The sequence below is a fragment of the Dendrobates tinctorius genome, unplaced genomic scaffold (assembly GCF_039654945.1).
Source record: "Dendrobates tinctorius isolate UK_male_01 unplaced genomic scaffold, ASM3965494v1 ptg000103l, whole genome shotgun sequence".
NCBI lineage: Eukaryota > Metazoa > Chordata > Amphibia > Anura > Dendrobatidae > Dendrobates > Dendrobates tinctorius.
The window spans coordinates 35,522,160-35,656,461 of record NW_027361771.1 but is presented as its reverse complement, the minus strand read 5'-3'; the positions used below and the strand labels follow the sequence as shown (position 1 = coordinate 35,656,461).

Sequence of the window (134,302 nt, the reverse complement as noted above, 5' to 3'; positions counted from 1 at the left end):
ATATCAAATTGTTATAAAAGGGTTGTGTTTGATACACTTTTATATCAATTTGATATAAAAGATGTATCATAGGACAAAATATTTATATGTCCAATTATTTTCTCTTTTATAGGCCTTTTAATAAAGTAGAATAAAAGGATCGTGATTGAATCACTTTTATATCAATCGCCATTGTTTGATATAAAAGGCTGTGTTTGATATGCTTTTATATGACCAATAATGGGTCCCTTTTATATATTTTAATAAAGGAAACATTTTATTTGAATTGTAAATAAAAAATGAGAGATGCTATTTTTATAAAAAAGATAATAGTGTTTATTGAACAACAATCAAATACATTTTTATAAAGCATTACATTTGACATTTACACTGTAATTTTAGAAGTACATTCAATTACATTTTATTTATCACACAGCATTGCAGTTAATCATATCAATATATTATACAGGTCAATATGAAACCTGTGTGTATTTTCTGGGTTGTTAGCACTTCAGGAATCAAATACAGAGGCCAGGATATACCATTGCAATACAATAGGGGCTAGGACAGATGTTACTGCATCCTGGGACCTTTGGACCTTTCCCGTAGGATTTCAGGAATGCAGAAAATCGAATACAGAGGACAGGATATACCATTACAATACAATAGGATCTATGTATTTTAATTGAACAGGGCAGAAAGGTCAATGCAGATGTAAAGATGACAAGTTGTTAAGGTATGGCCTTACAATAGGGTCTATGTATTTTAATTGAGCAAAACAGAGGTCACTATTTACACACCTAACTCAACAAAAACAAAGATGGCACTGCATCCTGGACATTTTCCCATGGCTGACTTGAATTAGTATTGATTCTTTGGCTTTTATAATAATAAAGGAGCTATCCTATAGCCTTTCTCTATGGCCATCTCAAGCTCTATAGTGCCCCATGTACCTGTCAGAGCCCACTCTTCATCACTATGTGTACATTCCTCTGTCTGCGAATTTACAGCGCATGTGTAGCATAGAGGAACCAATAATTTTTTGTTGAGTTTTACCGGTAGAACAGGAAAAAATAAATCCCTCGGAGGGTAGACCTTGACTTTGGCAATACCAAAGTAATTTTTAATGCACCCAAAACCCTCATAGATAATGTGTGGATGACCAACGGGATATGTTTTAGTTTTGTTTACGAAGGGATACAGGCTGGCAAAATCATAGTAATGTAGTGTCTCCCCAGGTTTCAGTTGGTGATAAAGTTTAATGGCATTAGTACGTCCCCCATAAAGAGCATCGCAGGGGTCTAAAGGGGTAGGGAATTCCATTTGGAGAAGAAATGATTGAAGATTAGAATCTTTTTGAATCATTTCATTCCATTCATGTTCCCACAGGACTCTCACTGTGTAGCCACACCACTGCAGGTAATGTTTTTTAGCTAAAAAGGCATAATATAATTGACCATAGGAGGTGTTTGTGACCTTATTTGCTTCATATTTATTATAGCAAATTGGGCACCCATGATAAAAGCACCCCTGAAATTCGAATGCAATATGTCTGTCGTTAACATAGGCATAACAGTTTAAAAAATATTTCCCTACTCGTTTTTCACCACCTCTTAAAGCATGTTGGATTGCTATGTTCTCTGTGTGGGATACATACATGAGCCACTGTATAGAGGGGGATGAAAAGCGTTTTTGTGTCTTGTGATAATTATCACCCGGTAAAATGGCAATGGTCTTTTTTGGAAGAAATTTAAACCTGTACATTGACATACATACAGATGCAAGGGTTACGACTTGAAAAGGATCAACACATCTGGACACTTCAATTTTTTTCTTTTCTCGCTTACAGTATATTTTAACATTTTTCTGCATCATTTCCATGACACGCTCCCTGTAAAGTTAACATGAGTGTCTCAGAATCTCAACATCATGTTTGCAGTAAGACTTTAGTTCAGACTTAAAGTCAAAAGTTGTATTTTCCTGTGTCTCATACCACTCCATGAATTCCCGTTTCTCACTAGGTGACATGTACTCTACCCCATAATATTTTACAGCTGGTAGGGGACCCACAGTTTTGATTTACTTCGGTGTTAAAAAAGTGGTGGAAATGTCCCTTTGAACCTGAGAATCCCATAGCCTGCGGCATCTTACTAAGTTTCATCGGTATGAAATTTAGGGAGTCAATAAACCTCAGTTCCAAATTAGGCAGCGTTACGCACAAGAGACGGCCGCCTCGGGATATCAATTTCACACAGAGTTTTTCAGAAATCAGTTCCTTAACAATAAAGTATGCGTCGTATCTTCCAGCATTGTGGGCTATAAACGTATATCCAGAAAATTTACCGGATGTAAAGAATTGCACAAAATCATGAGTTGCTGATTTACCTTCAAACTCCCAGGAGGGGCTACCATACAGCGTTGTAGCATAAATATAATTTGGGATGTGAGTACCTGTCTCCTGCATACATTCAAAGTCGTAAAATATATATTGATCTGTCGCCTCCTTTGGTACATACCGGCGCATGTAACAAAGGTGCTCATCAAATTTATTTAAACGTCTGTGACAGACAGGACAACGCAATCCTTTACATTTATGTTCGGAATCACTTTCTCTGGGGACAAAATGATGACATTTATCACAAAATATTTTAAGTCTGCAGAATGTTGGATTATCTGCAGATAAATGAGTGTGGTGATCTAAGCACTCACTGGACCGACAAAACACACGACAAATTGGACAGCGAGGTGACTGATCTGTATCGATTCTCTCCACACAACTCTCTTTGACAAGCTTTGCAAAAATATTGACACGAATGATTAAATTTGTGATGAAACAACAAATTGCATCTTTCACAAAAGTAATCCGCGCCGATAAAACCCTTCATATTTTTGATACCGTAGTAGTGATTATCATGATGCAATATGAAAATAGTTCTAGCACTAGGGGTATTACCTGTTTGAAAATATCGCCAGTCGCCCTGACTGTAGTATAATACTTTAATGTTGATACCCAGATGTTTCTCAAAAGCTTCAATATCACTAAAACTTATAAGTTGGCCCTCAGGGATAGCCAGGGCCGCATGTATGGTTTTAGCACGATTCAGTAAAACTGAATCACCAACATCAGTGTCGGTGATCAGGGCGCACACGCTAGCTGCAAAGCACAGATTTGTGCTGTAATTGTTATAGTCGTACAGCCAACGTCTCTTGCTTAATGATTTGACTACTCGCTATAGATTTCAGACGTCTTTTTATACCTCCGCGTCTGTTTTTAATAATTGTTGCGACTAATTTCAGGGAGCTGTTTGCTAAGCATTCAGCATTGCTTTGCAATGTGCGAGCTACGGCAATTAAGAATGCTTCAGAACTAAAATCCTCCCTTGTTTGTTTTGTAGTGAAAATGGGATCTAACGTGTCACCGCCTTCAACCCTTAACTGAACAAAGTCTCCAGGATCAATGTCTCTGATGACTCTGTCCAGTAAAGACTGAATGGCTCCATGCACGATGTTTAGGGCCTCTACAAATGATTGAATGCGGTCTAAATGTACAAATCTGAAATGATCAATATACATGCGAGCATTGAAATTGCGGACATCTCTTTGATGGTGATAAAAATGTTGTAAAAATACTGAATGATCTATGTCCTGGACATTATCATCAACATGACCATCAGCTGCATCATCATGTCCATTTTCAGCCTGTGTTTCAAGAGGCTCAAAGCTTTGTGCAATTGGAGACACCTTGGTGCTAACACCCCTAGGGGGATCATGGCTGTGAAACGAGGAACTCTGTGCATGTATCAACAGCTGAGGGTTTTGTGTAGTTATCGGTCTGTGAGTTGACTCTCGCAGGCTTCTAGCTGCTAGTGAACGTCTTGCACTAACCAACAGCCTTCAAGCTCGTTTAATTGTTCTCGATCTATAACCCCTTTGTGGAGATATTTTAGACAACTTCTGAAGACTATAACCAACCAAGCCTAGTCACATTGAATTATTTTTATTTGATTTCACAAAGACTGATGGACCATCTGCAAAGTCTCTTTTGAACGCATATAGCTCATCAACAACATCAGGTGTTGGGGCCGCTGTTTGTAACCTTTCATAAGTGTCACAGAAATATTTTAGTTGAACAATAGCATTTTTGTAATTTAGGTACAGAGTTCCCATATCATGAAACGCCTTATACTGTTCTTCAGGCCACCCAGGGGTAATTGGGGTATTGTGTACTTTTTGTTTTTTACTTGCCCCCTGGGTCTGGGTTGATACTGTTCGTCTCTTTAAAGGATTTACAAGTGCAAAATCATTAGATGATCCTGCAAAAGTAATATCTGCAGGGTGTATAGTATGACACATGCGTATATTGTCCAGATTAGAGGTCTTCTTACCCTCAGCAAGCTGGTCAATTTCTCTGTTGATGGCTTCACGTTCAGCTTGTGGCACACCGTCCACGGAAATGTTTGAATGTGTAATATTGGGAGTGACTGAGTCGCCGTTATATTTTCGGGCTGAAGACTTCGGTCCCACCTTCCTAGGTTGCTTGGTTTTCACAGGACTGTCTTCATCCGGCAGAACAATGATTGGTGAAAGCGGAGTTGATCTCACAGCCGGATTAACTCTTTGTGGGAGGTTCTGCGCTGGACCGTAAGTATGCTCCTGCAGTACTTGAGGCTGCAGCAATGGCTGTGCATCTTTTTTTAGCATATTCTTTGTATCTAAAAGAAAAAAGTTACATGTGTCAGTTATCCATGAAGCTTGAGTAACAATGGAAATGTTACATGTACCAGATAGTGAAGAAACACATATAAGTGTTTGTATAAAGATAGTATTTTAGGTTGTACCCCTTATGAGCAGGGGCATCATTAATTTTGCTTTAATTATTGTTTTGATAACTGTTACTTATGACTGGTTGTATATGAATAACTGAAATATTAATCTCTGCAGAATATGTAAGCTCTATATAAATAAAGATTATCATTATTACAGAAAAACTAAATATATACTTACAAGAATGTTCTGGGTATTGGCCTTCTGCAGGCTCTGGGTTCATAGCCGTCTCACTATTCACCATCAGTGGGATGGATGCATTTTCATTTGAATATAGCATTTTTCTGGCCGCTCGTTTATCAGCTGTAAATAAAATAAAACTATTACACAGGCCTGAAATGATTTTCTTCACGGTACTGAGTATCTATTGTTTTTCAAGCTCACATTACCTTTTCGAATCAGCTGCGCCATATTTTTTGGTTTCCCGCTAGGCCTGATAGAAACCCTGGGAACCCTAATCTTGAGCGATGTGTTTCGTGGTTTCCGCGGCTTTTTAGGACTGTTAGAAACCATGGGCCCATCAACGTTATAGAATTCTTTCAAGTGATGGTTACCTGTATAAGAAATTAGGGGAAATAGTATCATACCTGCATACATACGGACTTTTTTTTCAAAGAGATGTTACTTTTTCCATATGTTCTTACCTTTTTCATATGTTTGTCGCCTCCGCAGCGGATTCGCCAGATTTACAGGCTCTTCAGTAACACGGCTGTTTTCTTGCTTATCGGCCGCTTGCAGCATCTCAGCATCTGTATGAGAAAACCTGACCAGCACCTTCCAAGTGTGAACAGGTGCAAGCTGCAGTGACTGCAAAACATATATGAAAAAGGCACAGCAGCACCCTGTGAATGCCAAGACATATGATGTCAATGGAAATAACAATTTCCAAACGCTCTGTCCCTCAGCAAGATGTACTTACAAAAGCGAAGGTTGTTAGCGCATGATTTGGCAAATTCATGTGTGCCCGTCAACCGCGGCAAGGTGACACTTCTCTGACGGGTCCTGTCTAAACCCTTCCATAGCCTACTGTATATGCCACTTTCTGGTTAAAAAAACCTACTATAATGGACAAACGTCTCTCCTGGGCTGCAAGCCTACAAGTGAATGGGCAAGTAGAACTGGTTGAGAACACCTGCAGGTTAACGGGAGGAGTGCAACTGTCAGGCAGAGGGAGTCACACCCCCCTATAAATAGCTATACAAAAAAACCTGACCAGCACCTTCCAAGGCATTCACAGGGTGCTGCTGTGCCTTTTTCATATATGTTTTGCAGTCACTGCAGCTTGCACCTGTTCACACTTGGAAGGTGCTGGTCAGGTTTTTTTGTATAGCTATTTATAAGGGGGTGTGACTCCCTCTGCCTGACACTTGCACTCCTCCCGTTAACCTGCAGGTGTCCTCAACCAGTTCTACTTGCCCATTCACTTGTAGGCTTGCAGCCCAGGAGAGACATGTTTGTCCATTATAGTTGTTTTTTTTTTACCAGAAAGTGGCATATACAGTAGGCTATGGAAGGGTTTAGACAGGACCCGTCAAAGAAGTGTCACCTTGCCACGGTTGACGGGCACACATGAATTGGCCAAATCATGCGCTAAGAACCTTCGCTTTTGTAAGTACATCTTGCTGAGGGACAGAGCGTTTGGAAGTTGTTATTTCCATTGACATCATATGTCTTGGCATTCACAGGGTGCTGCTGTGCCTTTTTAATACATAGATATATCTACAGATAGATATATCTACTGATAGATGGATGGACAGATAGATATTTCAATAGATAGATAGATCTATAGATACATGTATCCATCTATAGATCTATCTCTATTTCTATTCATCTATACATATATCTATCTATATATACACATCTATCTATAGATCTATCTATCTATTATCTATCTATCTATAGATCTGTCTATCTGTGTGTAAACATTATTCTTCAATGGAGTATGTAAAATAAGAGGTTGGACAAAGAAATGACATCACAACTCCTTTTTTTTGTTAAATAATATATCTTTATTTAACTTACAAAATTGCATACAAATCCACATGAAAATCCGCATCAATTCCGCATCAAATCCGCACGGAGTTTTACATGCGTTTTTGCCAAGAGATGCAGAATCTGCGCACAAAAAATTCCACAGGCAAATCCGCAACGTGTGCACATACCCTTACGGTGAGTATAGACATCATTGGGCAAGTCATGCGCCAATATTGTTATCCAATTTTACTAATCCAGAAAAACAAACTGTTCTATCTCACTATTAAAACCGGCTGTTTTTAAAGTAACTGAAAGTCCCTAACTATAAGTGTCCACTAGTTGTAGTGGGCACTAATGGTTGCAAACCATTGGTGTCATTAAACCAACATAACTGGCCTGGAGTGTATCCCTACGCGTTTCATCAATGTTTCTTATTGCTTTGAGTCATCAGGGGCTGGCAGTGCATAGCGTAAGTAAGATTCAGTCTCATGATACATGTCAATAAAGTGTCAGCAATATCATAGATATTGCTGCTGTAAGAGAAGTTGCCCCAAATTTCTGTCTGTTGCAAAAATAATCACAAATTTGTGAGGTGGGGAATGAGGACAGAGGTGTAGTAGTTCTTATAGCATGAAGCTGAAAGGCCATCTTGGCCTGTTTTTTTCCCTTTTCATTGACTTTTAGTTGATGGATTCTTGTTTCTATTTTGGAAAACATTATGGTCTGATTTAACCCCTTAATGACCGCCAAAACACCTTTTAACAGCGGCAGAAATAAATGTATAGCATATCTCCCCAGTGTCAGAAAATCTCCAGGGTCTTGGCTGCCTGGGGTAGCTAAGATCCCAGAGAACATTTTTCGGGTCTGACTTTACCGAACCCAGTCTTGTGACCGCTGTTATTCACAGAATAATGGCAATCGCAAAAAAAAGTCCCCTGAGCCCCCTTGGTACCTCTGGCATCCCTGGACCCTCTGGCTCCATCCCCTGGCCCTCCGTGTAATTTTTCTGGAATAAATTGGCAGGCGCATTGGCAGTCCGCCGAGATCTGCTGAATGTCAACAATAAGAGATTTTTCCTATTGGTTCATTTTCATCACTGTTGTAGACCCTATCACAGTGATCAAAATAAAAAAAAAAAAGTAAATCAAACCCCCCTTTGTCACCCCCTTAGTTAGGTAAAAATAAAATAAAAAAAATGTATTTTTTTCCATTGTTTGCGGTTAGGGTTGGGGTTAGAGCTAGGGTTAGGGTTGAGTTAGGGTTATGGTTGTATTGAGGTCATGGTTGTGTTGGGGTTAGGGTTTTGTTGGGGTTATGGTTGGTATTAAGAATAGGGATGTGTTGGGGTTAAGGCTGTGTTAGGGTTGGAGATAGAATTGGGGGGTTTCCACTATTTTGGTACATCAAGGGGTCTCCAAATGCGACATGGCGCCCGCCATTGATTATAGCCAATTTTGAGTTCAAAAAGTGAAACGGTGCTCCCTCCCATCTGAGCCCTGCCATATGCCCAAACAGTGGCTTTTCCCCACATACGAGGTATTGGCGTACTCAGGAGAAAAATTGCACAACAAATTTTTTGGTCCATTTTCACCTTATACCCTTGTGAAAATAAAAAAGTTTGGTTCCAAAGTAAATCTTTTGTGAAAAAAGTAAAATGTTCATTTTTTCCTTCCACATTGCTTTAGTTCTCATGAAGCACCTGAAGGGTTAATAAACTTCTTGAATGTGGTTTGGCACACCTTGAGGGGTGCAGTTTTTAGAATGGTGTCCCCTTTGGGTATTTTCTGTATATTGACCCCCGAAAATCACTTCAGATAGGTGGTCCCTAAAAAAATGATTTTGTAAATTTTGTTGGAAAAATGAGAAATCATTGATCAACTTTTAACCCTTATAATGTCATAACAAAAAAAAATGATGTTTCCAAAATTGTGCTGATGTAAAGTTGACATGTTGGAACTGTTATTTATTAACTAGTTTGTGTGACATATCTCTCTGATTTCTGATTTAAGGGTACAAAAATTAAAAGTTTGAAAATTGCCAAATTTTCTAAATTTTTGCCAAATTTCCATTTTTTTCATAAATAAACGCAAGTCATATCGAAGAAATTTTAACACTAACATGAAGTACAATGTCATGAAAAAACAGTCTCATCAGTGGGATACGTTGAAGCGTTCTAGAGCTATAACTTCATAAAGTGACAGTGGTCAGAATTGTATTAATTAGCTTGGTCATTAAGGTCAAAATTGGTTTGGTCACTAAAGGGTTAAGAGATCATTTATGTTGGAGTTGAGGACTGGAAGGGAAATAGAGTTGAGGAACGCTTCTTTTTTGTGTGTTGTCTGAGGAAAACTCATTGTATAGTTGCTTGAGTTGCTGTTGTGTAAGGGGGTGAAGCACAAGAAGAATCAGAAGGGGGTTACCTCCTCTGCTCCGGGACCACATAGCTGAGCAGCAGGGTTGCCGGCGGGAAGACTTTTAGACCTGGGCCGACTGCATCATGTGTCTGCGAGAATCTGTGGGAAAGGTGAAGGGGCGCTGGACAGGAAGCAGTGCAGGCCGAGGGCGCAAAAGCAGAGCGCGTGGGAGTCAGAGCAGCGTGTGCAGCAGAGAGAGGTCGCAGACGCACGCACCAGAAGAGAGAGAACCCCCAGTCAGAGGGTTAAGACAGGAAGATGTGACATAAATACTGCCGTCTGTGAGTACGTGGATACAGAGTCCACATTGACTAGAGGAATACGTCCTGACCGTGCAGAGACGCTGACCCATGCACGCAGCCCCGGTGCCCACGGTCGCAGGTCATAGCCCCTGAGTCTGACTAAGAGACTTTACAAACGACGGAACATCGTTCCTGCGGAGAGACTGTTAGTTTGAAAGTAGAGACTCAGTAGGGGAGACCCAGTTTGCCCAGTGTCCCCCTGCCTCCCGCTTTAACCTCTGAGACCCCAGTTACCCGCTAGCAGAGACTACAGAGCTTACAGAGACTACAAGTGCCGCTGTTGACGGTGCCTACGTTGGAGAAGATGACCCTTCAATCAAGATTTCGTCAGACTGATAAACTGCAAGAATACCCATTAATTACCGTTGTTCTGCTTGACTGTTTGATAAATTTGCTGTCACGGGGCAGTAGGGGGAAAACAGGAGATGTGGAACCTGGGCCTTTGAACTGCCCCTCAGGCTAAGGAGGTGCCCTGACTTTCCTTAACTTGGGGGTACACTTGATGGTAGTGAGGCCCAAGTCCCCGACCTGTCCCTATCTCCTGTTTAGCCCTGAGCTAAACACCCAACCCCCTCCACAGGAGGTGAGACAGGGAATAAAGTGAACTGCACCAATAACATGAAAGAAAATATAAAACAGACACCACGGGGTTAAAGCAACTAAAAACCAAAACTTAGCTTTATCTGCTGCCAATGCTCCCAGCAGCAGATTAAGGCACATGATCAGCATCACCACTGCTCCAGGTTAGCTGAACCCCCTCTGCACCAGGTAGGTCCAGTCTTCACCAAGGTTGGTTAGAAAATGACCAGTATTACCAACAGTGAATTGCAGCACCAGGTGGCCTTATAAAGGGAAGTGGGAGTAGTCACCACCTGCTGACTAACTAAACATATAGTAACACCAGCGGCCACCGGGGGGGAAACACAGCAGCCGACCAACTACAGTTGTAATAACACCAGCGGCAAAAACCCATTTTAACCCCCAAGGGCCAGAAAGGAAAAAGGTTTATATAAGAGAGTCCAGAGTCTGACATCGATCCAACAATGGATTATGACAGTTGCCTAATTTTTGTATACCGTTAAATCACTATTGCCTTGTCAGTTTAACCCCCACTGTTTTCTCCCTGTGAGAAGATTCTGACCCCTGTAAATAAATCCTTTAACTTTTGGCCTGTCTCTGGTCCGTGGTGACGTACTCAGCACCTGCACGGTATTACATTTGGTGTAGTCGGCAGGATGTCACGGTAGCGCGGAAGGGGCAGATCAAGCAGTTGGAGGAGGCCCCAGGTCTAGCATTTCCCTGGGAGCCATGTTAAATAATTTGCCAAAGTTTTCTAGGAGCAATGTGATGTTGTGGAGTTGGACGGAGCGCATCTGGGGAAAGATGCGGATGCATCCCATGACACCAGCCCTGGAGGCAGAGATTGCGGTGATGGCCCTGGAGGGAGAGGCACGGGACTCTGTTATGCTTAGGCTCCCCCAGGTGAGAGATACCTTGGACAAAGTTCTACGTATACTTGAGGAGATGCATGGGGATCCCACAGACATAGGGGAACTGCGCATGCGACTGTTTCTCCGGGTGCAAAGAGAGGGAGAGACAGTGATGCAATTCATGAACGCCCTGCAAGAGCTCCATACTGCCATCATACGGAAGGACGGCGTAGGTGTAGGGTCAATTGACATTGTGCTCCTAGACCAGCTGGTGACGGGTTTGCGCGACGTGTTGATGAAACAGGCCCTGCGAGAGCACATGCGGGTAAAGCCAGATATGACTTTCTCTGAAGTCGGCAGTGAGGTGCACGCGTGAGAGCAAGAGCAGGGAGTGACAGTGCCAGTGGGGAACATACAGAGCGGGGAGGTAACTGCCACCACGGACACTATCCCTCCATAGGTGGAAGACCTTTAGAAGTAAATTAGACAGGTCCGTGAAGAAATTACGGCGTCAAAAAGAACTCAGGCGGTAGAGTCTGGCTCTGTGGTACAAGACAGAGAAGTTGCCCCCCGACATGAGACTGGTGCTACCCGGAGGAGAAGCACACCTATGTGTTATACCTGCGGAGAACCTGGCCATGTCACCCGGTGATGTCCCCGGTGGAGCTGACCATCCCCGCGCCATCCATTAAACTAGGTGGCTCCGGACCCAAGGGACGCCACCTGGAGCGTGAAAATTGGAGGAGTAACAGAAGTCCCACCAGCCTTGTTTCCACGTGCCCCCTGGTCTGGGCCGAAATCAATGGAAGAGCAGTGCGGTGCCTGGTAGACACCAGCTCACAAGTGACCACCATGCCTGAAGGATATTTCCGCCATCACTTCACGGAGGCACTGCGGCCAGAATGGGGCCCAGTGATCAAACTTACGGCGGCCAACCACTTGCCCATCCCGGTCACTGGGGTGGTATGGATGAACATAGAGGTCTGCGGTAAAGATGTGGGGAGAAGAGGAGTAGTGCTGGTGGATGGAGAGGCAGCTAAGGACTATACCGTTACCCTGGGCATGAAAATGTCTTAAAGATCTCGGGAGCCTTCTTTTCAATGAGTCCCCAGAACAGTTCCTGCAACAATGAAGCGACCAAACCCCTCAGAGAACGGTCTTCCAGCAGCTGATACGGACAGCCCAGGTCCGGGAAATACGCAGCGATGGGAAGGAACTCGGCAAGGTCATTGCACCCGCCTCTGTCAACCGAGTGTTGCCCCCTGGACAGACCGTGCTCCCCTTGCCTGTCCGAGCTGGTATTCCCCTGGAGGGGGTGGAGGTACAAGTTGAACCCAGCAAAGCCGACCAGCTGCCGTCAGGAATATTGGTTGAACGGACCTTGGCTGTGATGGCACTGTCCTCGTACGCTGTGTAAATTTGGGTGAGACGGATGTAACTTTGCCCCCCAGGAGTGAAGTTGCCCACATCCTTGGCATGCCAGACAAGCTGGTTCCATCTGTGTCAGTACAGTTGACTGCAAAGCCAGAAGACCCGTGGCTGGTGACTGTCAAGGCAGAGGCAGCCCCAGACCCCAGATTGCTGCAGGAAAGGCGACAGATACTGGAACACATTCAGGCAGAGCTCTTAGAATTGACCCCTCAGCAGGTTCTCCAGGTGGAAGCCTTGTTAGGAAAATACCAGGAAGTGTTCGCCAAAAACGAAGATGACTTTGGGCGCACCACGGCCATCACCCACGAGATACCCACCGGGGATGCAGCACCAATTTGAGAACGATATCGCCAACTACCCCCACAGATGTATCAGGAGGTAAAGGGGATGTTGTCACAGATGTTGAACAAGGGAGTGATTCGTGAGAGCCAGAGCCCGTGGGCTGCCCCCATAGTCTTGGTGCGGAAGAAGGACAGGTCCTTACGCTTCTGTGTGGACTACCACCTGCTCAACACTTGTACGATGCGAGCTCGTATCCATTGCTGAGGATAGAAGAGTTCCTGTTGGCACTAGGGAATGCCCGTTACTTTTCCACATTAGATCTGGCCAGCGGTTACTGGCAAGTACCAATGTCCGAACAAGATCGAGCCAAGACAGCTTTCATACTTCCGATGGGATTATATGAGTCCGACCGCATGCCCTTTGGTCTAGCCAATGCCCCAGGAATGTTTCAACACCTCTTGGAGAAATGTCTGGGAGACCTGAACTTTGAAGCCACTCTGATTTACCTGGACGATATCATCATCTTTGCCCCCACCTTTGATGAACATCTGCAGAGACTGGAGCAGGTTCTGAGTCGGCTACAGAAGTATGGGTTGAAAGTGAAACCCCAAAAGTGTCACTTATTTCGTACCCAGATTGAATACGTGGGGCACGTTGTCTCCGCTGAAGGAGTGAGGCCCTCTCAGGAGAAAATCGCTGCTGTACAAGAGTGGCCGATCCCAAAAACCGTGAAAGATGTGTGTGCATTCCTGGGACTCACAGGATACTTCCGGCGCTTCGTAAAAGACTTCACCCGCATCACCAATCCCCTTCTGGAGTTGTTGAGGGGAGTGCCCTCTTGTGTAAAAAACAGGAACATACAGTGGGGAGAGCGTCAGGAAGAAGCATTCCTATCCCTGAAGAAAGCTTTGACGGAGGCCCCTGTGCTGGCCTATGCTGACTTCACACAGCTGTTCATCTTGCATACCGATGGGAGTCTACAGGGGCTCAGGGCAGTGCTTTCGCAGATGCAGGACGGGAAGCAGCGCGTCACAGCATATGCCAGTCAGTCCTTACATGACTCGGGAAAGAATCCAGATAACTGCAGTTCATTCAAGCTGGAGTTGTTGGTGCTAGTGTGGGCGATGACTGACAAGTTTGTTGAGTATCTGGCCGAATAACAATCTGTTGGCTCATCTTGAGACAGCAAAGTTAGGGGCCCTAGAACAACGTTGGGTAGCCCGGATGGCAAAGTTCCGATACAGGCTCTCCTATAAAAGAGGAGCAGAGAATACTCATGCTGATGCCCTTTCTCGAGTGAATTATCGCAAACCAGCGCCCAGTCGGGATGAAGAGCTAAGGGCTGTGGAAGTCCCAGAGTTTGGAGAAACTGCCAGGACGGTGGCAGCTACGCGGGAAACAGATCAAGAGGAGACCTGTGTGAGTTTGCTGGAGCAACCCCGCGATGAGTGGGTCTGAATGCAGCAGGAGGATCAGTAGATAGCCCAGTTGAGATGGTGGGTCACGTCTAAACAGGTGCCCAGCCGTTACAAGAGGAGGTCTGCATCATCTGTAATGCTGAGAATGCTGAGTCAAAGGGGAAAGGCTTTGGTTGCGGGATGGCATCCTGTATCGGAAGATGTTCCTCCAAACGGAACTCAGCCTTGTTTGGCAGACGGTGATTCCCTCGTCCTTGGTAGACCAGGCAGCTACGGAAGCGCATGAAAAAGGAGCACATTTTGGTCCAGAAAAGACCTTTCAATGGTTGCAAACAGGGCTGGTGCCTGAAGCTACCAACATGCCGGGAGTGACCTCGACTCCCATTCCTCCCGCAACGGCTGATATCGCTGCTCCTTCTGATTTGCGACGCTCTGCACGTTCAACGGCTGGTGTACCCCCCCCTCGTTTGCTATAACCAAAATCAGTTAGTCTGGCAGGGATTGGAAGACTGTCAGCAAGAACTTCAGAAATTTTTGCCCGTGGAATGGCGAGCAAAAAGAGAGGAAGAATGTAAGGGGGTGAAACACAAGAAGAATCAGAAGGGGGTTACCTCCTCTGCTCTGTGTCTGGAACCACATAGCTGGGCAGCAGGGTTGCCGGGGGGAAGGCTTTTAGACCTGGACCAACTGCATCATGTGTCTGTGAGAAGCTGTGGGGAAGGTGAAGGGGCGCTGGACAGGAAGCAGTGCAGGCTGAGGGCATGAAAGCAGAGCACGCGGGAGTCAGAGCAGCATGTGCAGCAGAGAGTGGTCGCAGCCGCGCGCACCAGAAGAGAGAGAACTCCCAGTCAGAGGGTTATGACAGGAGGACGTAACATAAATACTGCTGTCTGTGAGTATGTGGATGCGGAGTCCACATTGACTAGAGGAGTATGTCCTCCTGACTGTGCAGAGATGCTGACCCGTGCACGCAGCCCCGGAGCCCGCAGTGGCAGGTCAGAGTCCCTGATTCTGGCTGAGACACTTTACAAAGGACGGAACATCATTCCTGCGGAGAGACTGTTAGTTTGAAAGCAGAGACTCAGAGCAGGGGAGACCCAGTTTGCCCAGTGTCCCCCCTGCCTCCCGCTTTAACTCCTGAGGCCCTGGTTACCTGCTAACAGAGACTGCAGTGCTTACGGAGACTACAAGTGCCGCTGGCTGTTGACGGTGCCTACATTGGAGAAGACGACCCTTCAATCAAGATTTTATCAGACTGATAAGTTGCAAGAATACCCTGTTAATTACCGTTCTGCTTGACTATTTGATAACTTTGCCTAATTTTCGTAAACCGTTTAATCACTATTGCCTTGTCAGTTTAACCTCCACTGTTTCCTCCTTGTCAGGCGATTCTGACCCCTGTAAATAAACCCTTTAACTTTTGGTCTCTCTCTGGTCCGTGGTGACCTACTCAGCACCTGCACATTATTACAGTTGGAACAGGCAAGTGATCTGTTGTGGTTTGGACCTAAGACCTGTGTTGGTGCATAGTCATATTGAGGTGCATGGTATTGGGAGACATTTAAAGCACCGGGCAATGTTTGAGTTGTTTTTACTATTTAAGGCACAAAAATGCTGTTCAGATCAACAAAGGGCTCGATCTGCATTTTCGGAAAGACTAAGATCGAGTTCAGAACGCGCATGTGTAAGGTCTCAATATGTAAAGAAGGAGTGCAAGCTCTTCATTCCGGACACTACTGCTGACACCTTATTCTCAAAATTAGCTATTCTAGCAAGTCTTTCTTTTTTCTTGCGAGCAGTTTCTTGGATGCAGAAGCCTCTGGGAACTGCTTTATGAGCTTCCAAAAGAGAAATTGGTGATGTGGTTGTCTGCTGGTTAAAAAAAAGCAATTATCAAGGTGGTTACTCAATGTTTGGAAAATTTCTGGATAGGAGAGCAAGAAATCTTTCAGAATCCAGTTGAATGAGTGAGGACCTGGCTATAGTGAGAAAAAGGAACAGGTCATTTGCATTTGGGATGGTCTGACCAAGATGTGGAAAGGATGGAAATGTTATGTTAGGTATGAAGGCTGGGTGAGCGAATATATGGTCTATTCTAGTATAGACTAAATGACATGGAGAAAAATAAGTATAATCTTTTGACTGAAGGGTACATCTCTGTCCATAAGTCTATCCACTTATGTTGGGAAAGTTGTTTGTTGAGGGAATCCGAGTTTGATGAAAAAGGAGTTGGTGGGGGAGTTGGGAGCTGGGAATCCGAAGACTTATTGAGTTATTAGAATTACGTATACAAAATGAGTTTCCACAAAGCAACTTGCAATTTGAGCATATACAGAGACTAGGTCAATCAAATGGGAGAGAAAGGTAGATTGGTGGCATACTAAGAGACAAAGGTCACCAGTTCGTCTGAAATGGTGCCCATCACGAATACGTAGCAGCCTTCTTTGCCACTGATGATTTAAATAAGAAAAGATTTACTATCACTTCCAAACAGAAAATTGGTGTGTACAGGTGCAAACTAAAAGTAGCCATCTTTATACATTATTAACATATGTCTGCACTCTGTAGCACTATAGCATGTAAACATGAAATATGAATTGCATTACCGCTCTAGGTAATAGGTAAAAAAGGAGACACCACATAATTTGGCCAATTTATGTATGTCCAGCAGCTAACGACAAGGCGATCTCCTGTTGCTGGGGACCTAACCTAATGTGAATCCTCTCCAATCTAATCTTGTAGTTATGATACTTTTGAGACTTCTTAGTTGTCTTCTTCAGGTGCTGAAGGCAGATCACATCTGCTTGTAATGCTCTATAATAGCGGAAAGCTTTACTATATTTGTGTTGGGAGTTAAGGCCCCACACATTGTGTGATAGCATGGTTAGCGGCATGGTGCTGATGGTAATGGGATCGCATATAAAGGATCCAACTGTGGCCTATAATTGGTATTAGAAGTCCAAGTGTGGGAACAGTAAGTTGTTTTGTGTCCTCTCAGGCAATTGAGGAGGTTAAAGGTTAGGTAGAACAATTGGACGAGGGGATAGCAACATAAATTAAATGTTGGAAATGGGGGGAGGAGGTGGGGTGTAAAAGTTATTGCAGATGGCTGAGCACAGTGTGTAGTAACACTGAGTGTCATGCGATTGCATTGTTCCTTACAAATCTACATATGTAGTAACTATAGTGGGGTTTTGGAAAGGGTTGGGATGGGCTGGGTTAGCTTGGGCTGGACTATGATGCAAATATTACTTCTGCAAACACTTTTTTTTTTTTTTTTTTTAAACCTTCCGGGTAATTGTTGAGGGAGCAGATTTCTTCATGAAGCCTCTCCATCTCTTTTTCATGGTGTAATGAGGGCTGCAATGGTAGAGTCCATCTGGCCTTCAAGATGGGAGGTGTGAGATCCTAATTCTCTGATGTCTTTGAAAAGTTCTTTAATAAGTTTAACTGACATTTTGGAGTGCTCAGAGTGTAGGGTAGACTGGAACTATGATAGTAGGGCAGCATGATCTAAGGTGGAAGTACGCGGGATTCTCGTTGTGAACGCTGGAATCATTTCCAATTCGAATCCATCTGGTATAGAGGAGCATGATGAATCAGCTACAGTGTGGTCTGGAAACCATTTTGTCACCACAATCTGCTGGAGGTTGATTCCTGAAGTTCAGATTCGCTGAAGCAGTTCTGCGCAAATTCTGCATGAAGGCAGTTAGAAATTTTGAGTAATCCATTAACTATAGCCCAGCACTAGTTAAGTGACTCAAAAGGAAAGCATATTGTGCGTTGTGCTTTACAGGGTGGAGAGGAGAGAGGGTTAAGTCATCATGGAAGCCTGTTAGGGATATTGGGCAGGTTTGTTGTCAGGTTCAAGGACATAGCCAGTCAGAGGTATATCTAGGTTTTCTGGTCGCCAGGGCAAGGATTCAGTTTCCCCTGCCTCACAAGCACATATGCAATTTGCACACTAAGGCTATGTGCACATGTTGCGGATTTTGATGCGGATCCACAGCATTTTTGGACGTGCGGAATTGCATCAAATCCGCAGTATTGTGCACAACAATGTTAGTCAATTGGAAAATCAAAATTGTCGTGCACATGGTGTGGAAAAAATGCTCGGATTTGCAGCATTTTATTTTCCGCAGCATGTCAATTCTTTTTGCGGTTCTGCAGCGTTTCTGCACCCATTGACTTCCATTGAGTCAGTCAAATCCGCAGCAAAACCGCAGGTGTAAAAAGATTTGCGGTTTTGCTGCAGAGTTGCGTGCCAGAAACGCTGCATATAGGGAGGAGGAAGAGTGTGTGGGTGGAGACTATGTGTGTGCGGAGAATGTGTGCGAGTCTGTCTGTGTGTAGCTGTGTGTGTGTGTGCGGGGGTCTGCGGGTCTGTATGCGGCTGTGTGCAGGTCTGTGTGTAGGCAGGCATCGTCCGATGAGACTACTAGTCTCATCCGGCTATATCTGTTACAGTGACAGCATTAGCCGATGATGGGACAGTACTAGTCCCATACACATACAGTACATACTCACCAAACAGCTAATCCCCGACACCCTTGATCACCTGCAAAAAAATTAAAATAATGAACCAACAGTATACTCCCTGTTCCAATGTAATCCATTTAATATCAAGTGTCCCGTGACAGTGTCCCCTGATGTGACAGCTCTACACGGGAGATCGCCGTGGGACACTCGTTATTAAATGGAATACATTGGAACAGGGAGTTACCCCACCACCACTTACCTCACTTGCCACCTCTACAGGGCAAATGGGAAGAGAGAGGCTAAGTGCCAGAATTGGCATCTTTGAGATGCGCCATTTCTGGGGTGACTGAGAGCTGATGTTTGTAGCCGGGGGGGGCAGTATCCATGATATTAATATCAGTCTGCAGCTGTCTGCATAGCCATTTCTGGTTATTAATTATAGGGGACACCACATAATTTTTTGGGGGCTCCCCTATTTTAATAGCCAGTAAAGGCTAAGTGTACAGATGTGAGCATTTGGTAGGCACTTCAAAACGCCACACGCAGACGCATCCGCATACAACACATGTCCCTGCGTACCCAATGTTAAAGATAGGTACGCAGGACCTCCAATCTCCAATTCTGAGATACAATTTCTTGACATTATGGTAAAATATGAAAATAGTTGATTCTTAACTGATGTTTTTGTTAAACCAACAGATAGGAATAAACTTCTGAGATTGGATAGTCATCATCCACGGAGGATGATAGAGTAATTGCCCTTTAGCCAGTTTCTTCGCGTTAGGAAGATTGTCAGTGATGATGATGTTGTTGACAAGGCAATGGATAAAATGAGCCTTAAGTTTAGGCAGAGGAGATATCCTAAAACTCTTTTGGAAAAATGGAAAGTTGAAGTTAAAGATTTGAAACAAGATAATCTTTTATGTAAAACCAGATGTACTAACAAAAATATGGATAGGACACCCATGATTACAACTTTCTGTGAGGAAAGTAAGGCAGTAGCTAATATAGTGAAACGACATTGGCCTATATTAGGAAAGTGTTTGCCTAGCAGCAAAGAATTTAACGTACCTCCATTGATTCGTACAAACGGTCAACGAACATTAAAGATGATTTGGTTCGTGCTGATGTGGGCACATCTGTTATGTCTATTCAAACCTCATTATCGGGCTTTAAAAAACGGGATGTTATCCTTGCTTAAATTGTATTAATTGTCCAAATATGCTGAAGGAGGACACATTTAATCATCCGGTTACACAAAAGACTTTCTTAATTAATCATTATTTAACATGTTTTTTTTCGGATCATGTTATTTATTTACTTGAATGTCCATGTAAACTTTTGTACATTGGAGAGACAACATGTGAATTTAAGGTCAGATTAAATCAGCATAGATGTACAATCTGGAAAAAGCGAGTGGACTTACCTGTACCAAAGCACTTTACTGAACTAAAGCCCCCGTTACACACTACAATATCGCTAGCAATATGTTGGAAATGTTGGAAATGGGGGGAGGAGGTGGGGTGTAAAAGTTATTGCAGATGGCTGAGCACAGTGTGTAGTAACACTGAGTGTCATGCGATTGCATTGTTCCTTACAAATCTACATATGTAGTAACTATAGTGGGGTTTTGGAAAGGGTTGGGATGGGCTGGGTTAGCTTGGGCTGGACTATGATGCAAATATTACTTCTGCAAACACTTTTTTTTTTTTTTTTTTAAACCTTCCGGGTAATTGTTGAGGGAGCAGATTTCTTCATGAAGCCTCTCCATCTCTTTTTCATGGTGTAATGAGGGCTGCAATGGTAGAGTCCATCTGGCCTTCAAGATGGGAGGTGTGAGATCCTAATTCTCTGATGTCTTTGAAAAGTTCTTTAATAAGTTTAACTGACATTTTGGAGTGCTCAGAGTGTAGGGTAGACTGGAACTATGATAGTAGGGCAGCATGATCTAAGGTGGAAGTACGCGGGATTCTCGTTGTGAACGCTGGAATCATTTCCAATTCGAATCCATCTGGTATAGAGGAGCATGATGAATCAGCTACAGTGTGGTCTGGAAACCATTTTGTCACCACAATCTGCTGGAGGTTGATTCCTGAAGTTCAGATTCGCTGAAGCAGTTCTGCGCAAATTCTGCATGAAGGCAGTTAGAAATTTTGAGTAATCCATTAACTATAGCCCAGCACTAGTTAAGTGACTCAAAAGGAAAGCATATTGTGCGTTGTGCTTTACAGGGTGGAGAGGAGAGAGGGTTAAGTCATCATGGAAGCCTGTTAGGGATATTGGGCAGGTTTGTTGTCAGGTTCAAGGACATAGCCAGTCAGAGGTATATCTAGGTTTTCTGGTCGCCAGGGCAAGGATTCAGTTTCCCCTGCCTCACAAGCACATATGCAATTTGCACACTAAGGCTATGTGCACATGTTGCGGATTTTGATGCGGATCCACAGCATTTTTGGACGTGCGGAATTGCATCAAATCCGCAGTATTGTGCACAACAATGTTAGTCAATTGGAAAATCAAAATTGTCGTGCACATGGTGTGGAAAAAATGCTCGGATTTGCAGCATTTTATTTTCCGCAGCATGTCAATTCTTTTTGCGGATCTGCAGCGTTTCTGCACCCATTGACTTCCATTGAGTCAGTCAAATCCGCAGCAAAACCGCAGGTGTAAAAAGATTTGCGGTTTTGCTGCAGAGTTGCGTGCCAGAAACGCTGCATATAGGGAGGAGGAAGAGTGTGTGGGTGGAGACTATGTGTGTGCGGAGAATGTGTGCGAGTCTGTCTGTGTGTAGCTGTGTGTGTGTGTGCGGGGGTCGCGGGTCTGTATGCGGCTGTGTGCAGGTCTGTGTGTAGGCAGGCATCGTCCGATGAGACTACTAGTCTCATCCGGCTATATCTGTTACAGTGACAGCATTAGCCGATGATGGGACAGTACTAGTCCCATACACATACAGTACATACTCACCAAACAGCTAATCCCCGACACCCTTGATCACCTGCAAAAAAATTAAAATAATGAACCAACAGTATACTCCCTGTTCCAATGTAATCCATTTAATATCAAGTGTCCCGTGACAGTGTCCCCTGATGTGACAGCTCTACACGGGAGATCGCCGTGGGACACTCGTTATTAAATGGAATACATTGGAACAGGGAGTTACCCCACCACCACTTACCTCACTTGCCACCTCTACAGGGCAAATGGGAAGAGAGAGGCTAAGTGCCAGAATTGGCATCTTTGAGATGCGCCATTTCTGGGGTGACTGAGAGCTGATGTTTGTAGCCGGGGGGGGCAGTATCCATGATATTAATATCAGTCTGCAGCTGTCTGCATAGCCATTTCTGGTTATTAATTATAGGGGACACCACATAATTTTTTGGGGGCTCCCCTATTTTAATAGCCAGTAAAGGCTAAGTGTACAGATGTGAGCATTTGGTAGGCACTTCAAAACGCCACACGCAGACGCATCCGCATACAACACATGTCCCTGCGTACCCAATGTTAAAGATAGGTACGCAGGACCTCCAATCTCCAATTCTGAGATACAATTTCTTGACATTATGGTAAAATATGAAAATAGTTGATTCTTAACTGATGTTTTTGTTAAACCAACAGATAGGAATAAACTTCTGAGATTGGATAGTCATCATCCACGGAGGATGATAGAGTAATTGCCCTTTAGCCAGTTTCTTCGCGTTAGGAAGATTGTCAGTGATGATGATGTTGTTGACAAGGCAATGGATAAAATGAGCCTTAAGTTTAGGCAGAGGAGATATCCTAAAACTCTTTTGGAAAAATGGAAAGTTGAAGTTAAAGATTTGAAACAAGATAATCTTTTATGTAAAACCAGATGTACTAACAAAAATATGGATAGGACACCCATGATTACAACTTTCTGTGAGGAAAGTAAGGCAGTAGCTAATATAGTGAAACGACATTGGCCTATATTAGGAAAGTGTTTGCCTAGCAGCAAAGAATTTAACGTACCTCCATTAATTCGTACAAACGGTCAACGAACATTAAAGATGATTTGGTTCGAGCTGATGTGGGCACATCTGTTATGTCTATTCAAACCTCATTATCGGGCTTTAAAAAACGGGATGTTATCCTTGCTTAAATTGTATTAATTGTCCAAATATGCTGAAGGAGGACACATTTAATCATCCGGTTACACAAAAGACTTTCTTAATTAATCATTATTTAACATGTTTTTTTTCGGATCATGTTATTTATTTACTTGAATGTCCATGTAAACTTTTGTACGTTGGAGAGACAACATGTGAATTTAAGGTCAGATTAAATCAGCATAGATGTACAATCTGGAAAAAGCGAGTGGACTTACCTGTACCAAAGCACTTTACTGAACTAAAGCCCCCGTTACACACTACAATATCGCTAGCAATATCGCTGTAAAGTCACCAATTTTGTGACGTTACAGCGATATTACTAGCGATATCGCTGCGTCTGATACTTACCTCCGACCGGCTGCCCCGCTGGTTATCGCTGATCGCGCGAGAAGCTCCTGGACCATTCCTCGTCGGGCGCTTCCTGTGGCGCCGACGAGCGACGTGTGGAGCCGGGCGGGAGGACGCAGGATCGCCTCGTCTGACAGGTAAGTAGCGACCCCCGTCCCCAGCGATGTCGCTAGTGAGATCTGCCTGTGTGGCAGCTCACTAGCGACCACCTAGCGATTCACCAGCGATCCTGACCGCGTCATATCACTGGTCGGGATCGCTGGTGAGTCGCTAGGTGTAACGGTACCCTAAAACATACTGAGAGAGATCTAAAATTTAGAATTATTGATCAAGTTCCCCCATTAAGGAAGGGTGGTAATAGGGTTAAAATGCTCCAGATTAAAGAGTTGGAATGGATTAGGAGATTAGATACCATGAAACCTAATGGTTTAAACGTAGATTTCAAACTTGGTGTGACATTACATTGAAGCATGGCTTGCCTTTTCACCAATAATGTGATTTTTGATACATTCTTGTGTAGTTTCAGGTAACTTATTGTATATATTTTTTTTATAGATCATGATATATCAGTATTGTTGCTGTGGACATGACTCATCCCATCATTAAGGTCATAATTATTATTTTATTTTTATATATATTACTTTTTGGACATTATTTTTTCATGTTTTTTCTTTTCTTTTATTATCTTATTAGTCATAACTTTGCTAAGCAGGGCTTCACCCATATGTATTACTAAGTGGGGATCAATATACATGGAAGCTCTGGTATAAGGACATTGTTGCCATATATAGTCATTTGGATTGACTTGTGGGTGATGTTCTCTTTGTAGGGTATGCTTCTCACTGGTCTCCTGTGGTGTAATGGGTTACTAACCCCAGCTCATAGGTAGTGTTCCTATACCAATGACTTGCCAGCTACTTACCTGTTCTAATTGCATTAAGCAGATTATATCTTCCATTAATCTGTTATTCCCCCATTTTCTTGGTAATCTCATAGATCTGTTTTATTATTTGATTTGGGTATTATAGCAGAATATTGTTAAATACATTTTGATTTGCCGCTTTCTAATATGGCGCTGAATAGCTCGATTCTATTACAGAGCATGTGCGAATGATGTAATGTTTTCATCGACGTTAGTGCCGTCTGGCGCATGTGTACTGGAGCGCTTTCCCTGCACCAAGATGGTGTTTTCAAAACATCCGGTTGTGACTGTTCAATACCGGAAGCAATCTTTTGTATTTGTTTCATTGACATGTGCATTGTATTTGCTAGGACGTCGGTTTTCGTTGCAATGTGTTATGAATTGATGGGGTGAGTTTTGTGTTACGATTGTACACAGCTGGCTTTTAATGATCAACTAGATTTGTATTTCCTGAAGGAAGTACAGATAGTGCTTTGAAATGGTGCCTGGGCTGCCCCTTTAAGAGAGACTTGCCTGCTGCCCCTGCAAGACTTTCAACTCAGGATCTGTTTTAACTGTGGGTGCCTCTCAGGGGCCACTTTGGCCTCAGGGTCTGATTTGGTGGGTGGGGCCACTCAGGATCCGATTCGGTGGCCTGGGCTCCTCAGGGCTTGAATTGGTGGCCGGGATCCCTCAGGGTCCGATTTGGTGGGTGGGGCCCCTCAGGGTCCGATTTTGTGGGTGGGGCCCCTCAGGGTCTGATTTTGTGGCCGGGGCCCCTCAGGGTCCAATTTTGTGGTTGGGGCCCCTTAGGGTTCGATTTTGTGGCCGGGGCCCCTCAGGGTCCAATTTTGTGGTTGGGGCCCCTTAGGGTTCGATTTTGTGGCCGGGGCCCCTCAGGGTCTGATTTTGTGGGTGGGGCCCCTTAGGGTCTGATTTTGTGGGCGGAGTCCCTCTGGGTCCAATTTGGTGGGCGGGGCCACTCTGGGTCTGATTTGGTGGGTGGGGCCACTCTGAGTCCGATTTGGTGGGCGGGGCCCCTCAGAGTCCGATTTGGTGGGCAGGGCCCTCAGGGTCCGATTTGGTGGGCGGGGCCCCTCAGGGTCCGATTTGGTGGGCGGGGGCCCTCAGGGTCCAATTTGGTGGGCGGGGCCCCTCAGGGTCCGATTTGGTGGGCGGGGCCACTCTGGGTCCGATTTTGTGGGTGGGGCCCCTCAAGGTCCGATTTTGTGGCCGGGGCCCCTCAGGGTCCGATTTTGTGGTTGGGGCCCCTTAGGGTTTGATTTTGTGGCCGGGGCCCCTCAGAGTCCGATTTTGTGGGTGGGGCCCCTTAGGGTCTGATTTTGTGGGTGGAGTCGATCTGGGTCCAATTTGGTGGGCGGGGCCACTCTGGGTCCGATTTGGTGGGCTGGGCCCCTCAGAGTCCGATTTGGTGGGCGGGGCCCCTCAGGGTCCAATTTGGTGGGTGGGGCCCCTCAGGGTTCGATTTGGTGGGTGGGGCCCCTCAGGGTCCGATTTGGTGGGCGGGGCCACTCTGGATCCGATTTGGTGGGCGGGGCCCCTCAGGGTCTGACTTGGTGGGCGGGGCCACTCTGGGTCTAATTTGGTGGGCGGGGCACTCCAGGGTCCAATTTGGTGGGCGGGGCCACTCTGAGTCTGATTTGGTGGGCGGGGCCCTTCAGGGTCCAACTTGGTGGGCGGGGCCACTCTGGGTCTAATTTGGTGGGCGGGGCCATTCAGGGTCCAATTTGGTGGGCGGGGCCACTCTGGGTCCAATTTGGTGGGCGGGGCCACTCTGGATCCGATTTGGTGAGCGGGGCCACTCTGGGTCCAATTTGGAGGCCAGGGTGGCTCAGCCTCCGATTTGTAGGCCAGGGTCGATCAGCCACCGATTTGGAGGCCGGGGTGGCTCAGCCTCCGATTTGGAGCCTGGGGTCACTCAGCTTTCGATTTGGCGCGCCGGCCCTTTAAGACTCATTTCGGTGCGTCAGCCCTTTAAGAGCCAGTTTGGCTCACTGGGCTTCTAAATCTACTTTGGCTCACATTCTCTCTAAGGGGCATGCGTCATGTGATGAAGCTAGATTTGCATTTGTGCTGTGGGTTTCGCTTTAAGAGCTGATATTATCTGCCAGAAACTCTGTCCTGGAGAGGTCATGTATAGTTCGTAGGCGTTGGCATAGTAACTGGGTGTGCCTGTGCATATCAATGAGCTTACCTGCCATTTGAATCGCCTCAGGGCATGTTTTCTCTGTGGCAACATTTTCCCATTGAAATGCATTGAGGAAAATGTTTTTTCAAACGCAAATTGCAAAAACGACAAATCTGATCGACACGAAAATTGCTTAGCACACCACTCGTGGACGCTGGCTTCGAAACGACACCTCAATGGAGTCTGTGCGTGTAGTGGTTCGGGCCGCATTAATTGCGGAAAATCAACTGAATAATAATAAGAAGAAGCAGAAGAATAAGTTAGCAGCGTTCGGATTACAATATAGTGCTTTCTTCAAAGCACTAGGACTAGATGTGCATTTCCTGAAGGAAGTACAGATAGTGCTTTGAAATGGTGCCCAGGCTGCCCCTTTAAGAGAGACTTGCCTGCTGCTTCCTCAAGACTTTCAACTCAAGATCCGTTTTAACTGTGGGTGCCTCTCAGGGGCCACTTTGGCTTCAGGGTCTGATTTGGTGGGTGGGGCCCCTCAGGATCTGATTCCGTGGCCTGGGCTCCTCAGGGCTTGAATTGGTGGCCAGGATCCCTCAGGGTCCGATTTTGTGGGTGGAGCCCCTCAGGGTCTGATTTTGTGGGTGTGGCCTTCAGGGTCCAATTTGGTGGGCGGGGCCACCCTGGGTCCAATTTGGTGGGCGGGGCCCCTCAGGTTATGATTTGGTGGGCGGGGCCCCTCAGGGTCCTATTTGGTGGGTTGGGCCCCTCAGGGTCCGATTTGGTGGGCGGGGCCCCTCAGGGTCCGATTTGGTGGGCGGGGCCCCTCAGGGTCTGATTTGGTGGGCGGGGCCCCTCAGGGTCTGATTTGGTGGGCGGGGCCCCTCAGGGTCTGATTTGGTGGGCGGGGCCACTCTGGGTCTGATTTGGTGGGCGAGGCCACTCTGGGTCTGATTTGGTGGGCGAGGCCACTCTGGGTCTGATTTGGTGGGTGGAGCCACTCTTGGTCCAATTTGGTGGGCGGGGTCCCCTCTGGGTCCAATTTGGTGGGCGGGGTCCCCTCTGGGTCCGATTTGTGCGAAACACCGATGATGATGTCACGCTCTCGCAAGAGTGACGTCATCTCTGGCCCTTCTCGCTAAGCATTACTGGGAGCGGAAGATGCCGGGAGCGTGGTGAGAGGAGGGACAGAGTCCGGGGGCCATCGGAAGGTGAGTATATAACTATTTTTTATTTTAACAGACTCTAAACTACCCGATGCGATAGAATCGGGCCACCATCTAGTGTATTATACTCCTGTTACACCCGGAGCTGCTGTCACTGTTCTGCTGTTACCTAATGTATTGTACTCCAGTTACAGCCAGAGCTGCAGTCACTGTTATGCTGTTACCTAATGTATTGTATTCCAGTTACACCCAGAGCTGCTGTTACTGTTCTGCTATCTAATGTATTGTACTCCAGTTACTCCCAGAGCTGCAGTCACCGTTCTGCACTTACCTAATGTATTGTACGCAAGTTACACCCAGAGCTGCACTGTTCTGCTCTTACCTAATGTATTGTGCACAAGTTACACCCAGAGCTGCAGTCACCATTCTGCTCTTACCTAATGTCCTTCTGTTACACCCAGAGCTGCAGTCACTGTTCTGCTGTTACCTAATGTAGTGTACTACAGTTACACTCAGATCTGCAGTCACTGTTCTGCTGTTACCTAATGTATTGTACTCCAGTTACACCCAGAGCTGCTGCCACTGTCCTGCTGTTATCTAATGTATTGTACTCCAGTTACTCCCAGAGCTGCAGTCACTGTTCTGCTTTTACCTAATGTATTATACTCCTGTTACAGCCAGAGCTGCAATCACTGTTCGGATCTTACCAAATGTATTGTACTCAAGATACACCAAGAGCTGCAGTCACTGTTCTGCTCTTACCTAATGTACTCCTGTTACACCCAGAGCTGGTGTCACTGTTCTGCTGTTACCTAATGTAGTGTACTCCAGCTACACCCAGATCTGCAGTCACTGTTCTGCTGTTACCTAATGTATTGTACTCCAGTTACTCCCAGAGCTGCAGTCACTGTTCTGCTTTTACCTAATGTACTGCAGTCCAGTTACACCCAGAGCTGCAGTCACCGTTCTGCTCTTACCTAATGCATTATACTCCTGTTACAGCCAGAGCTGCAGTCACTGTTCAGATCTTACCTAATGTATTGTACTCCAGTTACACCCAGAGCTACAGTCACTTTTCTGCTGTTACCAAATGTATTGTACTCCAGAATATGTACAGGACTGTGCCTGTGTAGTGAGCGACGCAGCAGTGATGCCTTTAACGGCTGTAATGTGCCTGTACAATAAGTAATGCAGCCGTGTTGCCGCGACGACTAAGCAACTGTCGCTGATTGGTCGCGGCCTAACTGCCGTGACCAATCAGCAAGGCAGGATTTCCATTACAGACAGACAGACAGAATTAGACAATTATATAGTAGATATATCTATCTATTGATATATCTCTCTATCAATGTATCTATCTATAGATATTCACTTATATTTGTTTTGTGTGTGTAAATTTCGTGTGGGGCTGGTCACTCCTGGGAAGGTTCACTACTGTTCCATGTTTTCACCATTTGTAGATAATAGATCTCACCTTGGTTAGCTTTAGAAATGGCTTTATAATCTTTTCTACACAGATAGCTCTCAATTACTTTGTTTCTGATTTGTTCCAGGATTTCTTTGGTTCGCAGCATGATATCTAACTTTTGGGGATCTTTTGGTCTACTTCACTTTGACAGCAATCAGGCCTGGGTGTGGCTAATGAATTTGAACTTAGCTTCCCAAAGATATGATAAACCACAGTTCGTTTATGTTGGGGGGGGTAATCACTTTTTCACACAGGGACTGTGGGTTTGGATATCTTTTTCCCTTAATAGTAAAGACCTTCATTTAAAAACTGCATTTTGTGTTTACTTATGTTATCTTTGCCTAATATTTGTTTAGTGATCTGAAACATTTAAGTGTGACAAACATGCAAAAGAATAGGAAATCGGGAAGGGGCAAACAATTTTTCACACAATTGTATTTGATAGACTTAGGCTAAGTGCACACGTACCGGAACTCTTGCGGAAATTACCGCGAGAATTCCGGAATTCCAGTCCGCGGGAAAATCGCATTTTAAATTCCCGCGATTTTCCCGCAGAAAAACTAGCATTTTGCAAGCGTAATTAGCTTGCAAAATGCTAGCGTTCTCCAAGCGATCTGTAGCATCGCTTGGAGAACTGATTGACAGGTTGGTCACACTCGTCAAACATAGTGTTTGACAAGTGTGACCAACTTTTTACTACTGAGGCCGCCTATGCAGCATCAGTAGTAAAAGATAGAATGTAAAAAAAAAATAAAAAATAGTGTTATTCTTACCCTCCGACGTCCCGCGCAGGCGTTCCCAGTAATCCTTTGCGAAAATGCCCGCGATGACGTCAGTTCTCGCGGGATCGCGACGTCTCGCGGTCATTCGCGATGACGTTGCGCGAATGACCACGAGACTTCGCGATCCCGCGAGAACGGACGCCATCGCGGTCATTTTCGCAAAGGACTACTGGGAACGAGAGCGTGAAGAGAAGCAGGAAGACGGCGCGGGACGTCGGAGGGTGAGAATAACAATATTTTTTATTTTTAAATTCTATTTTTTGCAGGGATATGGTACCCAAAGCCCGGAGGACAGTCTCCTCTCCTCCGGACCGTGGGTACCATCCGCAAATGTTCTGCTTACTTTCCGCATGGTGGGCACAGCCACTTGCGGGAAGTAAGTGGAACAATGCATTCCTATGGGTGCGGGATCGCCGCGATTCCGCAAATTAATGAGCATGCTGCGGTTTTTACCGCGAAGCGATTCCGCCGCGGTAAAAACCGCAGCATTAGTACAGCATTGCGGAATCCCATAGGAATGCATGGGATGCTTATTTCGCGCGGTTAAAACCGCCGCGGAAACGCGAAAAAAAACGCCACGTGTGAACTCAGCCTTAAAGGCACTACCATAATTGTGAAGAAACCAGAATATATCTTAATTACTCAGACGACTATGTTTTTGCAAACCAAGAAGAATTGACTTTTTTATTTGTATATTGGCTTGTGGATTTAAGTGTTTATTTCTGGTGGGTCAAGAAGACAGAGTTGCAAACTGATATACCATTTAGCATACTATGTAAGGCTAAGTACACACTTGCGTTTTGCCAGAGTGCGGAGGGCTGTGTACTTCCTCCCTTCAACCCCGCCTACTTCTGCACATCTTCCTTTAACATGTTGCGTTCCCATGCGGTCGGCGGGCACATCAAAACGACACATGCGGACGCATCCACATACAACGCATGTTCCTGCTTACCAAATGTTAAAGATAGGTACGCAGGACGCATGCAGAACTAGGTGGAGCTTAAGGGAAGATGTGCGGAAGTAGGCGGGGCTTAAGTGAGGAAGTACACAGCCCTCCACACTCTTGCCAAACGCAAGTATGTACTTAGCCTTAGTCTGTAATAGTGACTTGTACATAGATTTATCTTTGTTTATTGTGTTCTGATATGCTAAACCAGGTGGTCACTCTTATCTCAACTGGCTTTGGACCTTGTATGGACTCTATGGACTGTTCTCTCTCATCTCCCTACGCTTGTCGTTACCTCTTCTCTGTGTGTGTATCACAGGTGAAATAGCTGACCCTGGGAGCTCAAATGTAACATCTACCATTATCCCGGTGAGTCAGCGGAAGGGTGAGACCCTGTAATATGCACCAACGTTGGGGTAATTGCTGGGATTGTTCTGTTTGCTGTTGGGTGTTGTGGTTTAATAAAGTATTGCCACACTGTTAAACCCTCACCCTGTGTCGTCTGAGTAGTGACCCTCTCACAGGGAGAGTGGGCGTTCAGTGGTAAGAGCCCTGGTCCATGCAGTCTTGCTAATGGCAGCCTGGCCAGTGGACGAGAGCACCTACTGCCACAGTTTCTCCACAATAATCTTGAAAGAAACCATGGGCCAAGAATTCCTGTTAATGGCCGCAGTGTGAATCTGCACTAACAGACAAAACCTAGAATAATAACCATAAATAACCTTTAATAATAGTAGTAATTAAAAAATATATCTAGGGTACTTTGTTAGCACTATTTTGATAAAAATAAAGATTCATTTCGCCTCAGCAAGCCTCAAAATAGATAGGGTAGTGAATATAAAATCACAGTCTCCAAGTAGCTACATATTTGTCTGATGGTGTCTAGTCAGGACAGAATGACTGACTGTACAAACTAAGTAACGCCGCTCGTTGCTTCACGGTGGGGCCAATCATTTATATACACCTTCCAACCTGTTTTTTTCCCACATTAATCTCCACCCTCTCTTTGATTTACAGCTCTTGCTTCATACATCCAGAGAAGGGGAAGATAGATGGAAAACAAGCAGGTTGGAATATATAGGTGAATAAAAATGATTGGCCTCGACATGAAACACCAAGCACCTGTACGGGGTTTGAACAATCATTCAGACCCCTTTAAATTTTTCACTCTTTATTTCATAGCAGCCATTTGGTAAATTCTAAAGTGTTCATTTTTTCTCATTTATGTACACTCTGCATCCCATCTTGAGTGATAAAACCAGAAATGTATAACTTTTTGCAAATGTATTAAAAAAGAAAAACTGAAATATCACATGGTCATAAGTATTCAGACCCTTTGCTCAGTATTGAGTAGAAGCACCCTTTTGAGCTAGTACAGCCATGAGTCTTCTTGGAATGATGCAACAAGTTTTTCACACCTGGATTTGGGGATCCTCTGCCATTCTGCCTTGCAGATCCTCTCCAATTCCGTCAGGCAGGATGGTGAACGTTGGTGGACAGCCATTTTCAGGTCTCTCCAGAGAGGCTCAATTAGGTTTAGATCAGGGCTCTGGCTGGGCCAGTCAAGAATGGTCAGAGTTGTTCTGAAGCCACTCCTTTGTTATTTTAGCTGTGTGCTTAGGGTCATTGTCTTGTCAGAAGGTAAAACTTTGGCCAAGTCTGAGGTCCAGAACACTCTGGAAGAGGTTTTTATCCAAGATATCTCTGTAGTTGGCCGTATTCATGTTTCCTTCAATTGTAACCAGTCATCCTGTCCCTGCAGCTGAAAAACACCCCCATAGCATGATGCTGCCACCACCATGTTTCACTGTTGGGATTGTATTGGACAGGTGATAAGCAGTGCCTGATTTTCTCCATACATACCGCTTAGAATGATCACCAAAAAGTTCTATCTTCGTCTCATCAGACCAGAGAATCTTATTTCTCATAATCTGGGAGTCCTTCATGTGTTTTTTTTAGCAAACTATGCGGGCTTTCATATGTCTGGCACTGAGGAGAGGCTTCCGCCGGGTCACTCTGCCATAAAGGCCCGACTGGTGGAGGGCTGCAGTGATAGTTGACTTTGTGGCACTTGCCCCCATCTCCCTACTGCATCTGTGGAGCTCAGCCACAGTGATCTTGGGGCTCTTCTTTACCTCTCACCAAGGTTCTTCTCCCACGATTGCTCAATTTGGCTGGACGGCCAGGTCTAGGAAGAGTTCTGGTGGTCACAAACTTCTTCCATTTAAGGATTATGGAGGCCCTGTGCTCTTATGAACCTTGAGTACTGCAGAAATTCTTCTGTAACCTTGGCCAGATCTGTGTCTTGCCACAATTCTGTCTCTGAGCTCCTTGGCCAGTTCCTTTGACCTCATGATTCTCATTTGGTCTGACATGCACTGTGAGGTCTTATATAGACAGGTGTGTGCCTTTACAAATCAAGTACTGTCATTTTAATTAAACACAGCTGGACTCCAATGAAGGAAAAGAACCATCTCAAGCAATTGACTTAAAAATGAGAGTCTGAGCAAAGGGTCTGAATACTTATGACCATGTGATATTTCAGTTTTTCTTTTTTTAATAAATTTGCAAATTTTCTACATTTCTGGGTTTTTCCAGTCAAGATGGGGTGCAGAGTGTACATTAATGAGAAAATGAATTAACTTTTTTTGAATTTACCAAATGGCTGCAAAGAAACAAAGTGAAAAATGTAAACTGGTCTGAATACTTTCCGTACCCACTGTAAGTCTTCCATTATCTCCAGTTCCTGAAACCATTCCATTATGGAGGGCAAGTGCATATTGACCATTGAAATATATTGCGAGCTTCTGTACGTATGAGGCCCCAAGAAAGGACTTCAAGAGAACACGGAATTAAGGAGAGCTGAAGCACAACTAGTCAACTCTCTTCGCAGAGAAAACCACTCTGTTAATCTCATAGCATTGCTTTAAAGGGCACCTGTCAGCAGGATTGTGCAGAGTAACTTACAGACAGCGTCAGGTCTGAGCTGTTATACTGATAAAATCCATCTCGTGGTTGTTTAATCTTTACTTTCAGTTTTGAGTTAATGATATGCTCGGGCTACGGAGCGGCCTGTGGGGGGGGGGGGTCTTCATGTGGTGCTCTGATATTCATAATGCAGACTGCTGACAGGTCACTGATTCCACACTGACCTGCCCCCTAGTTTACATAATGAATATTCTATAGATTTAAAAAAAAATCCCCTTCTGCTGGCAAGTGGTGGCTCTGCAGCATGATCGCATCTATAATGTGCATTTAATTATTATTTTTGATGGTATAAATTAAAAAAAAAAAAAAGTTTGAAAATGGCGCCGGCCATGACAGCGCAGTAGCAGCTGTCGGCGATCCGATAGATGCTACGTCGCAGGCGGTGCGATCTTGGAGGAGGCAATTTTTTTTTCTCTGGCAAGATGGTGCCTGCGCAGTAGCAGCTATTGGATCGCCGATAGCTGTTACTGCACAGGCAGCACCATTTTCAGACTGATTTTTTTTTCTGCAATCATTCGAGCCTGTGCTACACATACGCACAACCAGAGAATCAAATGAGTTCACAAAATGCCCAAATAGTGATTGTTACGTTATCAGACATAAAATAAACAAAGAGCTGTATCTTGTGCAAAAAATAGAAATATTTTATTCAACAACTACATCTCTAAAATATCAGTGAATACAAAATATGAATCAGTATATGGTGGAAGACTATATGGCCAGACCACCCGACAACAATAATGTAATTAGATGAGCGATAGCTCTCAGGAAAGGGTTAAAGGAAAGAATACCCCCAAATTCCTAATTAGGCACACAAAATAAACTACTCATCTGTACATATACATTAGGCCGGGGTCACACTGGCGAGGAATACGGACGAGTGAGAGGCGTTAAAAAAATGCATTACACACGGACCAATGATTCTCTATGGGGCAGCTCCCAACAGCCGTATATTTCTCGGGCGTATTCTACGGTCCGTGCCAATCGCAGCATGCTGCAATTGTCAGCGTATTACGGCCGTAGTACGCCAATAAAAGTCTATGGGTTCGCTAAAAATACGCATTACACATGGACCAGATGTGTGACTTGTGAGAAATACGCACCCAGTGTCCTTTAGAAAAGCCGGCAATTCAGTGCGCTATACAGTAAACTCACACTGACAGGTTTTATAACACAAACGAAAGAATAGATATAGACACATAGAATGCATATATATATATATATATGCATTCTATGTGTCTATATCTATTCTTTCGTTCGTATGTATATATATATATATATATATACACATACATACACACACATACATACATGTCATTGTTACAAACACATATATATATATATATATATATATATATATATATATATATATATATATATTTATACTTCTCAGTTCTTCATAGCAGAATAGCCGCTAATTAAATTGCCGGCTTTTATCAAATCCTTCCCCAACCCGACATGAAATGACACATGGTTTACATTCAGTAAAGCATTTCATTTCATGTTTTTTTATATGTCCCTGACTAATAATTAGATGCGGGTTTGTGTGCAAAATTTGGGAGTTGTAGTTGTTATTTTAAGGGGTTAATTCGTTGTAAAAAAATGCGTGGGCTTCCCATTGCCCTATAGTGGTGGCAAGTGGGTTAATCTAACAAAGGGTTAATGTCACCATTCAATTGTAAGATGACATTAACCCTTTGTTAGATTAACCCATTCGCCACCGCTACAGGGCAATGGGAAGCCCACACATTTTTTAACAACGAATTAACCCCTTAAAATCAGCCGTGCCTAAAATCAAGACCAAATACAAACAACATGGGAAGGTTGTTAAAGGCAAACATACTGGTAGACCAAGGAAGACATCAAAGCATCAAGACCGGAAACTTAAAGCAATATGTCTCCAAAACAGAAAATACACAGCAAAACAAATGAGGAACGAATGGGAGGAAACTAGAGTCAACGTCTGTCCGAACTGTAAGAAACCGCCTAAAGGAAATGGGATTTACATACAGAAAAGCTAAACGAAAGCCATCATTAAACCTAAACAGAAAGATTACAAGTACATTCTAGATGTCATGATTGCATATTTGCATGTTTGTAAATGATTTATAATTCTCAATAAACAGAACATTGAAAAGAAAAAAACAAGGTTACAATGGGTTAAGGAAAAGCAATCGTGGACTGTGGATGACTGGATGAAAGTCATATTCAGTGATGAATGGCGAATCTGCATTGGGCAAGGAACTTGAACTTGATGATGCTGGAACTTTTGGTGCCATTCCAATGAGATTTATAAAGATGACTGCCTGAAGAGAACATGCAAATTTCCACAGTCATTGATGATATGGGGCTGCATGTCAGGTAAAGGCACTGGGGAGATGGCTGTCATTACATCTTCAATAAATGCACAAGTTTATGTTGATATTTTGGACACTTTTCTTATCTCATCAGTTGAAAGAATGTTTGGGGATGATGAAATCATTTTTCAAGATGATAATGAATCCTGCCATAAAGCAAAAACTGTGAAAACATTCCTTGAAAAAAGACACATAAGGTCAATGTCATGGCCTGCAAATAGTCCGGATCTCAATCCAATTGAAAATCTTTGGTGGAAGTTGAAGAAAATGGTCCATGACAAGGCTCCAACCTGCAAAGCTGATCTGGCAACAATCAGAGAACGTTCGAGCCAGATTGATGAAGAGTACTGTTTGACACGCATTAAGTCCATGCCTCAGAGACTGCAAGCTGTTATAAAAGCCAGAGGTGGTGCAACAAAATACTAGTGATGGGTTGGAGGTTTTTTTTGGTTGTTTTTCATGATTCCATAATTTTTTCCCTATGCTTGGTTTAAAAAAGTAACCATTACTGACTACAACATTTTTTGTTCTTGATTTCTTTTAGTGTTTCTTAAAGCCAGAAAGTTGCCATTTGAAATGACTTTAGTTTTGTGCCATGTCTGTGATCTGCTTTCTTTCTACAAAAATTAAACAACTGAATGAACATCCTCCAAGGCCGGTGATTCCAGACTTTTTGCCAGGGGTTACTGTAATACCGGTAAGGTTTACACAGGAATTCTGGTAATAGTTTTAATCCTGTTTTTCTTCCAAATCGTTCCCTTTATTGACTTGTTGTCTTAGAAATGTCTTTAATTTATTTTTATATTTGTTGGATCACCAGGGAGTTGAACATAGGTAGAAACATCTGACTATGCTCTATAGGCCTTGGCTAAATATTGCTCTTTTTTTTTTTTTTCAATAGAACAATATTGACCCCCTTGTCTGCTTTTCAAACCACTATAATCAGACCAGAAGGTAAAACAAACAAAAAAAATTTCCTCACCGTGTCCTATATTATGATTCAGTTCGTCTTGCAATGTAGTGGGTCTCCAGCCAATAGTCGTGACTTGCGACTTATCATAAGAAAGAAATTTTGGCGATGTGCTGCGCTGCTCAGGGGGCCTCCTTCCCTGCAGGTCCCCGGATCCAATATGGCCGCGGGGGCCTGCAGGGAGCTGGCTTCCTCACTGCCTGCAAAGCGCCAGCATGAGGAAGCCTTGTGCAGCGCCTGTCAGATCGCTGATCTGTCACAGCGCTGAGTGATGTGTCAGATCAGCGATCTGACACGACAGTGATGTCCCCCCCGGGACATTGTAATAAAGTAAAAAAAAAAAAAAAAAAATTTTAAAAATAATTACGTGATCAAAAAGACGGATATAAATAACCATGATACCACTGAAAACGTCATTTTGTCCCGCAAAAGACGAGCCGCCACAGCGTCATCAGCAAAAAAATAATAAAGTTATAGCTCGCAGAATAAAGCGATGCAAAAATTATTTTTTTATATAAAATTGTTTTCATTGCATAAAAGCGTCAAAACATAAAAAATGACATAAATGAGGTATCGCTGTAACTGTACTGACCTGAAGAATAAAATGGCTTTATCAATTTTACCGCAGGTGGAACGGTGTAAACGCACCCCCCAAAAGAAATTCATGAAATGCTAGTTTTTGTTCATTTTGCGTCCCAAAAATCATAATAAAAAGCGATCAAAAAATGTCACGTGTGCGAAAATGGTACCAATAAAAACGTCAACTCGTCCCGCAAAAAATAAGACCTCACATGACTCGGTGGGTCAAAATATGGAAAAATTATAGCTCTCAAAATGTGGTGATGCAAAAACTATTTTTACAATATAAAGCGTCTTTTAGGCTGTGCACACGCTGAGGAATCTGCTGCGGATTCATCTGCGCGGATTCTGCAAAACTGCGGATTGGCCTGCGGTTTATCATCTCCACAATGGAGAAGATGGTAAACCGCTGCGGAATCCGCAGAAAGAATTGACATGCAATCCTTTCTGCGAATTTGAAACCGCAGCAAAATTCACGCGGAAAATTCCGCAGAATCTGCACAGCGGTTTTAAATTCCCATAGGGAATAATGGTACTGTACACCGCAGCAGAAACTGCTGCGGATCCGCAGGGCCAAATTCGCTGCGGATCCGCAGCAGAATCGGCAGCGTGTGCACACAGCCTTAGCGTGTGACAGCTGCCAAACATAAAAACCCGCCATAAATAGTAAATCAAACCCACCTTTATCATCCCCCTAGTTAGGGAAAAATAATAAAAAAAAAAAGTGTTTATTTCCATTTTCCCATTAGGGTTAGGGCTGAGATTAGGGTTAGGGGTGTGTTGGGATTTAGGGTTGGAGTTAGAATTGGGCGGTTTCCACTGTTTAGGCACATAACGTGCGTTCCAAACGCAACATGGGGTCTGATCTCAATTCCAGCCAATTCTGTGTTGAAAAAGTCAAACGGCGCTCCTTCCTTTCCAAGCTCTGCCATGCGCCCAGTGTTTTACCCCCACATATGGGGTATCAGCCTACTCAGGTCAAATTGCAAAACAACATTTGGGGTCCAATTTCTCCTGTTACCCTTAGGAAAATAAAAAATTTGGGGGAAAAATATCATTTTTGTGGAAAAATTTTTCATTTTCACGCCCGGGCGTTATAAACTTCTGTGAAGCACTTGGGGGTTCAAAGTGCTCACCACACATCTAGATAAGTTCCTTGGGGGGGGGGTCTAGTTTCCAAAATGGGGTCACTTGTGGGGAGTTTCAACAGTTTAGGCTCATCAGAGGCTCTCCAAATGCACATGACACCCGCAGACCATTCCATCAAAATCTGCATTCCAAAACATCACTACTTCCCTTCCGAGCCCAGACGTGTGGCCATAAAGTAGTTTTCTCCCACATATGGGGTATCAGCGTACTCAGGACAAATTGGACAACTTTTGGGGTCCAATTTCTCCTGTTACCCTTGGCAAAATAAAAAAATTGGGGACTGAAAGATCTTGTTTGTGGGAAAAAATGATTTTTTTATTTTCACACCTGGGCGTTATAAACTTCTGTGAAGCCCTTCGGGGGGGTTCAAAGTGCTCACCACACATCTAAGTAAGTTTCTTGGGGGGTCTATTTCCAAAATGGTGTCATTTGTGGGGGTTTCCACTGTTTAGGCACATCAGGGGCTTCCCAAACGCGGCATGGCGTCCGATCCCAATTCCAGCCAAAAAAGTCAAATGGCGCTGCTTCCCTTCTGAGCTCTGCCATGCGCCCAAATAGTGGTTTACCCCCACATGTAGGGTATCAGCGTACTCAGGACAAATTGCACAATAACTTTTGGGGTCATGTTTCCCTTGGGAAAATAAAAATTGGGGGTGAAAAGATCATTTTTGTGGAAAAAATGATTTTTTTTAATTGTACGGCTGTACGATATAAACTTCTGTGAAGCCCTTGGGGGTTCAAAGTTCTCACCACACATCTAGATAAGTTCCTTGGGGGGGTCTAGTTTCCAAAATGGGGTCACTTGTGGGGGGTTTGCACTGTTTAGGTACATCAGGGGCTCTCCAAACATGACATGGCGTCCGATCTGAATTCCAGCAAATTCTGAGTTGAAAAAGTCAACTAGTGCTCCTTCCCCTCTGAGCTCTGCCATGCGCCGAAACAGTGGTTCCCCCCACATATCATGTATCAGCGTACTCAGGACAAATTGCACAATAAATTTTGCATCCAATTTCTCCTGTTAACCTTGGTAAAATAAAAAAAATTGTACCTGAAGTAATTTTTTTGTGAAAAAAAGGTAAATGTTCATTTTTTTTTTTTTTTTTTTTAAAGTCAAAAAATTCCTGTGACGCACCTGAAGGGTTAATAAACTTCTTGAATGTGGTTTTGAGCACCTTGAGGGGTGCAGTTTTTAGAATGGTGTCACTTTTGGGTATTTTCTATCATATAGACCCCTCAAAGTGACTTCAAATGTGATGTGGTCCATAAAAATAAAATGGTGTTGCAAAAATGAGAAATCGCTGGTCAACTTTTAACCTTTATAACTTAACAAAAAAAAATTTTTGGTTCCAAAATTGTGCTGATGTAAAGTAAACATATGGGAAATGTTATTTATTAAGTTTTTTGTGTGCCATACTCTGTGATTTAAGGGCATAAAAATTCAAAGTTGGAAAATTGCGAAATTTTAAAACTTTTCACCAAATTTACTTTTTTTTAACAAATAAACAAGTTATATGAATGAAATTTTACCACTAACATGAAGTACAATACAGTCATGGCCAAAAGTTTTGAGAATGACACAAATATTATATTTTCACATGATCTGCTGGCCTCTGGTTTTTGTGTGTGTTTGTCAGATGTTTTTATCACATATAGAAATATAATTGCAATCATATTATGAGTAACAAAAGGTTATATTGACAGTTAGAATGAGTTAATGCAGCAAGTCAATATTTGCAGTGTTGACCCTTCTTCTTCAGGACCTCAGCAATTCTCCCTGGCATGCTCTCAATCAACTTCTGGATCAAATCCTGACTGATAGCAGTCCATTCTTGCAAAATCAATGCTTTTATTTTGTCTGAATTTGAAGGTTTTTGTTTGTCCACCCGTCTCTTGATGATTGACCACAAGTTCTCAATGGGATTAAGATCTGGGGAGTTTCCAGGCCATGGTCCCAAAATCTCTATGTTTTGTTCCCTGAGCCATTTAGTTATCACCTTTGCTTTATGGCAAGGTGCTCCATCATGTTGAAAAAGGCATTGTTGATCGCCAAACTGCTCTTGGACGGTTGGGAGAAGTTGCTCTTGGAGGACATTCTGGTACCATTCTTTATTCATGGCGGTGTTTTTAGGCAAGACTGAGAGAGAGCCCATTCCCTTGGCTGAGAAGCAACCCCACACATGAATGGTTTCAGGATGCTTGATAGTTGGCATGAGACAAGACTGGTGGTAGCGCTTACCTGGTCTTCTCCGAATAAGCCGTTTTCCAGATGTCCCAAACAATCGAAAAGGGGATTCATCAGAGAAAATGACTTTACCCCAGTCCTCAGCAGTCCACTCCCTGTACTTCTTGCAGAATCAGTCTGTCCATGATGTTTTTCCTGGAGAGAAGTGGCTTCTTTGCTGCCCTCCTTGAGACCAGGCCTTGCTCCAAGAGTCTCCGCCTCACAGTGCGTGCAGATGAACTCACACCTGCCTGCTGCCATTCCTGAGCAAGCTCTGCACTGCTGGTAGCCTGATCCTGCAGCTGAAACACTTTTAAGAGACGGTCCTGGCGCTTGCTGGTCTTTCTGGGGCGCCCTGGAGCCTTTTTGGCAACAAGGGAACCTCTCTCCTTGAAGTTCTTGATGATGCGATAGATTGTTGACTGAGGTGCAATCTTTCTAGCTGCAATACTCTTCCCTGTTAGGCCATTTTTGTGCAGTGCAATGATGACTGCACGTGTTTCTTTAGAGATAACCATGGTTAACACAAGAGAAACAATGATGCCAAGCACCAGCCTCCTTTTAAAGTGTCCAGTGGTGTCATTCTTACTTAATCATGACAGATTGATCTCCAGCCCTGTCCTCATCAACACCCACACCTGTGTTAATGGAGCAATCACTGAAACGATGTTAGCTGGTCCTTTTAAGGCAGGGCTGCAATTGATGTTGAAATGTGTTTTGGGGGATAAAGTTCATTTTCTAGGCAAATATTGACTTTGCAAGTAATTGCTGTTAAGCTGATCACTCTTTATAACATTCTGGAGTATATGCAAATTGCCATTAGAAAAAAATGAAGCAGTAGACTTTGTAAAAATTAAGATTTGTGTCATTCTCAAAACTTTTGGCCATGACTGTATGTCACGAGAAAACAATGTCAGAATCACCGGGATCCATGAAAGCGTTCCAGATTTATTACCTCATAAAGGGACAGTGGTCAGAATTGAAAAATTGGCCCGGTCATGAACGTGCAAACCACCCTTGGGGGTAAAGGGGTTAAAGCTTCAACATCTTTTATAACTCCGTCCTAAAACAGGTCTATAATATTGCCTGGACTGATTGGTGGCATGTACGAGGATTTTACTCCACCTACGAAGGGCAAAACAGAAGAGGAAGATGTAGTTGCATGAGTTTTGCCAGGGTTTGATTCATCAAGACTCACTAGAAGGTCTACATCCTGCATCGAATCCATTTAGAGGGTTTGGAATAACTGGTATCTCACCCGAGGGTGGCTCCATTTTTCTTTCCTTTTCGTTTAAATGTTTTATAAAAAGGTGCAGTTTTCTAGTGGCTCTAAAAAGGTCAGTTTTGAAGGGGTCTGGTACACAAAATTTTAACCCCTTTGAGAGCAAAGATAAATTGTTAGTATTCAGCTGATGATCTGTTAAATTAATGACTTAATTATTCTGCAAGCCAGTATTTGCTAATCCTTCCACGAGACTTGCTTCCTTTTTGTTCCTAGTCCGATGTTTCCAGGAGCGCCTCCTCCACCCCTCCTAGTGCGTTTCCTAAAGGGAAATATTTCTTGCACATTGCGGATTGTGCTGCGGATTTTTCCGCGGGGATTTGGAAAAATCCTTTGACCTGCGGTTTTCCCCTGCAGTTTGACACCTGGTAATGGAGCAGGTGACAAACCGCAGTGGATTCCGCACAAAGAATTGACATGCTGTGGATTTAAAACCGCAGCAAATCCATGCGGAAAAAATCTGCAGCGTGTGCACTGCGTTTTTCATTTCCCATTGACTATAGTGGTACTGTACCCCGCAGCAGAAACTGCTGCGGATCCACAGGGCCAAAAACGCTGCGGATCCACAACGTGTGCACATGGCCTTATGTGTAGCACCTCCAACATTTGCTGCAAGAGGCCATTTCATACCTAAGGACTAGACTAACAGTAGCAAGAGTCACATAGCAGCACCTGGATGATGCTAAAAGTGAAACATGAGAAGGGCTACCTGTGCCCCTCAAGGTGGTTGTGGAACATGTACATATGCTGCACTGGCAGGGTTCTTTTGTACCTTCTTAAACTTTGCCTTGGTTGTTGTAGCTTTTCCATTTCCTTATATACTTCTAACAGTAACTGCCTATGTTTATTGTCCACCGCGCCCTCTGCGGTTGCCTTCTCCATATATAACTATTCCCTTCCCCTGACCAGGCAGCCACTGTCCTTCCTGTTCCTTTTGTGAATTGTCTTTTACCTCTACATGTGTATTGATTTTATTGGTATATTCTGCTATACAAGTATTATAGTCGTGCAGATATCCAGTCGAAGATTTTGTGCATCGATTGACAACATATTGGAATTCGGGTTTATGGGCATCACAGGCTGAATCATGACATTGGATCTTCTCATGGCTATGTCTTTACCTTTTACTCCACTATTTTGAAGATAATTTAACAGCTTTTTTCAATTTGCTAAAATTTGACTGTCTGTATAGGATTTCTGTATGTACAGGATTATCTCTAGCCATTTTCTAATTTGTAAATTAGGGTATCTTTCAAATCTACCAGTCTTCATAGTAGGTGTGAGGAGTATTGCAGGCACTACAGGTTTCCACTCATCCACAGGATAGGTCATAATTAATAGATCAGTGGGAGTCTCGCCACAGCACTAGTCAAACACTTTCTCCAAAAACTGTACAGGGATTGAACAGAACTTTAATGAACATGTATGCTAGGATGCAGGAAGTCTTCTCCTGTAGACAATCTTTATTTTCATCATAACAAAAATTGCCTGAACAGAATATATAATAAATAAAGAAGCCAAAAATAAATTTCATCAAGCTTATAATACAATTATTTTCAGACACCAAAAAAATCATAATAAAATGAAGCTGAAATAATATACTCGTGTATAAACCGAGATTTTCAGCACTTTTTTTGTGCTGAAAAATGCCCTCTCGGCTCATACACGAGTAATTGTGCAGAAACCAGCGGGCGAGGGGGAGCAGCGGCAGGAGCCGGTGGCTGGGATATCATACTCACCCTCCTGTGCCATCGCTGAACGTCCCCTGCATCCTCCATTGTCCCAGGGCTGACAGCCTCTTCCTGTGTTGAGCGGTCACATGGTACCGCTCATTAAGGTCATGCATATGGGCGCCACGTCTATGGGAATGGAGTTGCGTCCATATTCATGACCTTAATGAGCGGTACCATGTGACCACTCAACACAGGAAGAAGCTGCCAGCCCTGGGACAACGGAGGATGCAGGGGACTTTCAGCAATGGCACAGGAGGGCGAGTATGACAGAGGACGACACAGCAGGATAGGGGAGCACAGAGGAAGCACGGAGCAGGTTGGGGGAGCACAGAAGAGGACGGGGGGGCGGGGAAGCACAAAGGGAAATGGAGGAGGACGGGGAGCATGGGGGATGACAGGAAGCTTAGCCATACATAGAAGGATGGGAGGGGGAGCTGAGCCATGCATACTGGGAGGTGGGAGAGCCACACAGAGCAGGACAGGGATGAGGGGACAATGCATACCTGGCTTTTACTCGAGTCAATAAGCTTACCCAGTTTTCCGTGGCAAAATTAGGGGCCCCGGCTTATACTCAAGTATATACATTAATATAGGGAAAAAAGGAGGGGGAAAAAAGCAATCAGTATTGACTTGTACAGAGGAAAACATTCTATTTAAACACGTCAGACAAACTCCATGTAACTAACATTTATTGGTGCAGTAATACTTAAGTTCCCACCCACTTAAAATTAACTTGCAAGTCCTGTATAGTCACTTACTGTTTAAAAGTATGCTTTAAAAGAGTCTGTTGTGGTTTTAAGAGTTTGAAAAAAAAAAAAAACTGCAAGATGCAATCTTAATACATTTCATTTTCATAGCAGCCTTGATGGAGGCAGGGAAAGAAGCAATTCCCATCATCCTCCTCAGACTAATAGAATATCTATCTTTGTCATGGGGTTCAATCCAGTACTTCTTTTTCACTCATGAAGCTATGTCACTGTGGACTTCAGGTAACAATAATTTGAGAGTGCGGGACATCAATGGTGATTCCATCCATAAGTGACATCTGGGTGGCTTTGGAAATGTAGTGAGTCCCTTGATGTCTAACAAGATTTGATTTCTGGTTGAAACATTTTCCGCACTCTGGACAAGTAAATGGACGCTCTCCTGTGTGACTTCTCTGATGAATTTCATACTGACTTTTACGTGTAAAACCTCTCCCACATTCTGCACAAGAATACAGCTTCTCTCCTGTATGAATTCTTTGATGTACAACGAGATCTGATCGATGGATAAACCTCTTTCCACACTCAGGACATGCAAATGGTTTCTCCCCAGAATGAATTCTCTGATGTCTTACAAGATCAGATTTCTGGATAAAACATTTTCCACACTCCAAACATGGAAAAGGCCTCTCCCCTGTGTGAGTTCTTTGATGGTCAACAAGACTTGATTTATGAGTAAAACCTTTGTCACATATTGAGCAAGAAAATGGTTTCTCCCCCGAGTGACTTCTCTGATGTCTCTCAAGTCGATCCTTTAGGGTGAAGCATTTCCCACATTCGGAGCATGAAAACGGCCTATCATCTGTGTGAATTCTCTGATGCTTTACAAGACCAGCTTTCTGGGTAAAGCATTTGCCGCAATATAGACATAAAAATGGTTTTTCTTCCTTTTCAGCATCCTGTTGCATGTCAACATAATCTGAACAAGTACATTTACATTCCCCACATTCCAGACAGGAAAACCTTTTTCTCTTTCCTTCATGAACTCGCTGATGTGCAATAAGGCCCGATTTCTGGGTAAAACATTTTTCACATTCTAAACATGAATAAGGCTTCTCCCCTGTGTGGATCCTCTGATGGGCAACAAGAACAGATTTCTTGGTAAAACTTTTCCCACATTCCATGCAAGGAAATGGCCTCTCTCCAGTGTGGGTTCTCTGATGGTCAACAAGAACGGACTTCTTTTTAAAACACTTGCCACATTCTGAACATATATATGGATTACGTCCTGTGTGAATTCTTTGATGTTTAATTAACATAGACTTCTTGGTAAAACATTTCCCACATTCTAAACATAGCAATGGCTTTTGCTCGGCGTGGATTCTCAAATGTTTTACCAGAATAGATTTCTTGCTAAAAGGTTTCCCACATTCAGAACACGAGTATGGCTTCTCCCCCATGTGAAATTTCAGATGTTCTATCAGATAGGATTTCTGAGAGAAGGATTTGCTGCACTCTGCACATGAAAAAGGTCTCTCTCCATTGTGAATTTTCTGATGCTTAAGAAGATTCTCTTTATGCATGAAACACTTTCCACATTCTGAACAAGCAAAGGGTTTCTCTCCTGTATGAAATCGCTGATGCTCTATCAGACGGAACTTGAATGTAAAAGATTTGCCACAATCGGCACAGAAAAAAGGCCTAGTGTGACTTCTCCTATGCCTGAGAAGATTTGCCTTCTTTGTAAAACGTCTACCGCATTCAGAACACGGAAATATTTTAAACACCCTTTGATCTGTATTTTGTGTAAAAACATGGGATTTTTCAGAAGGCTCTTTAAGATACAAGGGATCAGAGAACAGATCTGAATTATAACACATGTTCAACAATAGCGGGTCTTCATAAGGAAAGTTTTGAGGGATATTATCTTCTGGAGATAAAAGTTGATGACCATCCGAGCTATGGCAACCTAACAGAAATTAAAAGGGATATGGTCTATTATTTTCAAAACAGTGTAAATAGATTTTGTAAAATTTGCAATTTAATGTTTCCCATTTCATTTTGTATTATAAACCAAGGCAAACACAGTACGGACATATAGATTTTCAAGAATTTTCAAAGTAATTTTAAAACAAAACATATTGCCTTCTTAAACAACAGGGGATTTAGAAGTCATTATTCGCATTACGCACGTATATAAACATTTTTTTTCCCCGCCAATCAGCACCGATAGTATTAGACTTTGTCCTTACATAGTCTATCCTCAACAGAAAAAATATCCCCTTTTTACATTGACAACTGGTGGACGTTCATCAATGTATTCATGAATTTCCATGGAGAATAACAGAGGAACAATACAGCCTAAGGAAAATATGCTACAAATGGTTGTAGGAAAAAGAAATAATTTCTGTAATATCTTAAAGGGAACCTTTAATGTCCCACATCGCTATTTAACCCCACAACTGCAGGTTAATAGCATTCTAAACATGACATGTCAGCGTGTTTTGCACACGGGTCGTGTGTCCATGAAAACACGCTGACATCTGCATAGACCCATTCATTTGAATGTGTCTGTGTGTGTCAGTGTCTCCGGTACGAGAGGAAACTGTCACTACACGTACCGGAGCCATTGATGTGTGAAACCAGCTTAAGAGAGTTTTGGGACATGGATAAGTTTTTTGAAAACACCACCACTAATATAATTTTTCTTTTTTTATGTATACACTTAATGGATCATTGATATATTAACAAGGAAAGCCTCAAATCAAAGATAACTTATCTACCAAAGCCAACAACAGCAAAATATTCAAAGACAATACAAGTTTCTATTTGAATAAGTGGGGTTCCAAGTGAGCTGGCATTTTTCACCTATTCCTAAGTGAAGATCAAGGAACATGAAAGTGTGTGGAAAAGATCTAAAGAGCAGGAGGCTGTGTAGCTACTGGATAACCTTGTTAAAATATTGAAAATATCTAAACTGTGGAAAGTGAATGGAGTAAGGGACTTCATCTGGTGGGTTATCCATCACAGAAAATACACTGATGAACTCAGACGAAAGATGACTGTTTAAAGGCTTTTTATTTTTTTTTTTAACTCACCTTGACTGAGATCTAAAGGAATTTCCTCGTCTTTACACTGATGATTATCCATCACGTACATGCCATCATCATCTACAACTTCAACTTTAATATCAATCAAATCTTCACCCTAAATCAACATTCAGAACAAATAAAGACCAATTCAACAAACAGGACACATAAAGCAGAACCTTTTAGGCTGCTTTTACACTTACCGCATTTTTTTGCAGTCCGTATCGCCGCATTTTTTGTGTTGTACCGCAATAACGGAATAATGGAAATAGTATTGGAGAAAAAAACGGCTTTCCGCAAAACCGGAAGTGATGGCGCACCGCAAAAACAAACTTCCGGTTTGTTTTTGCGGCCCCATTGAGTTAAATGGGCGCCATACGGCACACCATTGAATTTTTGCGGCCACATAGAAAGCTATTGAGGCCGCAAAACCGGCCTGCAAAAATACGGTAAGTGTAAAACCAGCCTTAGGAAAAGGAAAGAAGGTAAAACTAAACTTCTAACTGCTTCCTCTAGTATTAAACATCATTAGAAATCAAAAGAGATTAAACAATAGGCCTCACATGTGATCCATAAAAACCTATAGATAATCTGCAGGTTCTAAGTGTCCTTTTTGCCCAATACCTGATGTTCTTGTGAGGCAAAGTTATTTTCATCGGAATCATCCTGGGAATACAGAGGGCTTTGACATTTTTCTTTTGGATTTCGCTTACTGGATTGATCTGTAGAAGATACATATACAGTGAATGACTATATAATGTACAAGTGATACGTAAACTGTTTGCAGGTGCTCGGAGCTGGACAGTGCACTTTCATTGCTCGGCTCCAATCTCCCTTCTCAGCATAACCATGCCCTCTCCACGAACTAAGAAGCTGTACCAGTGCTAACAAATAGTGATGAGTGAACGTGCTCGGATAAGGCGTAATCCGAGTATGTTCGGGTACTAACCGAGTGACTTCAGCATGCATGAAAAATGTGTGATTTCCCCTGGCTGCATGTCTGTTTGACAGCAGCAACACATGCAGGGATTGCCCAATTTTTTTTTTTTACTTTCGCAAGGGTTACAGGAAGAAGACACCCCAAAACTGGTTGCGCAATTTCTCCTGAGCATGCAGATACCTCATACGTGGGGGAAAACTATTGTTTAGGCGCATGGCATAGCTTGGAACTGAAGTAGCGCCATTTGACATTAATGAAAAATTTGTTGGAATAATTAGCAGATGCCATGTCGTGTTTGGAGAGCCCCTGATGTGCCTAAACAATGGAAATCTCCCAGAAGTGACCACATTTTGGAAACTAAACCCCTCTGGGAACTTATCTGGATGTGTGGTGAGTAGCTTGAACCCCCAGGTGCTTCACAGACGTTTATAACGTAGAGCAATGAAAATAAGATTACAAGAAAAAAAAACATTTTTTTCCACAAAAATGTTCTTTTAACCCCAATTTTTTTCCCACAAGGTTAACGGGGGAAAATGGACACCAAAATTTGTTGTGAAACTTTTGCCGAGTACACCAATACCCCATATGTGGTCGAAAACTACTTTTGAGGCACAGTGCAAAGCTCAGAAGTGGAGAAGCGCCATATTGGAGTTCAGATTTTGCTGGACTGATTTGAGGGTGCCGCCATTTCACATTGGCAGAGCCCACAAAGTGCCAGAACAGCAGAACCCCCATAAGTGACCCCATTTTACAAACTGCACTTAATTCATCTATGGGTGAAGGGATCATATTGACACATGTGTCACAGTATTTTATACCATTGGGCAGTGAAGAATAAATAAGTTACATTTTTACCACCAAAATTTTGTTTTAGCCACAGATTTTACATTTTCACACTAGAAAATGGGTAAAAATGGCACTAAAATTTGTCACACAAATTCTGCTGAAGTGGAAATACCCCATATGTGGCTGTACAGTACTACTTAGCCATATGGCGAGACTCAGGAGGGGAAAAGCGCTATTTTCCTCCTGAGAGTGCATATTTTCCTAGAGTAGTTTTTGGACTACATATACAGAGCCCCTAAGTGTTAGAAGTGCAGAATCCCCCCTCAAATGAACCCATTTTGAAAATTATGCCCTTTTGGATATTTATCTACAGGTGTAATGACGATTTTGACTCTATGGATGTTTTCCAGAAACAAGTAGCAGTGGATGTTACCGAGTGAAAATTGCAAACTGCCATTGTAGTGTTAAATTGTACAGCTCATGCTTCTGGAGACACACCTGTAAATTAGGCAGGCTGTTATCACTACAGAAATGCCAAACATGTGGATACTAAATCTCGTTTAGGCACCCTGGGATAATAACGTAGGGGGGCATTTGGATTTTGGAGTGCAGAATTTGCCTAATTTCTTTTAGGGGCGAGGTGCTATAGCGCTTTTCCCCAGCCTTTGTACTACCAGTCACGTGGAAGCCCCTTATACTTCTGTTAATAGATGATAGAGCTGAGCGGGGACTTGCTTTTTTATGGACAGAAGCATTTGATGGGAACATTTTGGATCAAATTTATCCGGCGCTCTAAGCTGAGGACTTACATCTAAATCGCCAAGTGACGTGATCCAGATGAAACCCCCAAAGGATCCATTAACTATAATGCATCAGCAGAGTTAATCTGGACTCTGTACGGCCTCTGTTCAGAGGTACACAAAACTGTGGTGGATCGCGTTTTTATGCAAGTCTAAAAAGGCGTACACCGATGGATCATAGGGAATCTTCCATTTATGGTTCTGTCTGAAATACGTATTTGAGAGATTTACAAGAAAGTGCTCAGTGCAGAACGGAGGATAAATGTGAGCCGAGCCTTACTGCTATCTTTGGGAGGCAGAATGAACTAATCAACAGCAGGTGAAGAATTGGTTTATTTTTACGCCGTTCCTCGTGCGGTGTAAGTTATTAGATGACTTTATTCTTTGTGCCGATGTGATTACAGAGTTCCCAGATTTATATCAGGTTTTTATTATACAGTCATATGTAAAAGTTTGGGCACCCCTATTAATGTTAACCTTTTTTCTTTATAACAATTTTGGTTTTTGCAACAGCTATTTCAGTTTCATATATCTAATAACTGATTAACAGAAAATGTGCAATCTGCATTTTAATAAAATTTGACAGGTGCAAAAGTATGGGCACCTCAACATAAAAGTGACATTAATATTTCGTACATCCTCCTTTTGCAAAAATAACAGCCTCTAGTCGCTTCCTTTAGCTATTAATGAGTTCCTGGATCCTGGATGAAGGTATTTGTGACCATTCCTGTTTACAAAACAATTCCAGTTCAGTTAAGTTTGATGATAGCCGAGCATGGACAGCCCGCTTCAAATCATCCCACAGATGTTCAATGATATTCAGGTCTGGGGACTGGGATGGCCATTCCAGAACATTGTAATTGTTCCTCTGCATGAATGCCTGAGTAGATTTGGAGCGGTGTTTTGGATCATTGTCTTGCTGAAATATCCATCCCCTGCGTAACTTCAACTTCGTCACTGATTCTTGCACATTATTGTCAAGAATCTGCTGATACTGAGTTAAATCCATGTGACTCTCAACTTTAACAAGATTCCCGGTGCCGGCATTGGCCACACAGCCCCAAAGCATGATGGAACCTCCACCAAATTTTTCTGTGGGTAGCAAGTGTTTTTCTTGGAATGCTGTGTTTTTCAGCCTCCATGCATAACGCCTTTTTGTATGACCAAACAACTCAATCTTTGTTTCATCAGTCCACAGGACCTTCTTCCAAAATGTAACTGGCTTGTCCAAATGTGCTTTTGCATACCTCAGGCGACTCTGTTTGTGGCGTGCTTGCAGAGACGGCTTCTTTCGCATCACTCTCCCATACAGCTTCTCCTTGTGCAAAGTGCGCTGTATTGTTGACCGATGCACAGTGACACCATCTGCAGCAAGATGATGCTGCAGGTCTTTGGAGGTGGTCTGTGGATTGTCCTTGACTGTTCTCACCATTCTTCTTCTCTGCCTTTCTGATATTTTTCTTGGCCTGCCACTTCTGGGCTTAACAAGAACTGTACCTGTGTTCTTCCATTTCCTTACTATGTTCCTCACAGTGGAAACTGACAGGTTAAATCTCTGAGACAACTTTTTGTATCCTTCCCCTGAAAAGCTATCTTGAATAATCTTTGTTTTCAGATAATTTGAAAGTTGTTTTGAGGAGCCCATGATGCCACTCTTCATAGGAGAATCAAATAGGAGAACTACTTGCAAGTGGCCACCTTAAATACCTTTTCTCATGATTTGATACACCTGGCTATGAAGTTCAAAGCTCAATGAGGTTACAAAGCCAATTTAGTGCTTCAGGAAGTCAGTAAAAAGTAGTTAGGAGTGTTCAAATCAAGAAAATGATAAGGATGCCCATACTTTTGCACCCGTCAAATTTTGTTTAAATGCAGATTGCACATTTTCTGTTAGTACAATAAACCTCATTTGAATCCAGAAATATAACTGAGTCCATCAGTTGATATATGAAACTGAAATAGCTGTTGCAAAAACCAAAATTGTTATAAAGAAAAAAGGTTAACATTAATAGGGGTGCCCAAACTTTTACATATGACTGTATTTGGCTTCTGTCACACACACTAAAGGACGCTTTTTATTGCCAAAATTTCAGAGCTATAATTTTCCTATATTTATGCCGGCAGAGTCATGTGAGGGCTTGTTTATTGTGGCACGAGTTGACGATTTTAATGGTACCATTTTCGGGCACATGACTATTTTTGATTGCTTTCTATTCTGATTTTTGGGAGTCAGAACAAACAAAAACCAGCAAATCGGGAATTGTAGTTTTTTTTATGCCGTTTCACATGTGGCAACATTGATGAGACTGCTTTAGTCTTCGGGTCAGTAAGATTACAGTGATAACACATTTATATTTTTTTTATGTTTTTGTACTTTATACACAATTTAATAAGTTAGTAACAAATTTTATTAACTAACTTTTTTTTACATTGTCCCAGGAAGGGACATCAACTTCATACTGACAAATCACTGTTGTAATACTCTGCAATGCTTATGACATGCAGGGAGGAGGTGTATAAGCTCGTGCTCGGATCATGAGCTGACAGGCCATCATTCCTGGGTGACCCTGCGGCCATGTTTCGGCCCGAGGTCACCAACTTAATGCGATCGCATTGCTTTGTGCCGATGGGAGCACAGAGTGAGCTCCCTCCCTGTGCGATGCCTCACTAAGTCGCTGTCACTATTGACAGCAGTATCAGAGGGGTTAAACAACAGCAAATTGGTGGCAGCACAGATCGTGGGCATTGCTGCATGGTGTCAGCTCTTATAGAGCTCACATCCACATTTGATAGTGGCAGCACTCAGTGTGAGCCCGCGCGATATTGGCACCGTAGATATACGGCGGTTTGCGGAAAAGCAGCTTTCGCAAAATAGTATATATACACAGCGCATGTTGTGAAGGAGTAAAAAAAAAAAAAAAAAAAAAAAAATGTTCCTGTGCCGAGATATTTTATAAATGTGCCAGTTATGTCAGTGTCTGACTATGCAGAGACAGTCTGATCATACCACATCTCCTAGGTAGGGGAGGATGCAAAACAGTATACAGCTAGGGCAGCAGGAGATCACAGCTGATTCTTTTTGTGAGGTAAAACATTTATACACCTTATTTTGCAGCCTATAAAAGATGCACCAGACCATAAGACCCACCCCAAATTTAGGGGTGGAAAAATAGGATTTTTTTTTTTTTTTAATAAAATGGTGATGCATCTTATGTTTTGCCAGGATGATGGCAGCGGTGGAGCGAGGTCACAGGAGACTGGGTCGCTGTTTAGGAGGCAGTTGAATTAGTGGGGTGATGCTGTGGGCCCCCATAAAATGTTGGCGCTGGTGAGCAGAGACCCCTTTTACAATTATTTCCCTGCAGTGGGCATTACGAAAATGGCAACCGGAGGTGGCGCATGCATAGATTGAGATCTTTGGAGATGAGATCTAGTCTCCCGAGATCCAAGTCTGCATATGTGCAGCCTCCTGCGGCCATTTTTCCAAAGCCCACAGCAGGAAAATATACGGCAAAGGGGACCCCGCTCACTAGCGCCAATATCTTATGAGATCTAAGGGCCTGCAGTATAGCCCCAATCCTGCCGCTGCCAGCCTCCTGCAGCAGCGACCCTCCATCACCACATCGGTTTATAAGACGCACCCCCATTTTCCTCCCAAATCCGAAAAATATGGTATCCGTTTTTAAACAATATTTTACCAAAAAGAAAGGAATCAACTGTGATCCCCTGCTGTATACTCTTTTCCTTCCTCCCCCGCCCAGGAGATGTGGTATATGCAAACAATGTTCCTGAACCGTTAGATCCAATTTCATAAAATTATTTCAGCACAGAAACATTTTCTTAAACACATCCAATTGTGATACTTATTATTCTAAGATCTATTGATCAAAATGTACTTTGTTCGTGGTAAAAACCCCTTTAAGCAATATTGTAAAGAAAATGACTACGTTAAGTTATTGCTGCTAAGCATAATTCAAAACATTTATTGATTCATGGGGTGTACTTAATATTTCACACACTTCAGCATTTTACCCTAGGTTTTGTTACAGAAATTTTAACACTGTAGTTTGTCATGCGTTGTCGTTCATCTGAGGTTGTATTTGCCTCATTTTAAGAATCTCAGGGCTAGATGTTTTTATTTTTATTATGTCCTGACACGTAAATGAACAAATGCAAAGAGAGCGTACACGGTTTCTTAATACTACATATCTGACAAGATGTGTATATTTTGGCAAGTGACAAAAAAGGTAATCTTCTCTATCTTTACTAAGAGTGCCCTCCACTTACTTTGCTGCTGGTCAGCCATCATATTCATATCCGCCTCTTCTTCATCTATAACTTCAACTTTGATATCAAGAAGATCTTCGCTCTAGTCAGGCAAAATAAAAAAAATATTATAGCACACAAAAATTATCGATCTAATGACCAATCATTTATGGTTTTCTAATATTTGGCGAGACCTCAGCACCATCTTCTTCTTGTTCCTGTGGGACACTGCAATTTTCCTCTGGACAATTCTGGGAATACAGGGTGCTGAGACAACTGTCTGGAGCATTTTTGTTACTGGATCCATCTGTAGAAAACACAGTGTTTAAATTTTTGATCATGGTCGGTGGCAGAGTGGTTGGGCAAAATGTAGGTGGCCCCTCAGATGTTCTCCTCTGTCCCAGAAAGTATTAAAATCTATAACCCACACTAGAGAGGGGGCATTTACCCTTCTCCCCCTGCCGCCTCCTCTGCTATACAGAATTGCAGCACGAGACAAGAGCTGGCAGTCTAAAGGGCCTGTCACACTAAGCGATATCGCTAGCAATATCGCTATAACGTCACTGGTCTTTGTGACGTTATAGTGATATTGCTAGCGATATCGCTATGTCTGATACTTACCTCCGACCGGCTCCCCCGCTGATTATCGCTGCTCGCGCGAGAACATCCTGCACCGTTTCTCTTCGTCAGCTTCCTGTGGCGCTGACGAGCGACGCGGGCGGGCGTCAGGATCGCCTCGTCTGACAGGTAAGTAACGACCGCTGCTATGTCGCTGGTGAGATCTGCCTGTGTGGCAGCTCACTAGCGACCACTTAGCGATGCACCAGCGATCCTGACCGCATCATATCGCTGGTCGGGATCGCTGGTGCATCGCTAAGTGTGACAGTACCTTTAGCTGCCTTATATGTGAAACTTTGCAATTCACATATAGGGAATAACTAGCTGTTATGTAGATTGGAGACGTGAATCCTGCTAATTAACATGCAGGCAGCCCCTTTTTAAAGTGAAGGACCCTGGAAGTACCAAGGTGACTTAACGAGGATGTCTATTGTGCATGGACAAAGAGTTGCAGATTAGACAAATCATTAAGACGTGAACAGCTTCTTAAGAGGGTTGAAGCGAATATCTCACACCCTTTAGAGATAGTTATGGAACTGGTAGAAAAGAATGAACATTGGAGCTTGTATAAATTTGATAGTGATGGGACACACATTTTCAGCTTCAGGGATAATCAGGGTGGAAGATGCACATTTATTCATAACTGTAACCCCTGCCTGTAAGCCACAAAACCATAGTGGCCAGATAAATAACAGGCATGTCATGTGTGATCTATTGGGAAATGTAAAATCCTGATTAAAAACATGGCAGCGATCTCGAACTTCTGCGATCATCAGGAGTGACGTTAATCAATTAAGTCGAGAATTTCATAGAATCCTGAAGGGCCGAGGACAACCCGGCCCATGTGCAGTCATCATGGGAGGGGGTGGCATGTAATTCAGATACTAATTAAAGGGTCAAGACAAATTATGATCTGTGTTCAATGCTAAGGAAGACACATCAGAGTAGGCTTGATCCCATTAATCAGATGTTTTAAATCAGATTGCTTCTGTCCACTAACTAAATCAGCTCTGTGATACATGTAGTAAGTCTTCTGTTAAACCCTTTTTATTTTCTGTCATTGTATATGCTGTACTGTTTTGACCCCGGCGCAATATCTTTTGTACATATTTTTTTTTAAACACTGCTTATCCTTAGGATTAAATATAAAATCTAATAATTCTGCTCCTTTTGTTCTGTATACCGTGCCTAGTAGCCATATGAAATTTACTAAGCGTCCATTTGGCCGGAACATAAAAAAAAAAATCCACACCACTGGTGGTGGCAGCTAATCTTTCTTGGGTTATTGTGGATTTCGCAGTGACTGTATTGGAGGTATATACATATATTCCATGTGTTGAAATCGGAAGTGTATATTCCATACAGTCACTTCGTTCCCCAATAACCAGCCTATTAGTGGAAGCAAACTGCAGCCTCCTCTGTTAATTGGTCAATCAAGCAATTGTCTACATGATAGGGGGCAGCAGAAAGTTGTTCGATACAAAGAAAACAGCAGGTGGTTCTGTGCGACCTTCCTGAGCTGCGATCCTTGACAAATTGGTGGCAGTGGTGGGATTCTGAGAGATCCCCCCAGTGTTCCCTCCTTGACATCCTCCATTTACTATAAATGAGAAATCCTCTTACCAGGGGATGTAAGTGGATGGTGGTCCGTCACCAGAATATTCATGTACAGATCCTTGCGTTCTTCTAAATACTCCCACTCCTCCATGGAGAAATGAACAGTGACATCATGACACCTTATAGGAATCTGACACACAATGATACAGTCATCACCCAGACACATCATCCCTTATGTTACTGTATAATGTCCTAGTATTCCCAGCAGCGCTCACCTCTCCACTCAGCAGCTCAATGATCTTGTTGGCGAGCTCCATGATCTTCTGATCATTTATCTGTGAACGAGGTAAAGGTTCTATGATGGAGCTCTGGGTCCTGGTACAGGTTCCTAACACTTGATGACTACTAGGAATCACACATTTTCCCGGTGTTTTTTTTACTACAGTGTAATCCTGTTCATAGAAAAAGCAAAAGGTTAATATCACTATATAATTAAAAATAAAAATTATAATTATTTAGTGCCATCATATTACGTAGCACTTTACAATGTTAGAAGGGAATTATACAGACAATAAGGACATTACAGAACAAACATAACTCAGAAATCCAAAAGGAGTGAGGGCCCTGCTTGCAAGCTTACAATCTATGATGAAATAGGGAAGACATGAAAGGTAAATGGTAAAATGTGCTTATATTGTACAATACAGCCATAATATAATAAATAGGTTATGCACATAATGCTGCATGAACTGGTCGCCAGCCAGTAGGTGTATAGTACAGACACAGAGTGCTATTAAGATAATGTGTGCAAACTGTAAAGCGCTGTGGAATATGTTAGCGCTATATAAAAATAAAGATTATTGTTATTATTATTATTATTATTATTATTATTATTATGTGCATGGAGGGTGTGAGAACAGATGCTATGAAGGGGTCATGATTTGAACAAAAGTTTGTATGGGTCAAAACCATAGGCCAGTCTAAAGAATTGAGTTTTTAGGCCACACTTCCAGAACACCTTACCACCCCAGTCAAGTCTGTGTTTTATTCACAGGTAAGAGTGATGTCATGCAACATAATCCTCACCTCTCCGGTAAGGAGGTATAGAATCTCCAACGTAAGGTTTACAATACTGACAGGAAGCATGTTCTTCTGCTTGCCCATCCTAAGGGGATCTGTCAGAAAATGGTCTATTGTCTTGTGGAGAAGACGAGACTTCAGCTGAAAAGTGTCTGCACTAGAAGAACCTAAATAGTGAAATGCATAAAACACACAGTGAGAAACAATCCCACATGTGAAATCATACTAATTTAGGATTATAAAGTAAAACATTGTAAGAAAGTTAGGGGAAGTGATTTTTCTTTACTTTGCTACATACAAGAAATAAGTACAGAACCTGGCATCATGGAGAAAATGACAAGTCACCAACAGAAGCCATTACTTAAACACCAAGGTTACTTATAGGTAGCCGTTTTTTCCGGAACCCATGACAGCACACCTGAGATGGATCCGCCCAGCCAGGACAGGAAACCTACTGAAAATAAAAGGGCGGTACCTCTCTCTCTTCAGTCGGGTTACAGAGCATGAGAGACTCTCCGGTTAGTTCACACAGCAAACTATCACCACATTATATCAACAAAAGGCACCTAAACTATATTGTGGGGGGGGGGGGGGGGGGAGAATATACAGGTGCTGGCATGGGTTCCGGAAAAAATGGCTACCGGTAAGTAACCTTGGCGTTTTACCTTCACCTATGACAGCACACCCAAGAGGTTTTTGGAGAAATGAAAACACCTTAGGGAGGGACCACTGCTTGCTTTTACCAAAGGTTACATCAGCCGAGGAGGACAAATTCAGTCGGTAGTGTTTAAAGAAAGTAGATGGTGAGGACAAGGTAGCGGCCTTACAGATCTGATCAATCAATACCTCCGCCTTTTCTGCCCAGGAAGTAGCCACGGCTCTGGTGGAGTGAGCCTTGATGCCTTCAGGAACCGGAGAACCACTCGCAGAGTAGGACAAGCTAATGGCCTCCCAGTTCCATCTGGCAATGATACCTTTATATACCCCATACCCCTTTCTGTTATCCTGGAAGGCTACAAATAGGGACTGATCTTTCCTCCATTGACTAGTCACAGACATGTATTGTAACATGGACCTCCTCACGTCTAAAGTATGGAATTTTTCCGCCCCTGGATTTTTAGGGTCATCACAGAATGAGGGCAAGGTGATCTTCTGGCTTCTATGGAATTTAATAACTACCTTGAGATTAGGACCAGATCCGGCCTGTCCTCAAACACTTGTGTGTATGGGGGGCATATAGACATGGCTCGTTTGTCACTCACCCTATGGGCTGATGTTAAGGCCACTAGCAATACCGTTTTAAGTGTGAGGAATTTCGCCGACAACTCCTGTAAGGGATCGAATGGATCCCTAGCTAGCGCCTCTAGAACTAGGTTCAGGTCCCATGGAGGAATTTTCAGAACTATAACTGGTCTAGATCTACTACAGAATTTAATAAATTGGGACACCCACCTATTGGATGGTAGGTTGCAATTATACAAGGCACCCCAAGACCGACACCTGTACCATGAGAGCATTAGTTGCTAACCGTATTTGCAATCCGAATGTAGAAATTCTAGAATAGCCCCTACTGGAGCTTCATCCCCCAAAAGGTTGTCCTAAAAACTCCAAGAATTTCTTCCATGTTCTACCATAGATTATCTATGTAAATCGGGTTCCTACTCTTCAACAGGGTGGAAACGAGCCCTGGTGAGAACCCTTCTCGACGCAGAAACGCCCTCTCAAATTCCATGCTGCCAGATGGAAGCCCTTCACTTGAGAGTGGCACACTGGTTCCTGGGTAAGCAGGTCCGGAATCTCTTGTAGAATCCATGGATCATTAACAGACATCCAGCTTGGAAGGGAGAACCACGGTCTCCTCGGCCAAAATGCAGCAATGAGAATTACTCTCGCCTGATCCTCTCTGATCTTTCTCATGACAGCTGGAATCATTGCTATCAAGGGAAACACATAGGCCATGCTGAACTTCCAGGGTATCTGAAGGGCATCTACCACAAACAAATTTTCCCTTGGATCTAACGAGCAGAAGTTCTTCACCTTCCTGTTGTGCAAACTGGCAAAGAGGTCTATCTCTGGCCTGCCCCATTAGCTGAAACTCTCTAGGGTTTAGAGACCATTCTCCTTGTGTTTCTTGCGAATCAGGTAGTCTGCTTTCGCGTTTTCTATACCCTTTATGTGAAGTGCCGTGAGAGATAGCAGGTGTTGTTCTGCAAGATGGAACAGGATGCTGGCTGCCCCCAAAAGGGATTGGGACCTCGTTCCCCCTTTGTAGTTGATATAAGACACCACCGCACGATTGTCCAACATAACTTGGGCATGGCGAACATGGAGAAAATGTCTTAAAGCCCTTTCCACAGTCCACAGCTCATTTACTTTTGAACCCTGATCCCCTACTAGAGAAGACCAGGTTCCCTGCACTGAGTGGGACCTTAGATGTGCTCCCCATCCCGTACCACTTGCATCTGTCGTGATCACATCATCCACCACTGGACCCCTGATGCTAAATGCTCCTTTACAGTTCACCAGGTCAGGGAAACTAAGGAAAGATGTATTTTTCCCTCTAAATGTCCTTTCAACGACCACTGTGCCGACAGGATCTCCCACTGTAGCTGCCATAGGTGAAATTGTGCCCAACCTACTGCTGGTATACAGGATGATAGGGATCCTAGCAGGGACATCGCCTTTCTCAGTGTCATTACGGGCTGCTATATTGCTGACAGTGTCAGTTCCATTATTTTGACTATTTTGGTCTCTGGTAGGAGACACATCTGGGACTTGGAGTCCAGAACCAACCCGAGGAAGGATTGTATTTTTTCTCGTGCTAGCCTTGACTTGAGGGTATTTACCACCCAGCCTAGCTCTTTTAGGATCATAGTACTTCCTTCATTTGATCTACACAGTGATCTCCCGAACTCCCAACTATAAGGAAGTCGTCCAGGTACGAGATGATAACATCCTGAAAACGAAGGTAGGACATCACCTCAGACATCACCTTGGTAAACACCCTTGGAGCTATTGCCAGACCAAATGGGAGGGCTGTATACTGGTTGTGCCTGACCTGTCCCTGGACATAGAGCTACCCTTAGGAACTTTTGATGGTCCTGATGGATTGGGATGTGGTATATAGGCATCTTTCAAGTGTATGACCGTCATGAAGCAGTCCTGGAACAACAGCTTTACAGCAGTGTTTACCAACTCCATCTTGAAGGAGTAATTCACCACCCACCGGTTGAACTTCTTCAGGTTGACAATAGTTCTCAGAGAACCGTCTGGCTTCTTTCCTTTTCCTTCGGAACTTCTCGTAGAACCTGCTCCTGCACCAGTCCCAAAACCTCCACGACTAGTTGTTCTCCTGGAAACTTCCTGAGGGGTGTTAAAGGGAATCTGTCACCTCATTTTTGGACTATCAGCTGCCAGTACCGCCATCAGGGGCTTATCTACAGCATTCTGTAATGCTGTAGATAAGCCCCTGACGTAACCTGAAAGATAAGAAAAACAAGTTCGATTATACTCACCCCGGGGCAGTCCAGGTCTGGACCGATGGGTGTCGCGGTCCGGTCCGGCACCTCCCATCTTGTAGCGGTGACGTCCTCTTCTTTGCTTCCCGTCGCGGCTGGGGTGACAGATTCTCTTTAATATAAAAGTCTATCGGGGTGGACGGATGAAGTTTATCATTAGGCCCTCCCTGGTGATACTCAGAACCCAACGACTGGGGGAGATGTTCACCCAGGCAGAGAGAACATCCCCCTTCCTCTGACGTCATTGGGGGGGGGGGGGGGGCTTTTTTGACAATGTAGAGGGTCCTCTAAACCTATAAACCAGACCCCTTTTTGTGTTTAAGTCCCAGCTATTCCTTTCTCCAGGGGAACAACCGCTCTTCTAAGATGTCCTCCAGCTTCTGACCAAAGATAAACGGATCGTCAAATGGAATGGAGCAGAGTCTATTTTTCAAAGACAGGTCACCTGGACACCCTTTTAGCGACAAGGCCCATCTAGCAGTATTAGATAGGCCTGTCGCTCTAGCTGCCAACCTCACCGAATCTGCTAGGAAGGCCACTGGCCCTTGCACCAGAGTCATATTGGCCAACGTGGTGGTTGTGGTGGAGTCGTCCCCACCGGATTGTGAGGCCTCAGAATCCATGATAAGCACCCGGTCTCTTTTGCCTCCTTTTTTCAAGGCAGACTTCAGAGAACCTTTTACTTTCGCCCTGATTGTGGCCCTAAGGCTCGTGGTGAAGTCAGGGGTCTCTTCCCGTATTGGTTTTTGTATACAGTCAGAGATCCTTCTGCCACTGAACTGCCAGCGGTGTTTTGCAAAGAGCACAACATTCTTTATTCTTTACTTTAGCACTAGCCTTCCTCGGCACCTGGTGATTAAGCAGAAAATGGCCCCCCACTACAACAAAGTGACATTCTCGTAGATCACTCACCACCCGCTGTCAATCAAGGGTACCGGATTCGGAGGCTTATCAGGGGTACGAACGTCCCTCCTGGATATTAAGGAGTCCCGTGACCTCTGGTCGGGAAGGCTGCCACTCCAGCTGCTGCTCCTCTTAGTGCGCTCCAGCTGGTGACCAGGCACAGAACCTGGTGAGAGCTCCTGCTGCTTCTGTCCACCGTGATGCTCCATAATGGGGAGCTTGCGCCTCTTCTGTGGTCATCCCTCCTTAAGAGGGATCCACTGCGCTCTCCGCCACCTCCGATGCCCTCCCCCCCCCCACCCCGCTGGGATGCGTCCAGAATCCACGCGCCCCGGCTGACACACCCGCTGATGTCACACGGGCGCACCCATTCCCAGCGCGGTCCCAGAACCCCAGCTCACTATGGAGCGGCGGATATCAGCAGTCGCAAAAGAGTAGCTGGACCCCTGACTGTGCCGCCCCATGCACGTAGAGGCCCAACAGGACCCATGGATGGTGCTTCCACCACTTGAAGGCCGGCATACAGGCATTCTGCCTGTTCTTTCAGTGCCGGGATAGGCGTGGGTGAATGAATAAAGAAAGGTCTTCCAACAACGGTTTTCAGCGCGAGGGTTCCCGTCAGGACAGGAAACACAACTAAAGCGAAGGAAAGGTACCGCCCTTTTATTTTCAGAACGTTTCCTGTCCTGGTTGGGCGGATCCCTCTTTCAGGTGTGCTGTCATGGGTGAAGTGAAAATAAAATTAGGGAAGTTGTGGAGCAGTTTCATAAAATGTCCTGCCAACAAGTTTGCTGGTGCGTGACAATAAAGTAGTGTTACTACAATAATGAAATTTAACTGGGGGTATTGTTTTCTCTATAAAAAAAAAAAAAAAAAAAAAAAAAAAAAAGATTGTGAGATGATCATTTTTTAACAAGTACAAGAAGCCGATTTCTGAAACTCGTCATGGATATTGGTGACCACCTTTGCCTTCAAAACGGCACAAAAATCTTCTAGGTGCACATGCAGTTTTTGAAGGAACTCCGCAACGAGGTTGTCCCAAACATCTTGGATAACTAATCACAGATCTTTTATGGATGTAGACTTGTACAAATCCTTCTGTCTCTTCATATACTTCACAGACTATGCTGAGATCAGGGCTCTGTGGGGCCATATTCATCACTTTAAGGACTCCTTGTTATTCCTTACAGCAAAAATACTTCTTAATGACATTGTCTGTGTGTTTGGGGTCGTTGTCCCGCTGCAGCCTAAATTCGGAACCAGACGCCTCTGTGTTGATATTACATGATGGATTAGTATCTGCCTGTGTTTCTCAGCTTTGAGGACAGCATTAATCATCATGCTTCACTGTGTCCTGCAGACACTTATTATCGTACTGTTCTACAGCCATTCGTCAAAAAAACTGCCTTCTGTTATAGTAAAATATTTCACATTTTGACTTGACTCCAGAGCACCTGCTGCAATTTTTTCTACACCTCAGTTTTTTTGTTTTTTTTTGTTGTCACGCAAAGTTGAGATACTTGGTCTTGTTTCCAGGTCACGGATGCGGCTTTTTGGCCACAATTATTACAGGAAGGCCACTTCAGACCAGACCTCTCCGAACAGTATACGGGGGTAGATGGATCCCACTGGCTGTTGACAATTCTGACCTGATGGCACTGCTGGGCATCTTCTGAATTTGAAGGAAAGTAAGCAGGATGGACCCAATTCATGATTTTCAATTTATTGAAAGTCACTTTTGCTTTCTGTCTTGTGGTACTCGTTGACTTTTTTTGCGCCAAATTCTTCAAAATGGCGCACGTTCCTGAAATTAGTAAAGAATCAAAAATGCTATTTACTTTTGTCTTTAACGTTTTCAACACCAAAATTCACAGATCCAAGAAAAAAAAAAAAAAAAAAGGGAAACTTAGGCTGTGTGCACACGATGCAGATTTGCAGCGTTTCCGCAGCGGATTTTACCGTGCAGAAACGTTGCATATCCGCATTGTGATGTACAGTACCTTTAAAATGAATGGAAAAAAAAAAAAAACGCTGTGCAGACGCTGCGGATTTTTCCGCGCGGTTTTCCTGCGGTACAAAATCCGCAGCATGTTACTTTTGTGCGGTTTTCTATCTCCCCTGTCACCAAATCCGCAGGGGGAAACCCGCAATGGAAAACCGCACAAAATCGCGTGAAAAATGGAAGAAATCCGCAGGAAAAATGCAGGTCATTTGACCTGCGGTTTTCTTCCATTCTGCACGGAAAAATCCGCAGGGCTCAAAACTCCGTCTGCACTCAGCCTTAAAGTGCTACAAAATATATAAAGCTTAAAAAAGAAAAAGCGCGAATACTAAAAATCACTTCAGAAAAAAATCAGGAATAGCAATGATGAATCAGTGCTGATGTGTATCAGCTGCTGTATTAAGTTTCCCTGGCCGAGCACTGTGTCTACAGTCCTCGGTGTCAGGCTGTGGAGTCGGAGTCTGTGCTCATTTTGGTGGAGTCGGAGTCAGTATAAAATGGACCGACTCAGTCTCCTAAAATATATAATAAATTGGGTACAGTAGTTCAATGTAGAATGTGCTGAATATTTTTTCATAGGAATTTGGGAAAGTTATGAAATGTCCTATAAATAGCTGTTCTATTCCTGATCTAAGCAGGGCTGTGGAGTCGGTAAGCCAAACCTGCGACTCCGACTCCTCAATTTCCCTTACACCGACTCCAACTCCGACTCCACGACTCCGACTCCCACACATATTGCTTATATTTAAGTGAAAAATTTATTGTAGTACAATGTGAACCTCAGACATTTAATCATTTTTATGATCCAATAATCAAGATATTTATATAGAACAGAATATATATTGGTGTACTACCCGGTTTTCATTCTTTTTGGTACAGATACGATATGGATAGACAGATATGGATAAATGGATAGATAGAGCAGATTTCTAATCTGCTTTTGCTATTGAAAACATTATCTATGAGCTCAAAAACCTTTCAGGTGATGCAGTTTTTTAAAAAGATGATCTGCTTTTGCAGCTGAAAAACGTATCCTCAAAAAACACAGGAAAAACGCTGTGTGAGAATGTAGCCTTAGATCAGGAATATAACAGCCATTTATAGGACATTTCATAACTTTCCCAAACTCCAATGAAAAAATATTCAGCACATCCTGCATTGAATTACTGTACCCAATTTATTATATATTTTAGGAGTCGGAGTCGGTCCATTTTATACCGACTCCAACTCCACCAAAATGAGCACCGACTCAGACTCCACAGCCCTGGATCTAAGGCTACATTCATACAAGAACGGTTCTTTTGTAACGGACAATGCTTTAAACATGATAAGTACAATTAAACTGATGAATGAGAGTAATGAACAACAGCTGGAAGAAAATTTAGGATTCAATATGTTTGAGATGGAAGGCCACAGTGCTGTTCATGTAACTGAGGAACAGATATTACAACAGAAAAACAGCAAAATTAAACTGTAGAAATAGATGATCTTGTTGAAGCTGCTTCAAAACACTTTCCTATTCATCACATGTGCTGTGTTGTGCACACGCTGAAGCTGGCAATAAGAGATAGTCTGCAAGAGGGACATGCTGGAAATCTGATTGGAAAAGTGAGGAAATTGGTTAGGCTAGTTTCACACTAGCGTATCTTCACGCAGCGCACGACGACGCTAAGCCCCGCCCCCTCCTCCCTACTATCGCACAGCGGTGCATAGGGTGCGCAGACCGTGCGCTGGCCGTGCGCTAGTAGGATTTTTGCGTGCGCTGTGCACTTTTGAAGGTGTGCCGGGAGCACCAAAATGCAACATGGTGCGTTCGGCGCACCTTCAAAAGTGCGCAGCGCACGCAAAAATCCTACTAGCGCACGGTCTGCGCACCCTATGCTAAACATAGGGTGCGCAGATCCCATGCAGATGACCGGAGGGGGCGGACAGGGGGCAGGGCTTAGCGGCGCCGTGCGCTGCGTGAAGATACGCTAGTGTGAAACTAGCCTTATTGCCGCCAGAACCCCAAAAATTGATTCCATCTTGGAAACGTGCTGGGAAAGGGGCAGTTGTCGATCAAGCCACTCGGCGGGGCAGCACTTATTTAATGATTGAGCGATTGCTTGAACTAAAACCGTTTCTTATAGATATGATGAACCCTCAGGTAACCCTAAATGAAGGTCAACTGGCACAGGTGGCTGAATTGAAGGAATTGCTTAATCACCCATTTATCGTGACTAAAAAATTACAAGCTGAGGGTTTAACTCCTGGGATTTTCATAAGGGAGTGGAAGAACTTGCTATTTTGCCTGTCCCAAAGAGGAGGTTTAATCGCAGATGGCATTTCTGCTTCAATGAAACGGAGAGAGACACAGCTATTGGAAAATAACATTTTTCTGGCAGCTGTTTATGTGGACCCAAGTCATCATATACTGCTTGATGATCAACAGCTTACTAAAGGAAAAGAACCTCTGACTGAGGTAGTAGTTAGGATGAGTGGACTACAGGAGGACTGCCAGGTGCAAGAGGACTTGGGACCTGACAGTGCTACTGCTGCCATATCTTCATCCTCATCAGATGAGGAGTTTGACTTTGACAAGTATTTGGATGACATAGAGCAGGCAAAGCGTTGCCGCAAGGAAAAAGATTTCACTCTGTCTCCTATAGCAAGAAGATTGACCATATTTCACCAAAATGTTTCACTTGCTCTCAAAGAAATAGAAAAATTCAAACGTTCATGAAAACTGACTGTGCATGAGGCAATTCCTTTACACCCGGAAATTGTTAGAGATGTTGCCCATGTGGTTACGGCTTTGCCTCCAACCCAAGTTAGTGTAGAGAGGTGGTTCTCTGGCCTTAAAATTACTAGGTCAGATTTGAGGTCCTCTATGAAAGAGGATCTGATGGAGGCAATTCTATTTCTTAGAACAAATTCATAGACTGCACAAATGTTATTTAGTATGCTTTTGTTGAAAACTTTTTTTTGCCACTTACATAGTTTATTACATAGTGAATATATTTTTTTTTTTTCGATATTACATAGTGTGTTACATATTTACAGTTTAATAGTTTTTTGTATTCTAAAGTTGTATTCCAATAAATATAGATTATGTTCTAAATATCTTGATTATTGTATCATAAAAATGATTAAATGTCTGATATTCACATTGTACTACCATAGATTTTTCACTTAAATATAATATATGTACAGTTGTGGCCAAAAGTATTGACACCCCTGCAATTTTGTCAGATAATACTCAGTTTCTTCCTGAAAATTATTGCAATCACAAATTCTTTGTTATTATTGTCTTCATTTAATTTGTCTTAAAAGAAAAAAAACACAAAAGAGAATGAAGCAAAAAGCAAAACATTGATCATTTCACACAAAACTCCAAAAATGGGCCAGACAAAAGTATTGGCACCCTCAGCCTAATACTTGGTTGCACAACCTTTATCCAAAATAACTGCGACCAACCGCTTCCGGTAACCATCAATGAGTTTCTTACAATGCTCTGCTGGAATTTTCATAGAATCGTAGAGTTGGAAGGGACCTCCTGGGCCATCTGGTCCAACTCCCTGCTCAAAGCAGGATTCGCTAAATCATCCCAGTCAGATGTCTGTCCAGCCTCTGTTTGAAGACTTCCATTGAAGGAGAACTCACCACTTCTCGTGGCAGCTTGTTCCACTCATTGATCACTCTGTCAAAAAGTTTTTTCTAATATCTGTGTCTCCTCCCATTCAGTTTCATCCCATTGCTTCTAGTCTTTCCTTGTTGTGCAAATGAGAATAAAGTTGATCCTTCTACAATGTGACAGCCCTTAAGATATTTGTAGACAGCTATTAAGTCTCCTCTCAGTCTCCTCTTTTGCAAACTAAACAATCCCAAATCCTGCAACCTTTCCTCATAAGACAGGGTTTGCAGACCGGTCACCATTCTGGTTGCTCTTTTCTGAACTTGCTCCAGTTTGTTGATGTCTTTTAAAATGTGGTGCCCCAAACTGGACACAATATTCCAGGTGAGGTCTGACCAAAGAGGAGTAGAGGGAAATAATGACTTCACGTGATCTAGACTGTATGCTTCTGTTAATACATCCTAGAATTGCATTTGCCTTTTTTGCTGCTGCATCACACTGTTGACTCATATTCAGTCTGTGATCTATTAGTATACCCAAGTCTTTTTCACATGTGCTGTTGCTTAGGCCTATTCCTCCCATTCTGTATATGCTTTTTTCATTTTTATTGCCCAGATGTAGTACTTTGCATTTTTCCATGTTAAAAACCATTCTGTTAGTTGCCGCCCACTTCTCCAGTTTATTTATATCTTTTTGAATCCTCTCTCTCTCTTTAGTATTAGCTATCCCTCCTAGCTTTGTGTCATCAGCAAATTTAATCAGTTTACCCTCAATTCCTTCATCTAAATCGTTGATAAAGATGTTGAGCAATACAGGGCCCAGGACAGAGCCCTGTGGTACCCCACTTGAGACATTATTCCAACTGGATGTGCAGCCATTTACGACTACTCTTTGGGTCCAATCACTAAGCCAGTTATGAATCCACCTAACAGTTGCCTTGTCCATTCCATACTTAGTCATTTTTTCAATAAGGATTGTATGAGATACTTTGTCAAATGCTTTGCTGCAGTCAAGATATACTATATCTACAGCATTTCCTTGATCCACCCAATCAGTGATTCCGTCATAGAAGGAAATTAAGTTAGTCTGACATGACTTATTAGTTACAAACCCATGCTGACTCTGTTTAATCACTTCATTATTATCCAGGTACTGACATACATGTTTAATAATTTGTTCAAAAGATCTTTCCTGGTATAGAAGTCAGACTAACCAGGCCTATAGTTGCCTGGGTCCACCTTCTTCCCCTTTTTGAAGATAGGAACAACATTTGCTCTTCTCCAGTCTTCTGGGACTTCTCCTGTTCTCCAAGAATTTTCAAAGATTATGGAGAGGGGTTCAAAAATTTCTTCTGCTATCTCCTTGAGTACTCTGGGGTGTAATTCATCTGGACCTGGAGACTTGAATTCATTTAGGTTAGCTAAGTGTTTCCTCACTATCTTTCTGTTTATAGATATCCTGGATTCTTCTATTCCCTTAATAGGACAGTGAAGAACAGTTGATGTTACATTTCCTTTCTGAGAGAAAACAGATGCAAAATAGGAATTTAAAAGTTCGGCCTTCTCAACATCCTGTCTTACCATTTCATCATTTTCATCCTGTAAAAATCCTATAGCATCTTTGACTTTTCTTTTACTTTTGACATATCCCCAAAATCCTTTATTATTGCTTTTGACATCTCTTGCAAGCCTCAATTCATTGTCAGCTTTAGTAATCTGATTTGTGCCCTGCAGGTTCTGCAGACAGCATTATATTCTTCTTTAGATATGCCTCCCTCTTTCCATTTTATAAACATTTTTTTCTTCCTTTTTAGCATGTGCTTAAGTTCTGTGTTCATCCATCCTGGCTTCCTTAAATGCTTCCTATTCTTCCCTCTTTTCGGAATTGTTAATTGTGCTTTGAGAATTTCATTTTTCAAGATTTCCCATCCTTCCTGGACATTTTTGTCTTTAAGGATATCCAGCCATTGGATCCCTCCAATTCTCTTTCTGAATCCCTTAACCCCTTCACCCCCAAGGGTGGTTTGCACGTTCATGACCGGGCCAATTTTTACAATTCTGACCACTGTACCTTTATGAGGTCATAACTCTGGAACGCTTCCATGGATCCCGGTGATTCTGACTTTGTTTTCTCGTGACATATTGTACTTCATGTTAGTGGTCAAATTTCATTCAAATAACTTGCGTTTGTGAGAAAAACGGAAATTTGGCGAAAATTTCGCAATTTTCCAACTTTGAATTTTTATGCCCTTAAAATCACAGAGATATGGCACCCAAAAAACTTAATAACTAACATTTCCCACATGTTTACTTTACATCAGCACAATTTTGGAACCAAAATTTTTTTTTGTTAGGGAGTTAAGGGTTAAAAGTTGACCAGCGATTTCTCATTTTTATAACACCATTTTATTTTTAGGGACCACATCACATTTGAAGCCACTTTGAGGGGTCTATATGATAGAAAATACCCAAAAGTGACACCATTCTAAAAACTGCACCCCTTAAGGTGCTCAAAACCACATTCAAGAAGTTTATTAACCCTTTAGGTGCGTCACAGGAATTTTTTTGAATATTTAAAAAAAAAAAAATGAACATCTAACTTTTTTTTCACAAAAAAATACTTCAGGTTCAATTTTTTTTATTTTACCAAGGGTAACAGGAGAAATTGGACTTCAAAAGTTATTGTGCAATTTGTCCTGAGTACGCTGATACCTGATATGTGGGGGGGGGGGGGGGGGGGGGGGGGGGACAACTGTTTCGGCGCATGGCAGAGCTCAGAATGGAAGGAGCGCCGTTTGACTTTTTCAATGCAAAATTGTCTGGAATTCAGATCGGACGCCATGTCACGTTTGGAGAGTCCCTGATGTACCTAAACAGTGGAAACCCCCTACAAGTGACCCCATTTTGGAAACTAGACCCCCCAAGGAACTTATCTAGATATGTGGTGAGAACTTTGAACCCACAAGGGCTTTACAGAAGTTTATAACGTACAGCGGTACAATTAAATCATATTTTTTCCACAAAAATGATTTTTTCACCCCAATTTTTAATTTTCCCATGGGTAACAGGACCCTAAAAGTTATTGTGCAGTTTGTCCTGAGTATGCTGATACCCCAAATGTGGGGGTAAACCACTATTTGGGCGCACGGCAGAGCTCGGAAGGGAAGCAGCGCCATTTGACGTTTTTGGCTGGAATTGAGATCAGACATCATGTCGCGATTGGAAAACCCCTGATGTACCAAAACAGTGGAAACCCCCCACAAATGACACCATTTTGTAAACTAGACCCCCCCAAGGAACTTATCTAGATGTGTGGTGAGCACTTTGAACCCCCCAGTGCTTCACAGAAGTTTATAATGCCCGGGCATGAAAATAAAAAAAAACGTATTTTTTCCACAAACATGATCAATTAGTCCCCAATGTTTTCATTTTCCCAAGGGTAACAGGAGAAATTGGACCCCAAAAGTTGTTGTCCAATTTGTCATGAGTACGCTGACACCCCATATGTGGAAGAAAACTACTGTATGGACACACGTCGGGGCTCGGAAGGGAAGCAGTGACGTTTTGGAATGCAGACTTTGATGGAATGGTCTGCGGGTGTCATGTGTGTTTGGAGAGCCCCTGATGTACCTAAACTATTGAAACTTCCCACAAGTGACCCCATTTTGGACACTAGACCCCCCACAGAACTTATCTAGATGTGTGGTGAGCACTTTGAACCCCCAAGTGCTTCACAGAAGTTTATAACGCTCGGACGTGAAAATAAAAAAAATCATTTTTTTCCCACAAAAATGATATTTTTGCCCCCAATTTTTTATTTTCCTAAGGGTAACAGGAGAAATTGGACCCCAAAAATTGTTTTGCAATTTGTCCTGAGTAGGCTGATACCCTATATGTTGGGGTAAAACACTGTTTGGGCACATGTCAGAGCTTGGAAGGGAAGGAGCACCATTTGACTTTTTCAACTCAGAATTGGCTGGAATTGAAATCTGAAGCCATGTTGCATTTGGAGAGCCCCTGATGTGCCCAAATAGTGGAAACCCCCAATTCTAACTCCAACCCGAACCCCAACACACCCCTAACCCTAATCTCAGCCGTAACCCTAGCCCTAGCCCTAATGGAAAAATGGAAATAAATACATTTTTTTAATTTTATTATTTTTCCCTAACTAAGGGGGTGATAACGGGGGGGGGGGGGGGGGTTTGATTTACTATTTATGGCGGTTTTTATGTTTGGCGGCTGTCGCACGCTAAAAGACGCTTTTTATTGTAAAAATAGTTCTTGCATCACCACATATTGAGAGCTATAATTTTTCCGTATCTTGACCCACCGAGTCATGCGAGGTCTTATTTTTTGCGGGACGAGTTGACGTTTTTATTGGTACCATTTTCGGGCACGTGACATTTTTTGATAGCTTTTTATTCCGATTTTTGGGACACAGAACAAAAACCAGCGTTTCATGAATTTCTTTTGGGGGGGGGGGGGGGTGCGTTTACACCGTTCCACGTGCGGTAAAATTGATAAAGCGGTTTTATTCTTCGGGTCAGTACGGTTACAGCGATACCTCATTTAGGTCTTTTTTTATGTTTTGTCGGTTTTATGCAATGAAAACTATTTTTTATAAAAAATAATTATTTTTGCATTGCTTTATTCTGCGAGCTATAACTTTTTTATTTTTTCGCTGATGATGCTGTGTGGCGGCTAGTTTTTTGCGGGACTAGATGACGTTTTCAGCGGTACCATGGATATTTATATGCGTCTTTTTGATCGCACGTTATTACACTTTTTGTTTGGCGGTATGATAAATCATTTTTTGCTTCGTTTTTTATTTTTATTTTTTAAGGGGTTCGCTAAAGGGGTTAACTAATGGGACAGTTTTATAGGGCGGGTCGTTACGAACGCGGCAATACCTAATATGTGTACTTTTATTGTTTTTTTGTTTTAAAAAAAATGGATTTGGGGGAATCTTTTTTTTTTGTAATTTGGCGATTTTTTTTTTAAATTATTATTTTAACTTTTTTTTTTTTATTTTATTAAATAGTCCCAGGTGGGACATCACTGTTCTGTGACAGATCGCTGATCTGTCACATCACAGATCACTGTGACAGATCAGCAGGCACTGAGGAAGCCAGCTTCCTGCAGGCCCGTCGCCATCTTGGATTCGGGGGCCTGCAGAAAAGGAGCCCCCGGCAGCAGCGCTGCACATTGAGCTGCCGTGGGGGGCTCAGGGAAGCACGGAGGGAGCCCCCTCCCTGCCGATGCTTCCCTTTAACTCCCGGTACACCGCGATCATGTTTGATCGCGGTGTGCAAGGGGTTAACGTGTCGGGGGCAGTCCGTGACCGCCCCTGACACATTGTGCCGGGTGTCAGCTGTGATAATCAGCTGACACACGGCCGCGATCAGCGGCGCTCACGTGGGCGCTGCTGATCGCGGTAGACGTACTATCCCGTCCATGGGCATAGGGGCCCGGGTCCCATGGACGGGAGAGTACGTCTGATGTCAGGAAGGGGTTAAAATCTGCCTTTCTGAAATCTAACCTTGACGTCTGAGTCTTCACAGGTCTTCCTCCTCTAGTTATCCAAAATTCTAAAATAGCATGGTCGCTACCTCCTAGGCTCCCAGCCACTTTTACCTCCTCAACCATTTCCTCCCTGTTTATAAGGATTAGATCCAAGGTAGCAGTTCCCCTTGTTTTCTCCCCTACCTTTTGGAAGATAAAGTTGTCAGCAAGAGAGGATAAGAATTTCCTTGACCTGTTAGTTTTGCCTGAGAGAGATTCCCAACAAATGTCTGGATAGTTGAAATCTCCCATGACAACTGTCATTTTTTGGAGAACTTGGCCATTTGATGCATAAAGAGTTCATCCATATCTTCAGCTTGCACAGGTGGCCTGTAGTAAATGCCTACAATGGTGTCCTTTCCATTGTTCTGTCCTTGTATTCTTACCCAAACAGTTTCCACAGAACTCCCAGTCTCTGAAGCTTCAATCTCTGTGCAGATATACACGTTTCTAACATACAATGCGACACCTCCTCCTCGTTTATCAAGTCTGTTTCTTGCAAATAAGTTGTATCCTTCTAGTCTTGTATTCCAATCATGTGTATTGTCCCACCAAGTTTCAGTGATTCCAATGACATATTTCTTTTCCTGTGTTATTAGTTCCAATTCTCCTTGTTTGTTGCCCATGCTTTGTGCATTAGTATAGAAACATTTTAGTTTGTGATTGGTTTCTCTTTCTTCAAATGTTTTTATTAATTAGATTCTTTCGTCTTTGTTCTTCCTTTCCACTTCTAATAGCAGAGTTCTCAGTAGCATTTGTCAGGTGTATGGCTTTTTCTGGCTTTTTGCTTCCCTTCCCACATTGTTCTAGTTTAAAGCTCTCGTTACAAGTGTAGCAAGGCGACTTCCAAATACATGTTTTCCAGTCTTCGTAAGGTGCACCCCATCTCTAGCAAGTAGTCCATCGTAAAGGTAATTCACTCCGTGATCCATAAATCCAAATCGTTGCTGACGGCACCATAGACGTAGCCAGTTGTTCACCTGCAGAATCTTATTCCACCTCCTTGTTCCATGGCCATCGACTGGGAGGATGGAAGAGAAGACCACCTGCGCTCCCAGTTCTTTCACTTTCTTGCCTAAGTCTTCAAAGTCTCTGCAGATGGTTTCCAGGTTGTTTCTTGAGGTGTCATTTGTCCCCACATGTAGTAGCAGGAATGGGTAGTCATCTGTAGGTCTGAAGAGTCCTGATATCCTGTCAGACACATCTTTAATTTTTGCACCTGGAAGACAGCACATTTCTCTTGAAGTTATATCCGGTCTGCAGATAGTGGCCTCTGTTCCTCTCAACAGGGAATCCCCCATGACCACCACTCTCCGTTTTCTTCTTCACAACATTTTTCTTTCTCCATCCAGGAGGACTCTGAAGGCGTACAAGGTTGCTGTTTGTGCGCAAAGTCTTATCCTGATGTATTTCTTCATCATTTTCCTGCGTGAGAGCCTGGTACTGGTTTCTGAGCAGTATGGGTGCTGACTGCCTCCTGATCCTCCTGCTTCTCTGGGTCACATGTCTCCATTCCTCTGTTTCTTCAGGAGCACTTCGAATTTCTTCTCTTTCTGTAACATGAAGAGATAATTCCGCTGTGTCTAAGAACTCTTCACCTTCCTTAATGATCTTCAACTTAGCTAACCTCTCTTCGAGATTTTGCAACTTTTCCTCCAACAGGGACACAAGCTTGCATTTGTGGCATGTGAAGTTTGGCTTTTCCACTGGTAAGTCTGTGAACATGTAGCAAGAAATGCAGCTCACCAAATGGCTCCTGGCCTCTTCCATATTGAGATTTCTTAAAAACGATGATGAGCCAAAATTCGCGCGCCGTTGAGCTCGCAGAGACTCTTCACTTATCCCAGAAGGCACTGGGAATATGCAAATGATCTCCTCAAGACTCTTCCCCTGGTTTTAGACCATTCTTCTTTGGCAAACTGCTCCAGGTCCCTGATATTTGAAGAGTGCCAACTCCAAACTGCCATTTTTAGATCTCTCCACAGGTGTTCTATGGGATTCAGGTCTGGACTCATTACTGGCCACCTTAGAAGTCTCCAGTGCCTTCTCTCAAACCATTTTCTAGTGCTTTTTGAAGTGTGTTTTGGGTCACTGTCCTGCTGGAAGACCCATGACCTCTGAGGGAGACCCAGCTTTCTCACACTGGGCCCTACATTATACTGCAACATTTGTTGGTAGTCTTCAGACTTCATATGCCATGCACACGGTCAAGCGGTCCAGTGCCAGAGGCAGCAAAGCAACCCGAAAACATCAGGGAACCTCCGCCATGTTTGACTGTAGGGACCGTGTTTTTTTTCTTTGAATGCCTCTTTTTTTCTCCTGTAAACTCTATGTTGATGCCTTTGCCCAAAAAGCTCTACTTTTGTCTCATCTGACCAGAGAACATTCTTCCAAAACGTTTTAGGCTTTTTCAGGTAAGTTTTGGCAAACTCCAGCCTGGCTTTGTTATGTCTCGGGGTAAGAAGTGGGGTCTTCCTGGGTCTCCTACCATACAGTCCCTTTTCATTCAGACGCCGACGGATAGTATGGGTTGACACGGTTGTACCCTCGGACTGCAGGGCAGCTTGAACTTGTTTGGATGTTAGTCGAGGTTCTTTATCCAACATGCGCACAATCTTGCGATGAAATCTCTTGTCAACTTTTCTTTTCCATCCACATCTAGGGAGGTTAGCCACAGTGCCATGGGCTTTAAACTTCTTGAGGACACTGCACACGGTAGACACAGGAACATTCAGGTATTTGGAGATGGACTTGTAGCCTTGAGATTGCTCATGCTTCCTCACAATTTGGTTTCTCAAGTCCTCAGACAGTTCTTTGGTCTTCTTTCTTTTCTCCATGCTCAATGTGGTACACACAAGGACACAGGACAGAGGTTGAGTCAACTTTAATCCATGTCAACTGGCTGCAAGTGTGATTTAGTTATTGCCAACACCTGTTAGGTGCCACAGGAAAGTTACAGGTGCTGTTAATTACACAAATTAGAGAAGCATCACATGATTTTTTGAACAGTGCCAATACTTTTGTCCACCCTCTTTTTTACGTTTGGTGTGGAATTATATCCAATTTGGCTTTAGGACAATTCTTTGTGTTTTTTCATTTAAGACAAATTAAATGAAGATAATAACAAAGAATTTGTGTTTGCAATAATTTTCAGGAAGAAACTGATTATTATCTGACAAAATTGCAGGGGTGTCAATACTTTTGGCCACAACTGTAGGAGTCGGAGTCGTGGAGTCGGTGTAAGGGAAATTGAGTTGTCGGAGTCGCAGGTTTGGCTTACCGACTTCACAGCCCTGCTCGGTGTTGCCCATTTGTTGTAGTCCTCAATTCTGAGAAATACAAGAAGATACTTTTCGATCATGTAATAACATCAAGGCGCTGTCTGATTTGCTCCAAATTTATTCTACAGCAGGACAACATCCACAAACATACAGCCACAATGTCATCAACAAATATTTTCAGTGTAAAAAAAGAACAAGGAGTACTGGAAACGATATGGCATGCACAGAGCGCTCATCTCAACATCGAGTTTGTCTGGAATTCCATGAAGAGAAAAGGATTTGCCAAAGCCTAAATCTACAGAAGAGTGGTGGTCAGTTCTACCAGATGTTTGGAACAACTTTCCTGACGAATAAAAAAAAAAAAAAAAAATGCTTTGATGCTCATTTAAAGACACACAGAGGTCACACCAAATGTTGATTTGAATTTCTCCTTCACTTAGCATTTTATTCTTGAAAGCATTCTTCACTTGACACATCACTTCCTACACCTGTGTAAAGCTTTTGCAAAGAACAGTGTCACTAGGTTCTGAGAGCATACGATTTACATTTTATCATTGATGTAGCTGTAGGAGGGCTTCTTATTTGCAGGGCAAGTCTTTCATTTTTCAACCTTAGATATCCATAAATTAAGTTGTGTGTAATAATGAGAAACACAATGTTGGTGGGAGAAGATGGGGGTTAATCCTGTGTTGCCTATTTGGGTGGAGGATGGACCAATGAAAGAAAAAAAAAAAAAAAAAAAAAAAAAAAGCAGTGTATCAACGCATTTCAAAGTAGATACACCATCTTCCTTAGGACAAAACCACAAGAGGTTTAATACGGGACAACCCCTTTACTATTGAGGACATATGCCAGCCTAATGATTGTAAAAAGGACAGTCAACATTTGTCAACCAAAAGGAGCCGTATGGATGTTTGATGTATATGCCAGGAGCAAACATAGTGCTCTAAGGCCTCTTTCACACTTCAGTTTTTTTGCATCAGTCAAAATCCGCCAAAAGGACGGATGGCGGATCCGTTTTAGTACTGATGACAACGGATGCCACCCGTCCGTTTTTTGACGGATCCGACAAATGAAGAATTTTAAAGGAGAGAAAGAAAGAAAGAAAGAAAGAAAGAGAAAGAGAAAGAAAGAAAAAGAAAGAGAAAGAGAAAGAAAGAAAGAAAAAGAGAAAGAGAAAGAGAAAGAGAAAGAGAAAGAGAAAGAGAAAGAGAAAGAGAAAGAGAAAGAGAAAGAGAAAGAGAAAGAGAAAGAGAAAGAAAGAAATTTTTTTTGTCCGGCACCCAGAAAGAATTTCGGGTTAAATCAGTGTCTGGAGGATCCGCCAGAGAAATCTTTGAGGATGGTGACGACAGCAACTTTTGGCGGATCCGCAAAAAAAACGGATGCAATGGACGGCAAACTGTCACAATCCGCCAATAATGAAAGTCAATGGGGAAAAAAACGGATCCTCAAAAGAAAATTGCGGATCTGTTTTTTTCAAAACCTGGCGGATTGTGACTGATTGTAAAAAACTGAAGTGTGAAAGAGGCCTTACACGAAGTGAGCAGTCTTATGCCCATGTTCATCTAATGTCATTATTAGAGGGAACTGTTATGTTGGAGGTGACAGGAGCCTTCATCACCTACAACAGGCAAACTATAGATTTTTTTTTTTTTTTTTGCAGAGAGGATACTGGAAATGGGAAAAAAAATGTTCTAAAGAACGAACACAACAACTGACTTTCCTCTGTATGTAGTGGTTACAATTCACCTGGACTTATATCTTCAGGAGTTTCCTCTTCCTTACAACAGGGTTCGGCCACAACAGATGTCTCATCCTTTCCCACTATAGCGTCACACTGGTCAGCAAGCAAGCCTTTTCCCTGATTCTTGCGTGGATGGATTAATAAAGAGGATATTGTGAGAAAGAAGGATAAGGTTACAAAATAAATCAGAACAATAATTCATGGTCAGATTAGGTAATGCCCAACTACACAAGAATTGTAACAAGCAGTTTCGTGGATATGTACAGTCCAAACTGCTGTGAAAAATGGTAGTTAGGGAGGTGGATTGTCCCACAGAAAAGGCATGCTAAGAAAAGTAATGTCTCAGAAAATCTCGTTAGATAAATGATGTCTTTATAAAGTCCAAAAAAGAGAAACAGATTCGGCACTGCTGCACCACCGTGGTCTCTTAAACAAATCTAAAGAGACCCTTCATACACTACATGAACGCCACATACCCCAAGGAACGGGTGCTCAATCCTGAAGAAATATAACAAAATCCAATAGCACAATGAAAGAAAAAAGGATGACACTCACCGTTACCAAAAGGATAAAAATGCATGGGCTCAGGAGCAATGCAAAGAGTGCTGACGATGGCCGTTTCGCGCTCCTGCCCTTCAACAGGTCCTACTGGCAAGCGGCAGGAGAAAGGTGCCTATAACCACACACCTGTGGAGCACCGCCTCCTGACAGCCGACATTAATTCTTACTTACCAGAGTGAATGCATAGAACATTAAAATCAACATATGCACAAACAGTTAAAAACAAAAGCAAAACTTATAAATCTTGAAGAGCACAAATTACAGTAAATTCTGAGAAAAATGGACATGTCCACCCTTTCATTCAAGCCCAACGCACCTGTGGCATTGGATCGCAGTATCCATCTAGCTTCTCTTTGCAGAAGGAGCCTGCAATGATTACCTCCCTGACTGGGAGGATTAACCCTTTCAAAACCCCCAAACCGCAGCGATTCTGCCTTACCACCAAGGAATTCTCTAATGTGGCTGCTCAAACGGCAGACTCCTTTGCCAGATGAAATGGAATGAAAATGCTCTCTAAACCTAACGTAAAGGGGACGAATTGTTTTACCTATATAGAAAAAAACCACACGGACAGAAAAGAATATATACTACAAATGAGGTTTTGCAAGAAATAAACTGACGAATTTCATGCTGAATAGGACCAACCTTTATAGAATTGCCAACAACGGCCGTCGTTCGCACTCTTTGCATTGCTCCCGAGCCCATGCATTTTTATCCATGAAATAAAGACTTCTACTTTTGGTAACGGTGAGTGCCATCCTTTTTTCTTTCATTGTGCTAAATTATGTCTTTTTAAACTGCTGGTCTACATAAAGGCTTCTCTCTAAATTGGCAATTTTTGGGGGGAGAGTTTATATGTATATCTACCTGATTATCCTTTGTGGCATAATAATCTTCATTGCCACAGTCTTGGGAATCCAGAGGACTGGGAGATCTCATTGGTGGATTTTCCCCACTAGGTTCATCTGTAAGAAACACACACTGCGACTGAACACATTGTTTACATGTGATCAGCAGACGGGTATTTAGCGGACCCCAAAAATACTCTTCTACCATGAACATCTTCAGGTAATAAGGCGGGCTGGTGGTCCTCCATCATAACGTCCTTGTACAGATCCTTGTGTTCTTCTACATACTCCCACTCCTCCACGTAGAAATGGACAGTGACATCCTGACACCTTATAGGAACCTGACACACAATGATACAGTCATCACCCAGACACATCATCCCTTGTGTTACTGTATAATGTCCCACTATTCTCAGCAGCGCTCACCTCTGCAGTCACTGATCTTGTTGGTGAGGTCTAGGATCTTCTGGTCATTGTATCTCTCTTAAGCAGAGCTTGTGTGATTTGGCTCTGGCTCCCTGGTTCACAGGGATGGTTGCACACTCTCTGGAGGCCTTCTTTACTACTTTGGTACCCTGTGTATAAAAAGAGACTCTAATAAACACAAATTCCCATAATCTCTGTGGTCCTGCTGTATTACATAGTGCAGTGCTCAAGTCACAATTCCTAGCACCCGTCATCTTTCCGAGTAACAGGTAGGTAATCTCTAGGGTTAGGTTACAGATATAATTAGTCATCTTCATTCTGAGAGTTATGCACTGTCAGGCTCGGGTGTTGGAGGAACATTTTGTAAATACTGTAATATGGGTAGAACCAATTTATTACAGAAATGTATTATTCCAGGAATTGAATAAAATCTGCCTGTGTAGATAGAATATAATGCCATATCTATCTAGCCACGGGCCAAGCAGTTTTAATAGCAGCTTGGTCCTTATATATGCTTACAGGTACAACAGGTCGTAAGTGCAGTCATCGTCATGACCTAGTGAAGGGATTTTGTAAAGCAGACAATAATGCATCCCACCCCTCCTCACAGTATTTTATTACAATTTAGTGGTTAAAACAATATTCCCCTAAAAGTGGGGAACAGGTTGATTTTTATAACTGTTTTTGCACCCCAGGGCATCTCAACTTTTCTTGGTGGGTCATCCCAAGCTCCACATACAGGACCCCGAGTAGGCTGCTTATCAGAAGTGAGCTCAGAAGAACATTGGTCATGACTCTTGACATGGCCTGGGACTCGTCTGCCAACATTTTGAAACAAGTGTTCATCATAGGAGCTTACCAATGCACATGCCTGACCTTTCCCAAACAGCTGACACCAGAACCCATAGACCAACGTCAACCCTCAAACATTCATTTAACTAGATAACATTATATGGAATAGCAAAATATATGATGTACACTGTCCATACAGAGGCCAATATTTTTAACTCTTTTGGCCTTCGCTTGCTGAACACTGTAGAAATGTTTAGAGTGTACATCAGGAGTTTTCCCCGGAATATCCTGAAAAGAGCAAAAAATGCTATGTAAACTAATGGGTTGGCATGACAACCTCTGTGATTGCCAATCAGCTACAAGTGCCGTCCGGTGGCCGTCTTTAATAGCAGATGATAATTTCAGTGTGTTTTGTTTTATTTCAAATAATATATAACTACAGGATTAGTAATGAACAGGTGCCTTATAGACACTTCTCCATTACTAAGTATATAATATAACTATAGGATTAGTAATGGACAGGTGTCTTATAGACACTTCTCCATTACTAAGCAGTGGGCTTGATGTCACTTGACAATACAAAGGTGACATCAACCCCACAAATATGAACCCCTATTGCCACCGCTACATGGCAAGTGGGAAGAGTTTGGCAAAGCGCCAGAATTGACGCATCTAATAGATGCAACTTTTCTGGGCAGCTGCAAGCTGCTATTTCTAGGCTGGAGGGGGGCAATATCCATGGCCCCTTACCGGCCTGAGAACACCAGCCCCCAGTTGTCTGCTTTAGCAAGGTTGTATGGCAAAAATGGGGGGCACTATATTCTTGATAACCAGCCTTGCAAACGCTGACAGCTGAGGGTTGTAGTCCGCAGCTGTCAGTTTTGCTGGTTATCACAAAATACAGGGGAACCCATGCCGTTCTTTTAATTTATAGTGCAGGCTGATGAATGCTCCCATCAGTCACGGCCTGCTCTCACTGCTATTAGCGGCTGCAGGTGTAGGCTGATGTGAGTAGTAGTCCCATCAATTTCTGCCTGCTCTCAGTGTTATAAGTTGAATATAACTCAACATTCTTCCCTGCTTGTGCTGATTGCAGGATGAGCAGTGTAGAATGTTGACAGCCGTCTTCAGCACCTGGCGCTGGGGAACAGTGTGAACTGTACTGCTGCTTTCCAGGCGACAGTACGTGTCACACTGATGACACACAAGTGTTATCCGTGTGCGGGACGTTTTGCGGCCTTGCTATTTAAAAAAAAAAAAGGACATGTTAGCATATTTTGCCTGTGGACACAGGGTCCATTGACACACAATGACATGTGCACAGACCCATTCACTTGAGTGTGTCTACTTGTGCAAGTGTCTCCGGTACATGTGAAGACTGTCACTAGATTTACAGGGGACACTGCTTGTGAAAGAGGCCTAACATGGTAAACAAAAATCCCAAAAACAATTGTGAAATTGCACTTTTTTTTGCAATTTCAAGGCACTTGGAATTTGTTTTGGCGGAAGACAGCAGCAACACATACAGGGATTGCCTGTTTGTTTGACAATCCCCGCATGTGTTGTGGTTGTCTACTGACGCAAAACACGCAGCAACAGCAGGGACTCGAATATATTTTCTCAGCATGCAAAATACACTGGCATAACAAAAGGACATGATCGGATAACAAGTTATCCAAGCACATTTGCTCATCACTAGTGATGAAGCAATTCCATCAATTCAGCCACCTGTGTCCACTGACTTTTTTTTAGTGTTACCTGAGGGTTGGCATTGTCTACAAGAAAGAGTTTCCACACAAGCAACCGCTCAATCCACTTCCACGCTGAACTTTCCTCTACTCCTTTGGCATCAAAGACCACGCTCTATCCTGGATCTCCTCATACCATTCCAACCGCACATTCAGCGTCTCCCACACTACCTCCTCATCCCACCCTCTCTCTGTTGGAGTCCCCCAAGGCTCTGTTCTAGGACTCCTACTCTTCTTAATCTATACACTTGGCCTGGGGTATGTACATGCTCACTAGTGAGGCGGTGCTGTGGAGTCAGGGTATGTACACGCTCAGTAGTAAGGCAGTGCTGTGGGGTCGGGGAATGTACATGCTCAGTAGTGAGGCAGTGCTGTGGGGTCGGGGAATGTACATGCTCAGTAGTGAGGCAGTGCTGTGGGGTCAGGATATGTACATGCTCAGTAGCGAGGCAGTGCTGTGGGTCGGTGTATGTACATGCTCAGTAGTAAGGCAGTGCTGTAGGGTCAGGATATGTACATGCTCAGTAGTGAGGCAGTGCTGTGGGGTCAGAGTATGTACATGCTCAGTAGTGAGGCAGTGCTGTGGGGTCAGGGTATGTACATGCTCAGTAGTGAGGCAGTGCTGTGGGGTCAGGGTATGTACATACTCAATAGTGAGGCAGTGCTGTGGAGTCAGGGGAATGTACATGCTCACTAGTGAGGCAGTGCTGTGGGGTCGGGGTAAGTACATGCTCAGTAGTAAGGCGGTGCTGTAGGGTCGGGGCATATACATGCTCAGTAGTGAGGTAGTGCTGTGGGAATGGGGTATGTACATGCTCAGTAGTGAGGCAGTGCTGTGAGATTGGGGCATGTACATGCTCAATAGTAAGGCAGGTCTGTGGGGTCAGGGTATGTAAATGCTCAATAGAGAGGCAGTGCTGTGGGGTCAGGGTATGTACATTCTCAGTAGTGAGGCAGTGCTGTGGGGTCAGGGTATGTACATGCTCAGTAGTGAGGCAGTGCTGTGAGGTCGGGGTATGTACATGCTCAGTAGTGAGGCAGTGCTGTGGGGTCGGGGTATGTACATGCTCAGTAGTGAGGCAGTGCTGTGGGGTCGGGGTATGTACATGCTCAGTAGTGAGGCAGTGCTGTGGGGTCGGGGTATGTACATGTTCAGTAGTGAGGCAGTGCTGTGGGGTCGGGGTATGTACATGTTCAGTAGTGAGGCAGTGCTGTGGGGTCCGGGTATGTACATGCTCAGTAGTGATGTAGTGCTGTGGAGTCGGGGTATATACATGTTCAGTAGTGACCAGTGCTGTGGAGTCAGGGTATGTACATGCTCAGTAGTGAGGCAGTGCTGTGGAGTCAGGGTATGTACATGCTCAGTAGTGAGGCAGTGCTGTGGGGTCGGGGTATGTACATGCTCAGTAGTGAGGCAGCGCTGTGGAGTCGGGGTATGTACATGCTCAGTAGTGAGACAGTGCTGTGGGGTCCGGGTATGTACATGCTCAGTAGTGAGGCAGTGTTGTGGGGTCCGGGTATGTACATGCTCAGTAGTGAGGCAGTGCTGTGGAGTCGGGGTATGTACATGCTGAGTAGTGAGGTAGTGCTGTGGGGTCAGGGCATGTACATGCTCAGTAATGAGGCACTGCTGTGGGGTCGGGGCATGTACATGCTCAGTAATGAGGCAGTTCTGTGGGGTCAGGGCATGTACATGCTCAGTAGTGAGGCAGTGCTGTGGGAACGGGGTATGTACATGCTCAGTAGCGAGGCAGTGCTGTGGGGTCGGGTTATGTACATGCTCTTTAGTGAGGCAGTGCTGTGGGGTCGGGGTATGTACATGCTCAGTAGCGAGGCAGTGCTGTGGGGTCGGGTTATGTACATGCTCTTTAGTGAGGCAGGGCTGTGGAGTCGGGGTATATACAGTTAGGTCCATATATATTTAGACAGAGAAAACATTTTTCTAATTTTGGTTCTAGACATCACCACAATGAATTTTAAACAAAACAATTCAGATGCAGTTGAAGTTCAGACTTTCAGCTTTCATTTGAAGGTATCCACATTAAAATTGGATGAAGGGTTTAGGAGTTTCAGCTCCTTACCATGTGCCACCCTGTTTTTAAAGGGAGCAAAAGTAATTGGACAATTGACTCCAAGGCTATTTCATGGACAGGTGTGGGCAATCCCTTCGTTATGTCATTCTCAATGAAGCAGATAAAAGGCCTGGAGTTGATTTGAGGTGTGATGCTTGCATTTGGAAGGTTTTGCTGTGAAGGAAACAAGCGGTCAAAGGAGCTCTCCATGCAGGTGAAACAATCCATCCTTAAGCTGCAAAAACAGAAAAAACCCATCCGAGAAATTGCTACAACATTAGGAGTGGCAAAATCTACAGTTTGGTACATCCTGAGAAAGAAAGAAAGCACTGGTGAACTCATCAATGCAAAAAGACCTGGGCGCCCACGGAAGACAACAGTGGTGGATAATCGCAGAATAGTCTTCATGGTGAAGAGAAACCCCTTCACAACAGCCAACCAAGTGAACAACACTCTCCAGGAGGTAGGCGTATCAATATCCAAATCTACCATAAAGAGAAGACTGCATGAAAGTAAATACAGAGGGTTCACTGCACGGTGCAAGCCACTCATAAGCATCAAGAATAAACAGGCTAGACTGGACTTTGCTAAAAAACATCTAAAAAAGCCAGCACAGTTCTGGAAGAACATTCTTTGGACAGATGAAACCAAGATCAACCTCTACTAGAATGATGGAAAGAGAAAAGTATGGCGAAGGCGTGGTACAGCTCATGATCCAAAGCATACCACATCATCTGTAAAACACGGCGGAGGTAGTGTGATGGCTTGGTCATGCATGGCTGCCAGTGGCACTGGGTCACTAGTGTTTATTGATGATGTGACACAGGACAGTAGCAGCCGAATGAATTCTGAGGTATTCAGAGCCATACGGTGTGCTCAGATCCAGCCAAATGCAGCCAAACTGATTGGTCGTTGTTTCATACTACAGATGGACAATGACCCAAAACAAAGTCAAAGCAACCCAGGAGTTTATTAAAGCAAAGAAGTGGAAAATTCTTGAATGGCCAAGTCAGTCACCTGATCTCCACCCAATTGAGCATGCAGTTCACTTGTTAAAGACTAAGCTTCAGACAGAAAGGCCCACAAACAAACAGCAACTGAAAACCACCGCAGTGAAGGCCTGGCAGAGCATCAAAAAGGAGGAAACACAGCGTCTGGTGATGTCCATGAGTTCAAGACTTCACGCAGTCATTGCCAACAAAGGGTTTTCAACCAAGTACTAGAAATGAACAATTTACAATTATTTAATCTGTCCAATTACTTTTGGTCCCTTTAAAAACAGGGTGGCACATGTTAAGGAGCTGAAACTCCTAAACCCTTCATTCAATTTTAATGTGGATACCCTCAAATGAAAGCTGAAAGTCTGAACTTCAACTGCATCTGAATTGTTTTGTTTAAAATTCATTGTGGTAATGTCTAGAACCAAAATTAGAAAAATGTCTGTCCAAATATATATGGACCTAACTGTACATGCTCAGTAGTGAGGCAGTGCTGTGGAGTCGGGTTATGTACATGTTCAGTAGTGAGGCAGTGCTGTGGGGTCGGGTTATGTACATGCTCTTTAGTGAGGCAGGGCTGTGGAGTCGGGTTATGTACATGCTCTTTAGTGAGGCAGGGCTGTGGAGTCGGGTTATGTACATGCTTAGTAGTGAGGCAGTGCTGTGGGGTCGGGGAATGTACATGCTCAGTAGTGAGGCAGTGCTGTGGGGTCGGGGTATGTACATGCTCAGTAGTGAGGCAGTGCTGTGGGATCGGGTTATGTACATGCTCAGTAGTGAGGCAGTGCTGTGGGATCGGGTTATGTACATGCTCTTTAGTGAGGCAGGGCTGTGGAGTCGGGTTATGTACATGCTTAGTAGTGAGGCTGTGCTGTGGGGTCGGGGAATGTACATGCTCAGTAGTGAGGCGGTGCTGTGGGGTCGAGGTATGTACATGCTCACTAGTAGGGCAGTGCTGTGGGGTCGGGGTATGTACATGCTCAGTAGTGAGGCAGTGCTGTGGGGTCGGAGTATGTACATGCTCAGTAGTGAGGCAGTGCTGTGGGGTCGGGGTATGTACATGCTCAGTAGTGAGGCGGTGCTGTGGGGTCGGGGTATGTACATGCTCAGTAGTAGGGCAGTGCTGTGGGGTCGGGGTATGTACATGCTCAGTAGTAGGGCAGTGCTGTGGGGTCGGGGTATGTACATGCTCAGTAGTGAGGCAGTGCTGTGGAGTCGGAGTATGTACATGCTCAGTAGTGAGGCAGTGCTGTGGGGTCGGGGTATGTACATGCTCAGTAGTGAGGCAGTGCTGTGGAGTCGGGGTATATACATGCTCAGTAGTGAGGCAGTGCTGTGGAGTCAGGAAAATTGAGGAGTTAGAGGTTTGGCTTTCCACAGCGCTGATGCATACTTCACCTTAGCTGGTAATCCAGTGGGACGGTTTGCATGCAACTTTAAAGAGCAGCGCAGAACGACTGTCCAAACTAAGTACAGGAGCTCAGCGCACTATGGCCAAAGATTTAAGTGCAGCTTCCACCTACTTGTTTTCCCTCCTTCTCCGCCCTATTCTTCTTCTATATCAAGCCAGAGCTGTCAAAGGGCAGAGATAAAAGGAAAACAAGTAGTTTAGAAGCTGCATTTATATGCTTGGCAGCACCAAGGATGCGTCGAGTGCCTGAGCAGTCATTCTGTGCTGAGAGTCCCATCCAAGCAATGGTCAGCTGAATTGTTCAGAATCATCCATATCAGATGTCATATTTTTGTGGCCAGCTCAACAAGGAAGCATTGGGTGAAACTGTGCATTTGAGGGTCTTTGGCTTGAGCCCTTATTCTTCGTACAACATTCCCTTCCTGTGCGCTTACACAGGATGTGAAAGACTATGAACATTTCTAACAGTAAATCCTATTTCCTTGCTTCCAACAGCAGCACAAGTAATCCATGTAAAAACAGGAAACGGGAACTTCTGAAAACCAACAAGTGTGATCCAGTGAAAACATTCATCACCCCTTTGCTGTGACTTAGAAGTAGGCACATGAGGCCGAACCACAACTTCCATACTGTTACATGCAGCGGTAGTGCAGACGTCCAACTGGAGCTCAGTATGTATTCCCCATCACAGTGACTGTATGGTGGGAACACAGGTTGTGCATCATTCATCCCACACCACTGCGAGCAGTGGATTTTCACTGGAAAACCAGATATATAAGCAGTAATGAAATTTTAGAATGAAGAAATTGGCTTTTGGGGAGCAAGACTGGTTGGGGGACACTTGTGATTCATCAGAATGGGGGTTAGAGAAATCCATCTGGAGACATTCCTTGCAGAAAACACATCAAGAATTGACTTTACACTTCTATCAGCAGAAATACCGTAAATCAATTTTAAGAAAACTATAAATAAAAACACACTGTGGGAGGCGTATTGGTGTGAACACACCCTTAGCATTGTTTCTAATGGGACTGATCCACAGTCCGCAAACGATGTGAAAAGTGGAAAACTGACCCAATATGCTCTAGAACAGGGGTCCTCAAACTACAGCCCTTGGGCCACATGCGGCCTGCCGATGACTTATCTGGCCCCCTGGGCTCGGCCTACATTGAACTTCTCTGCAGTTCAATGCCGGCGGGCCCTGTAATCGCGGGCGGAACAACGAGGCGCCGAGGAAAGGCATTGCGCAGCCTTCCATATGCAGCACAGTGCACACAGACAAGATTGTCATCACGCCGGATGTGTGGCCTGATGACGTCACGTTGGCTGTGCCTGTGCTGGAAGAAGACTGAGACCAGCAGGCGCCTCTTCAGAACAGCGGGGGACATAGGCGAGTACTGCTTTATTTTTTTTTTTTTTAAATTATTATTTATTTATTTATTTTTTTTAAAGCTGGGTCCTATGGGGGACCTATGCTGTCTATTGGGGACCTATGCTGCCTATTTTGGACATTTACCTGTCTATTGGGGACCTATGCTGCCTATTGGGGACATTTACCTGCCTATTAGGGACCAATGCTGCCTATTGGAGACATTTACCTGCCTATTGGAGACTCTCACACCACACCAGTCTGAGCCTGAGGTTAAAGTGGAGTTCCACCAATTTGGGCACTGGTGAGGTTGCATTGATGGGCACTGATCAGACAGCATTGATGGGCAGTGCAGTCTGTATGTCTCTGTATGGGCAATTTTATTGCTGGTATATTGTTTTTGTAGTGCTGTATACATATTGGTATTTTACTAATAGCAATTTGGAATTCCTAGGAAACAATGATATCAAGAAAGAGTACAATTGTTTCACTTGTTACGACTAGCAGTGACAAATATGGAACCGAACATTGACCATCTCATTAGCCAAAAGCAGGCCCATAGTTCCCATTGAAATACCGGTAAATTTGTTGATTTAGCTTTACTTGTTCTTTATTTTAAATATTGTATTTACTCCGGTTTTGTTTTCTTACTTCAAAAGAAGATATGTGCAGTGTGCATAGGAATTTGTTCACCTTTTTTTAAACTATATTCCGGCCCTCCAATGGTCAGAGGGACCGTGAACTGGCCCTGTTTAAAAAGTTTGAGGACCCCTGCTCTAGAATCTAGATCATAGGGTCTTTTCTGTAGGTAATTAAAGGGGTTGTCCACTGTTAGAGACACCCAGCTCCATCACTCCATTTATAATGAAAAAATGTGTACCCACCTGCCACTGTTGCACTGATGTCAACGCCGATGTTCCTGGTCAACTAACACAATAAGGTCACGTAACCACCAGTAACAGCAGCGTCGACATCACAAGAATGGCGGGAGGTGAGTATAAGGGATTGAGCTGTGGACAACCCCATTATTAAGCAAGGTATGGCAAGTAATGGGTCAACTCAGGGGGTATTCCCATGTCAAACACTTTATCTCCAGAGGATAAAGGGCCCACAGCCCCTGGTCCGCTGAAGTGAGCCCCAGCATCCATACACAGCCCCCGGTCCGCTGATGAGGGGAGCCCCAGCATCCATACACAGCCCCCATCCACCTGACGAAGGGAGCCCCAGCACCCATACACAGCCCTCGGTCCGCCTGATGAGGGGAGCCCCAGCATCCATACACAGCCCCCGTCCACATGATGAGGGGAGCCCCAGCATCCATACACAGCCCCCGTCCACATGATGAGGGGAGCCTCAGCATCCATACACAGCCCCTGGTCCACCTGACAAGGGGAGCCCCAACATCCATACACAGCCCCCGGTCCGCTGATGAGGGGAGCCCCAGCACCCATACACAGCCCCTGGTCCAACTGATACGGGGAGTCCCAGCATCCATACACAGCCCCCGGTCCGCCTGATGAGGGGAGCCCCAGCATCCATGCACAGCCCCCGGTCTGCTGATGAAGGGATCCCTAGCATCCATGCACAGCCCCGGTCCGCTGATGAGGGGAGCGCCAGCATCCATGCACAGCCGCCAGTCTGCTGATGAGGGGAGCCCCAGCACCCATACACAGCCCCCATCCACCTGATGAGGGGAGCCCCAGCACCCATACACAGCCTCCGTTCTACCTGATGAGGGGAGGCCCAGCATCCATGCACAGCCCCCGGTCCGCTGATGAGGGGATCCCCAGCATCTATGCACAGCCCCCGGTCCGCTGATGAAGGGAGCCCCAGCACTCATACACAGCCCCCGTCCACCTGATGAGGGGAGCCCCAGCATCCATGCACAGCCCGCAGTCCACCTGATGAGGGCTGCTGAGCGGAGATGGAAAAGAGATTCCACTCCAATGAGGACTTCATCGCATTCAAACAGTCCCTCACTACTTTCAAGGCCACACTGCAGCAAAACAAACCTACTTCTCATCTCTCATATCCTCCCTGTCTCATAACCCTAAACAGTTATTCAACACCTTCAATTCTCCCCTCCGCCACCCAGTACCTCCTCACTCCCCAGTCATCTCAGCTAAAGACTTTGCCTCATTTTTCAATCAGAAGATTGATAACATCAGACACAGTTTTGGTCGACAACCCCCAGAGCCCTTCCTCCTAACTGCCCTGCCCTCCTCCAAAATCAACTTCTCCACCATTATAGAAGATCAACTCTCCACTCTACTCTCAAGATCACATCTCACTACCTGTGCTCTTGACCCGATCCCATCCCACTTCATCCCAAACCTCACCACAGTCTTCATCCCAACCCTAACCCATTTCTTCAACCTATCGCTAACGACTGGTGTTTTCCCCTCAAGCTTTAAACATGCCTTAAACACACCTATCCTCAAAAAGCCCTCTCTTGACCCATCCTCTGTATCTAGCTATCGCCCTATATCACTTCTCCCCTATGCCTCAAAACTACTGGAACAACACATCCATCTTGAACTGTCCTCCCACCTCTCTTTTTGCTCCCTCCTTGACAGCTTACAATCTGGCTTCCGGCCACATCACTCCACTGAAACTGCCCTAAGGTCACCAATGATCTATTAACCGCCAAGGCAAAGTGACACTACTCTGTCCTCCTCCTTTGACACAATGGACCATTCCCTATTACTACAGACCCTCTCATCTCTTGGTATCACAGACTTGGCCCTATCTTGGCTCGCATCATACTTAACAGACCGGACATTCAGCGTCTCCCACTCGCACACCACCTCCTCACCCCGCCCCCTATCCGTCAGAGTCCCGCAAGGTTCAGTCATAAGGCCCCTGCTCTTCTACATTTACACCTTCGGCCTCGGACAGCTCATAGAATCTCACGGCTTTCAGTATCACCTTTATGCTGATGACACACAGATCTACATCTCTGGACCAGATATCACCTCCCTACTAAACAGAATCCCTCAATGTATGTCTGCTATTGCATCCTTCTTCTCTGCTAGATTTCTAAAACTTAATATGGACAAAACAGAATTCATCATCTTTCCCCCATCTCACACGATCCCCCCAATGGACCTATCCATTAAAGTAAACGGCTGCCCACTCTCTCCAGTCCCACAAGCTCTCTGCCTCTGCGTTATCCTTGACACTGATCTCTCTTTCAAACCACATATCCAAACCCTTTCCACTTCCTGCCGACTTCAACTCAAAAACATTTCACGGATCCGTACATTCCTCAACCAAGAATCTGCAAAAACCCTAGTCCATGCCCTCATCATCTCCCGCCTTGACTACTGCAACCTGCTGCTCTGTGGCCTCCCCTCTAAGGCTGAGTTCACACGTGGATTTTTTTCGGTTTTAACGGCGCGATTTTGTGCGAAAACGCAAAAAATAAGCATCCCATGCATTCCTATGGGATTCCGCAATGCTGTGCTAATGCTGCGGTTTTTACCGTGGCGGAATCGCTTCGCGGTAAAAAACGCAGCATGCTCATTAATTTCGCAGAATTGCGGTGATCCCGCACCCCTAGGAATGCATTGTTCTGCTTACTTTCCGCATGTGGCTGTGCACACCATGCGAAAAGTAAGTAGAATATTTGCGGATGGTACCCACGGTCCGGAGGAGAGGAGACTGTCCTCTGGGCTTTGGGTACCATATCCCTGTAAAAAATAGAATTTAAAATAAAAAAATATTGTTATTCTAACCTTCCGACATCCCGCGCAGCCTTCCCGCCTCTCTCCACGGTCCCGGTCCCAGTAAACCTTTGCGAGCGATGACGTCCGTTCTTGCGGGATCGCGAACTCTCGCGGTCATCGCGAATGACTGAGACGTCGCGATCCCGCGAGAACAGTCGTCATTGAGGTAAATGTCGCAAAGGATTACTGGGACCGTGAGCGTGGAGAGAGGCGGGAAGGCTGCGCGGGACGTCGGAAGGTGAGAATAACAAATATTTTTTTTTTACATTCTATCTTTTACTATTGAGGCCGCATAGGCGGCCTCAATAGTAAAAAGTTGGTCACACTCGTCAAACACTATGTTTGACGAGTGTGACCAACCTATCAGTTCTCCAAGCGATGCTCCAGATTGCTTGGAAAACGCTAGCAATTCCGCAAGCTAATTACGCTTGCAAAATGCTAGTTTTTCCGTGGGAAAATCGCAGGAATTTAAAATGCGATTTTTCACGCGGAATGGAATTCCGGAATTCTCGCGGTAATTTCCTCGAGAGTTCCGCTACATGTGAACCCAGCCTAATACTCTCGCACCCCTCCAATATATTCTAAACTCTGCTGCCCGGCTAATCCCCGGCCTCTCCCCTCTGTCAATCCCTGCACTGGCTCCCCATTACCCAAAGACTCCAGTTCAAAACCCTAACCATGACATACAAAGCTATCCACAAGCTGTGTCCTCCATACATCTGTGACCTCGTCTCCCGGTACTTACCTGCACGCAACCTCCGATCCTCACAAGATCTCACTCTCTACTCCCCTCTTATCTCCTCTTTCCACAATCGCATACAGGATTTCCCCGTGCATCCCCCCTACTCTGGAACTCTCTACCACAACATATCAGACTCTCGCCTATCATGGAAACATTCAAAAAGAACCTGAAGACATACCTCTTCCGACAAGCCTACAACCTGCAGTAACCACCCATCCTCCATTCCGCTGCACGACCCGCTCTACCCTCGCCTACTGTATCCTCACCCATCCCTTGTAGATTGTGAGCCCTCGTGGGCAGGGTCCTCTCTCCTCCTGGACCAGTCGTGACTTGTATTGTTTAAGATTACTGTACTTATATTTATTATGTATACCCCTCCTCACATATAAAGTGCCATGGGATAAATGGTGCTATAATAATAATAATAATAAATAATAATAATGAGGGGAGCCCCGGCACCCATACACAGCCCCCCGGTCCGCCTGATGAGGGGAGCCCCGGCACCCATACACAGCCCCCCCGGTCCGCCTGATGAGGGGAGCCCCGGCACCCATACACAGCCCCCCGGTCCGCCTGATGAGGGGAGCCCCGGCACCCATACACAGCCCCCCGGTCCGCCTGATGAGGGGAGCCCCGGCACCCATACACAGCCCCCCGGTCCGCCTGATGAGGGGAGCCCCGGCACCCATACACAGCCCCCCGGTCCGCCTGATGAGGGGAGCCCCGGCACCCATACACAGCCCCCCGGTCCGCCTGATGAGGGGAGCCCCGGCACCCATACACAGCCCCCCGGTCCGCCTGATGAGGGGAGCCCCGGCACCCATACACAGCCCCCCGGTCCGCCTGATGAGGGGAGCCCCGGCACCCATACACAGCCCCCCGGTCCGCCTGATGAGGGGAGCCCCGGCACCCATACACAGCCCCCCGGTCCGCCTGATGAGGGGAGCCCCGGCACCCATACACAGCCCCCCGGTCCGCCTGATGAGGGGAGCCCCGGCACCCATACACAGCCCCCCGGTCCGCCTGATGAGGGGAGCCCCGGCACCCATACACAGCCCCCCGGTCCGCCTGATGAGGGGAGCCCCGGCACCCATACACAGCCCCCCGGTCCGCCTGATGAGGGGAGCCCCGGCACCCATACACAGCCCCCCGGTCCGCCTGATGAGGGGAGCCCCGGCACCCATACACAGCCCCCCGGTCCGCCTGATGAGGGGAGCCCCGGCACCCATACACAGCCCCCCGGTCCGCCTGATGAGGGGAGCCCCGGCACCCATACACAGCCCCCCGGTCCGCCTGATGAGGGGAGCCCCGGCACCCATACACAGCCCCCCGGTCCGCCTGATGAGGGGAGCCCCGGCACCCATACACAGCCCCCCGGTCCGCCTGATGAGGGGAGCCCCGGCACCCATACACAGCCCCCCGGTCCGCCTGATGAGGGGAGCCCCGGCACCCATACACAGCCCCCCGGTCCGCCTGATGAGGGGAGCCCCGGCACCCATACACAGCCCCCCGGTCCGCCTGATGAGGGGAGCCCCGGCACCCATACACAGCCCCCCGGTCCGCCTGATGAGGGGAGCCCCGGCACCCATACACAGCCCCCCGGTCCGCCTGATGAGGGGAGCCCCGGCACCCATACACAGCCCCCCGGTCCGCCTGATGAGGGGAGCCCCGGCACCCATACACAGCCCCCCGGTCCGCCTGATGAGGGGAGCCCCGGCACCCATACACAGCCCCCCGGTCCGCCTGATGAGGGGAGCCCCGGCACCCATACACAGCCCCCCGGTCCGCCTGATGAGGGGAGCCCCGGCACCCATACACAGCCCCCCGGTCCGCCTGATGAGGGGAGCCCCGGCACCCATACACAGCCCCCCGGTCCGCCCGATGAGGGGAGCCCCGGCACCCATACACAGCCCCCGGTCCGCCTGATGAGGGGAGCCCCGGCACCCATACACAGCCCCCGGACCGCCTGATGAGGGGAGCCCCGGCACCCATACACAGCCCCCGGCCCGCCTGATGAGGGGAGCCCCAGCACCCATACACAGTCCCCTGTCCACCTGATGAGGGGAGCTCCAGCATCCATGTACAGCCCCCGGTCCGCCTGATGAGGTGAGCCCCAGCACCCATACACAGCCCCCGGTCCGCCTGATGAGGGGAGCCCCAGCACCCATACACAGCCCCCGGTCCGCCTGATGAGGTGAGTCCCAGCACCCATACACAGTCCCCTGTCCACCTGATGAGGGGAGCCCCAGCACCCATACACAGCCCCCTGTCCACCTGATGAGGGCAGCCCCAGCATCCATGCACAGCCCCCGAACCGCCTGATGAGGTGAGCCCCAGCACCCATACACAGTCCCCTGTCCACCTGATGAGGGGAGCCCCAGCACCCATACACAGCCCCCTGTCCACCTGATGAGGGCAGCCCCAGCATCCATGCACAGCCCCCGAACCGCCTGATGAGGTGAGCCCCAGCACCCATACACAGTCCCCTGTCCACCTGATGAGGGGAGCCCCAGCACCCATACACAGCCCCCTCAGCTACCTGGGGTTCTGCCCATAAGAATGCAGGGCAGGCTGGCGGGGACTATGTATAATGATACCGTGAGGACAAACACTGCCCGTATACCTCCGCACTGCAGGGGAAGGAAACAAACAATATCTAACAGACAAAGAAGTGCTGGCAAGCAGCGGCCACACGTACCCCGAGCCTGTCCTCAGCGCTTCACCAGGAGCCCCGGATCTCAACCCGGAAATCAGGGCAACGGCTTAAGGATGTTGATGATGTCACGACCACGTGATCAGTCGGAGGCCCGTGGCCTGGTTGTGGGGCGTGTCTCTGTCTCATCTTGGATGCACATAGAACACAATAGTCGCAAGGGCCATAACGACTAGACTGGAATTGTCAATAAAGCTCCTCAGGACGACGTTACCACAGCAAATGCTCGGCCTGCGTTCCAAGCCTCCTCCTGAGAGTACAGCCGTGACGTGTCACTTCATTGGTATTATTGGGAATGGTAGTTCATGATGTCTCCTAAGTGCTGATTTCTATGTATAAGTGGACTATATTTCCCGGCATGCGCGGTGCTTTCAGGCTTCCTCCTTTCTCACTAGCAGAACTTTGTGGTGCAATGCACTGCGGGAGTTGTAGTCCATACATAATGACAACTTGATACGATCAGATTAGTGGAGAAGTACCAATCGGAGTGTGATGTATGACCTGTCTGCGGCGCTGCTGTTAGGTGCTGAGGGCGCTTCCCGCTGGTTCGGTGTTCACACTCCTCAGTTATTACCGCAGGGAAGATGGCGAAGGATGTGCTGAATGACCGGCTCTAGCCTCCCCCTATAACGTTACATACCGAAGGTAACTGCGGACACCATGTTTATGGCCCATGTGTGAACGGAGCTCATGATTCCTGTCTGCAGCCTCCCCCCATGGAGGCCCATCATAGTACGATCCTTCTAGTCTTGTGCCCGGCCCATTAGGTGTACTGCAGGGAGTAGAGTTGAGCGACTTTTGTTTTTTTAGGGTCGAGTTTCGTTTCGTGAAACCCGACTTTTCCAAAAGTCGGGTCGAGCAAGATCGTCCGATTATAGGGAAAAGTCGGGGTCGTCCCGAAACACGAAACCCAATGTAAGTCAATGGGGAATAAAAGTCGGCAGTGAGAGGAGGACAGGAAACACACCTACAGTGCCCATTTGAATGCCAAAACCATCAATTCTTCTTACTTAAGCTTGTCAACCTTAATTAACTTCATAATACAAGTTACGCACTGAAAAATGGGGGTTATTTGGCTAAAGTTGTGGGGGGGTAGGGCTGGCTCCAGGTTTTCATGTGCCCTGGGCGAAAGAGCGCCCCTTTAACACATACCACAACTCATCATGCTCCGATACGGCAGAGAAATAGCGGTATAGTACAATGAAAAATACCTCACTTTTTACATCTCATGACGAGGCCCATCTATTTCTCCATACAGAATCATTGGTCCCATATAATGTTTGAAACAGTATATGATGAGCTCCACATAATGCTACAGTATATGTTGGTCCCCATGGATGAAGCTCCACTGTCTTATGGGCCCAAATAATGCTTCAAACATAATGGGCCCCATTTCTAATGCTCTAGTGTATAATGGGCCCTGTAAATGCTGCTCCAGTGTCTGATGTCCACCTTTGGAATGTTCCAGTGTATGGTGGGCCCCATCTATCATTCTCCAGAGTATAGTGCTCCCCAAAAATTGCTGTCCCAACATTGAAAACAATCAAATAAGTCTCCTCGCTAGGGAATCCCTGTACTAGTCTGGACTCCTTGTCGTCCCCATCTTCCATCTCACTGCACAGTATTTCACCATTGCAAGTGCTGTGATCCTGAGCAAGCAGGGGGGGCCCACTCGTTGGCGACGGCACTGGCACAGGGCCTCTGATAGTACGGTGGTGTGTCTGATGGCGGGTGGGCCGAACCTGCACTTTCATCTGCAGCTTCCTCTTTGTCACCGTGTAAGATGGAACTGTATATGGGAAGGGTAACCTGAGTTTCATCAGGGTCAGATTCAGGCCGTGTAGAGTGCGAGGGGAATGTAGTGGTCTGGGTCAATGTACCAGCAGATTCATCGAGCAGTGGCTGGGCATCAGTGCACTTGTGTCGCCCCCAGGAGTACGGTCGCCACAGTGGCATTACCTTCTTCCTAGGGAGTGTGATGTCATGCTTGGGAGCAACGAAGGATCTCTCTAGCAGGTTAACTGATTGGGCGGCATTATTCCCACGAGTCATGACCCTCCAAACAGCGTTCATGAAGGCAAAGTGTTTGTTTTACGTGGGCAGTATGGTTGCAAAGCTGAACCTTAAAGGAATGTCCAGAAGGGCACCACCAGGAGTGGAGCCTACGGTTAAATTCGACTCCACCTGGGAAACCTCAACCATGCCAGCTACAGAACAGATGCACACATTGCAAGCTTAATTCCGTTAACGAACGAGACTCCGTCATGCCCCGCGGTCCGAGTCCGGCTTACTAGAGGGACACGCGAGGCTCTGGCACGTGAGATTGGCCAATAACTGGTGTGTCATGCCCTTACATGTCCGTGGCTGCATGTGCGCTACACTGAAAAGGCCAGCGTTTGTCGCTTACAGGTGCAGATAACCCGCTGAACAACGTTAGTGATGGGGATCACTGATTACAATTATTACCCACGAACAATGATTTCCCAGTAAGTGCAGGTCAACTGCAGTTCCGGAATTAGGCCTAACCGTCATTCCTGAAAAAATGAAAAACTTACGTGTGCAAACCACAGGTGCTGTAGCTTGCTTAACAGCTCGCCAGCCGTTCTCACGCCCAGTATGGATTACACGTGATTGCACAAAGGTGAGAAAGGGTACCGTATCCCCAGATAACATGTATGGATAGCGTACACATTCAAAATATATGTCTCAGGAGGCAGGCTCAGACGGTGTTAGGCCCAGTATGGATTGCACGTGATTGCAAAAAGGTTAGAAAGGGTACCGTTTCCCCGGATAACATGTATGGATAGCGTACACATTCAAAATATATGTCTATACATCAGGAGGCAGGCTCAGACGGTGTTAGGCCCAGTATGGATTGCACGTGATTGCACAAAGGTTAGAAAGGGTACCGTTTCCCCGGATAACATGTATGGATAGCGTACACATTCAAAATATATGTCTCAGGAGGCAGGCTCAGACGGTGTTAGGCCCAGTATGGATTGCACGTGATTGCACAAAGGTTAGAAAGGGTACCGTTTCCCCGGATAACATGTATGGATAGCGTACACATTCAAAATATATGTCTCAGGAGGCAGGCTCAGACGGTGTTAGGCCCAGTATGGATTGCACGTGATTGCACAAAGGTTAGAAAGGGTACCGTTTCCCCGGATAACATGTATGGATAGCGTACACATTCAAAATATATGTCTCAGGAGGCAGGCTCAGACGGTGTTAGGCCCAGTATGGATTGCACGTGATTGCACAAAGGTTAGAAAGGGTACCGTATCCCCGGATAACATGTATGGATAGCGTACACATTCAAAATATATGTCTCAGGAGGCAGGCTCAGACGGTGTTAGGCCCAGTATGGATTGCACGTGATTGCACAAAGGTTAGAAAGGGTACCGTTTCCCCGGATAACATGTATGGATAGCGTACACATTCAAAATATATGTCTCAGGAGGCAGGCTCAGACGGTGTTAGGCCCAGTATGGATTGCACGTGATTGCACAAAGGTTAGAAAGGGTACCGTTTCCCCGGATAACATGTATGGATAGCGTACACATTCAAAATATATGTCTCAGGAGGCAGGCTCAGACGGTGTTAGGCCCAGTATGGATTGCACGTGATTGCACAAAGGTTAGAAAGGGTACCGTATCCCCGGATAACATGTATGGATAGCGTACACATTCAAAATATATGTCTATACATCAGGAGGCAGGCTCAGACGGTGTTAGGCCCAGTATGGAATGCACGTGATTGCACAAAGGTTAGAAAGGGTACCGTATCCCCAGATAACATGTATGGATAGCGTACACATTCAAAATATATGTCTATACAGCATGAGGCAGGCTCAGACGGTGTCAGGCACAGTATGGATTGCACGTGATTGCACAAAGGTTAGAAAGGGTACCGTATCCCCGGATAACATGTTTGGATAGCGTACACATTCAAAATATATGTCTATACATCAGGAGGCAGGCTCAGACGGTGTTAGGCCCAGTATGGATTGCATGTGATTGCACAAAGGTTAGAAAGGGTACCGTATCCCCAGATAACATGTATGGATAGCGTACACATTCAAAATATATGTCTCAGGAGGCAGGCTCAGACGGTGTTAGGCCCAGTATGGATTGCACGTGATTGCACAAAGGTTAGAAAGGGTACCGTATCCCCAGATAAACATGTATGGATAGCGTACACATTCAAAATATATGTCTCAGGAGGCAGGCTCAGACGGTGTTAGGCCCAGTATGGATTGCACGTGATTGCACAAAGGTTAGAAAGGGTACCGTATCCCCAGATAACATGTATGGATAGCGTACACATTCAAAATATATGTCTCAGGAGGCAGGCTCAGACGGTGTTAGGCCCAGTATGGATTGCACGTGATTGCACAAAGGTTAGAAAGGGTACCGTATCCCCAGATAACATGTATGGATAGCGTACTCATTCAAAATATATGTCTCAGGAGGCAGGCTCAGACGGTGTTAGGCCCAGTATGGATTGCACGTGATTGCACAAAGGTTAGAAAGGGTACCGTATCCCCGGATAACATGTATGGATAGCGTACACATTCAAAATATATGTCTATACATCAGGAGGCAGGCTCAGACGGTGTTAGGCCCAGTATGGATTGCATGTGATTGCACAAAGGTTAGAAAGGGTACCGTATCCCCAGATAACATGTATGGATAGCGTACACATTCAAAATATATGTCTCAGGAGGCAGGCTCAGACGGTTTTAGGCCCAGTATGGATTGCACGTGATTGCACAAAGGTTAGAAAGGGTACCGTATCCCCAGATAACATGTATGGATAGCGTACACATTCAAAATATATGTCTCAGGAGGCAGGCTCAGACGGTGTTAGGCCCAGTATGGATTGCACGTGATTGCACAAAGGTTAGAAAGGGTACCGTATCCCCGGATAACATGTATGGATAGCGTACACATTCAAAATATATGTCTATACATCAGGAGGCAGGCTCAGACGGTGTTAGGCCCAGTATGGATTGCATGTGATTGCACAAAGGTTAGAAAGGGTACCGTATCCCCAGATAACATGTATGGATAGCGTACACATTCAAAATATATGTCTCAGGAGGCAGGCTCAGACGGTGTTAGGCCCAGTATGGATTGCACGTGATTGCACAAAGGTTAGAAAGGGTACCGTATCCCCGGATAACATGTATGGATAGCGTACACATTCAAAATATATGTCTATACATCAGGAGGCAGGCTCAGACGGTGTTAGGCCCAGTATGGATTGCATGTGATTGCACAAAGGTTAGAAAGGGTACCGTATCCCCAGATAACATGTATGGATAGCGTACACATTCAAAATATATGTCTATACATCAGGAGGCAGGCTCAGACGGTGTCAGGCACAGTATGGATTTGACGGCCCAGATTACACAGCGGAGGAGCAGGGAGAGGTAAAGATTGCAAATGCTGGGGCCCTGCCCAAGCAAGGGGGGCCCACTCGTGGGCGTCGGTACTGGCACTGGGCCCCTCATAGTACAGCGGTGTGTCTGACGGCGGGTGTGCACCACCACCGTCAGAGACACTTGATTGCACTATGAGGGACCCTGTGCCAGTGCCCGCGCCCAAGAGTCGGCCTACCCACCTGTCCAGGGCAACGGCACTCGCACGATGTCGTGCGCTAGGTGGTGACCCCGGCCATGGGGGGGGAGGCAGCACAGTTAGGGAGTTTTAGAAAGTGGCATATGTTGATGTTGGACATTCAGCTGATGCAAAAGGCGAAATAGGTGAAGTCCCAGGAAGAGGTGGACCAAAGCAAGCCATTTTTCTGTCACCCTATGTGTCATCAGGGGAAGGTGGGACAAAATCCTTGGAAACCCATGCATGGTTCATTTTAATGAAGGTTAGATCATCCACATTTTGGGTTGACAGACGGGTCCTTTTTTCTGTCAGGATTGATCCAGCTGCACTGAAGACTCTTTCCGATAGCACACTTGCAGCTGGGCAAGCGAGCTCCTGTAAGGCATATTGGGCCAATTCAGGCCAGGTGTCCAGTTTAGCGGCCCAATAGTCAAAGGGGAATGACCTGTGTGGGAGAACATCGATATGGGAGGAAAAGTAGTTTGTAACCATAGTTGACAACTGCTGTCTCCTGTCACTTTCCATCGATGCAGTATTACCAGTTGTGTGAGCGGTATTTGAAAAATCAGTCCACAACATTGTCATGAAACCCCTGTCTCCAACGCCACTTCTGCTGTGTGCACCACGAACACCTCTGCCAAGCTGCCCACGGCTCGTGTGAGAACCATCACCTCTGCTGTGTGCTGGGAATGCCTCAAGCAACCGATTTACCAGAGTTGCTTGTTTATTAGCCAATATTAGGTCAAGGTTCTCCTGTGGCATGATGTTTTGTAATTTGCCTTTATAGCGTGGATCCAAGATGCTGGCCAACCAGTAGTCGTCATCGTTCATCATTTTGGCAATGCGGGGGTCCCTTTTTAGGATCCGCAAGGCATAATCTGACATGTGGGCCAATGTTCCCGGTGTCAATGATGCACTGCGAGTGCTGGTTGGAGGAGCACTTTCTGGCAAATCCACATCCCTCCAGTCACGCACAAACCCTGTACCAGACCTTGCCACGCCAACATTTTCACTTGCCCCACGAGATGCATCCTCCTCCCCTAAGTAATCATCACCATCACCATCCTCCTCCTCCTCTTCTTCCTCCACCTCGTCCAGGAGAGGTCCCTGAGCAGACAATGGCTGAATGTCATCAAGGATTCCCTCCTCCTCTTCCTCCTCATCAACATTGGCTGCAGACGCCTGCTCCTTAAGGTGCGTCAAAGTTTGCATGAGCAGACGCATAAGTGGGATGCTCATGCTTAGGATGGTGTCGTCTGCGCTTACCAGCCGTGTGCATTCCTCAAAACACTGAAGGACTTTACAGAGGTCTTTCAGCTTCGACCACTGCACACCTGTCAACTCCATGTCTGCTCTCAAAGTGCCTGGCCGTGTATCCTCCCACAAATGCATTATGGCCTGCCTCTGCTCGCACAGCCGCTCCACCATGTGCAGGGTGGAGTTCCACCTTGTTGCAATGTCGATAATGAGGCGGTGGTTGGGAAGGTGGAGGAATCGCTGCAGCTTCTGCATACGAACGGAGTGTACAGGCGACCGGCGGATGTGCGCGCACAGTCTTCGCACCTTCTGGAGCAGGGCTGTTAACTCCGGATAATTTTTGAGGAAGCACTGCACCACCAGGTTCAAGGTGTGAGCCAAGCAAGGTATGTGGCTGAGTTTTGAAAGGGCTATGGCTGCCACCAAATTACGTCCGTTATCACTAACTACCTTGCCTGCCTCAAGATGTACACTGCCCAGCCATGACTCAGTTTGTCGCTTCAAGTACTCGGCCAGCACCTCGGCGGTATGTCTGTCGCCCAAACACATCATCTGCAACTCAGCCTGCTGACGCTTTCCACTAGCTGCTCGATAGGGGGACACATCGTGTGCAACAGTGGCAGCTGCAGATGGAGTGCTCGTACGACTGCGCTCTGTGGACGAGCTTTCGCTTCTGGAGGAGGAGGAGGGTGGAACGCCTACAGCCAACTGTTTCCTATACCGTGGGCTAGGCAGCACTGTCCCACCACCGCTGTCCCCTGTGGACCCTGCATCCACCACATTAACCCAGTGCGCAGTGATGGACACGTAACGGCCCTGGCCATGCCGACTGGACCATGCATCAGTTGTGAGGTGCACCTTTCCGCTCACTGACTGCTTGAGTGCATGGACAATGCGGTCTTTCACATGATGGTGGAGGGCTGGGATGGCTTTGCGAGAGAAGAAGTGGCGACTGGGTAGGTCATAGCGTGGTACTGCATAGGCCATGAGTTCGCGGAAAGCTGTGCTTTCCACCAACCGAAAGGGCATCATCTCAAACGAGATTAGTTTGGCAATGTGGGCGTTCAAACCCAGTGTACGCGGATGAGAGACTGAGTACTTTCTTGACCTACTCATAGTGTCTGGGAGGGTGAGCTGGACTTGAGAGCTGCATATGGTGGAAGTAGCGGTGGACAGGGCGGACTGAGAGAGGGTTGATGATGGTGATGGAGTTGGTGTTCTTTCTGATGGCCTAGAATCAGTCTTTCGTTGATATAACAGTGGGATTCCCTGACTGCTGTGGCCTTGCAACGACACCTCAACATTTGCTGCTGTGCTAACCGGTGGGCTTACAGTGGGGGAAACAATGTAGCGTTGCTGACTACCTTCGTTGTGATCAGTTGCACATGTGGCACTTGAGGTTTGGTGTTGTGTCCACGCTTGCAAGTGCATGCTGGTTAAATGTCTAAGCATGCAACTGGTATTCAAATTTTTCAGATTTTTCCCTCGGCTAAAGTTCTTTGCGCACTTCTTACAGATAACCTTGGCCTGATCATGAGGATTTTGGTCAAAAAAGTGCCACACTGCACTCTTCCTACTTTGGCATTTTGCGGCCTAGCACGCTGTGATCTTTTGACCCTCTGGACAAGCTGTCCAGCAACTCTTTTGATGTTTGGAACCTGTCTTTGGAGTGCTCCGGGCCTGCCAGATAACAGCTGTTGCGATGTCGATGTCTGCTGTGGATGCTCCTCATCTGAGCTATTGGAAGCAGCACCCTCTTCCCCCAATGGATGCCAATCTGGGTCAACAACTGGGTCATCCATCATCTCCTCTTCTATGTCATGTGCACCTTCCTCTGTGTCACCGTGTATGGTGGTATAGTGTGCGGGAAGGGGCACCTGAGTCTCATCAGGGTCAGAATCTGGCTCTGTACACTGCGAGGACAATGTAGTGCTCTGAGTGAATGTACCAGCAGAATCATCCATCAGCGGCTGTGCATCAGTGCACTCCATGTCAGATTCATCTTGGCCTGGGTAATTCACCATTTCACTTGATAATCCAGGCATGGTATGTGAAAACAGCTCCATGGAGTAATCAGTAGTATGGCCTGCGTCATCCTTCAATCTTGGTAGGGGTGAAGGACACAAGGAAAGGTGTGGTTCATGAACATGAGCCTCCAATGACGACTCAGTGCTTTTACTTTTTACAACTGAAGAAGAGGAGGCGATAGAGCTGGAGGCTGAGTCAGCAATGTAAGACAAAACTTTTTCCTGATGCTCTGGCTTTAAAAGCGGTTTGCCAACTCCTAGAAAACTAAGCGTTCGAGGCCTTATGTAGCCAGACAATGACGCAGGGTCAGCACCTCCTGCATTCGGTCCTATTTTGCTCTTGCCACTACCATCAGATCCACCACCAACACCATCATTACCAGCTGCCAACCCCCCCCCAATTCCACGGCCTCTTCTACCAGCCTTCCTCATTTTTGGTAGAAATGTAGACAAAATCCAACAAACTATATAGTAATGTAAAACAAGGTACAAGGTGTCTATAGGACAGGGGAGATTTTGAATTTCTGCAGACACTTGTGGACACTGGACACTTTTGGATTGTGTGAGGCCCACTGATATCTGAGCGCTATGTGACAGGCTCAATGGCACAGCTGTGACTAAAGTGACTAGAGGATAAGGGAGATTTTGAATCTCTGCACACACTTTTGGACACTGGTCACTTTTGGATTGTGTGAGGACCAATGAATATCTGAGCGCTATGTGACAGGCTCGATGGCACAGCTGTGACCAAAGTGACTAGAGGATAAGTGAGATTTTGAATCTCTGCACACACTTTTGGACACTGGACACTTTTGGATTGTGTGAGGCCCAATGAGTATCTGAGCGCTATGTGACAGGCTCGATGGCACAGCTGTGACCTAAGTGACTAGAGGATAAGGGAGATTTTGAATCTCTGCACACACTTTTGGACACTGGACACTTTTGGATTGTGTGAGGCCCAATGAATATCTGAGCGCTATGTGACAGGCTCGATGGCACAGCTGTGACCTAAGTGACTAGAGGATAAGTGAGATTTTGAATCTCTGCACACACTTTTGGACACTGGACACTTTTGGATTGTGTGAGGCCCACTGATATCTGAGCGCTATGTGACAGGCTCGATGGCACAGCTGTGACAAAAGTGACTAGAGGATAAGGGAGATTTTGAATCTCTGCACACACTTTTGGACACTGGACACTTTTGGATTGTGTGAGGCCCAATGAATATCTGAGCGCTATGTCACTGGCTCGATGGCACAGCTGTGACCTAAGTGACTAGAGGATAAGGGAGATTTTGAATCTCTGCACACACTTTTGGACACTGGACACTTTTGGATTGTGTGAGGCCCACTGATATCTGAGCGCTATGTGACAGGCTCGATGGCACAGCTGTGACCTAAGTGACTAGAGAATAAGGGAGATTTTGAATCTCTGCATACACTTTTGGACACTGGACACTTTTGGATTGTGTGAGGCCCAATGAATATCTGAGCGCTATGTGACAGGCTCGATGGCACAGCTGTGACAAAAGTGACTAGAGGATAAGGGAGATTTTGAATCTCTGCACACACTTTTGGACACTTTTGGATTGTGTGAGGCCCAATGAATATCTGAGCGCTATGTGACAGGCTCGATGGCACAGCTGTGACAAAAGTGACTAGAGGATAAGGGAGATTTTGAATCTCTGCACACACTTTTGGACACTGGACACTTTTGGATTGTGTGAGGCCCAATGAATATCTGAGCGCTATGTGACAGGCTCGATGGCACAGCTGTGACAAAAGTGATTAGAGGATAAGGGAGATTTTGAATCTCTGCACACACTTTTGGACACTTTTGGATTGTGTGAGGCCCAATGAATATCTGAGCGCTATGTGACAGGCTCGATGGCACAGCTGTGACAAAAGTGACTAGAGGATAAGGGAGATTTTGAATCTCTGCACACACTTTTGGACACTGGACACTTTTGGATTGTGTGAGGCCCAATGAATATCTGAGCGCTATGTGACAGGCTCGATGGCACAGCTGTGACAAAAGTGACTAGAGGATAAGGGAGATTTTGAATCTCTGCACACACTTTTGGACACTGGACACTTTTGGATTGTGTGAGGCCCACTGATATCTGAGCGCTATGTGACAGGCTCGATGGCACAGCTCTGACCTAAGTGACTAGAGGATAAGGGAGATTTTGAATCTCTGCACACACTTTTGGACACTGGACACTTTTGGATTGTGTGAGGCCCACTGATATCTGAGCGCTATGTGATAGGCTCGATGGCACAGCTGTGACCTAAGTGACTAGAGGATAAGGGAGATTTTGAATCTCTGCACACACTTTTGGACACTGGACACTTTTGGATTGTGTGAGGCCCAATGAATATCTGAGCGCTATGTGACAGGCTCGATGGCACAGCTGTGACAAAAGTGACTAGAGGATAAGGGAGATTGGATTGCTTTTAAAAAAGCAGTTTGCGGAGCAGTGGGTAAACAGCAATGCCAGCCTGTCAGGAAGCCTTAAAAGGCAGCCCAACAACCAACACCACTGATACACCACAATATAGCCTCCCCTTGCACTGCACACACAGTGACTGGTGTGTTGTGCAGGCCAAATTGCTATCAGCAGCAGAAGCAGTTTTTTTTTTCTTCTCAGCAGGACAAAAAAAAAAAAATTGGGATTGCTTTTAAAAAAGCAGTTTGAGGCCCAATGAATATCTGAGCGCTATGTGACAGGCTCGATGGCACAGCTGTGACCAAAGTGACTAGAGGATAAGGGAGATTGGATTGCTTTTAAAAAAGCAGTTTGCGGAGCAGTGGGTAAACAGCAATGCCAGCCTGTCAGGAAGCCTTAGAAGGCAGCCCAACAACCAACACCACTGATACACCACTATATAGCCTCCCCTTGCACTGCACACACAGTGACTGGTATGTTGTGCAGGCCAAATCGCTAGCAGCAGAAGCAGTTTTTTTGTCTTCTTCCCTGCCTAACGCTCTCCCTACAGAATCAGCAGCAACCTCTCCCTATACTGAGATCGGCAGAAGTAAGATGGCGGTCGGCGTGCACGCCCTTTTATACCCCCTGTGACGCCCACCAAAGCAAGCCAATCACTTGCATGCCCTTCTGAAAGATGGTGGTGACCCCTGCCTATGTCATCACGTTACCCACAGTGTCCGTGGATCCTGATTGGCTGAAAAAGAGCGCAAAACAAACTTTTGAAACGCGACTTTGGCGCGTAAGTCGCCGACCTCGTGGCCGACCTCATCCTAGGGTGACTTTTGAAATTTTTCGACCCGTTTCGCTCAACTCTAGCAGGGAGTATTACCCCATCATCCCATCTCCTGCATTGTGCGGCCAATTCCACGGATTACACGAGTATTACTCCTATCATCCACTCTCCTTCACTGTGCGGCCCATTCAGTGTATTACTTGGGAATAGTGATGGGCGAACCCGTGGATGTTCGGGTCTGGCGCTTTCGGACGAAAATGTATAAAAAGTTCAGTTCGGGTACCAGAATAGTATCCGAGCCCGGACCCCTTTCCAATGAATGGGGGGGGGCGAACATCCGTTGTTTGTGATACGGTCATCTGCGTGATAGCCTAGGGCTGGTATCCTCGGACTGGTAAGGGGCCACGGATATTGAACTCCCCTAGACAAAAAATTGTAGCCCGCAGCCGCCTCAAAAAATTCACATCTATTAGATGCACTAATTCTGGCACTTTGCCCTGCTCTTCCCACTTGCCCTGGTGCGGTGACAAATGGGGTAATAGGTTTGGGGTTGATGACAGCTGTTTTATGGCCACTAATATCAAGCCCAGGGGTTAATGATGGAGAGGCGTCTATAAGAAACCCCCATTACTAACCCCATAGTTGGATTGTAAAATAAGAAAGGACAGCCAGAATAAAGTCCTTTATTTGAAATAAAGACAATGACACCTTTATAATAAACACAGGCTGCGTTCACGCGTAGCGTTTTCGCGGAGTTTTTTAACGAGCAAAAAAACAGCACCCCATGCAATCCTATGGGATTCTGCAATGCGCTAATGCTGCGGATTTTTCCGCGGCGGGATCGCATCGCGGCAATATATGCAGCATGCTCATTATTTTTGCGGAATCACGGGAATTCCGCACACATAAGATTGCATTGATCCGCTTACTTTCCGCATGTGGCTGTGCCCACCATGCACAAAGTAAGCATAAAATTTGCGGATGGTACCCAGGGTCTGGAGGAGAGGAGATTCTCCTCCAGGCCCTGGGTACCATATCCCTGCAAAAAATAGGGATATACTCACCTCCCGGCATCCCACGCAGTGCCCCCAGACCTCAGCGATGCTCCCGGCAAGTCCCGTTCCCAGTGATGCCTTGCGGCAATGACCTTTGATGTAGCGGTCTCGCGAGATGCTACGTCAACTGGGGTCATTGTCGCAATTCATTGCAGTACATTGCAAATAGTGTCAGGTTGGCGCCGTTATACTGAATATAATAATAACTTGGTTGATTAAATACATCTTGTGATTGTACTTTAATCCTTATTTTCAGTTTTTAGTTAATGATAGGACACGAGCATAAGGCGGGGTTGGTGCATGTGGTGCTCTGATTAGATATTCATAATGCAGACTGCTGACAGGTCACTGCTCCCTCACTGACCTGACCCCTGGTTTGCATAATGAATGTACTAATGTGAGTATTTAAAAAAAAACAACAGGACGCTTAATCAAAATGGCGGTGCCTGCGCACTTTCTCTTATCGGTTAGTGCCTATGGATTATCTTCCTGTGTTTCAAAGAAAAAAAAAAATCACCATCAATATGGCGTCGTCGGATGCGCCTGCGCATTAGCATCTATCATGTTCCGATAGATGCTACTGCGCAAGGTCCGCCACCGGCTCCTTGTTGCTACAACCAAAAAAATGTACACTACAAAAAAATGGCGCTTGCACAGTAACATCTCTCGGTACAAGATAGATACTACTGCGCACGTGCCTACGCCGGCTCCTTGTAGCTGCATTAATAAAAAAAATTACACTATAACAAAATGGCGCCAGAGGCGGCGCATGTGCAGTAGCATCTATCATGTACGGAGAGATACTACTGCGCAAGTGCCGGCGCCATTTTGTTGTAGTGTACAGTTTTTTGGCTGCAGCAACAAGGAGCCAGCGGCGGCGCTTGTGCAGTAGCGAGTTCTCATTTTTCCAACAAAATTTACAAAACCTAATTTTTTTTTTAGGGACCACCTCACATTTAAAGTGACTGAGGGGCCTATATCACAGAAACTACCCCAAAGTGACACCATTCTAAAAACTGCACCCCTCAAGGTGCTCAAAACCACATTCAAGAAGTTTATTCACCCTTCAGGTGCTTCACGAGAACTAAAGCAATGTGGAAGGAAAAAAATAACATTTAATTTTTTATTTTTTTTTACACAAAAAAATTTACTTTAGACTCCAACTTTTTATTTTCCCAAGGCTAACAGGAGAAAATGGACCACAAAAGTTGTTGTGCAATTTTTCCTGAGTACACTGATACACCATATGTGGGGGAAAGCCACTGTTTGGGCGCACGGCAGGGCTCGGAAGGGAAGGAGCACTGTTTGACTTTTTGAAAGCAAAATTGACTGGAATCGATGGCTGGTACCATGTCGCGTTTGGAGAGTGCCTGATGTGCTTAAACAGTGGAAACCCCCCACAAATGACCCCATTTTGGCGACCACACCCCTCAAGGATTTTATCCAGGGGTGTAGTGAGCATTTTGAACAGACAAGTGCATCACAGAATTTGATAACATTAGGTTATTAAATTGAATATGTCATTAGTTTTGAGCTCAAGTGCTCGTTACTCCAGTTTGCATCGGGTGCTTGGGTATACACCAAATATCGTGGGTGCTCGAGGCCTTGCCCTGCATCTTTTGTGGCTGTTAAATACCCAGAAATAACAAATATGCGAGGAGCAGCGATAGTCTGTGCATATCCAAGCACCCGATGCAAACTCAAGTCTTTTATGAAAATTAAATTTGCATAATAATTTGGAGTCCGGTGCACACGTGGATAGAGCTTAACCTGCTCTATAATATAATCCCCATTAATGTTATTGCAGAACCGGATCTTCTGTGCTGATCTCTCCTTGTATGCAGTCTCCAACTACTGAGCATGAACATGAATAAAATGACTGAGAGGATGTTAAACCTTACGCAGGAGATCCTGACCCTACTCACCAAAGAGGTGAGAGATGCAGGCAATTATGTCTCATGATTTCCTTTTAATTTCCATTTAGTTAACAGGGATGTGTCTGGATATTTAAAGGTATCTGTGTATAAGATTTATCATGGTCCATCTCCACATGCAGGAAGACACAGTAATAAAGAAGACATCTGAAGAGTGTGTGGCATCCTACATATGCGGAGGATGGGGCAGGACCCAGAACCCAGAACCTTACCCCATGTTTCCTGAGAGATACAATGATCAGAAGATCCTTGACCTCACCATCAAGATGATTGAGCTGCTGACTGGAGAGGTGAGCGCTGCTGGGAATACTGGGACATTATACATTATACGGTAACACGAGGGATGATGTGTCTGGATGATGACTGTATCATTGTGTGTCAGGTTCCTATAAGGTGTCAGGATGTCACTGTCCATTTCTCCATGGAGGAGTGGGAGTATGTAGGAGGACACAAGGATCTATACAAGGACGTCATTATGGAGGACCACCAGCCTCCAACTTTACCGGGTAAGAGAAGAGTATTTTTGAAGATCAGCTTAATACCCCTATTATTTGATTATCGCCAATAAACAATGAATTCAACCACAGTATGTGCTTCCTACAGATGGATCCATTGTGAGAAGATCACCAGAGAGATGCCCTATCCCTCTGCATTCCAAGGATTGGACACAGGATTATCCGGTACATGGATCTGCAGTGTGTATACTGCACATAATTAGGAGTTCCCGTATTATACTTCCTGCATAATTTTATACCTGGTCCCAAAAATCCTTTAAACTCTTGTTTGTATCAGTAAAATCCAATATCCTCTCAGACTGGGAATGATTGTGATCTGGTGACCATTGTTTTGGGATAAGAAACATCTAGTGGATCAAAGAGGGCTAGTAACCATTTCCTTACAATATTTTATTTTTTAGACATTGAATGTGTTGTTGATGCTGTGAACATCCCATAACTTCAGAAAACTGGAATGTTATAATATTGTCAATAGTAGTGAATGATGGCTCCAGCCTGATAGCCGTTTTCTTCTTTTACGTTCCCAGAAGCCACTTTGGAGTCTTCCAATCTCAATGAAACCAGAAATATTAGTTGGTACTAAAAAGCATGCTGATTGCATGACTGAGAAGTTACTAAGCCTTATTTGGGAGGTCTTCCAGCAGCTATCTGGAGAGGTGAATTGTGAGGCATGACGCCTTTCTTATGCTTATTGATAAAACAGGTACATGACTGTAGATCTGATGCTGGAAATACTTAGTATTATTCGTTAATGTTTGTCTTCATACGCAGCATTATACAGCGGTAAAGAAGACATTTGGAGAATTTGTGACACTCAGAAGCTGTCAACGTGTGTTGGGAGGATGGAGCAGGTGCCACAGCCCCATCATGGAGCCTCCACCTCACTCAATGATACCTGAGAGATACAGTGAGCAGAAGATCCTGGACCTCACCAACAAGATGATTGAGCTGCTGACCGGAGAGGTGAGCGCTGCTGGGAATACTGGGATATTATACAGTAACACAAGGGATGATGCGTCTGGATGATGATTGTGTCATTGTGTGTCAGGTTCCTATAAGGTGTCAGGATGTCACTGTCCATTTCTCCATGGAGGAGTGGGAGTATATAGAAGGACACATGGATCTGTACAAGGACGTCATGATGGAGGACCACCAGCCCCCAACATCCTCACCAGGTAAGAGGAGTCTTGAAGGTCACTCTGGGAACAACATCGTCTGATTCTACATACATTTAGTGACTATTTCTTTTAGATGGACCATGGAAGACTAATTCACAAAAGAGACATTCCAGCACTCTCCATGTCCCAAATTGTTCAGAAGAGGACTTACAGGACCAGGTAATAGAACTTATATATGTAAAGTCTTTATTTAAAGGGTTTGTTTTTTTGTTTATTTATTCAATATTCTAAATGGCTAAAATTGCAAAATTATTCAATGAGAAGGAGATCAAATGGAAAAAACATCACAGAAAAAAGAGCCATACTTACCAATACCAGGTCATATAACTAATGTGCTGCAGAATGGAGCAGGACCCCATGAATCAAATGCGTAGGTGTCATGCCCCCTACCGGTGTCATGCCCCCTACCGGCCATACTTACCAGCGCGGCTCCGCTGCTCTCCTGCACGCCTCCCGGCGCGCTCCTGCTCCACGTCGCATCCCCACTCCAGACATCCGGACTCCGCGTCGTCGTTCCTGCGCGCCTGCGCCGGTCTATTCCCTTGGCGCTCGGACCTCTGGGAGAAGTGACGCAGTGGCTCCGCCCACAACATGGCGGCGGCCACCGGCTATTTCAGCAAGGCATCTTGTCAGGTAAGATGCCTGATTATCTTCTGCGGTGATGCTGTTCCTGCTCTAGCGTTTCCGCTCCTCTCAGGTCCCTGTATCCTCTGCGCTATCCTGCTGTCCTGTTTGCGCTGCCTCCGGTAGCTTCTCTGCTCTGTGGCCCCACCTGTCTTGTCCAGTGTCTCTGTCTTGTCCTTAGTGCCTCTCTGGTCCGTTGCCCTCTGCTATCCGTCCGTCCGCTCTGTATTTTGTCCGTACCTGGCTCTCCTTCCTCACTCGCCCACAGTCACCAGCCTCCGTCTGGCCCTAATGCTCCCGGTCCTGCGTGTCTCTATTCTCCTTAGTTCTTGCAGTCCCTCCGTGCGCCTGGGCTCTGTCCCTCCTCGCCACAGACTCTCTTATTTCTAGCCCTGGTCGTCCCTTTGGCTCCGGCTGTTACGGTTCCATCCCTCGGGGGCCTGCTCCTAACGCTCCCTGTATAGGGGGTGGGTTTCACCTGGTCGGCTCGCCCTCGGGGGCTCTGGAGCCGTGACCCAGAGGGTCCACCTCCAGGTTCCTCCTTTATTTCCCACACCGTAACAGTAGGTAGTATGTTCATCAGTATTTTGCACGATCACTCAAACTTTTACCATTCATGAGGGGCTCGGTTGCTTGGTATAATAAATGCAGATAAGGCTTGTGTAAGGTGGCTGTCACAGAAATCTGTGTAGTCTACCATACCAACGCCTATTGGTCATGCCCATAGTATTGGATCAGGCAGGCTGCTCAGTGCTGTGTAATGCAACCCCAAAAGAACAAACACCTTTTTTTTCCCCACAAAACTATAGTATCTGATTGTGTGCCACAAAGATGTGTGTGTATATATATATATATTATAGACAAAATATGCAAGCATGCAACCACCAAGGGTCTTCATTATCTTGAAATCTCAAAGTTCTTGTGAAATCAATTTGTTTGTTCTGAAGAACAAAGGGATTTTTAAATGTGTTTTGTAGAGCGTGTAATCGCTGCTCTACACTGGATGAATTGATGGGTCTGACCAGCTTCAGTGCCACTGCCCTCTTCCGGTAAGGCAGAGAAAATGGTGTCTCATATGGCCATATAGTACTCGGAACAGTGGCCCAACCATGCTGTTTGTTCAAACTGTCAACCAAGAAGGAACACACCACCCCCAGCAAGCAGAAAATCAGATGGCTGAGGAGTATTGTGATCCTGATGATGGATGATAATAACCCGTAAGTTCACACTATAATTTCTGCTTTGCTTATTCTAGTATGAAGAACTAATTATTATTAAAGTTGAAGATCCAGAAGATGAAGAATTAGAGGTTGGCCAGCAATATGAGAGTGAGAAATATCCTAATACTATCAGCCCAGGTGAGTATAAAAACAGAAAATTCTCCTTATGCTAAATTTAATTTGCATCCCTATTGCTGAATTGTTCTAAGGGAGGGTTCACACAGACTTTTTGTATGCCAATTTTAAATAGAATTCTGATTCAAATATTCTTCAATGTAAGCTTTCTATTGACGTTATAACATCAGCATTATGTGCACTATAGGAGCTTTGTTTCTTAAAATCAATAAGGAAACTTAGCAACCATCAGCTCGTCTGCATTATTGTTATCAAAGCAACCTGGGCTTCCATAACACCTCAGCAGTGCCACAGGCTGATCGTCTCCATGCCACTCTGCATTGGTGCAGTAATTGATGCTAAAGGAGCCCCGACCAAGTCTTGAGTGCATTTACTGAACATATATTTCAGTAGGCCAACATTTCGGATTTTAAAATCATTTTTTCTCTAATAACCCCCCACGTCAGCACACAGGAGGATGTCATCTCATGCTAATAGGGACAGTAAACACCAAGAGGTTAAATAGCCCCTCCCACCTCCAATCTTCTGTGTTTTTCCTGTCCCTATAGGAATGAAGAGATCATTGCCTGTGCAGCAGGACAGCAGGAGTTCGGTCGGGTCCCCCTCACGTCTCCAGGACAGTGCTCCTGTCTCCTCGGGACTCAAGACGACTTTCCCCCAGTCCGCGCCTTCGGGTAAGGTCTGGGGGTTAACGGCCGGGAGGCCTCTTTGAGCTCTTCAGGTCCTCTCCTCCCCCTGTTTCTGCTGGCAGGCTACATTGATGTGAGGAAACCTTTTTCCGGCTTCCCTCGCTGTAAGCAGGGCGATCTCGGCGGCCGGAAGTGACGTCAGACGCCAGCCAGTATGCGGTGATCTTCACTTCCGGTCCTTGCATTCCAGGGAATCACGGCATGTAAATTGAAACTTAGGGTGTATTCTAACTCCACCGAAGGATTCCACCAACTAGGAAGAGAGGGAGAGGAGCTCCTCAGATTGGAGGGAGGCGCTGGTCGAGTCGCCCTATTTAAAGAGCCCTGGACAGAAGGTCAAGCAAGGTAGGACATAGTGTGGTAGCATGGATTGTGATACTTCATGCTCTGCGTCTGTGGAGCCCAGCGCTATTCCGATCCCTGTGAGTATGCAGGCATTGGATCTCCTCCAGGGTGCAGGTATTGATACTGAGGTCATGTTTTACCTTCTCTCTTTCAGGGGACAAGGATCCTGCACCCAGGAGCAAATCCAAAGACACCAGCCGCAAATGTGTGTTATGTGCCAAGAGAGTCTCCTCCTCATATAGCAAACCCTTATGTCAGGAGTATATTGAGAAAGTTTTGAAAAAAGAACAGCCCTCCTTGAAAGAGGACATTAAGGACATTGTGCGGCAGGAGATACAAGCCTCCCTGGCATCCTTCTCCCAGCTATTACCAGCCCCTAGTACTTCCCCAGCAGCAAAAAAGAGGAAAATTCGGACTCCCAGGAGTCTGTGCCGGAAGAATGCTACGAAGAAGAGGAGCTGAACTCTGAACCGGAGTCACAAGAAAAGAGGTATTACTTTTCAACAGTGAACATGGAAGAGCTAATCACGGTGGTAAGAAGAACCATGGAGGTTGAAGAAGAGAAACCAGCATGTACCATGCAAGAAGAAATGTTCAGGGGCCTCCGATCCAAAAAGAGTCTGTTCTTCCTGATACACAAGAATATCCGGGAGCTGGTGCTGGAAGAGTGGGAGACTCCAGAGAAGAGACTAAGCACTCCTTCACAGTTGAAAGAGAGATTCCCAATCGATGATGATACTGCATAGTGCTGGTCTGAGGTAGCCCAAGTAGCCGGAAGACAACATTGCCATTTGAGGATTCCTCTCAGATAAAGGATCCCCTGGAGCGCAAAATGGAGGGTTTCCTTAGGAAGACCTGGGAGACGTCAGCAGCCTTGTTAAACACAAATGCAGGCTCTACATCAGTCGATAGGTCAATGTCTTGCTGGCTGGGGCAGCTGGAGGAACACCTGGCAGCAGGGACCCCCCAAAGAAGAGATACTTGCCTCGCTCCCCCCTTCTCCAAAATGCTACAACCTTCCTAGCTGATGCATCAGCAGAATCCCTCAGAGTGGTGGTTAGATTGGCGGCCCTATCTAACTCAAACTATGTTCCATCCCCTTTAGAGGAAAATATATGTTCAGGCTGGCGTTGGATGAGCTATTGGAAAAAGTTTCAGACAAAATCACTACCAGAACCAAAGAACCCCAAAAAGGGATCCTTTTGGCCCTCACAGGAACAGCCTTCCCAATACAGAGGCAAAGGAAAGACCGGAAGGTGGAGCTACCCCAAAGGAGGCCAGGGAAAAAATATTTTTCTCTCCCGTGGCCAGCGTCAAGGTAAGCCATGATGCTCACAGAAGAGTAGGGGGCGCATTTCTCACTTCCAGGATGGTGGGATATATCCACCAGCCCATGGGTCCTAAGATCCATCCAGGAGGGGGTAAAAATAGAATTTACCTCCTGCCTTCACGGAGAGTAAGAGTTACACAGCTCTCTATGCAAACACTCCAGTCCACCCTGGAGTCAGGCCTCAGAAAACTACTAGCTTCTGGAGCAATCTCTCTGGTTCCAGGGAGGGAGAAGAACAGGGGTCACTACTCCAAGCTTTTCTTGATAAAGAAACCAGACTGGCCCCACAGGGTTATAATAAACCTAAAACCTCTAAACCAGTATATCTGTTACAGAAGATTTAAGATGGAGTCAGTCAGGTCGTTAGTTCTCCTGATAGGGAGAGGCTTCACCGTGGCAACAATAGATCTTCATATTCCGATTCACCCAAATCATCGGAAGTTCCTGAGATTTGCAGTGGCCCAAGGGGAGCTAGTAGTCCATAACCAATTCAACATACTCCCGTTTGGACTATCGGCAGCACCCTGTATTTACACAAAGATTATGTCAGAAGCCATGGCCCATATCAGGGATCAGCAGATTTGTATCGTCCCATACCTCGACGACTTTCTGCTGGTGGCTATGTCGGTGCAGGTGTTACAAGAACACATACAGAAGACTTTTTAGTTAATGTCATCTGTTATGAGCTCATTTTCTGATCCTCCAGTTGAGAGTTCTCCTTCCGTTCTCCCTCTGGTGGTGACAGGAGGTAGTGAGGTTGGTTTAAGTGGTAGTGATCTGCCACCTGATGAGAAGGATAATGATTGGATCTCTGGAGTATCAGACTGGATATAAGACAGCCGACGCCCTATCCTGCTGCTGGTGATTCAGTCTGCTTCTCAGGTCTTGGACTTCAGCTTTCTTCCAGTCTTCTTAAGTTAAGTTTGTTTTTTGCTAATGTTCACACTTGTGCTTGTTGGTCAATTCAGTTTCTTGTGTGGTCAGCTTGCCCCTGGTGGGGCTATGCTGAGCTTCCACTCCAATTTATCTGTATTTGCCATTTTGCCTTTTTGTCCCTTATTAGATTGTCCTCTTTTTGCTCTGTTTCAGAATATTTCAGAGTGCTGATATAGTGGGAGAAGTCTAGTGACTTCAGGGTTTATTTTGCTATCAGACGTGTTGGACATTATTTTTGGTAGGGTTTTTTGGCAGATTGCAGACAGTGGCTTTCCTTTCCTGTCCTTTCTAGTTAGTCTGGCCCCATAGTTTGCTCAGCCTATTTTCCTGCCTGTGTATGTGTTTTCATCTTGCTTCACCGTCAATACATGTGTGGGGGCTGTCTTCTCCTTTGTGGTCTGCTCTGGGGCAGTTAGTTTTCCCTTTTTTTGGACTTTGCTAAACGTTGTGGTTTGTCCATGACGCCACTGCAGACGCCTATTCCATTGAGAGGTATTGATGCCACTCCTTTGGCGGAGAATAAACCTCAGTTTTGGACCCAGGTGATAATGCCAGTTGCCCCAGACCACCAAGAAAATTGTACATTTTTGGTGCTGCATAATTTGCACGATACTATTGTTCTGGGGTTCCCCTGGTTGCAAACTCATAACCCAGTTTTGGATTGGAAATCTGTCTCTGTGGTGAGTTGGGGTTGTCAGTGTGTTCTTAGGGACGCTCCTGTTTTCTCCACCTCTCCTCAGTCTCATGATGTTCCTGATTATCTGGCTGATTTCTCTGATGTATTTAGTGAGAGTAAGTCTGTGTCTTTGCCTCCTCATAGGAGCTATGACTGTGCAATTGATTTGATGCCTGGGTGTAAATTTCCCAAGGGTCGGCTTTTCAACTTATCTGTACCCGAACATGATGCTATGCGATCCTATATTAAGGAGTCGTTGGAGAAGGGTCATATTAGACCATCCTCGTCACCTTTAGGTGCTGGGTTTTTTTTTGTGGCCAAGAAAGATGGTTCATTAAGACCGTGTATTGATTATCGTTCCCTTAACAAGATGACGGTTAAATATCAGTACCTGTTACCTCTGATGTGTGATTTATTCTCCAGAGTTAAGAGTGCCTGCTGGTTTACTAAGCTTGACCTCAGGGGGGCGTATAACCTTATTCGCATCAAGCACGGGGTTGAATGGAAGACGGATTTTAATACTCCGGAGGGACATTTTGAGTACTTGGTGATGCCTTTTGGGCTCTCTAATGCCCCTTCTGTCTTCCAGTCCTTTATGAATGATATTTTCCGAGACTTTGTGGATACGTTTTTGATCATCTATCTGGATGATATTTTGATCTTTTCTATTGATTGGGATTCCCATGTGGAACATGTCCGGACTGTGGTCCGGATTTTGAGGGAGAATTCCCTGTTTGTTAAGGGATCGAAGTGCCTCTTTGGTGTACAGAGGATTTCATTTTTGGGATTTATCTTGTCTCCATCGACTATTGAAATGGACCCAGCCAAGGTACAGGCCATTTATGATTGGGTTCAGCCTACGTCTTTGAAGGCTCTCCAGAAGTTTTTGGGTTTTTCTAATTTCTATCGTAAATTTATAGGTAATTTTTCTAGTATTTTCAAACCACTGACTGATCTGACCAAGAAGGGAGCTGATGTGCTGAATTGGTCTCCTGAGGCTGTCTCAGCATTTCAGGAGCTTAAGCGGAGATTTACTTCAGCTCCAGTTTTACGGCAACCTGATGTCTCACTTCCATTTCAAGTGGAGGTAGATGCTTCTGAGATTGGTGCAGGAGCTGTTTTGTCCTAAAAAGACCCTTTTCTCGAAAGTTCTCCCCATCTGAACGCAACTATGACGTGGGGAATCGGGAATTGTTGGCCATGAAATGGGCATTTGAGGAGTGGAGACATTGGTTGGAGGGAGCTAGATATCAATTTGTGGTCCTCACCGATCACAAGAATCTGATTTATCTGGAGTCGGCCAAACACTTGAATCTTAGACAGGTTAGATGGGCCTTGTTTTTCACGCGTTTTAATTTTGTGGTCTCTTTTCTTCCGGGCACTAAGAATGTTAAGGCAGACGCCCTTTCTAGGAGTTTCTTTGCTGATTCTCTTAATGTGACCGAGCCTACTACTATCCTAGGTGAGGGGGTAGTTCTTTCTGCCATTTCGCCCGATTTGAGACGCGCCCTGGAGGAATTTCAGGAGGATAAACCTTAGTGTTGCCCTATTGGAAGATTGTATGTTCCTGACCAGTGGAGAAAGAGAGTAATGTCTGAAGTCCATTGCTCCGCATTGGCTGGTCATCCGGGTATTTTTGGTACCAGAGATTTGGTGAGTCGGTCGTTTTGGTGGCCTGCCTTATCTCGTGATGTCAGGAATTTTGTACAGTCCTGTGGGACTTGTTCTCGGTCTAAACCCTGTTCTCGTTCTAGTGGGTTGCTGATGCCCCTGCCGGTGCCCAAGAGGCCATGGACCCATATCTCAATGGATTTTATTTCTGATCTTCCTGTCTCTCAGAGAATGACTGTTATCTGGGTGATTTGTGATAGATTTTCGAAGATGGTCCATCTTGTACCACTCCCAAAGTTGCCATCTTCCGCTGAGTTGGTACCCTTGTTTTTACAACAGGTGGTTCGGTTACACGGGATTCCTGAGAACATTGTGTCCGATAGAGGGGTCCAGTTTGTTTCCAGATTCTGGAAAGCCTTTTGTTCCAATCTGGGAATTCAGTTATCCTTCTCCTCCGCGTTTCATCCCCAGACCAATGGGCAGACTGAGAGAACAAACCAGACCCTGGAGTCTTATTTAAGATGTTTTATATCTGCTGATCAAGATGATTGGGTCTCATTTTTGCCCTTGGCTGAATTTTCGCTGAACAATAGAACTAGTTCTGCCACTTTGATGTCACCCTTTTTCTGTAATTTTGGGTTTCATCCTCGATTCTCTTCAGGGCAAGTGGAATCTTCGTCCTGCCCAGGTGTGGACACTGTGGTTGTGAGAATGCAGCAGATATGGGACCAAGTGGTGGATAAGTTGTCACTCTCTCAGGAAAAGGCCCAGCGTTTTTCCAACCGGCATAGGGCCATTGGTCCCCGGTTTAATGTGGGTGATATGGTTTGGTTGTCGTCTAAGAATATTCCTATGAAGGTTGCCTCTCCAGAATTTAAGCCCAGATTTATTGGACCTTATAAGATTTTGGAGATTCTTAATCCTGTTTCTTTTCGATTGGCTCTTCCAGTTATGTTCAAAATCCATAACGTATTTCACAAGTCACTGTTGAAGAGGTTTGTTGAGCCAGTAGTTCCTGTGGCGGCACCTCCTGACCCTGTATTGGTTAAAGGCAATGTGGAATATGAGGAAGAGAAAATATTGGATTCTCGTTTGGTTAGACGGAGACTCCAGTATTTGGTCAAATGGAAGGGTTATGGCCAGGAGGATAATTCTTGGGTCTCTGCCTCTGATATTCATGCCAATAAATTGGTTCGTGCTTTTCACCGGGCCCATCCTGATCGGCCTGGTGGCATGGATGAAGGTTCGGTGACCCCTCCTCAAGGGGGGGGTACTGTTATGAGCTCATTTTCTGCTCCTCCAGTTGAGAGTTCTCCTTCCGTTCTCCCTCTGGTGGTGACAGGTGGTAGTGAGGTTGGTTTAAGTGGTAGTGATCTGCCACCTGATGAGAAGGATAACGATTGGATCTCTGGAGTATCAGACTGGATATAAGACAGCCGATGCCCTATCCTGCTGCTGGTGATTCAGTCTGCTTCTCAGGTCTTGGACTTCAGCTCTCTTCCAGTCTTCTTAAGTTAAGTTTGTTTTTTGCTAATGTTCACACTTGTGCTTGTTGGTCAATTCAGTTTCTTGTGTGGTCAGCTTGCCCCTTCTGGGGCTATGCTGAACTTCCACTCCTATTTATCTGTATTTGTATCACGTTTACCCTTATCTGCAGGAGGGTAGCGTGACCGGTCAGCGGTCCCGGCGTCAACGTAGCAACTCAGACCGCGGGGCTGTCAGAGGGGCCTGGGTAGGAACACAGTTTGGGAGGTTGCAGGACCTGTGGAAGGGGCGGAGCGCTGGTAGAAGCGCTCAGAGGCTGCAGGACCTAGCACCACGTGACCTGTGACGTCAGAGGGGGCGGAGCTTATCACAGGGACGCTGAGGTGACGGGCAGGGAGCTCAGAGAGCCAGGGGTTTATACAGTAGCGATGGTCAGACAATCCAGAAGTCATACACAGGAGGAGCAATGCGGTACAGAATCAGGCAGAACAAGAATGGTCAGGCAAGCAGGAGGTCAGGCACGGGTCGGGCTGCACGGTACAAAATCAGAAGGCGAGAGGGTAGTCGAGGGAAGCCAAAGGTCAGAACACGGGTCGAGCAGGATGGTACGAAATCAGAAAGCCAAGAGACAAAACCAGAAACCAGACCAGATCATACACACTATAGACACGGGAACAGGCGAGAGGCACTTAGCAAAGACAGGGTCGGACACACTCAAGTATGAAGTATAAACGACAGGGAAGGTTGCTCGCCTGTGGCCATAAATACCCTCCCTGAGGTCAAAGAGAGGCTCTAACCATTAACCCTTCGCTTGTCAGACCAAAATTCCAGATACCATGACAATTTGCCTTTTTGTCCCTTATTAGATTGGCCTCTTTTTGCTCTGTTTCAGAATATTTCAGAGTGCTGATATAGTGGGAGAAGTCTAGTGACTTCAGGGTTAATTTTGCTATCAGACGTGTTGGACATTATTTTTGGTAGGGTTTTTTGGCAGATTGCAGACAGTGGCTTTCCTTTCCTGTCCTTTCTAGTTAGTCGGGCCCCATCGTTTGCTCAGCCTATTTTCCTGCCTGTGTATGTGTTTTCATCTTGCTTAACCGTCAATACATGTGTGGGGGCTGTCTTTTCCTTTGTGGTCTGCTCTGGGGCAGTTAGTTTTCCCTTTTCTTGCTTTAGGTTTATGTAGTCCTCCGGCGGTGACGAGGCGTCTAGGAACAACGTAGGAACGCTCCACTGCTACTGTTAGTGGTGTGGTTAAGATCAGGGATCTGCATAGTGACCAACCTCTCTGGTTTTCTGGGACTTAGCTTTTTGTTGTTCCTCCTCGGTGACCCATTCATAACAGTCATCACTGGGATGGTTGATAAATCAACAAAAATCCGATCTCGTTCCCTCCACAAGGAAGACCTTCCTGGGAGTCCTCCTGGATTCACAGGCACAAACATTCTTCTTGCCTGAAGAAAAACAGATCCAACTGAAGGCAAGGATAGACATCCTGCGAAGCAGGAGGCTAATGTCCATGAGGTTTGCTATGTCAGTCCTAGGCTCAGTGACGTCTTGTATCCAGTCGGTAGTCTGGGCTCAGGCGCACACCGGAAGTCTGCAGTTATATACTAGCAAGATGGGACGATTCCCTCAGATCACTGGACAAGAAAGTGTCAATACCAACCCAGATACGAGCCTCGTTGTCTTGGTGGGTCAATCCAAGGAAACTGAACAACGGTGTACCTTGGGCTCAGACCCCGCTAGTCACCATAGAGGTGGATGCCAGCAAGAGGGGATGGGGGGGCCGTTGTCTCCCATACATCCTTCCAGGGTCTCTGGTCAATCGAAGTCAGCAAACAATCTTTGAACTTCAGAGAGTTGAAGGCGGTGGAGGAAGAGACCCTCAGAGCAGCTGTTTCGATAATGTGAGGTACCCATGTAAGAGTCTACTCGGACAATATTACCACGATTGCACATCTCCGACACCAAGGAAGTTCAAGGCATGAGGAGCTGAAAGCCATCTCAGCAAGAATATTCTCTTTGGTAGAGAGGTACCTTCTTTCAGTGTCAGCCCTTCACATAAGAGGAGCAGGCAACAAGCAAGCAGATTTCCTGAGCAGATGGGATATCCACCCGGGAGAATGGAGTCTAAATCCAGAGGTATTCCAGATGTTGACCGAGAGATGGGGTTGCCCAGAAGTCGATCTATTTGCAGACCGTCAGAATGTGAAAGTGACTATCTGTTTTTCACTCAACCCGAACGACAGATGTCTAGGTATAGACGCCTTGGCCGATCAATGGCAGTTCAGTCTGGCTTACGCCTTCCCTCCAATGGTATGGCACCATATGCAGCCTAAGTATGGAAGGTCCTCTGATCCTCCCACAAATCAAGGGCCTCCTACACTAGGGACCAGTCTATCACTCGGACATAGAGAACTTACACCTGGCGGCTTGGCTTCTGAGTTCTCAATCCTGAAGGCCAGAGGTCTCTCTGAAAGAGTCGTCAACACGCTTCAGAAAAGTAGGAAACCGGCGACCAACGTGATATACCAGAAGACCCGGAGAAGGTTCGTGTCATTGTGTGTACCAGAGCGATCCCCAACAGGCCAATATCGCCTGGATCCTAGATTTTCTGCAGGTTGGATTGGAGAAGGGACTTAGACCCAGTACCCTTAAGGTACAGTTGGCGGCATTAAGCTCATACTTTGACCAGGACCTGGCAGAACACAGGTGGATAAAGCGATTCATGACAGCAGCTACACGGCTTCGTTCTAGAGCAGTCACTCTGATTCCAGCTTGGGACCTTGATGTCATCCTAAAAGGATTAACCCTTCCACCGTTTGAGCCCCTGACAACATCAATGTTGGACAAGCTATCATAGAAGACAGCATTCCTAGTAACTATTACAATGGCCAGGAGAGTGGGGGAGTTATTTTATTATTATTATTATTTATTTATATAGCACCATTAATTCCATGGTGCTGTACATGAGAAGGGGGGTTACATACAAAGTTATAGATATCGTTAACAGTAAACAAATTTACAGTGACAGACTGGTACAAAGGGGAGAGGACCCTGTCCTTGCTGACTTACATTCTACGGGATAGTGGGGAAGAGACAGAAGGTCGGGGGTGCAGCAGCTCTGGTGGTGATGAGGCGGCAGCTCAGGCGGTGGTGAGGCGGCAGAATGGTTATTGCAGCCTGTAAGCTTTCCTGAAAAGATGGGTTTTCAGGTTCCGTTTGGGTTAAAAGCTCTCTCAATAGAAGAGCCCTACCTGAAGATATTGGAAGACCGGCTGGTGTTCCGTCTAGATCCCGCGTTTCTACCAAAGGTGGTTTCAGATTTCCATAGAAATCAGGGCATAATAATACCTTCAATTTGCCAGAATCCAAAAAAACAAGAAAGAGGAAGATTTCCATTCTCTTGACATAAGGAGAGTGGTTTTGCACTATCTCCACATAACCAAGGAGTGGAGGAAGGATAAAAACCTAATTATTCAACCCTATGGCCAGAATAGGGGAAAGACGGTATTCAAGATTACGGTGGCAAATTGGATCAAGAAGGCAATTATTGAGGCCTATCAGATTCAGAATCTCACATCCAGAGGCGTATCTAGGCTTTCTGGCACCCGGGGCAGGAACTTGGTTTGGCACCCCCCCCCCCCCCCCCAAAAGTACATATGCGACTTGCACACTTAGTCATGTACCGACGAGCTGCTCTTCCTAATGCTCTCAACGTTCAGTAAAAAACTGAGAGAAGCAGGAAGAAAAGCTCGTTGTCACAGGACCATACCTATGAAAATCGCATATGAGTGAAGTGTCCGTGTGATGACTACTGGAACCTGCAGAGCTGAATCCTGACATTGCAGCTTCTGAATTCTCACAATGAATGCACTGCACACATTTAGGATTCTCCCTTGCCGATATACAGTCATGTCAGCACAAGTACTTTGTGATTTATATACTTCTTGTTATGAGTGGCGGAAGACACTAAAAAAATAAATAAATTAAGTGCCTTCGCCACTCGGGGTCCACCGTGCGGTGGATGGCAAAACCGCTGCTGAGAGAGGCAGAGCACTAAAGCGGTAAAGTGCACAGGGTTCTAACTCACCCAAGTGCAAACAGGCAATCTCTGTTAAAGGACACAGAGCATGAAACAAGAGGGGATTATAGGGAGAAAAATGGGTGTCTTGAGATACTGCATGTAGATCCAATCCCTGGATCACTCCATTCCTCTTTCCATTCAGTTTGCTGCAAAGATCTGGGAACTAGTGAAAGCACTGGACAGTGCTTTCATAGGTAGTAACACTTGGTGAATGTTTTTCCCAGCAATATGCGCTCCTGAAGGATGATGATGGAACTTGATATTTAGATTCAAGGATGATTTTTATTTTTATTTCAAAATAGAATACAACCGGTTTCGACTGCTAAGAGTCTTCCTCAGGTATAATGTCAAGAATATAAACGGATCTGTCTGAACACATTTTATAGCAGAACCACATGCAGGGAGATCTGCTATAAAATGTGTTCAGACAGATCCGTTTATATTCTTGACATTATACCTGAGGAAGACTCTTAGCAGTCGAAACTGGTTGTATTCTATTTTGAATTAAAAATAAAAATCATCCTTGAATCTAAATATCAAGTTCCATCATCATCCTTCAGGAGCGCATATTGCTGGGAAAAACATTCACCAAAGGACACAGAGCTGCACAGGTAAATAAAGACAAATGTAGTAACGCTGAGTCTGTTAACCACACAGAGTCTCAGCGGCACACATACGGTAGCCAGTAACAGGAGTAGTTAAAACGTCACTACAACCGAGCGGACTTACCGTAGAAAAACGTGTGCTCGGCGTCGCAACTGCGCACGCCTGGAAATACTGCAAGCGCAATATCGCAAGCGCGATGCAGGACGCTTAGCTGCTGTAATAGATGAAGCTTGAGCGCGCTGGCGCTAGCGCTGCTACTGGTTGACCCAATCACTCACACACTCGTAATAACCAAGGAAGGGGATATTTAATGAGTCAGTCACCAGTCCAAGCATCGATCATCAAACACACAGCAGCAAGTATGAGAAATACTAGCACATGGCAGAACAGCCATGCGCACTTTTTATAGCGTTCGGAACCTTCCAGAAATCTCCAGAGCCCAGAGCAGACCCAATGAAATCAGTATCAGGACCTGAGCACCTGACTCCTGAACTCAAATGAGAGCTCGTCCCGTGGGCATGCTCAGAAGCTGGAAAAAGGACTTAGCCTCTGGAGACAAATGTGAGAATCTGGGTTCCTGCATAGGCATCATAGAAACCAGATTCCTTACACTTCTGGCCACATTCCGACTAGACGTGCCCGGCCTCGCTCCATTCATTTTCATTGAGTGAGGCCACACATGTCTAGTCAGCATGTGACCGCATGTATGTAAATTACTGGCATGAGAGAATCCAAACAGCGTTCAGTGAGCACTGTGAGAATTCAGAAGTCTGCAGTCACATAGAATGACTGCAGACTCAGCAGAAACCTGGACAACCCCTTTAATGTTCCTAACATAAATATAAACATGAGAATTAGTCAGTATCACAAATAGTATTTACATCCAGGTACCTTATACATGATGTCATCTCTGGAGTCGTTCTTCTTTTCTTGTTCTTGTCCAGACCCCATGATGAGTTTTCTCATCCACAGATGTCTCTGCAGACTTCCATCTTCTCCGGATTTCTGCAGCAAATCTCCACACGATGCCCTTAAAGATAGAAGTGTCATTATAATGCTCCTGAATAAAAATATCTGCAATATACTGTCGCCTCACACTATTCCCCTTCGTCCTCATACTGTCTCATCTAACATCCACCTGTTCACCATACTGTCTCCTCATACATTTATCCCCTCAGTTTCTATACTGTCTGCTCACACATACCCCTGACTCCCCATACTGTGTCTGCTCACATCCCATCACCCTCACTCCCAATACTGTGTCCACATACATTAACCCGTTCGCTCCCCATACTGTGTGCACCCATCATACTGTGTCTGTACCCATCCCCCATACTGTTTCCTCATACATACTCTACATTTTGTGTCCTCAAATCTACCCACACATTAAATCCCCCCATCCCCACTCCTAATCCCCCAATCCCCACACACATTAAGTACCCCCCATCCCCACTCCAAAACCCCCCACACACATTAAATCCCCCATCCCCACTCCAAATCCCTCACACACATTAAATAACCCCCTATCCCCACTCCAAATCCCCCCACACATTAAATAACCCCCCATCCCCACTCCAAATCCCTCACACACATTAAATAACCCCCCATCCCCACTCCAAATCCCTCACACACATTAAATAACCCCCATCCCCACTCTAAATCCCCCCACACATTAAATAACCCCCCATCCCCACTCCAAATCCCTCACACACATTAAATAACCCCCCATACCCACTCCAAATCCCTCACACATTAAATAACCCCCCATCCCCACTCCAAATCCCCCCACACATTAACCCCATCCCCACTCATTAACCCCATCCCCACTCATTGACGCCCCCACACATTAACCCCCATCCCCATTCATTAACGCCCCCACACATTAACCCCCATCCCCATTCAATAACCCCCCACACATTAACCCCCATCCCCACTCATTAACCCCCATCCCCACTCATTAATACCCCCATACATTATCCCCCCCACACATTAACCCCCATCCCCACATTAACCTCCATCTCCACTCATTAACCACCATCCCCCCACATTAACCCCCATGCCCTCTACAAATCCCCCCACACATTAACCCCATCCCCACGCATTAACCCCCATGCCCTCTACAAATCCCCACACACATTATCCCCCATCCCCACACATTAACCCCCATGCCCTCTACAAATCCCCCCACAAAACCCCCATCCCCACACATTAACCCCCATGCCCTCTACAAATCCCTCCACACATTAACCCCCATCACCACACATTAACCCCCATCCCCACACATTAACCCCCATGCCCGCTACAAATCCCCCCCATCTTCGATGGTTCTTCAGCTCCAGAATGGAGCACACTTACCACCAGGGTTCTCTCTGGGCGCCGGGGAGTGACGTCAGCAGCGTGATCACATGACCTGATCACGCTGCTAACGTCGCTCTGACCCAGTGGTCAGAGCATCAGTTGTACTGGCGTCTGTATAGACGCCAGTACAATTGCTCCCTGGGAGCCGGCACGCGCACCTCTGCGCCAGCTGTCAGCTTGACAGCGGACAGAGAACCACCGACTCAGGCCGGGGGGGCGGCAGACCGCAGCCACCAGGGAGGACCGCTGCATTAGGCGGCCTGACTGCGCCCCTCTGCCGGCTGCGCCCGGGGCAAATGCCCCGGCTGCCCCCCTAGATACGCCGCTGCTCACACCTCCAGAGACATTCACAGCTCATTCCACCAGAGCAATGGTAGTTTCATGGGCGGAAAAGGCTAGCGCCTCCATCGAGCAGATATGCAGAGCCGCTATCTGGTCATCTGTCCATACCTTTATCAAACATTATAGACTTGACATCCATCAGAGATCTATCATTCAGGAGAAAAGTTCTTCAGGCGGTTGTCCCTCCCTAAAGCATTCATCTTTAGTATTCCTCCTGTGTGCTGTCGTGGGGGGGTTATTAGAGAAAATAAAATTAGGATTGCCGGTAATTCGGTTTATAATAACCTACCACGACAGGACAGGTAATTCCCACCCCAGCATTTTGAACTGGTAGTAATAAATATAGTTAAGCATTCATATATTGTGGTCCTTTATAATAACACTGAGGATTAGAGGTGGGACCTCTTTCGTGTTTCCTGTCCCTATCAGGATGAGATGACATCCTTCTGTGTGCTTTCGTGGTGGGTTATTAGAAACCGAATTACCGGTAAGTCTAATTCTATTTTCAAGCTGGTGTTATAAAGTATTCTAATTTATTGAGATAATGACTTTTGGGTTTTCATTGGCTGTAAGCCATAATCATCATCATTAACAGCAATAAACACATGAAATAGATCACTCAGTCTGTAATGACTCTATATAATATGAGATTCACTTTTTGTATTGAAGAACTGAAATAAATTCACGTTTTGATGGTATTCTTAATTTTGTGAGAAGCACCTGTACATTAAAAGTATCACTAATTTGGTGGAACCGTTTTCTCAAATTTTAGGAATCTCTTGAATTCTGTTTTTTTAGTAAGCTAATTCTGATTTCAGCATATCTGGGACTAGCTGTGGGCAGGTCAAGTGATTGAAGTGATTCTTCCAGTTACTCCGTTCTCTAGTATTACATATCTGGCATTTGTATCAGATAATTACGATGTTTGGCAGGTTCGATTTCGTGACATATTTTTGTTAGTTGCCTGATTGTAAAAACATCACACGTTCAGCTGATCTGAGGTCTCATTCAGACATCTATCCCCACGTACATATTCTATACGTGTTTTTCATATATAGTATGCACACTCATTATTATCTGAGGCTGTTCACAGGTCCGTGTAATTTTGCGGGCCATGTGTTTGCTAAAAAAAAATCATAGACTCATATCCGTTTTTGATCCAAATCACAAATCAAAATCATTCATACAAGTCTATGGGTCTGTGTCACTGCAGCTCACAGATGCTATCCTTGTACAATCCGTGTGCTATCCGTTTTTAACATTGTAGTGGATAGGAGAAGCTTTGTGGGGTTTTTTTGTTTGTTTTTTTTCATGCAAGAAAATCACTGATGATATAATCGGACACTGAGCAACCACTGATGAAAATCTGATCCAGCACACTGATGAAAATGAGAAAAAAGACACTAACTGGTATACTCCTTTAACCTGGACATGAGCAGCCATATAACTCAATGACCGCAATTCACGATGAGATATTTGTCTCCTGTCCGTCCTTTAAACCCTGTGGAGAAATGTGAAAGATGGCAAGTGGCCAGCTGGACGGTTAAATTCCCATGCTGCATATTGGGAGCAGATTTGTGTGCCGAAAATATGCAACGTAATATAGTACAAGCTAAGTAGATGAGGTCTCTACTAATGTCCTACATTGTGCTGAAAATTTCTGCGCAGAAATTAACCTCAAGTGTGGATATGAAAATCTGCAGCAGGTCCAAAAAATCTGCATCATATCTACCGGTGACATGTGCAGATACCTGGCAAAATATATGCAATGTGTGATCTTACTCTAAAGGGGTTTCTCTGCAACTTAGTCATCATAATAAATATAGGAACACTAGTGGCTAAACGGCTCAGAACCCCACCGATCACTTGAACAAAGGTCACCCTTTTGCTCTTCTTACTGCATGGCCATGGTGAGGAGGAATTTGAATGTAATGGCGGTCAAGTTGAATGAATGTAAGGGTCTAAATGAGACAGACAAGTACAGGGTTTGGCTGGTTCTGTCAGCTTCATCGACTGTGAATGGGGCAGTGGTACACAACTCGTCTGACTCTCAACCCGATAGTCAAACTCCTGTGCACTTCAGTGAGGCGGAATCAAGGCATTGCAAACCTATTCTAATTATTGTGAGGGGTAAGGGTGGCACAGGACTAGTGTAGATGACTTTTGACATTTTATTTTTTAGCAGTGAAAAAATGTATTGAATAATAATTTTTTTTGTGTATTCAGCAGGTCACCCCAACCTCAAGACTATGTCTGTGAATATGAACAGTATTGAACATCAGAAAACGCACAGAAAGTTGCAGTTTCGGTGTTCTGATTGTGGCATTTGTTTGGAGAATAAGGCTAGTTATGATGAGCATAACAAAATTCATGCAATAAAAAAGAGATTTTCATGTGCTGAGTGTGGCAAATGGTTTCCGTATAGATCGAACCTTGTGGAACATGAAAGAATTCACACCGGGGAAAAACCATTTTCTTGTTCCGTATGTGGGAAATGTTTTGCTCACAAACGTCATCTTGTGACGCACCTGAGACTTCACACGGGTGAGAAGCCATTTCCTTGTTCTACTTGCGGAAAATCCTTCACAAACAAACATCACCTTGTAAGACACGAGCGGAATCACGCAGGAGAGAAGCCATTCTCTTGTTCAGAGTGTGGGAAAAGTTACGCTGAGAAGTTCAGTCTAGTTATACATCAAAGGATACACACAGGGGTCAATTTGTATTCCTGTTCGGAATGTGGAAAAGAGTTTGTGATGAGGGCCGGTCTTATCGAACATATGAGAAGTCACACGAAAGAGAAGCCATTTTCGTGCCCTGAGTGCAGAAAAGTGTTTTCACACAAATCGAAACTTGTTCAACACGAGAGGGTTCACACAGGCGAGAGACCATATGCTTGCTGTGAGTGTGGAAAGTGCTTTGCACGCAGGACTCATCTTGTATTACATCAAAGAATTCATACAGGAGAAAAGCCATTTTCTTGTTCTGAATGTGGAAGAAGTTTTACCAACTCATCGGCCCTTATACAACACCAGAGAATTCACACAGGTGAGAAGCCATTTTCATGCCTCTTCTGTGGAAAGCCGTTTGCAACCAAATCAGAAGTTGCGCGGCATAAAAGAACTCACACAGGGGAAAAGCCTTTTTTGTGTACGGAGTGTGGGAAATGTTTTGCCATCAAGTCTCTTCTTGCAATACACATGAGAATTCACACTGGGGAGAAACCATATTCTTGTTCTGAATGTGGAAAACTATTTAGGGAGAATTCTGGGCTTATCAAACATCGCAAAATTCACAATGGGGAGCCAACATTTTACTGCACTGAATGTGGGATATGCTACGCTGACAAATCGGATTTTAAAACACATCTGAGGATCCACTTGACTTCGAAACAGTTCTCCTGTTTAATTTGTGGAAGAGGTTTCACATGGAAACCAGAGCTTATTGCGCATCAGAAATTTCACACAGGTGAAAATCAGTTTTCATGTTCTGAATGTGGAAAATCTTATGCACAGAAACGGAATCTTCGACGACATGAGAAGACTCATATCCGTTAATGGGAAGTCTGTTTGGATTTTTACAAGCAAAATGTTTGATACCGCGATCATTATGTTAATTCTGTCCATTATGAATTTAAACTTGTCACTAACTTGCAGTAATTTTTCATGACTTTCATTAAGACAATCTTCTAGATGACCTTAACTTCCATGCAAACAATCATACTTAGGATCAGCAATAACTGGCACAAAATGTGATGTGGTTATAACTTTCACCTTAAGATCATTTTGCTCACAGTGCTCAAATCAGTGCTGATCCCTCCATTGGTCACTGCTGCTTAAATGGGTTGTCCAGCCTAAATTGATAAGGCTGCAGACTTATGAATTCCCCCAGCGTGCACACTGTTCTCTGCCAGGATTTGCCGGTTTCTGAGATGGGACCAGTTGGTACTTATGCATTATGCATATGTAGGGTCGGTGGGCCAGACTGGGGGGTGGTCCCTCTGTATACCGCGCAGTGACGTACAGACACAAGCTGGAGGCAGGTTTCGGGTGCAACAGGTCCAAGTTTATTCTCTCTCTCGCCGTCCGCCAGACGGCCTCACCACACTCCGCACTTCTCTTCACAGCTCTCCGGTTACAGAACACATTTAACACCGTACTTTCTCCGGGGACATATATAAACGTACCATCCCCCTTTACACTCTGCGACGCTTCTGACAGCTCCATCACTGTGGCCGCCGTAGGCCTGTGCACCAACAGTAATTTTACTGGTCAAATGTTGTTCCAAATACGGTGTCCTACACCCTGAGCCTCATCTATACTGCGGTACTTTATGTCAGGACCACCCCCCTGTCTTTCTCCTCAGTCCCCCTGGTTGGGTTTTCCTCACAGTGCAGCAACTGTCACAGTCTCCTCGTCACTTGAGCTCCCCCTGGGGACTGGAACTTTCTGGAACCCTCCTGTCAAATTTATAACATTCCCGGTTCCCTGTAACTCCGCCCCCCCATGACCAACGGTTTCTTAGCCCTAAGCTGATGTCAAGTCCTATGCTCACACTCCTCCCTGCCCTCTAATGTCAGTTCAAGGTACTGCACATCACCTACACTTTCCTAGCTGTTTTCCCTTTTGAAATCTGACCAGTCAGTCCGTTCGTCAGGTCACCTTCCCTACACATTCCCAGCCAGAGCTAGTCTAGTGGGTGCGGCCTCACCCCATACACTTGTATTGAGCTAGGCCGGTCCACGTCTAGTGATGCAGCCCTTCCAGTGGGCACGGCGTCGCTCCATACAAGTGTATGTAGTTAGGCCATGCCCACTAGACGGGTTCTGGCCGAGAGTATGTATAAAGCACACATACCTTTCGATCCTGGCTCAGAAACTGGGGAATCCTTGTGGCGCACATAACTTGCACTGGGGGGGGATTCATAAGTCTGCAGACACACAGAACGACAGCAGACTTATCGATTTAGATCAGACAACCCCTTTAATGTAGCAAAGCCCTAGTAATGGCAGTTGTCATGGCTGAGGGCTGTTATACCTGGAACGGGGACTGCTGTGGCATTTTAACTTGTTAAAAAAAAATTTAAAAATGTGAAAAAAATAAAATATTTCCATCTCAGAAATTTCCTTTGTTTTTTATTTTATTTTTAAGGAAAAACAAAAACAACCCAGCCTAATTATGTTATGTATCAGGGAGAGGAACTTTTTTCTGCCAATGGTCATTTGGATATTTATAATGGCATTCGTGGGCCATTCAAAATTATAAACCTAAAAATGATCCTGCTATATTTGGCCAAACCATGACCTCACCCATAATGTGATGGCCGGAGCGGTTTCTCTTTGGTGCAGCTGTGATGTTGGGTGATACGGATGATGTCGCTGCTCGTAACTGATTTCCCACTTTTTCCAGAGAACACAGACTGCTGTACACTAGTGACAAGCGAACTTGCTCGTTTGGTAACAGA

At 45.1% G+C, this 134,302-nt stretch overlaps 2 protein-coding genes across 6 annotated transcripts; one reads left to right on the top strand and one right to left on the bottom strand.

Moving 5' to 3' along the window:
* Positions 1-44,377: 44,377 nt before the first annotated feature.
* LOC141100165 (uncharacterized) lies at positions 44,378-95,775 on the bottom strand. Of its 4 annotated transcripts, none has more exons than XM_073588441.1 (13): positions 95,564-95,775; positions 80,006-80,154; positions 79,785-79,920; positions 79,599-79,696; positions 78,176-78,293; positions 57,552-57,712; positions 56,741-56,917; positions 56,532-56,655; positions 54,485-54,597; positions 54,312-54,393; positions 48,123-48,220; positions 47,508-47,616; positions 44,378-46,378 (listed from the first exon to the last, which is right to left on the bottom strand). In XM_073588441.1, the coding sequence occupies exons 3-13, from the start codon at positions 79,828-79,830 to the stop codon at positions 44,691-44,693; spliced, it is 2,814 nt and encodes a 937-aa protein (XP_073444542.1). In that variant the 5' UTR covers positions 79,831-79,920; positions 80,006-80,154; positions 95,564-95,775; the 3' UTR covers positions 44,378-44,690. The 4 variants fall into 4 exon arrangements, with proteins under 4 accessions (XP_073444542.1, XP_073444543.1, XP_073444544.1 ...); XM_073588442.1 differs by having other exon boundaries at positions 56,532-56,610; XM_073588443.1 differs by lacking the exons at positions 79,599-79,696; positions 79,785-79,920; positions 80,006-80,154; positions 95,564-95,775 and adding an exon at positions 63,616-63,770.
* Positions 95,776-95,952: 177 nt separating this feature from the next.
* On the top strand, positions 95,953-133,960 carry LOC141100168 (uncharacterized). Of its 2 annotated transcripts, none has more exons than XM_073588449.1 (11): positions 95,953-96,223; positions 110,573-110,697; positions 110,822-110,989; positions 111,082-111,205; positions 111,303-111,379; positions 111,742-111,870; positions 111,986-112,177; positions 112,263-112,389; positions 112,466-112,551; positions 114,272-114,374; positions 131,069-133,960. In XM_073588449.1, the coding sequence occupies exons 2-11, from the start codon at positions 110,626-110,628 to the stop codon at positions 132,394-132,396; spliced, it is 2,406 nt and encodes an 801-aa protein (XP_073444550.1). In that variant the 5' UTR covers positions 95,953-96,223; positions 110,573-110,625; the 3' UTR covers positions 132,397-133,960. The 2 variants fall into 2 exon arrangements, with proteins under 2 accessions (XP_073444550.1, XP_073444549.1); XM_073588448.1 differs by having other exon boundaries at positions 131,066-133,960.
* The last annotated feature ends 342 nt before the right edge of the window (positions 133,961-134,302 follow it).

What these genes read in the sequence shown, in the direction of transcription:
- LOC141100165 (XM_073588441.1), bottom strand. Translation starts at nt 79,830, where the DNA reads ATGATGGAGGACCACCAGCCCGCCTTATTACCTGAAGATGTTCATG. An exon ending in ATTACCTGAAGATGTTCATG is followed by an intron (nt 79,697 to 79,784) that starts GTAGAAGAGTAT and finishes TGTTTCTTACAG; the next exon opens with ATGAACCTAGTGGGGAAAAT. An exon ending in TTGAGCTGCTGAGTGGAGAG is followed by an intron (nt 56,656 to 56,740) that starts GTGAGCGCTGCT and finishes ATTGTGTGTCAG; the next exon opens with ATTCCTATAAGGTGTCATGA.
- LOC141100168 (XM_073588448.1), top strand. Translation starts at nt 110,626, where the DNA reads ATGAACATGAATAAAATGACTGAGAGGATGTTAAACCTTACGCAGGAG. An exon ending in TTGAGCTGCTGACTGGAGAG is followed by an intron (nt 110,990 to 111,081) that starts GTGAGCGCTGCT and finishes ATTGTGTGTCAG; the next exon opens with GTTCCTATAAGGTGTCAGGA. An exon ending in CCAGCCTCCAACTTTACCGG is followed by an intron (nt 111,206 to 111,302) that starts GTAAGAGAAGAG and finishes TGCTTCCTACAG; the next exon opens with ATGGATCCATTGTGAGAAGA.